The sequence below is a fragment of the Cervus elaphus genome, chromosome 14 (genome assembly GCF_910594005.1).
Source record: "Cervus elaphus chromosome 14, mCerEla1.1, whole genome shotgun sequence".
NCBI lineage: Eukaryota > Metazoa > Chordata > Mammalia > Artiodactyla > Cervidae > Cervus > Cervus elaphus.
The window spans coordinates 4,681,308-4,823,081 of NC_057828.1; the positions used below are offsets into that span (position 1 = coordinate 4,681,308).

Here is a 141,774-nt window from a genome sequence, read left to right on the forward strand (position 1 = left end):
GCATAAGTATAAAACCATGACTATCTGTGAATGACAAGAAAGACTTAAGAAGGCACAGTTAAGTGCCTGATTATACAAAGCCATTGACAAAGAAACTCGGTTACTGCTGTGACATACAATGTTTTAAGATAATAACTAGAATTATGACTGATAATAGTTTATCAGAACATACCATATTTTTAGAAATTCCATATACTTTTTTAAATATCTAGATTAAAAACAGTGGCCCAGGACTTCCCTGGTGGTCCACCGGTTGAGAATCTGCCTGCCCATTCAGGGCCCATGGGTTTGATCCCTTGTCTGGGAGGATTCCACATGCTGGAGGCAACTAGGCCCACGTGCCAGATCCACTGAGCCCATTCTTCCAGAGCCTATGCTCCACAGCAAGTGGAGCCACCACAGTGAGAAGCCCTTGAAACGCAATTAGATAGTAACCCTCGCTCACAGCTAGAGAAAGGCCACGTGCAGCAACAAAGGCTCAGCATAGCCAAAAATAATAATAATAACAAAATTTTTAAAAGATGAGGTTTCCGTCATTAAAAAAGGATTACCCATACAATATAACCTAAGAAGATTTATTACACAGTTGACAATACTTCCCATTAATTAACATATCAAATGAACTTAATTAGTTTAATATCTTTCTTTGGGATGTTTCAGGGTCCCTTAAAGCATCTCAAAGTAAGCTAGATGTTAAATAAACTTCACTAGAATTTTATTTGGAAGTCTGTCAAAAAATATCCAGAAGTTTTAAAACTCTTGGTCAAATAGGATCATAGGTCACTGTTAAAAAACAGTTATTCACTTAACCAATGTGACAATAAAATATATCAGAGGCAAATACAGAAGCAAATCACTTAAAAAGTAAAGAAACTTAAAATTTGCTGCAAAGCAGATCAACATTTTAAGAAAACATTGTTCTCTTGACAGAGAGAAAAGCCAAATTTAAATTTCCACAGTTTACTTTTAAAATTGATTTACTCAAATTAATTCAAAATTTAGTCAATCCTAATATGCACAAACCTCTCCTCAGGGCTCCTTATCCATCACTTTCTATATCCATATTAGTTTGTCCCTTATTTTCTCCATCCAGAAACAACCAGCTCTAGGATAAAATTTCTTTCCCTTAATGAAATACAATTCCATTCCTCATATCTTCTTTTATTGAAAACATATATCCTACTTTCTTACTGCATACTGAAACTTTTATTATTTCTAGTAGCTTTAATGACATTTAAATTAGAATCTTCAACACTTAAAAACCTTAATTTCTAGTGAAAACTAAAAAGTAAGCAATTGTGAACTGTCTACTACATTAACATTCTGTAGACTGGAAAGCATAAACACCGATAACAATTGCTAAAAACATGTGCTTTTTTATATCAACTATCTCAGCATGGCACCAAATATATTTATTAATAGTACTGAATACCTTTGGTTTCTCTGTGAAAGGAGGCTGCTGTTTAGTAATTAAAGTTTCAGTATCTTATTTTATTTGGGAATGATAAACTTCTATCATTTAACTTAACTTTGCATAACTCTAAAATTTTAAGTTACCAAATATCTGGAGAGATTATTTTTAAGTAAACATTCCCGGGGGGGCTTTTCCAGTGCTCAGCTGGTAAAGAACCTGCCTGCCAATGCCGGAGATGCAAGAGTTGTGGGTTCGATCCCTGGGTCAGGAAGATCCCTTGGAGAAGGAAATGGCAACCTCCTCCAGGATTGTGCGTGGAAAATTCCATAGACAGAGGAGCCTAGCAGGCTACAGTCATGACATGACTGAACACACATACACATGCACAGATATTCCTAAAATATAATTACTCCTAAAGAATTCACCCAAAATCTATCTTGTTTATATTTTACTTATCAAGTATTTGATAAGTAATCAAATACTATCAAGTTATTTCTCTTGCTGACAAACTTGCAATAGATGTTAAGATCTTATTTGACTTCTATCAAGCCTAGGTACCTGGTGGATCAGAGGGTAAAGTGTCTGCCTGCAATGAAGGAGACCTGGGTTCAATCCCTGGGTTGGGAAGATCCCCTGGAAAAGGAAATGGCAACCCTGGTAGGCTGGTAGGCTGCAGTCCATGGGGTCACAAAGAGTCAGACATGACTGAGCGACTTCACCTCACCTACTCCTTGGAAGAAAATCTGTGACCAACCTAGGTAGAATATTAAAAAGCAGAGACATGACTTTGCTGACAAAGGTCTGTCTAGTCAAAGCTATGGTTTTCCCAGTAGTCAGGTACGGATGTGAGAGCTGGACAATAAAAAGGCTGAGCGCCAAAGAATTAATGCTTTGAACCAAGGTATTGGAGAAGACTCTTGAGAGTCCCTTGGACAGCAAGGAGATCCAACCAGTCAATCCTAAAGGAAATAAACTCTGAATAGTTATTAGAAGGACTGATGCTAAAGCTGAAGCTCCAATACCTTGGCCACCTGATGTGAAGAGTCAACTCATTGGAAAAGACCCTGATGCTGGGAACAAAGGCAGGAGGAGAAGGAGACGACAGAGGATGAGATGGTTGGATGGCATCACTGACTGGATGGACATGAACTTGGGGAAATTCTGAGAGATGGTGAGGGACAAGGAGGCCAGGCATGCTGCAGTCCATGGGGTTACAAAGGGTCAGACATGACTGAGCAAATGAACAACAATAAAGCTTGTTGATTTAATTAATATGGACATGTCTTTAGAAACATCAATATTTTAGTGTAATACTTATGTTGTACCTAGGCTTGAAAGTGAATGTGAAGTTGCTCAGTCGTGTCCAACTCTGCGACCCCACGGACTTTAGCCTACCAGGCTACTCTGTCCATGGGATTTTCCAGGCAAGAGTACTGGAGTGAGTTGCCATTTCTTTCTCCAGGGGATCTTCCCGACCCAGGGATCAAACCTGGGTCTCCCACATTGTAGGCAGACGCTTTACCATCTGAGCTACCAGGGAAGCCCAAGGACCTAGCATCTTTTAATTTCATGGCTGAAGTCATCATGTGCAGTGATTTTGGATGGTATTAATAATACTAGGTAACTCAGCTGTTAAAAAATCTGCCTACAATGCAGGAGACCCTGGTTGGATTCCTGGGTCTGGAAGGTTCCCTGGAGAAGGGATAGGCTATCTACTCCAGTATTCTTGGGCTTCCCTGGGGGCTCAAAACTTTGATACCAGGTATTAATTTAATACTAAAAATTTCCCAGTTCATATGAATATAAAATTCATTCTGGCAGGTTTTTTATTCTGAAAAATTTATGTAAGCTCTTAATTTTCTTTAAGCCAATTAAGTAGAGCTAATATCATGCAAAGTTAGATGATATTAACAGACATATAGACAGATACAACCAGAGATCTCATAGCTTCATTTTAACACTTAGCCATGAATCAAGTATTACAATATAAAACTCATTAGAGTGCCTTGTTCTTGATCTCTGCCCTGAACTCCAGTGTTGAAAGTCAGTGACTGCAGTGGCTAGTGACCTAACCCTTGTAGACGCAGATGGCAAATAGCAGTTTTAGTTGGCACCCACCTCACAACAGAACCCCTCTCTTGACATCCTGAAACCCAAAAAGAGTGCAGTGACCTCAAGGACTGGGATGTGGCCAGGTGGCACTGGGCTCCCCCCACTTGACTCTTTGCCCTTCCAGAGCTCTTTTCCAATGTTCATGAGCAAGGACTTCTCAGGTTGGGATCTTTGTAAGGCACCTGGTCTGAGGGAGCATCTTCCTTGGGGTGGTCCTGAGGCAGTACCAGTGGCCCACCTAAACTGAAACTGTGGCAGGAGATCGCCAAGAGAGGGGTCAGGATGGAAGACAGTGGAGAGAGCACTGTGTGGGGAGTCAGCAGCCTGGCTTCTTACTCTGGCTCTATTAGGACTTGCTATGGTAACTTACCAAAGTCTCTTCCTTCCCTGGGCTGGCTTCTTTATCAATAACACGTGGACATCGCACTGGATGCCTGTGGCTTGCGTACTGTGCTACGAAGAGGGAGAGAGAGAGAAGAAAGAAGGCACAGAGGAGGTGGAACTGACGGAAGTGACCTTGTGAAGCCAGGTCACTTCCCTGAGTTTCAGTGCCCTCATCTGAAAAATGGGAATTGCTAATAGATTAAAACGTGTTCTGAAAGATAGAGGTAAAGCGAACGTGGTGGCTCAGGATAGAGCCTTCAAAGCAACGTGTGCTGGAAGAACATTAGCGCCTAAGAAAATGCAGGGGCTGGTTTCCTGGGAAAGGAGGGTTTCAGGGCCGAGGGCTAGGAGCGTGTGCCGGGGCTTCCAACTGACTGTTGAGGAAAATGGAGAAGGGGCGTCCTAGAGACTCGCAGGTGCGATGCCCTGCTGCGACTTGGATTCCCACATCACACCCTACGGAAAGGTCACATCTCCCAGCTTCTCTCACCCAGAATCACGGCCTTTGTTTAGAGGAGGGGATGAGGGAGGAGACAGAGGCCCAGCAGGGAGGGGCCGGGGCCGCCCCCGCAGCTCCGGCTTTGCGGAGCCGGGCAGCCTCGCTCCGCTCCCGGGCCGGGGCGACGGAGGCGCCGGGCGCCAGAGCTGAGTCTCAGCCAGTTACTCTCCCTCTGGATTCTTCAAGCATCCCTGGAGCGAGCGACTGCGCACGGTGTGTAGCTAGGAGGGCGCTTGGACAGACCGTTCAGGTGGCTCGGAGCTCTGCCAGCTTTGGTAAGTCTGTACCTCTTTCGCCTGCGGTCATCCCCAGTGGGGATGGAGGAAAGGGCTGACAGGGACTGCTAGAATCCCCCCGGGACCGGGTGTTTACGAGGGTCCCTGGCAGAGCCGGACCGGGATTGGGGACTGCTAGGAAGCAGGAGCCAGCGTGTCTCAGGTGGGTGGGCGTATGGCATGCATGCGCGGCAAGGTGGGAGACGGGGATCTCTGCACCCTGGCCGCTGCTGGGCTCAGTACTCCAGACCCGCGTCTGCCAGACCAGTCCCAGGTGCGAAACTGGGGCGCTACCTCTTTAAACGCGTCCAGTCTGAGCCTCTGCCGCACCATGTGATTGCTTGAAAGGCAGGGCCGGGAGCCTGGAGGATGGTGAACCGCTGCGCGCGCGGAGCCCAGCCCTGCCTGGCGCAGCCTCCAGCCTCCGGAGGCACCAGGTGCCCAGAACTTTGGGCACCGCCTCTGAGACTCGCTGGCCACCAGCAGACAGGATGGTGAGCTCCCTGCGTCCTGTTCTGTGAGCATGGGTAGGTAGAGCCAGGCACCGGGAGCCCTGTGGGTTGTGTGTGTGCTGGGAACTGCCTCACACCTGATAAAAAAAAAAAAAAAGCCAGTGGAGGAGTGAGTGCTGCTATTTTAAGTTGTTGAATGGATCCTCTGGGGTTGACAGGGGGAGGGGACAGAGATTAGGCAGAGAAAGGGTTAGCGTACCCAGTCAGCTTGGGTAGGCACTAGATGTGCCAAGTGGGGCACATCTCCAAAGGGCAGATGGAGTTCCAGCGCTGCCTGGTTCCCCTCCCCCCAGGCAGGCCTTCCCACCCTAGGCTTCCGTGACCACAGGTGCTTGCCTCCTGCCCTTTGGCGCCTGTCTGCTGATGTGCCCAGCCTGTGCCCACCATGCCGCCCTCCATCTCGGCCTTCCAGGCCGCGTATATTGGCATCGAGGTGCTCATCGCCCTGGTCTCTGTACCTGGGAATGTGCTGGTGATCTGGGCGGTGAAGGTGAATCAGGCCTTGCGGGATGCCACCTTCTGCTTCATCGTGTCACTGGCAGTGGCTGATGTGGCTGTGGGCGCGCTGGTCATCCCACTCGCCATCCTCATCAACATTGGCCCGCGGACCTACTTCCACACTTGCCTCAAGGTCGCCTGCCCTGTCCTCATCCTCACTCAGAGCTCCATCCTGGCCCTGCTGGCAATTGCTGTTGACCGCTACCTCCGTGTCAAGATCCCACTCAGGTGAGTCTAGAGCAGCTGCAGGTACCCCATGCCGGGAGACTCGAGGGCCATCTGAAGAGGATAAAAAGCAGAGCATAAAACCCCACATGAGCCGGACTTTCCTTGGGCCGTTATGCTCCAGCCCTCACTCTGCAGCACCAAGGTGAACTGAAGTTGAAGCAGGAAGGGGCTGGGTGGTTGGAAGAATGTGAACCTAGTGGTGCTCGGGCCCCCGGAGCGGAAGCTGCTGCTGCTCTCCTGATCCGGCCAGGGCACCCGAGGCTGCCCGCGCAGCCTGTGGAGGCGGTGGTGGGGAGCGGCTGGGTGGTGGAGCTGAGCTCCCCTAGTTTGAGGCAAGTAGAAAGAGCAGAGCAGGTTGCTCGGGTGGGCTGAGGGTGATGCACCGCAGACAGGGGTGCTGCTTCTCTAGCCAGACCTGGGAAGACTTCCTAAAGGTACTCCACAGTTCTGTTCTCCAGATTCCCCCGTGCTAGCCAGCTCCAAGCTCCAGGGCTCTCCTGTTGAACCCAAGTGGCCTGATTACCTCTGCCCAACTCCCGCTTATGGAATCTCTGTTGCAGGCAGGAGGAGACAGGCTCTTAATGATCCCGTTCTGTTGTGAAACCGGTGTTCCTCCAGTCACAGCAGAGGTCCTTATGCTGTGTCCAGGCAGCACCAGAGCGGGTGGCCTGATTACGGCAATCCTCTCAGGCAGGTGTCGGGCCCACACTGCGGTCCCTTCACTGGGCCTGCCAGGCCATAGGCTCATCACCAGGCAGTGCCTGGGCCACCAAGTGCCAGCAAATGCCTGGGCACACTGCCAGTGCTGCCTTGCTGGGACATTCTTGTGAGGCACGCTTGCCTCCTCTTTAAATCCTCTCACTGGTAGATTCTCTCTCTACTGTGAAGTTCTAGCCATCTTTATCACCAGCCATCCCTGGAGTAGCTTCCATACCTGGGATATGGGGACCCTGGCCTCACTTGATGATTTGCCCAAGCAAGCCTAGGCACCCACATTTGTCCTGTTTGTACATTTACTTTTTCAAAGCTTCTTTAATGCACCATTTTTTCCCCTCTTTTCAACATGATTCTATAAGGGAGGTGAAGTGGAACCTGGTCAGATAACCAGATCCAGAGAATCTCCTGAGGCTGGATGGGAACACAGCCTTAATCCCACAGCTTCCCTTCCTTCCTGATTCCCCCATGTCCTAGCCCGTCCGTGCCGGTCTCTCTGCCCTGTTTACCCCTCTCACAACATCCAAGTTTCCCAGGGAAGGTGAAGACTGCTGCTCAAGGGAGAAGGGAAGGCAGCCCAGAGAGCCTGTGAGCTGAGGGGCCTTCCTGCTGCTATTAGCCCCAGGTCACGGCTGGCCTGTGCTGACGAACCTGGTTTCAGTCCATTAGAGTGGGCTGGGCCTCTAAGCCTGGCCATTACAACAAAGTGTTGCCACAATCAGAAAGTCACACAGATTTGTGAATATAAGAAAGCTGCTTAAGAAATGTGGTCTACTGAGTGGGTGCCAAGGTGAGACAAAGGCCTGGCCATGATGTAACAGTGATCACAGACTCACAGAATGTGCCCGACTTGTCCTGTGGGGGTGGGGATGGCTGAGCTGGCAGGAACTGCAGGCTCATTCCTGCAGAAGGCAGCTTCTGTCACTCCTTGCTTCAGACTTGAGGCGGCAAGGTGGCAGGCGGGTGGTCTTTAAGAGCTATCATTGGAGGGCCAAAGCAGAAGCTTTGGCTTAGAGGCTAAGACTGCAGGCCTGGGTTCAAATCCTTGCTATGAATTCCTAGCTTTAAGAAAGTCACTTGTTTGCCTCCTTCATTTTTCATTTCCATGTCAATGAAAGGAGACATTAATAATAGTACCTTCCTTCTAGGGTGCTTGGAAGAATATAATAAATTCCTACATATAAAGCACTTAGTACTGTATTATACACTTAGCATTATATGCAGTCCTTAAGTGGTAGGTTTATTTTGTTGCTTTATTATCATTATTAACATATGGGTCTCAATAGGCAAGCCCTGTACTCCCACCTCCCACACACTCATGCTCTTATATAATAACACGTATGCCTATACACACATGTGCACACACAACACACTACATTCCCCGGGAGGTGTCAAGCTACTACAAAATTATATTTATACATGTTTCTTCTCCCTTGCTAGATTGTCATGCCTCAAGGGCGGCAACCTAGCAGTGACCACATTTTGTTAATTCTTACAGATTCTCTAAAATGCCTAGCATAGTGTCTGGCACATAGCAAACGTCTACTCAATAAAAGTCAATTGAATGGGATGAGTGTTCAGAGTTACACGGTGAAGCCTCAGGCAGGCTTCCCAGGGGTCTGACCTCTAACCATCCTGCTGTGGCCTGTCTTCCCGGCTTTCCACCTCAGGGTCAGGACCACAGCTGCCCATGTCAGCTCAGGCAGCTGCTTCAGAGCCACGAATCGATAGTGCCCGCGAGAAAGACTGCCGGGCCTGGCTTCCAAAGCTGGGATCCCAGAGGCTGGGCTGAGGTGACAGACCCCTCCAGGCTCTTGCTGGTCACTGCCCGGGTCCCTCCTGCAGGAGGAACAGCATGTGTGGCTCCTTTCTGGGCAGCTGGAGTCAAAAGGCTGCTGGGCTGGGAGAACACCTCTCAGCCAGAGGCCCCCGGGCACCTGATTCCTTGCCCTGACAAGCCAATCTGAGGCGCATGGGGCCCTGGGAGCCAGGCAGTAGCATTGCCCAGGCATTGGTGAAGCATGTACGGGGCATTCCGTGACAGGAGTTAGCGGACCCCTCGCTAAGCAAGGCATGATCGGGCTGGTCAACCACAACTTTTATTTCCTTCCATTTGGAAGTAACAGCAATTTTTAAAAGTTTAAATTGTTGATTCATCAATAACCTGTGGTTATTTACATGTATTTTACAGGTTATTTGCGTAGCACCTCCACATGCTTGACAATAGATACCCTATCCCCCTCATCTCCTGCTTCTAGGGAACCCCGGACTTTCTTGGTGGCACTGTGTCATCTTGATACATACACCAGGGGCTTGTTATGGTGAGGTGCCACACCGCAACCACCAAAGCCCTCTCTGTGGAAAGGGGATCTGAGCATGATCTGTCTGTCATCAGATGGGTTGGTGTGGTGGGAAGGGGTGATGCATATTTGGGAGTAAGGAATACATGAGTTTGAACCTTACTCTGTTACAAACTAGCTGTGCAACCTTTAATAAGCTATTTGATCTCTCTGAGCCTCCTCTTTGCCACCCTGCCCCCTGCTACCTGCGTTCTGGATTTGAGGTCTCTGAGGTTCCTTTCAGCTCTAACTTTCTATGGTTCTTTCTTATCATGACTCCTTTCAATACTGTGTTGAAATCCTAGGAAGATTGTGTTGTTTTTTAGTTCCTAGTGGTGATGAGCTAGACACAATGCTATATTTTTATGTGTGTGTGTGCATGTGTGCGTGCACTCAACCACTCAGTCATGTCCAACTCTTTGCTGCCCCATGGACTGTAGCCTGCCTGGCTCCTCAGTCCATGGGATTTTTCAGGCAAGAATACTGGAGCAGGTTGCCATTTTCCCCTCCAGGGTATCTTCCCAGCCCAAGGATTGAACCTGCATCTCCTGCATTGGCAGGCAGATTCTTTACCACTGGCGCCCTGTGAAGTAGTCATATTTTTTTTATTAAATGAGATAAAGCATAATGCTCATAGTTTCTTGCTGGTAGAGATTATTATCCCCATTCTAGATACTTCTATAGATAAACTGAATTCTAAAGCTCAGAATGTTTCAGTAATTTGCCCAAATATCTTATCAGGAGCAGAGAAAGGATTTGAATCCAGGTCTAGTGCATGCATGCCTGCTAAGTTGCTTCAGTCATGTCCAACTCTTTGTGACCCTATGGACTGTAGCCCACCAGGCTCCTCTGTCCATGGATTCTCCAGGCAAAAATACAGGAGTAGGTTGTCATTTCCTCCTCTAGGGGATCTTCTGACCCAGCAATCCAACTTTTGTCTATTATATCTCCTTCATTAGCAGGCCAATTCTTTACCACTAGTGTGACCTGGGAACCCCTTAACTAGTGAGCCCATGTGTATTTTGAGTCAGCCTCAAGAAGCTGTAGGATTTATGGAGGAGTTGCCTCAAGGCTGTCAGTGGGGGTGATTTTTCTCCTCTTACTTTTGCCATGGACTCTGCACTCTGCTCCAGCCCATGCCTGACACCTCTCCCTCCCTCCTCACCTTCTCTCCAGTGGGCAGTTGAGCCCCTGGCAGCCCTGCCTCTGTCCATAGCTGGAGGCCTGCCCAACTGGGCTGCTGACCAGGGAAGTACAGCAGAGTGTGGGGGAGGCCAGACTACTGGACCAGAGCCCTGACAGGGAAAGAAATTTGGTAGATTAAGGTATGTTTGCTCTTAGGCATCAATTTAGGTAACCCCAGCTCTAACTACCCTGGGCTTTTCTGGACAGGCTAAGTGCCTCCTGTTCTTGTACCAGCAGGTGCTCATCTGTGGCCTCAGGGTCCCAGATAATTGCTCTTCAGTGGTGCCATCTGCTTCCAGTAGACATAGGTCACCTCTAGCTCCTCTGTCTAAGGATGAATTAGTCATTGGCTTAGAGAGTCTGAGACAGAAGAGGAGTGATAGCAAGCCCTGAAGCCCAACTCCCTCACATTTGGAGAAGAGGAAACAGAAGCACAGAGTTCCAGTGTTTTCAAGGTCACTCAGCCACAGGCTCTTTTCTCCTCCTAATTCTGACGGTTGCTCCCCAGCCTCTGATGTAAAAGACAATCATCCTCAAGGAATAGAACAGAGAAACTCAGCCTCTACAGCTTGTCAGCAAATTAATGATAGGTCTAGAGGGGAAAAGTGATGGAGAGATGTCAGCTTTGTGGTTAAAAAAGTAGTTTCTTTGTTTGAACTGGGGATAGCCTTCAGATGGGTTATATTAAAGAGCGTGCTAAGCACTCTGGATTAGATTCAGTGAAAGCTTCCGCTAGCTGGCATTGGAATGGCATCTAGGAAGCCTCCAAGTGCTTTAGGAGCAAGATACCCTGGTGTAAGTGCTGCTTGGAAGCAAGAGAATGGCCAAGATACCTTCTGGAGAACCCCTCTACCCAGAGATCATGGGATAGAGTTTTAAAGGCTATGCCCTGACATTTTATATTTATTTCCAAGCATAAAAGCAATCCATATTTATTGTAAAAATTTTGAGAAATATAGAAAAGAATAAAGATGATACAGTGTTAGTAGCTCAGTCATGTCTGACTCTTTGTGACTGTAGCCCACCAGGCTCCTCTGTCCATGGAGTTCTCTGGGCACAGATGCTGGAGTGGGTAACCATTCCCTCCTCCAGGGGATCTTCCTAACCCAAGGATCAAACCTGGGTCTCCCACATTGTGGACAGATTCTTTAACATCTGAGCCACTCAGGTCTCCAAAATTACCAGTAATTCTGCCACCTGCACATCACTAATGATAACTTCCTGGTGTTCCAGAAAATTTTCCCATATAGATGATAGATGGATAGACAGATAGTTATTTTTATGCAGTTGAGTACATCGATGATTTTCATATCCTATTTTACTCACTTAATGATATAAACATTTCCCCTGTCAATAAAAATATTTTCTAAAGATTTTTATAATGATATAATATTGGATTGACTTTTTATTCATCTTTTAGGTCTTAGCTAAAACAGCACCTTCATAGAGAAGCCTTCTCTGACCCCCTCCTCAGCTAAACCAGTTTCATTTCCTTTGTTATTTACTTGGGTTGGATATGTTTCTACTTCCCATCTCTCCTGGCCCAGGTAGTTCCTTCTGGACTTAGTAAGCGCCAAAAGGGCAGGAACACATCTGCTCACATACTGACGTCTATCCCATGCCTGGCATGGAGTAGACATGCTGTAAACATTTTTTAATAAATGATTATCACATTTTATTGATTCATTCTTATAATTTTGACTATTTAGATTATTACTGATTTTTAAATGTTTACAAATGACACTGCAGTGATATCCACAGTTCACATTGTTTGTAGGATCAGGGCCAAGCCTAGAACTCTGGATTGTGCCTCCTAGTAAATGGCACAGCTTCTATCTGTGAGAGTTTTTAGAAGTTTAAATATTCCCGAGGTCCTTTTCCTCCTACTCTCCCTGCTCTTCCTGCCCAATTTCATGAAAACTGCAAATCTCCTTAGCTGCATCTGGCATTTATTTGCTCATTTACCCTTCTGGGCTAGGTAAGGCAGGAATGACTGGGCCCCAAGTCTAGGCCACATTGCCTAGTTCTCTATGCCCTGAGGCCTGGGCATCCTGTTTCTTTGTGTCTTGGTGAGGAGAGCAACCCCTAGAGCAGAGGCGCTTGGAGTATGGTACTTCCTGGTTGGCCTCGTCCAGCAGGGTGGGTGCAGGACAGAGAGGAAGAAGGACACCTGGCTCCGTGAACTGCATGAGTCACCTCTTCAGCCTCAGTCTCTCAACTCAAGCCCAGAGGAGGCTACCAGCTGCTGCAGAAGAAAGAAAAGGCTAGCAGCTGAAAGTGGGGTGGGATACAAAGGAGAGACAGGTAGGTGGGCCTTGATATTCATATCTCCTTGGAAATACTGGCTTGGGGGTGGGCAGAGAGGGTGGGGAAGCTGGCAATGGGCTTTCCTGACCCCTTCCCCCCAAAAAGGAGATCAGACATCTTATCTTGCAATGTTCCTCACCTTGGAATTTTTTTCTTTAGCAAGATCGCAGGGAGCTGTTCAGTTAGGGAGCTGGTTATATCCATTTATCTATTTCATAAACATACTTTTTTGCACTGACCATTTATTGGGTACTTTGTGTGGCCTGAGGATACAGAGACGGGTGGGTTGGTTTGGTCTCTATCTCTGTCTGGGGGTGCTTAGAAACTGCTGAAGGTGTGGATTCCTATATACCAAGGTGGCCAAGTAGAAAATCCCAACCTGTCCATGGTGGGAGTAGGGGTGGCTGAAGAGCTGGAATCAGCCCCTGACCCCTTGCAGTGCTCGGGCTGGGGGTCTGGGCCTGACTCCACACCCACTCTCTGCAGCCCTGGTCATGGTGGAGAGGGCCTGTGGAACTATCTTCCTACCACCTGCTTTCAGAGCTCTGTTCTTTGGGAGAGGAGGGTAACTGATTTGTCTAACCCTAATTTGTCTCCACACAGGGCCCTGATTTAGAGATATCTGTTCATTCATTAATAGGAGGCATCTTATGTGCCAGGCATTTTTATGGTCACTTGAAATACATTCATTAATAGAACAAAGATTTTAATGGGGCTTGAAGGCTAGTTGGGTTGGTGGACAGGTGCTAAATAGTAAACATAAAACCTAATATGTAGAGTGTTAGAAGGTAAAACACAGGGAGCCCAGCCAGGCACGCTGTCACAACCTAGAGGGGCGGGATGGGATGAGGGAGAGAGGCTCAAGAAGGAGGGGATATGTATAGAATTATGGCTGATTTGCATTGTTCTATGGCAGAAACCAACACAACACTGTAAAGCAATTTTCCTCCAATTAAAAAAGAAAACAGAGCAGGGCAAATGAAATTGGGAATGCCAGGATAGGGGTCAGTGGGTGGGGGGGTGATGTTTTGCAATTATAAATGGAGTGATAATTGAGGCTTTCTTGAGAAGGTGCTATTTGAGCACAAACTTGGGGATGAGGAACTCTGCCATGCAGATATTGGGAGAATAATCCACTCTGAGGAAATAATTAGAGCCAAGTTTCTGGGGAAGAAATGTACCCAAAGTGGTAGCAAGGAAGTCTGTGCAGCTGAGATAAAAGGAGAGAGTGGTTGAAGATAAGGCTGAAAAGTTTATAAACTGCTGGCTTGGAAGCCACTGGAAGGACATTGGCTTTCACTCTGAGGGAAATGGGAAGCCATTTCAGGTTTAGAACAAGGAAGTGACATGATATTAATGACTTAGGTTTTCAACGCTCACTCTGACTGCTGTATGGAAATAGAGTGGAAAGCAGAAATTCAGGCAAGAGAAGAGGGAAGTGACTTGAATTAGAATGATAAAAGAGCAAGCAGAGGAGATGGTAAGAAGTGATTAATTCTGGGTGTGCACTTTCAAAGTTTAACTTTTTGTATTGTTTTTACTGTATTCTTCCCTGGTTGGCTGAGATGGTAAAGAATCTGCCTGCAATGAAGGAGACCCGGGTTTAATCCCTGGGTTGGGAAGATCTGGAGGAGGTAATGGCAATCCACTCCAGTACTCTTGTCTAAAGAACCCCTATGGACAGAGGAGCCTGGTGGGCTGCAGTCCATACAGTCTCAGAGTCAGACATGACTGAACGACTAAGCACATCCTTTTTATTGGGATAAAATATTCACACAATAAAGTACATAGTCTTACATGTACAGCTCAATAAACTTTTTCACATATGGATGTATCTATGTAACTACCACCAGATCAATATCTGGAAAAATTTCAGTACCCTAGAAGGTACTTTCCAAAAGATAATCACTATTTTGACTTTTACCCCCATAGATTGATGTTGCCTGTTCTTGAACTTTGATAAAGGGAATTGAATAGTGTATCCTCCTTTCTGTCTGGCTTCTGAAGCTTAAAATTATGTCTGAGATTTATCTGTACTATTGAATGAAATAGTAGGTTTTGCCTGTTTTTTTTTTTTTCTTGTTGTTATTAGAATTCCATTGAATGAATATGCCATGATCTGTGTAAATTATGGATATATTTGGAAGAAAGAAAAATTTTTTTGTGCGTTGAATGTGGAGTGTGAGAGAAAGAAGAGTCGAGAATAACTAAGATTTTAGTTCTAAGCAACTGGAAGTATGGAATGTGCATTATCCGAGGTGGGAAAGGCTATAGGTGGGAGCAATAAAAGGAGTTCAAATTTAGACATGTTGAATTGTCTGTATCTATTAAATACCTCAGTGGAATGTTGAGCAGGCAGCTGGATGGATATACGAGGATGGCATTCAGGAAAGACGTCTGGGCTGGGGATGTGAGTGTGAGAGCCATTGGCATGTGATAGTGTTTAAATCCATAAGGCTAGAGGAGATTGCCAAGAGAGAAAGTGGAAATAAACAAGAGGATGCAGATGATATGATACTATACGTAGAAAATTCTAAAGACACCATCAAAAAACTACCAGAGTTCATCAATGAACTTGGTCAAGTTGTAAAATACAAAATTAACATACAGAAATCTACTGCTTTTCTATACAACAACAATGAAATATCAGAAGGATAAATTAAGAAAACAATCTCATTTACCATAGCACCCAAAAGAATGCAATACCTGGGGATAAACCTACCTAAAAGACAAAAGATCTGTAGTCTGAAAACTATAAGACCTGGATGAAAGAAACTGAAGATGATGCAAACAGATGGAAAGATACACCATGTTCTTGGATTAGAAGAATTGATATTGTTTAAGTGACTATACTACCCAAGGCAATCTACAAATTCAGTGCAATCCCTGTCAAAATACCAATGTCACTTTTCACATTTGTATGGAAAGACGAAAGACACAGAATATGATCTTGACACAATCTTGAGAAAGAAGGACAGAGCTGGAGGAATCACATTCCTTGTCTTACGTAATCAAACAGCATGGTACTTGCACAAAAGCAGACACGGAGCAATGGAACAGAACAGAGATCCAAGAAATAAACCCACGCACGTACGGTCAGTTAGTCTGTGACATGGTAGGCAAGCCTACACAATGGAGAAAAGATGATCTATTAACAAGTGGTGCTGGGAAAACTGGACAGTTACATGTTAAAGAATGAAATTACAACATTCTCTAACACTGCATACAAAAATAAAGTCAAAATGGATTAAAAACCTAAATGTAAGACTGGATACTATGAAACTGCTAGAGGAAAAATGTAGGTAGGACACTCTGTGACGTAAATCACAGCAATATTTTTTTGGCTCTATCTCCTACAGTAATGGAAATAAAAGCAAAAACAACAAACGGGACCTAATTAAACTTAAAATCTTTTGCACAGCAAGGGAAACCATAGACAAAATGAAAAAGCAACCTACTGAATGGGAGAAAATATTTATAAACAATATGAAACAATATGGGATTAATATTCCACATATATAAACAGCTCACATGACTCAACATTAAAAAAAAAAAAAGGTTTAAAAGTTGGCAGAAGAACTGAATACACATTTTTCCAGAGAGGAAATGCAGATGCCCAAAAGGCACATAAAAAGATGCTCAACATCACTAATTATCAGAGAAATGCAAATCAAAACCACAATGACACGGCAACCCACACCTGTCAGAATGCTGTTGTTGTTCAGTTGCTAAGTCAAGCCTGACTCTTTGCGACCCCATGGACTGCAGCATGCCAGGTTTCCTTGTCCTTCACTGTCGCCTGGAATTTGTTCAAATTCATGTCCACTGAGTCAGTGACACCATCCAACCATCCCATCATCTGTTGCTCATTCTCCTCCTGCCTTCAGGCTCTCCCAGTAGCAGAGTCTTTTCCAATGAGTCAGCTCTTCGCAACAGATAGCCAAAGTATTGGAGTTTCAGCTTCAGCATTAGTCCCTCCAATGAATATTCAGGGTTGATTTCTTTTAGGATTGACTGGTTTTAATATCCTGTTGTCCAAGAGACTCTCAAGAGTCTTCTCCAGCACAGCAGTTTAAAAGCATCAATTCTTTGGTGCTCAGCCTTCTTTATGGTATAGCTCTCACATCCATACATGACTACTGGAAAAACCATAGCTTTGACTATACAGACCTTTGTCAGCAAAGTGATGTATCTGCTTTTTAATATGCTGTCTAGGTTTGTCATATCTTTACTTCCAAGGAGCAAGCGTCTTTTAATTTTGTGGCTTCAATCACCTTCCACAGTGATTTTGGAGCCTAAGAAAATAAAATGAGTTACTGTTTTCACTTTTTCCTCATCTGTTTTCCATGAAGTGATCGGACTGGAGGCCATGATCTTTGTTTTTTGAATGTTGAGTTTTAAGCCAACTTTTTCACTCTCCTCTTTCACCCTCATCAAGAGGCTCTTTAGTTCCTCTTCACCTTCTGCCATTAGAGTGGTATCATCTGCATATCTGAGGTTGTTAATATTTCTCCCAGCAATCTTGATTCCAGCTTGTGATTCATCCAGCCTAATATTTCACATGATGTACTCAGCATATTAGTTAGATTAACAGGGTGACAGTATACAGCCTGTTGTACTCCTTTCCCAATTTTGAACCAGCACATTGTTCCAAGTCCGGTTCTAACTAATGCTTCTTGCCCTGCATACAGGCTTTTCAGGAAACAGGTAAGATGGTCTGGTATTCCCAGTCTCTCTAAGAATTATATACAGTTTGCTGTGATCCACACAGTCAACGGCTTTAGTGTAGTCAATGAAGGAGAAGTAAATATTGTTATAGAATTCCCTTGCTTTTTCTATGATCCAGTGGATGTTGACACTGGATCTTTGTTTCCTCTGCCTTTTCTAAATCCAGCTTGTACATCTGGAAGTTCTCTGTTCATGTACTGTTGAAGCCTAGCTTGAAGGATTTTGAGTTTGCCACCATGTGAAATGAGCACAGTTGTACGGTAATTTGAACACTCTGTGCCATTGCCTTTCTTTGGGATTAGAATGAAAACTGACCTTTTCCAGTCCTGTGGCCACTGCTGAGTTTTCCAAATTTGCTGAAATATTGAGCGCAGCACTTTCACAGCATCGCCTTTTAGGATTTGAAGTATAGCTCAACTGGAATTTTATCAGCTCCACTAGCTTTGTTCATAGTAATGCTCCTAAGCCCCTCCTTGACTTCACACTCCAGGATGTCTGGCTCTAGGTGAATGACCATAGCATTGTGGTTATCCGGGTCATTAAAACCTTTTTTGTACAGTTCTTCTGTGTATTCCTGCCACCTATTCTTAATCTCTTCTGCTTCTGTTAGGTCCTTGCTGTTTCTGTCCTTTATTGAGCCTATCTTTGCATGAAATGTTCCCTTGGTATCTCTAGTTTTCTTGAAGAGATCTCTAGTCTTTCCCATTCTATTGTTAGCCTCTATTTCTTTGCATTGATCAGTGAAGAAGGCTGTCTTATCTCTCCTTGCTATTCTCTGGAACTCTGCATTCAAATGGGTATATCTTCCTTTTTCTCCTTTGCCTTTTGCTTCTCTTCTTTTCTCAACTATTTGTAAGGCCTCCGCAGACAACCATTTTTGCCTTCTTGTATTTCTTTTTCTTGGGGATGGTTTTGGTCACCACCTCTTTTACAGTGTTACAAACCTCCATCCATAGTTCTTCAGGCTCTCTGTCTACCACTTCTAATCCCTTCAATCTATTCATCACCTCCACTGTATAATCATAAGGGATTTGATTTAGGTCATACCTGAATGGTTTAGTGGTTTTCACTACTTTCTTCGTTTTAAACCTGAATTTTCCAATAAGGAGTGGATGATCTGAGCCAGTCAGCTCGAAGTCTTATTTTTGCTGAGTGTATAGAGCTTCTCCATCTTCGGCTGCAAAGACTATAATCAATCTGATTTTGGTATTCACTGTCTGGTGATGTGCATATGTAGAGTCATCTCTTTTGTTTGGAAGAGCATGTTTGCTATGATTAGCGCATTCTCTTGGCAAAACTCTGTTAGCTTTGCCCTTCTTCATTTTGTACTCCAAGGCCAAACTTTCCTGTTACTCCAGGTATCTCTGGATTTCCTGATTTTACATTTTAGTCTCCTATGATGAGAAGGAATTTTTATTTTTTGGTGTTAGTTCTAGAAGGTCTTGTAGGTCTTTATAGAATCATTCAAATTCAGCTTCTTTGGCATTAGTGGTTGGGGCATAGACTTGAATTACTGTGATGTTAAATTGTTTGTCTGTCAGAATGGATTTCATCAAAAAAGCGACTGTTGATGTTGGATTTTCACATGTTGGAGACGGTGTGAAGAAAAGAGAATCCTCCTACATTTTGGTAGGAAGGTAAATTGGTGAAACCACTGTGGAAAACAGCATGGAGATTTCTTAAAAAGCTAAAAATAGAACTACCATTTGAACCAGCAATTCTACTACTGAGTATATATCTGAAAAAAACAAAAACACTAATTCAGAAAGATACATGCACCCAATGTTCATAGAAGCATTATTTACAATTGCCAAGATATGGAAATAACCTAAGTGTCCATTAACAGATATGGATAAAGAAGATGTGGTATATACACACACACACACACACATATATATATAAAATGCTTTCACTTTCAGCATTCCATTGCATATATGCAATGGAATGCTGAAAGTGAAAGTTTTAGTCACTGTTGTGTCTGACTCTGTGTGACCCCATGGACTGTAGCCCGACAGGCTCCTCTGTCTATGGAATTCTCCAGGGAAGAATACTGGAGTGGGTTGCCATTTCCTTCTCCAGGGTAAATTCCCAACTCAGGGATCGAACCTGGGTCTCCTGCATTACAGGCAGATTCTTTTGTCTGAGTCACCAGGGAAACCCAATGGAATACTACTGAACCATAAAAGAGAAACAAAATTTTGCCATTTGCAGCAACATAGATGGATTTGGAAGGCATTATGCTAAGTGAAATAAATCAGATAGAGAAAGTCAAATACTGTATATCACTTATATGTGGAATCTAAAAAATACAACAAAATAGCGAACATAACAAAAAAGAAGCAGACTCACAGATACAGAGGACGAACTGGTGATTTCTTGTGGGGGGCACAAGGGGTGAGGGCAACACAGGGGTGGGAGAGTGGAGTGTAGAAACTATTGGGCATAAGATAGGCTTAAGGGTGTATTGCATAGCATGGGGAATATAGCCAACACTTTGTAATAACTATAAATAGAAAGCAACCTTTCAAAATTTTATAAATATATATATATTTTTTAATTTAAAAAAGAAGAGGAAAGGACCAAGGACTGAGCATTAAGAGATTGGGGAGATGAAACACCAGCAACAGAGACTAAAGGAGAGCCACAGACATAGGAAGAAACCCCAAGTCCCTAGCGTGGTGTCCCAAAGGCCAGCTAGAGACAGCAGGTGAAGGGGGACCAAGAGGCCGGCTGCCACATGCTGCCAGTGTGGCAAGGGAGGTGAAGACTGAGAATTATCAGCAGGAGCAACGTTAATAGACAGTGGGAGAAAAATGTCTAATTGAAGAGGACTCTGGAGAGAAGACGAACGGAATCAAAGGCAGCTGGCATAGATTACTCCTTTGAGGAATTTTGTAGCAGAGTGCAAAGGCAGGAGGCAGGAGCTGCCAGGGTAAATGGGAGCGAGGCATTTTGCTATGGTTTTGCTAAGGAGGGACATTGGTATGTCTGTGTACTTATTGAGACAATTTAGTAGAGCGTGCAAAACTAACAATAGGACAAAGAAGAGAATTTCTGGATTGATGTTGTTTAGGCGAGCAGAGCGGGGACCTAAGGCAAACTCAGAGGGGTTGGCTGTAGAGGAGCATGGAGGTCATATAACAGGCAGGAAGGCAGGGTGTGGGTGCTGGTAGGTGAAGTTCTATTCTGAGTGTTTCAGTTTTCTTAGTACAGTGGGAAGCAAGGTCATCAGCTGAGAGGGAGGAGGTGTTGGAGAGAGTAGAAAGTGTGAAATAATTCTTTAGGAAATGGGAAAATGACCAGATTCAGAAAGTCTAGTACAATTGGAGGCAGTGTTAAGGGCCCACCTAAATTCATGGTGATCAATTTGAGTGTTCAGCTACATGGGCACAGGCATAGAGCAGGTGAAGAATTCATTCTTTCTCTTAATCAGAAGTGCCAGATTCCTTGCCAGGCATTGTGTATCTTACAGTGGCCAAGACGTCAGCCCTGATCCCTGCCCTTGTGGAATTTAGAGACTAGTGGGAGTGAACCAAGACCCAGATAGTATTCATGCATATATATGGAATCTGGAAATATGGTACAGATGACCCTATTTGCAGGGCAGGAATAGAGACAAAGATGTATAGAGCAGACTTGTGGACATGGGGTATGGGTCGGGGAAGAAGAGGACGAATTGAGGAGCAGCATTGACATATATATACCACCAGGTGTAAAATCGGTAGTGGGAAGCTGCTCTATGGCACAGGAAGCTCAGCGCGGTGCTCTGTGATGAACTAGAGGGGTGGGAGGAAGATTCAAGGGAGGATATATGTATACATATAGCTGATTCGGCTTTCCTGGTAGCTCAGTTGGTCAAGAATCCACCTGCAATGCAGGAGACCCTGGTTCGATTCCTGGGTCAGGAAGATCCTCTGGAGAAGGGATAGGCTACCCACTCCAGTATTCTTGGGCTTCCATTGTGGCTCAGCTGGTAAAGAATCCGCCTGTGATGCAGGAGACCTGGGTTCGATCCCTGGGTTGGGAAGATCCCCTGGAGAAGGGAAAGACTACCCACCCCAGTATTCTGGCCTGGAGGATTCCATGGACTGTGTAGTCCGTGGGGTCACAAGGAGTCGGACGTGACTGAGCAACTTGCACTTGCATAGCTGATTCACTTTGTTGTAGAGCAGAAACTAATAAATACAACATTGTAAAGCAATTATATGCCAATAAAAAAATTAAAAAGCAAAAACAAGCAAGTAGCTACAATTGCAACTTGAAAAGAATTTGAGGAAGGAAGCCATCCTGGAGTTCACTGTAGCTGGCCCTTGTCTTTGGCTTCTGCTGACTTTGTGTCGGTGCAGCTCTCTTGGGGTCCAAGGACTAAGGCAGGATCTTGTAGGCTCCAGGTGGTTCATGGTCAAGAGTTCGGTTTGGATTCTAGGCACACAGTGAAGCCTTTGAGTACTTTAAGCAGGGAATGACATAATCCAGATTACATTTTTAAAATGTCAAGTCCTTAACAAAAGAGAAGCAAATCAGATCCAGTGATACATAAAAAGGGTAATATAGCACAACCAAACAGGTTTTATCCCAAGTATGCAGGTTTGAAAAAAAATGAATATCTTTACCACATTAATGTAAGGTCACTCTGCCTGGTGTGTGGAGAATGGCTTAGAGCAGATAAGAGGAAACGGTAAGAGAGCACGGCTCAGGCGGGGGTTGGGGCAGGCAGGCAGCCAAGGAGGCAGTGGCGATGGAGAGAACTGCAGAGATTGCAGGCATGTTGGCTTTAGAACCGACTGGTAAAGAGCTGGATTGCAGAGTGGGAGAAGGATCCAGTGTGACTCCCCAAGATGAAGGCTAAAGCCACAGGGTGGATGGTGGTGCCATTTATGGAGACAGGCAATGGTGAGGAAGGGAGGAATTGAGGAGGGGGCGATTCAGATCCTAGTAGGTATTCAAGTAGAATTGATGCAATGGCAGGTCTAGTGGTGGTCTCTCTCTTGCTGATTCACCAGTTTCTGTCCTTTTCATGTGGTCCAACAAACAGCCTTTTGACCTCAAACAGCCTTCTTTAAGGAGTTCCTCAAACATAGAGCAAGCTTCCTGGGTGCCTCCAGCTGCTGCATCTATTGTTCCCACCTCACTTCTTAGGGAGAGATTGGCTTTCTTAGGCTGAAACCCCAGAAATAAGGACATGTGACTTTGGACTCCCTAAAGCTTCCAGAAGGAGATGGCAGAGTTGGAGGTTTGTCCTCCTTGCCAGGCTTTATTTAGAATGAGGCACAGAGGCTTCTGTGATAGAGAAGGCCACCTCAAGTCTCTACTGATCCTCAATCAGGTGGGCGCTCTCGTAGACACTCTGTGTGCCCCCGCGGCCTCACTCCCACCCTCATCGCTGGAGCCCACCAGGGACCTGGCACTGTGCTGCTGGTTCTCAGTCGCTCAGTCGTGTCCGACTCTCTGCGACCCCACGGACTGTAGCCTACCAGGCTCCTCTGTCCATGGGAAGAATACTGGAGTGGGTTGCCACTTTCTTCTCCAGGTCTGGCACTGTAGATTGTGTTAATCCTCTGCACAATGGTTGTTCCTCTCCCACTCCACAGCAGGGTCCTCTCACAGCTGCTATCTTGGGCACTGGGGGCCTGGTTTTAGCTAACAGCAAAGAAGATGGTCAACCAGTAAGGAGGCAGTTATCAGCTGCAGACTAGCCCTGATGGGCAGAGCAGGAGGGCTGGGGAAACCCCAAGGCTGGCATAGGTCACACAGGGACAGGGTCTCTGTTGCCATGGGCTGCTTGGTGGAGCACTGTCAATTCTTCTATGCAGAAACAATCTCCTTTAGCCTTGTGTAGCAGAGAAAGCTTTGCAGTACAGTTTGTTGGGTTGGTGCTGACCCTGAGGGCCAGACCTTGTAGCTCTCACCATGCAGCTTGTTCTTAGAGTCCACAGACTTTCAGTTCTCTGCTTCCCACCCCTGGGAAAGCAGGGACAAAGACTACAGGAGGGCAAGAGTTACTTCCTAGCCCTTGTTTTCCCAGCCCAGTGGAACCAAGTGCTCTGATGCATACCTACCCAGTTGGTATGGGAACGTATCAGGCCATGATTCTCTTGGGGGCACCAGAGGGAAAGGTCTCTTGGAAAAGTGTCTCTTAGCCCAGATATATTTCATTTTTTATTGAAGTATAATTGATTTACAAGATTCTCTTACTTTCAGGTATACAACATAGTATTTGATATTTTTATACATTATAAAACAATCACCAGGATAAGTCTAGTTGATATTTTACCATACAAAATTATTACACTATTATTGATGATATTTCCTGTGTTGTATATTACAGTCCCATGACTTCTTTTAACCCAGATATTTAAAAATTTTGTTTATTTTATTTTTTTTTCTCTTTTTGTTTGTGTCTGACTCCTAGCGACCCCATGGACTGCAGCCTACTGGGCTCCTCCATCCATGGGATTTTCCAGGCAAGAGTACTGGAGTGGGCTGCCATTGCCTTCTCCCAAAAATGTTTATTTTTAATTGAAGGATAATTGCTTTATAATATTGTATTGTTTTAAATTTTACTAATTTTTAATTAGAGGATGATTGCTTTACAATATTGTGTTGGTTTCTGCCATATATCAACATGAATCAGCCATAAGTGTGTGTATATCCCCTCCCTCTTGAATCTCCCTCCTACCTCCTGCCCCATCCCATCCCTCTAGGTTGTCACAGAGCCCTGGGTTGAGTTCCTTGAGCCAGATAGCAAATTCCCATTGGCTATTTTATGTATGGTAATGTGTATGTTTCCATGTTTCTCTCTCCATTCTTCCCCCTCTCCTCCCCTGCCCCCCACATGTCCATAAGTCTGTTCTCTATGTCTGCATTTCCACTGCTTCCCTGCATATAGATTCATCAGTACTGTCTTTCTAGATTCCATATGTGCACACTGATATACGATGTTTGTTTTTTTCTTTCTGACTTCACTCTGTATAGTAGGCTCTAGGTTCACCTACCTCAGAATAGACTCAAATGCATTCTTTTTTATGGCTGAGTAATATTCCATTGTATATATGCACCACAGCTTCTATCCCAGATATTTTTAATGATCACCTTTTCAGAGAAACATCTCTCTGGTTCTGCTTTATGGTGGCACATGAGTGGAATGAGGGGCAAGAGAAGTATCCCCAGACAGATAGTTCAGGTACTTAAACTAGTCATCTTGGAGTAGCTACTTAACCTTTCTGATTAAGGTTACTTAACTTTAATTAAGGCTAACTACTCAACCTTTCTGATTAATGGTGGCTGTTACTATTGTCAAATAACCCAAACTTGGTTTCACTTACACTTGCTCTTCTGTGGCCACTGTGGCCCCACAGGGAGGAAGCTCTTGCTGAGACGCATTGCCTGCTCTGTGAGAGAAGGATGTGGTTCTCCTCACCTGCCTCACTGACTATTTCAGGACCTAACAACGCATGCCTGACTGGCACTTAGTAGGTGGCTGAATCAGTGTTTGGTGGGGGAAGGAAGCGTTAGTGGGGCAGACTGAGTAGCTAGATTGAGAAGAGGTCAGTTGGATATTTCATATTCACCCGCAGAGAGCAAATGCAGGTACTGGAGAGTGAAGTGTTATTTTATTAAAACATCCCCAGGAGGTCAGAGGAGTAAGGGGTCTCATCAAACTTATCTGGCAAGTTAGGGGGAGTATTCTGGCCTCCTGATCCCCAGCTCAGCTTGCGTTGGTCTCCATGCTCCTGTTTCTATGAGGAAAGGGTGTGAAGAGTCCCTCCTGAGCTCCATTTACCTTCCCAAGGCCTCATCCTTCCCTTTCTGGAGGTCTGGCCTCTGAGAGAGCTGCAGCAAGGGTTCCCCTGAGGGCTGGCAGGTCAATAAATCCTCTCTGGGGAGGAAAACATTCAGTGTGTTAGAGTCCCACTGTGCTCAGCAGACACACCTGATGTGGTGCCCTATCCTCTGCGGAATAAACCCGCACCCTGTGTTATGGGCTGCTGGTGCCGCCTTGATGTGGATGGTCCAGCGGGGCTGGGGAGAGCCGCAATCACCACTCAGGCCTAGGGGCTGACAGTCTGGGAGCAACCAGCATGCCAGAAAGGGGTGTGAAGGCATGACACCCCTGCCATCATCACCATTAGTCATGACAAGAGGCCACGGTGGTTTTAGGCTCTTAGTGGTGTGTGTGTGTGTGTGTGTGTGTGTGTGTGTGTGTGTGTGTGTGTGTGTGTGTGTGTGTGTGTGTGTGTGTGTGTGTGTGTGTGTGTGTGTGTGTGTGTGTGTGTGTGTGTGTGTGTGTGTGTAGGGAGCTATAGCTTTTTATTTTTTATGGTCAAGGAATTATGTTCTGGATTTGCAGCCCTTTCATTCAATTCTCCTTGTTCACCCCTGCTCCCTCCCATTCCAGTCCTTCATTCAAGGCCTAGGGAAGAGGCCCAGCAAGCTAATCTCTTTTCTGTTTGTGCCCTCACCCAATCCTCATGCCTCACCCCCACCTTCCTGATCTGGAAATACAATGTGTTCAAGTCAAGAAATGTTTTCTGACAACACAAGTCCTGCCCTCAAGGGCATAGCCCCATAGTCTCATGGGTGAGACTAGCAGTTTACCAGCTGCACACAGCAGGAGGCCTAAGCAGCCTGGTTCACATACAAGCACACAGGTCCAAGGTTACTCCCCCAGCCTAGGATGCTCAGCCCCATCCCTCTTTTTACCTGTGCTCAAAACTCACTTTCTTTGCCTCCTAGCCAGTTACAGCTTAATTTGTCCAAGCCTTGGAGTTGAGGAGAAATATAAAAGGATATTTAACATATAAGACCATGTCTTAAACAAATACACACACCCCTCAGAAAACTATTCCCTTCTTTTTTTTAATTCCTGCTCATTCCTTAATAGTCAACTCAGATGACACCTCCTCCAGGAAGCCTTCCTTGTTTTGTCATGTTTATAGCTCCCCATGCTCCCCTGTTACACAGCCCTTGTCAGATTGCGCTGAGGTAACCTCCTTAATTGGCTAGTGAGCAACTTGAGGGTGGGGTCCAAGCCTATTCATCTCTCCTTCACAGTGTCCAGCATAATTTCTGCCCATTTTTGGTATCCAATGCCTGATCAATAAATGAATGGTAATAGTAGCAAGTGACTCTTGAACACCTAATATTTGCTAGGCCCTGTGCTAAATGCTTTGTATGGATTCTCTTATTTAAGTCCTTACACAATTTTATGAAGAGGAGCTAACAGTATTTTATACTAATAGTTATAATGCGTTCCGCTTTTCCTCATTTTCTCAGGCAGTTGAGGCTCAGAGAGGTTAAACAGCTTGATATTAGTCACACAGCAGCAAAGTGTAACTGGGGTTGTTGAATGAGCAACTGAACAGATGAACGAAAAGACTTGTCTTTGAGCCTTGACTCCACCGTCAGTGCTGGGTGGTTTTGGATAAATCACTTAACTCTTTGGGTTTCAGTTCCCACATGTATAGAATGGATGCAACTGCTAACCATACTGCAGAGAGCTGTCTGTAAGAGGTGCTCTCAGAACAGAAGAGGAACAGGCTCCTTGCTCAGGAGTGAGCTGGCTCTGAGTGTGTCTGGGGGAGGCAGGACCCCCAGGGCTCCAGCCCCACCTGTCCTCTGGCTGCAGCGCAGAGGAAGACCCGCGAGCTGGCGCAGCCGGGCGCGCAGAAGGGGCAGGAGGAGCTAACGCTGGGGGCAGGGCCGTGGCGTGAGAGGAGACAGGAGCCCGCGAGGCAGACAGGCAGTCACAGCTGCACTGGGCGGCGAGGAGGCTCAGGAGGCAGGTGCTGCCGCGCTGGCTGAGGGGTCTCGTGTGTCTCTGGAGTCGACGTTTAGAAAGAGCACCTCTTCCCTCTTGGGTGTCGTACTGTGCTGTCTCCCCCTTGCCAGAGCGGGCACAGCTTCTGGCTGCTGGGAGACGGCCATCCACCTCCAGCACGCCGTGGACTGGCGGCTCCACACCAACAACGCCCCGACCACACGAGGTCAGCGGGTGACGTGGGGCTGGTAGGGGGGCCTCAGCCACGGGGCGTGCAGGCCAGCTTGGAGCCTGAGGCCCTCAGTGTCGAGCAGCTCTAGGGCCTCAACGGTCTGCACAGGAGCGGTTGTCACCTCCCGCCTGTCACTGCTGCTGTCCACAGAGGCAAGAAGCGGACGCCCTTTAGGCCCCTGTCTTCCGGTCAGAACACGGCCTGAGTCTGAGCTCAGTCTACTGTTGATTTGAAGAAAAGAAGGGATACACTTGGGAGGAGAATCAAGGACAGGGGAACGTCTCCCCAGCCAAGGAGACTTGATCTCCTCATTTTCCCAGGGCAGAGAGAGGCTGAGAGCCAGCAGCCCTGAGGCTGGAACTCAGACTGCACCCATCAGACCGCACTCATCATCAGACTGCACCCATCAGACTGCACCATCACACTGTACCATCAGACTGCACCATCAGACTGCACCCATCAGACTGTACCCATCAGACTGTACCATCAGACTGCACCCATCAGACTGTACCATCAGACTGTACCCATCAGACTGCACCATCAGACTGCACCCATCAGACTGCACCCATCATCAGATTGCACCATCTGGACAAGCCACCATGCTTCTCTGGCCCCACATCCCCACCAGGAGTGGGGACTTGCCACCCCTACTTACCTCTCAGAGTGGCTGCAAGAACCCAGGGAATAGCGTGTGTGCTGAGTCTAAAGAACGAAGGCAGGCTGAGGGGCACAGAACTGTGTGTCTCAGGAGTCAGGCTGCCAGGGCTGGTTTCCCCGTCCTGATTCTGTGGCTCACTTGTTTTGGGATCTTGGCAGAACACTCTGAGCCTCAGTTCCTACATCTCAAAAATGAACATAAGGATATCTACCTCACTGAACTGTTGAGAAGATTATACATGAAAATAATGTAAACCCACCATCTTTCTCTGGTACCACAGGGCTCATTCTTCCCTTTTCCAGCTGTTTCATGGAAGGGAGGAGAATAGATGAATAGCAGTGTGTGTGTATGTGTGTGTGTGTGTGTCTGTCTGTCTGTCTGTCTGTCTGTCTGTCTGTCTCTGTTGCAAACAGGGTGGACAGTTAACACATGCCTGCTCCAATGTGTCTTGAGGGCTCCTTCACAAGCTTGCGGTGGGGAGGTGGCTGCAGCAGGCCGGGAGGCGCGCTGAGTGTGAGGTGGTACTCTGTCACTGTCCTGGGTACAGTGCCCGGGGCTCCTCCCTCTGCCTGAAGCTCCTCCGTGAGCCCCAAGGCTGTCTGACAAAGGGTCCCCAGGAAGGAGGCGTGTGGTCTTGAGGGGAGGGGAGGCAGCTGCATGCTGAGTATGTCAGGAGCAGCACTGAGTGACTTCTTTGGCAGCATATTTAATTTTATTTAGCCGTGCAAGGCTGGTATAAACATCATTTCTACAAATAAAGAAATAGAGAACCAAGGAGGTAAAGGAGCTTGAAAATTGTTATCCAACTAGTAATTAGCAAAAGTGGAGCTTGAACACCTGGCTGCCAGACACCAAAGTGAATGCTGTTTGTGATACACCCACTCACCCGGCCAGTGTCCTCAGGGATTTCCAGGTCATGGGGAACCGCAGTCCCTGTCCTCAGACAGCTTCTAGGCTGAGATGGAGCTAGAACACACAAGATTTCTCAGATAAGAGAAACTGGTAAGAGGACTGAGACTTCCAGGACAGGGGCTGCTAGCAGTGGACACAGGCCTAGCCTGCCCTGCCGTCTGGCTTCCTTCAGGCCCTGTCTGCTTCCTCTCAGGTTCCGGAGTCTGCATGCGCTCATCTGCACAGCTACTTCAGTCACAAGTGCAAGGAAGCTAAATCAGGAGGTGTTGCTAGCATCATGGCAGTAGAAACAGTCCAGTGAGGTCTGTGGAAGTGAGAATGGAGGTGATGGGCTAAAGAGGCAGCACAGCGGATGCTGGGCTTGGTCCTAGGGCATAGTGTTGTGAGAGGTTTCGGGAGACTTTCTCTGCCACCCGCTGGTAGCATGCACCCTGCAAAGAGCACTGGGCCACAGTCAGAGGAACCTGGTTAAGTCTTTGTCGAAATGATGTTTATACCAGTCTTGCATGGCTGAACCCTCTTAAGGCTTCAGTTTCCCTACCTGTGAAATGTCAACAACAAAAGCTGTCCTTTCTGTCAGGCAAGATAATGTGTGCAACAGGGAGGATCCTTGGTTGGAAGTGCTTTGTGAGGAGAAAGGTTCCACCCCACTGTCATTTGCTGAGGTGGAAGCCTCTTGCCCTTCTTTCTCCTGTTCTGGCTTCCTGCCTTTCCTGCCTCCATATGGTGGAGGTGGCTCTCCATAAAGAGAAGCATGTCACACAGGTGGTTTGCAGGGGACTTGGCCTGGATTTGAGTTCCTATTTCCTACAGGATCCAAGACAATGCCTTTCTTTTTCCTGGGCTCCTCAGACAGGCTTTTGTGCAAACATGGGTGGGAAGGGTTACTTTTGTGCCAACCATTCAGCTTAATGCCATTGGGCCTTGCTCCTTCGACACACAGTGAAGTCTGAGAAGCTTGGACAGTGAGGGACACTGGGGACGTAAGGCTACAGTCCCTGTTCTCGAGGTCCGCACTGCCTCACGGGGATATTACTGTGTGAGACACAAAACCCTGGTCTTGGAGGGAGCTGACCGGAGTTGCAGTCCCAGTTCTGGCCACCAGCGGTGTGACTGTGAAAGAGTTACCCAGTCTCATCTGTGGAGACGCTGCCTTCTTCCTGGGAGGACTGTGAAAAGAGGAAAGGACAGACTGCGGGGAAAGCTCAGTGCCAAGTGGTTACCATGGAAACACTGGAAGGTGGGCTAGGCAGCTCTCAGCTCCGTTTGATATCTGCCTAGCTAAGATTCTGAGAGGTGATGTAAGCTGCTAATACAGCAAGTTTGAGTCTGATTCGAACCCAGGCCCTCTGACACCTGTCACACGCCTGCCAGTGCTTTGTTATCTTGAGCTTCTTGCTTCCCTGGCCAACTGGTGTGACTCTGTTGCAGATACTGGTACCGGCTCCCCCAGGAGAGGAGGAGTGGTGGGTGGTCAGGCCTTTGTGGGATTTGAAAGTCGGGGGCGCTTGAGTTAGACCTTCCAAATGGCCCAGATTGTTGATATTAGTATCAGCTGGGAGAGGAAAGCCACTTTGGTGTTCCCAGCACATGCCTGGTATGCCTTTCCTACCTAATTCTTGCCCGGTTGAGTCCCCAGGGTCCATTATTGCCCACAATCTGCCTTTACTTTTTGCGGCTCTGAGCTCAGCACTTTGAAGTTTTTGTGAATGGTAGATGGGGAAAAAGGCTTTGATTTTTAATAAACTTCCTCCTCTCCCACATACATCATAATGTGAGATTCCCTCATCCAGGGTTGTGGCAGATGTGAGTGATTTATTAGGCTTTGCAGAAGTGGCAGAAGTGACTGAAAATGAGGTCACTGATCAAGGCTCTGAGAAGCTGCCTCACCAGGTCCCTGCTCTGGGATGCTGCCAGTGGCTCCATGCTGCTCCATTATCCTGATGCAAGTCACGGGGATGTAGGCCAGCTCGCTGAGAACAGACTGTCCCCTACTTCCACCCAGGAGCAGCTGTGAGGAGAAAGTCTAGTCTTGCAATGGGAAGAAGTGTAGTTAGACTCTAAATAGGCTGGTGGTGGTGGTTTAGTTGCTAAGTCACGTCTGACTCTTGTGACCCCACGGACTGTAGCCTACCAGCCTCCTCTGTCCATGGGATTTTCCAGGCAAGAATACTGGAGTGGGTTACCATTTCCTTCTCCAGGGATCTTCCTGACCCAGGAATTGAACCCAGGTCTCCTGCACCATAGACAGACTCTTTACTGAGTGAGCTATGAGGGAAGCCCTAAATAGGCTAGAACTACCTAATGAAGTAGCTTAATGTACTAAGTTGGGTGACCTAGAATGGAAAGTGGGCTGGGTAACTGGGGCAGAAATTTAGGATTGGAAATCTCAAGGAGTCTATGGGAGGTTCCTCAGCTGTGTGGGCTGGGTGCATGTTCTGTTCTTCTCCTTCCAGGAGGGATGTTGTGGCAAGAAGCAGAAAGCCTCAGAGCAGCTTCCTCTTCCCCGCCTTCCTGCTTTATTCCCATTTAAAATGGTCAATGATATTACTGGCCATCTACCATGTTAGTGACTGTTTTCTATTCATTGGATTTAATTGTTTCTCTCCCACTTTCCCTTTTTCTGACTTCTCTGGTTTTAACTGAGCAAATCATGTGAATCCATTTTCCTTTCTAAAAATATTATTGTGTGCCTACTGTGTGCCAGGTACCACGGCAGGTGCTAGGAATACAACATTGAACCAGACCTGACTCCCGCCATTGGGGAACTTGCAGTTACGCGCTCAGGGAGGAAAACATAGTTTTAGTGATTGTCCCACACGGGGAAGAGGAGGGAATCAGCCTCCACCTTGACCCAGGTGAGCCGACTGCGAGAAGGCCTGGGAAGGGGCCTCTATGCTTGGCCTGCGCCTACCTGGGCAATGCTGGGTGCTTCCCCATCTCGCCCTGCATCAGGACCCTCCTTCTCCCCAGCCCATCTCTGGAGGTGCTACAGAAAAGAGGAGAAAAGCCTCAAATCCAAGAAGTTGGAAAGGCAGGGTGGGGCAGGGTTCAGAGCTGACAGCTGTTGCTAAACGTTTCTGTGTGCTGCTGCCTGGGAGGCTACACTGGTTCCTGGACTGGGCCTGGCCTGCAGCTTCATGTGACTGTCCTGGCCATGTGGGGATCAGTGAGTAGGCCTGTGGTGGGATCAGGGGAATAGGCAAAGGAGGGATGATGGGAAGCTGCTAGGTGCTAGAGTTCTTACCACTGTAATCTGGGCTCCAAATTTCCACCAACCTGAACCTGAGGTGGTAGCAAGGACAGGACCTGGGAAAATATGACTGCAGCTTCTTCCAGGTCCCGAGAACAGTACTTCCTTGGGTTGGGATACAGCAGGAGGGACTGAAGTTAGATCCTGGGTAGGACTTTCTGGTGTAAAAGTACAAGCTATGGAATAGAGGCCTGCAGGTGAGACGGGCCCTCTCTTTGGAAAGATTTCCACAGAGGAGGGGTCTCCCTGTTCTCCCGTCCTCCTCCATGTCTGTTCTGTCTTTCCCAGAGTAGAGGGCTGATGCTGTGACTTTAGGGAACCCTGAAAGCCCAAGCGGCTTTCTTCGTGGTTCGATGGTAAAGAATCACCTGCACTGCAGGAGACTTGGGTTTGATCCCTGGGTTGGCAAGATCCTCTGGAGAAGGAAATGGCAACCCACTCTGGTAATTTTGCCCAGGAAATCTCATGAACAGAGGATGGTGGGCTACAGTCCATGGGGTCACAAAAGAGCTGGACACGACTTAATGACTAAACAACTAAACACCACCAGCAAGGCCCAGGGGGCTAAAGCAGAGTGAGGACCCCAGTCCTCTGAGAGCAGCGGCCTCTGAGGGCGGGCACCCCCCCTCCCAGGCCAGGGGAGGCCTGGGGGGCGCCCCTGTGACTCCACGCCCTTGTCTGCTCTCTGATCTCAGCGGGCTACCGCCTTCGGGCTGCTCTGGGCTCTGCTCACTGTCTCTCTACCCAGAGTGGGTCACGGCCCCTTGAGGGAAACCTTCCGGCCTTCAGGCGGATGTTGAGTACGCCACGGTTCCAGACAGACTAGAAGACGAGCAGAGGTGGATGGGAGACAGCGCCGGAGCCCCCCGAGACTGTCCCCCCGTCTCCACTCTCTGCACTGGCCACTTACTCGTGAGAGCATTACTGGACTTAGCCAGGAAGTAAGGTTTTTCCAGGGCCCTGTGTGGGGTGTAGTGCTGGGCTCAGCAAGCTCCCCATCTCCATCTGCTCCGCATCCAAAGACTCAGACACTAGTCAGATCAGGGGACACAGACTAGTTCTGTACCATGGCTGAATTCAGGAGGGGAGCTGACATGAAACAAGCAACTTTTTGTTTGTCTGAGTTGTTGCAACCTGTTTTGTTTCTCTTCAGGAGCTGCCTGTGTTTTCTGGTGGAGTCAGGGGTGTCCTTGGGAGAGGAGGCACCAGTTGCTACTATTCACAGAGGGGCCTTGTGGTCACAGGGAGCTTGCCAAGTAGGTCCTCTCATGCCAATGTGCTGAGGACAAAGCAAGGCTCAAGGAATTGTTACTTGGCCAAGGCCACAGACTGTTAACTGGTAGAGCCAAAGCTTAAACTCAGATCTGACTCCATAGCATTCTTCATTCTTTGGAGAAGAGTTTCACCCAAGCTCACTCCCCGATGCAAAGCCTGGATCAGAACTCAGCTCTGTTTTCCTATAACGTCAGGTCTTTCCACTCCGTTGGAGGAGAAATTTGACACCCTTTACCACCGTGCCAACCACTCATAGGTCATTAAATCTATATGCAGACAGGATGTTTTTTCTTTTTTTTTTTCCCCCCCATGCTACCGAATGAGTCAGAAAATCTCCCACAGTAGGTTGGGTTATTTGGCCTTGGTGTTTTCACCATCCTGGCCTTACCCCAAGAACTGGAGAGAATCAAATCTAAGAGCAGGAAATGGCCAGGAATGCTGAGGTCTGGGTCTTGTTTTTCCTAAGTTTGCAGTTCAGGTGAGACATTCTCCTCCCAGAAGACCACCCTGTTCCTGGGATGTGGGGCTTCACTGGTCTCAGGAGTCAGAGTACTGGGCTGGGGAGGAAGTGATGGCATCTCAAAGTCACCCAGGGAACTGTGTCAGAGCACAGTTCTGGGTCTCCTGTTGCCTGTGTGGGGATGTTCTGATATGCCTGGGATTGGGGGACAAGGTTGGGACTTCCCTGGGGGCTCAGACAGTAGAGAATCTGCCTGCACTGCAGGAGACCCAGGTTCAATCCTTAGGTCAGGAAGACTCCCCTGGAGAATGGAATGGCAACCCACTCCAGTATTCTTGCCTGGAGAATCCCATGGAGAGGAGCCTGGCGGGCTATAGTTCATGGGATCACAAAGAGTAGGATATGACTTAGTGACTAACACTTTCACTTGCATACTCTGAGAGCATGCCTTCCCTGAATCTGCGAACCTCCCTGCCTACATCCCACCCCCTGAAGCGCCCTCTGCATCAGATGCTCTGAACAAATCCCAAACCCTCTTCGTAAGGATGAGAGGACACAGCCAGAGAGGAGAGGGGCTTTGTCACAGGCTAATAGGCCTCTAGAGGAGCTTGTGATGTCAGTTACCTGGACTACTTTTGAGTCTGGGGTTGAGGCCAGGAACTTTGGCCTTGTATGCTTTATTTAGCCTGGACTGCTCTTCCATCAGAGACTCAGGAGCTACACCTCCCCTGTCAGAAGGGGAGTTCCCTTGGGGCAAAGAGAATAGCATGTGTCTTCCACTCATTCCCAGATTCAAGGAAGCTCTGAATCTGAAGCAGAGAGGGTGGGGAAGTTGTTCAGAATAGAGGACGTTACTGGGTCACATAAGTAGATATAATTGTTTTTCCTACTAGTCTGTTGAATTGTTTGTTCTCAGAACATGATCAGGAGTATTTCCAAGGCCCATCACACTACCAGTATAATTAATTTATCCAGCTCTGTTCTTTCAAGGCGTTTAGTGTCTTCCCCACTGTCTGTAGCTCTGCAAAGTAGCCCGGAGGGTGTCAGATGGATCCCCCTTTTGGGGATTAGTGACACTGATATTCAGAGGTAGTGGGTAATGCCACAGGGCCTAAAGCAAGCAATATTCAAGGCAGGATAATTAGGCCCCAGACATCCTGGTCCTTCCCCGGGGCTTCTGATCCAGACTCCCATGGGGAATGTTGCTATTAAATATTTTGCCCCTGGAGTATGCTTTTGATTGTATATGGTTTCCTGTTTCCTTTGAAAGGGAGAATTTCTCTGCAGGAAGCAGTTTAATAGTCTGAGAGTCTTATGTCCCTGATCTTGAGACCCAAGTTTCCATTTATAAGTAGCTGAGATCTATGATAAGAAGGGAGGCAAGGAAGGAGGTAGGTAACCCGAGCTGTGGAATATCACTCCTTCTCAGACGGCAAGAAAGGGAAGAGAAGATGGAGGATTCAGCCTCAGACTATCCAAACTGCCTGTTGCAGAAAGGTGTGGACGCCTTCCAGTCCCCTACTCAGTTTGCATGCCCAGGGCCTTGGTGAGAAGCAGGTGGCAGTAAACAGGTATGGCCAGGCCTGAGGACCCTGCCCTGGTCTCAGTAGTTCACGGGACACTTCATCAACCCCTGCCTCCAAACAGAACCATGTTTAGCCTTTTCCACACTCATCCTGTGGATTATCTCTCTCTTTTTTTGAGTTAACACATATTTATTAAAAGTCTGGTCAGGTCTCTTGTCTCTCTAGCAGGGAGTTCTTTGTGATAACTACACTCAATTGTTCCTGCTCCAGCTTCACTCCTGAACCATTGGGATCTAACCCAGAACACAGAAATAATTAGGTGTGGGCTAATAATAATAATAACAACTGAGGGCTTTTAATCCCCTCATTAGGAACTGGTAACATAGGTCATGAAGCATCTGCAAAGTCAAAGAGGGGATAGTGAGGTAACTCAGACATTAGCAACAACAAGAAGCTACCCCTAGGCTGAAGGACAAAACAAGGAGGTGGTCCCGAAACCGAAGGGCTGCGGGTGGTTAGTGGAAGCTGGAACCACAGTGGGCGTGCTACTGGGAGGTAGAGCCAAAGAAGCGATGTAACCGCTGCCTGAGACCTGCCTGTGACACAGGAGGGGTGAAAACATCATTCTGTCTCCTCCCTCCAGCAGTCCAATGCCTTCCATGAACCCAGTGACCCAGGACCTTGGGAGATGCAGGCTGCAGGAATGAACCCCCGGTCCCCTGTGACTCAGAGCAGGGCAGGGTTGGCGGGGGAGTGCCCAGCTTGAGGACCAGCACCCCCAGTCTTGTCTGTGCAGGGATGGAGCAGCTTCTCTGAGCATCTTGCTCTGCTGGCCAGTTCTTTGTCCACCAAAGAGTTTTTGAGGATCTGTTTCCCTCCCTTCTCTTTTCTTTGTCAAATGCATCTTTCCTGCCTAGGTCCCCTGGTCTCTTTATCACCTGGTGGCATTCTGAGCATTTCCTGTTCTAAGGAGCTTATTGTTCATGGTCTCGGAGTCTGCCTAAAAGTCATTCCACAGTGGTGTCCCCGAAGAGCCGTCCTGTGACGCTGTAGGCAGGCAGAGGCCAGCCCTCTCTGCAGTCGGGCCTCTAACCCATGAGGAGGGCTCATTCATAATGCAAGGGGCCAATGCAGAGCTCAGGCACACTCATAGCTCCTGCTGGAGTTTAGCTTGAGATGGAAATGCCTCTGCCCTGGGAGACTCTGGGGAGGCTGGTTCTGGCTGGGGAAGCCTCTGCTGGTCTCACTGTGTGTTGGGAACAGGGCTGCTGTGTGTTTTGGAGCCTGGCCGGTGGCCTGGTGGCACGCGCTCATACTGCTCAGAAGAGGCCCCCGTCCTCAACCAATCATGAATGGTCAAATAAGTCATTTTTATTTATCACTGAATAAAATATGGTTGCCGTTGCATAAATCATAAAGACTGAATAAATGGATATATGCATTCATGTGTCCATTTTTACGTGTATTTATTCACGTTGAGGACTTGGGAGAGGAGAAGGGCCCCTGGTGAGAGAGGGGTCAGGCTCAGGGAGGGTGCCACTGTCCCCTCAGTGGTTGGGATCAGAAACCGAGCCTCGGCCTGATGGTGCTCTCTCACTTGGACATCCAAACTCGGCAGCAGGTCCTGTGGGCTCTGCTCCCAACACCTCTGACAGCCGGGAGCTCCTCCCGACCCCCCACCGTCACCTACCCGAGGTCACTGCCTCACCTCTTGCCCTCCTGCATGTAAGTCACTTCAGTCGTGTCCGACTCTTTGCGACCCCATGGGCTGTAGCCCACCAGGCTCCTCTGTCCGTGGGATTCTCCAGGCAAGAGTACTGGAGTGGGTTCCATGCCCTCCAAGGGATCTTCCTGACCCAGGGGTGAAACCACGTCTCTTATGTCTCCTACATTAGCAGGTGAGATCTTTCCCACTGAGCCACCAGAGCATAGGGAACCCCCGCCTGGACAGCGGAAATGGGCCCCCTGTGGTGTTCTTGCTTTCCCGCTGCACAAAACCACTCCACACCGCAGCCCGAGGCATCTTTTAAAAACAGAAATTGGATTATATTTTTCCTTTGCTTTCCCTGCACAAGAACAAAACCTTGAAATCTTTCCTGTGACCTGCCCGGCCCAGGGGGCCGCCCCAGGCCACAACTCTGACTGCCCTGCCCTGAGTCTTGCCCTCACTAGGCTACAGGGGAGGGCAGGGCTCTCCCTGGGCCCTTCAGTGACGCCTCCGAAGGGCTGCCTGCCCTGCGTGCCTGTGGACAGAGCTCCGCATGGTGTTCCAGTGCCTCCATGCTGTTGCTTCCCCTCTGTCTGTGTGAGATTGCACACCAAGGGCAGCCATCTCTCTGCCTAGCTCTCAGCATAGCCCCAGGGGTGATGAGGCCTTAGACCATGACTTGGGGGGGACAAGCCCCACCCCATGTGCACCCCAGAACTTGCAGCCTCTGCTGCTCTTTCCCACGTGTAAGGAGAGGTGAGTTTTTCTCCCAGCCCTGGGAGGTAGCCCTTCCTGCCTCCACCCCACCAAGGTTCTGAATCTAATCCTTTCCCACTACGGAAAAAATAGCAAGAAAAACAGATGAGAACTGATACCCTAGGCTGCAGGGTCTGCTGGGACCTGGTCCTGGAGGAACCCCAGGAAAGCTTTAACCTCAGGGCTCCAGGCAGTTGAGAAGGGGGAGGGGAGGAGGAAAGGGGGGCACCTCTTTAGCCAGAAGCTGCCTCCTTCTTGTCTCCCAGCTGGGACACTGGCAGAATTCACCTCCTCTCTTGGTGGGTCATCACTGCCCAGATGTGGGTCCTGAGCTAGGCAGCCCCTCCTCCAGTCCTCAGGCTGGATGGCAATACCAGAGCTCACCGTGTCTACCCTTCCTTCTCCTGGTAGTACCGCCTGTGGACAGGGTGTAGGCAATCCCATTTTAAAGTTTGTCAGAAAGGGATATTCCCAATCTGCTTATCATCCACAACTAAACAACCCATAGTCAACCTGCAGAGTGGTCGTGGGGATTACCTGAGACATGAATGTGAAACCACTTTATAAATGATACACAGGATGTGAACCATAGAGGTGACAGATTGTGACAGGGGATGCCTGCCTCCATCCTTCCTTCTGCAGCTGCAGCCCCACTTGGCCCTGCTGAGGCTCACCCGAGGGCCCTGCCCCCCACTTGCGACATCTGTGACAGAGTGCCTTTCTCTTTTGTAGAATGATCTGCACTCCTTTAGTCACACCATAGACTCTCCCAGAACTCCTTTCACCATGGGACATGTGGGAAAGCAATTTGAGCTCATCAGAAACAAATCCTGAGCCAGATGATTGCAGACACATTGGGCTACGTTTGCTGAACATCTAGAGATAGCAGGGTTTCCAAGGTGTGTGTGTTTTCAGGGGCTTTGGAGGGGTAGGAGCTCAGGCACAGGAATGTTGGTGGGGTGCTTACAGAGCACTTCACATATATTAACTCCTCTGAAGTAGGGCCCATAGTCTCATTTTACAGAGGAAGAATTGACCTAGTAGGTTGCAGACCTGGGACTCAGATATGGATCTCTGACGCCAAAGTATGCACCAGGCTTGCTATTCTGCTGGGGATTCAAGAGGCGGAAATGGACTTTAGTTACAGCAAGAATGCAAGGATTCAGTTCAGTTCGGTCGCTCAGTCATGTCCAACTCTTTATGACCCCATGGACTGCAGCACTCCAGTCTTCCCTGTCCATCACCAACTCCCAGAGCTTGTTCAAATTCATGTCCATTGAGTCTGTGATGCCATCCAGCCATCTCATCCTCTGTCATCTCCTTCCCCTCCCACCTTCAAGCTTTCCCAGCATCAGGGTCTTTTCAAATGGGTCACTTCTTCCCATCAGATGGCCAAAGTGTTGGAGTTTCAGCTTCAGCATCAGTCCTTCCGATGAACACCCAGGACTGATTTCCTTTAGGATGGATTGGTTGGATCTCCTTGCAGTCCAAGGGACTCTCAAGAGTCTTCTCCAACACCACAGTTCAAAAGCATCAATTCTTCGGTGCTCAGGTTTCTTTCTAGTCCAAGTTCTTTCTCACATCCATATGTGACTACTGGAAAAACCATAGCTTCAGATAGGCACAAGCAATCTGGGCAGCTTTCAAGACTCCTTGGAGCTCTGGGGACACAAGAATACAGAGTAGGGGAGGGGTACCATGCTGTGGAGTTGGAGTCTTCGAAGGGCCTCAGTTTCCCCACTGGAATGATGAGATTGGAAATGAGGTTCCCAAGGTCCTTTCTAGTGCCCAGTTTTTAGATGGGGTGGAAGTGGGTCCAGCTTCTCACATCCCCCAAATCATTCCCTTTTCCACTGCAGTAAAGTCTTCAAGGAGAGGGGGGCTTTGGTCCAAGGTGAGAGAGACCTTAAATATTGCTGTGGAGGAGAAAGCTGCAGATTCTCCAGGCACAGGACAGAAGAAAATGGAGCTAGAAGGAAGCCTCCACCTTCATACCCATGGGCCTCAGTAGCTGTTTACATGTTCAGGAGGCCACTCCATCCATCTCAGAAACGGCATTGGAAAATAACAACTGGGCAAGCTGCTGGCCCAGAGCCAGGCAGGCCCCAGCTTTTGGCACTCACTCCAAGGCCAGTGCGTGGGCCAAGGACATGCCGGCTGCTGGCTGAATTGGTTTAAAGGGAAGCGGGGAGCCCCTCTAGACTGCATCTCCTCAACCTTGGGGACAGCGGTAGAGAGAGGCATGGCCCACGGGCAGCCACGTCCATTTTCTGTGCCATCCTAATGTTTTCATATCTGTGTGTGTTAAGGCCTGAAAAGGGTTGGGGGCTCTGCCCCTTAACATGGTCCTGTTTATTTTCTTCAAAGGACATATCACAACCTGTAGTTGTATTATTTATTTCTTACTTTTATGTTTTCTATTTCTTCACTCAAAATGTGAGCTGCAACAGAGGAAGGGATTCTTTTACTCCCAGCACAGAGACCAATGTGGCACAGAAAGCACTCAAAAAAGGAATGAATGCACCCATGCATGCATACCTGAATTGGAGTCCCTTGCATGCAGTCCTCAGTGACCATCAGTTTTCTTTCTTGAGAATATTTCCCAATTAGTTTGGGGGAGGAGAGCTGGTTCTTGAGATGAACCCTTCAGGAGATAAGCATTGTACAATGACTGAAAAAGGAGGGGAGGTAAGGATGGAGGTGGGGGAGACGGTACAGAGCCATGGGAGGCGGGTGTGGGGGAGCTTTTTATGATAGTGAGTCAGCTGGCCCAAGGGGAGAGGTGGTTTGTTAATCATTTGTTGTGTGGTCAGTAGGAAGCACAGGATAGCCTGCACCCTCCATGTGGCCTCGGGAAGGACACACCTCGCTGTCAAACGGGCCCTCATTCTGATGGTGCTTTTCCACCACATGGGGACTGTCATGAAGCAATGATAAGGTCACCAGTGGTGGTGTGCCAAGTGCATATGAACAATTTTTACTTTGGCAATTTTAGTAAAACTCCTAAAGGAGTTTATCTGTTTATTCTCTTCTAGATTTTTCCCACCCTCAGCAGGCGACGTGAGCCAATGCATTGCAAGTCCTGGCCTAAATTTTAGATCCCAAAGACTTTGCCTTCTAGCCAAAGACATGCACCTCCCCACTTACTGGGCCCTGGCTGGGCAAGCAGCTCCTCTTAGAGACCCCCGGGGCCGGGTGAACCGAGGAGGGGCCCTCACACTCTGCCCTCCTCTCCCTCAGGTACAAGACAGTGGTGACGCCTCGAAGGGCTGTGGTGGCCATCACGGGCTGCTGGGTTCTCTCCTTCGTGGTGGGCCTGACGCCCATGTTCGGCTGGAACAACCTGAGTGTGGTGGAGCGGGACTGGCTGGCCAACGGCAGCGTGGGCGAGCCTGTGATCGAGTGCCAGTTCGAGAAGGTCATCAGCATGGAGTACATGGTCTACTTCAACTTCTTTGTGTGGGTGCTGCCCCCGCTGCTGCTCATGGTCCTCATCTACATGGAGGTCTTCTACCTGATCCGCAAGCAGCTCAACAAGAAGGTGTCGGCCTCCTCTGGAGACCCACAGAAGTACTATGGGAAGGAGCTGAAGATCGCCAAGTCGCTGGCCCTCATCCTCTTCCTCTTTGCCCTCAGCTGGCTGCCCTTGCACATCCTCAACTGCGTCACCCTCTTCTGCCCCTCCTGCCACATGCCCAGGATCCTCATATACATCGCCATCTTCCTCTCACACGGCAACTCGGCCATGAACCCCATCGTCTACGCCTTCCGCATCCAGAAGTTTCGAGTGACCTTCCTTAAGATCTGGAACGACCACTTCCGCTGCCGGCCTGCACCCCCTGTTGACGAGGATCCCCCAGCAGAGAGGCCCGATGACTAGACTCCCCCTCCCGCCCCGCCTTGCCCGTGTCTGGGGCGTCTCAGCCCAGGGCTCCCCTCCCTGCTATCCCACTCGTCTCCCTTGTCTCTCCCTGCTGTGGGCTGTGGGCTGTGGCTGTGACCCGCCCCTCACGGTCCTGGGGGAGGTGTGGGAGGTCAGTCCATGGGGAAAGAACCAGGTAACCTGAGGGAAAGAGGAAAGTGGCTCGTGCTTCCCCATCTGCAAGATCAACCCAAGGCAGCCTGAGCGGGCCTGAGACCCTGAGACTGCCCTGGGACCACATAGGCCAGAAGAGCAAGCTCAACTCCCATAGCAGGCAGGACAGCGGCTTGTCTGACTTAGGTGCTGGGGTTACAGCCCTGGGACCCAGCTTAAGGAGAGAAGCTCCCTACCAAGACGGAGAGAAGGAGAGAAAGAGAGAAAGTGGATGTCCTGGCCTTGTTTTCTCTCCTGTTCTGCAGGAGAAGGTGGCCAGAGCCACTGACAGGCAGGAATCAAGACGCCTTTAGTCCCCACCTCCCACAGCTCTGAGTTCCTGGCCATGACGCTTGCCAGGGTGCCTGCTCTCCTCACCACAGGGATTCCAAGGTTATACTTGCGAGAGGCAGAAAGAACGGGTCCAGAAACAATTTCCAGTATTTGCTTTATTCTCCACTAGTGCTTGGGCCCTGAGTGGGGGCTCCACGCCCCCTGGAGCAAGTGTGGAATAGTAGGTGTGGGCCTCAAACAGCCACAAGGCAGAAGCATTGAGCCCTGATTCTTGCCCTGAGCATCCCAAGTAAGAGAATGAAGTGTCACAGCTTGTCATCTGGGCCACCAGCTCTACCAGCTCCATCAGCCCTCTGTGCTGGGCACCCTCCTAGGTGACACCCCTCTTTGCTGCTTCTGGGCCAAATAGAGAGGGGAACTCCAGACCTGTCAACTCTTGGGAACATGCTGCCTGCCTGGCGAGGAGGCAAACAAGAGAAGGTGAGCTGCCATGGGCACTGTGGGATGAGTGTGACAGGCTGCTCAGGCCGGAGGAGATTCCCCTCCGGAGTGTGTGGACAGGAAAGTCTTACCGGATTTTAAGTACCCTCAGCACCCCTAGCACTTAGCACTACATTCACGGGCTTTGAGGCTCTGTTGCAGAGTCTAGGCCTTTAGACTAGACCTTTCGGGAAGGGTCTACTCCTGGCCCAAACCAAAGCTCCTTATACAGAGGAGTGAGGGGCCAGGTTCTAAGTGTGAACAGCAGCTCCAGGGCTGATTCCAGGCCCTTCCCTCTCTCAGGCGGGATGTCCCCTGGCTCCCAGGGAGGGTCACTTGACTAATAAAAGACTGTCAGCCCTCATGGAGAATGCACCTCACCACTGAGGGAAACAGACAACCTCAACAGAGAGAAATCAGTGGTGGTGTCTGGGGAGAAATGAAGGGAATGGGGAGGGCATGGAGGCGTTTGGAGCAAGAAGGGTTCCAGAGAAGGGTGTGTCTGTTCCTGTAGTTATCCTCTAAGTGCAGCAAACTCTGAATGTGAAACAAGATCCTAAAAGATCTCATATCTGGAAAACCCCCATGAGATCATGGGTCCCCTCCCACTGAACCTTCCTCCTGGTGTCAGAGGTGGAGACTCCCCCATGGGGACATATTCAGCCCACCCTCCTGGGGACACAGTGCCCATCACGCTGACCTCACTGTCACAGAGGCGCTGCACCATAACACCAAACACCTTTATTCAAGTGCTTCCGGCCCAGCATACGACTCTGCAGGAGGGCTCCGATCTTTGCACCTTCCAGGGCTCCTGGTGTCTAGGAAGCCTGTACAGGGGCCTGCTAGGCCCGCTCCCAGTGGAGGGACAGAGGCGAGGCAGGTACCAAGGAGCAAAGCCATCAGCTGTCGCTATGATGTGAAGATCTCGGGCCTCTGAGGCGCTCGACTCTGGGCCTGGCGGCCCTGACCCCTCAGGCCTGCGGCGCCTGGCAGAGAACATTTCACAAGCCCCGCTGTCAGGCAGAGCTGGGCGACGTGCGCCTGCTGAAGAGGTGACATGGGGGAGAACACCTCCCTTCCCGGCCCCCCTCCCCTCAGGCTTTAGACCTGCAGCCCGGGCTCCAGCTCTGCCCCCACAACTCTAGGGTACACCCTCACCCTTCAGAACCTCAGATCCACCTGGGAAGGGCAGTCAGGGCACGGTTGTTTCTGCTACTTTTCTGGCTGAGGAAATTACCCCATGGGGATGCCCTGGCCTGAGGCCATTCAGAGTCAGGACTAGAGCCTGCCCTGTGCCCGTCCCCTGGATGCCCATGCCTTCCAGGCCTTGCCAGCATCACCCTACTGTGCTGGGTCTTCAGAGCACCACCGGGACTGCGCAGGTACCTTGCCTGTGGCTGCAGATTTATGCTCAGAGCTGACTGCCACCCTCCCTTCCTAAGCCCACCCCTGCCCCAGGCCTCCACCCCCAGAAGCAGGAGAGGGGGTGCATGCAGTTACTTACCTTTCTCCTCTTCACAGCTTCCACCAGAGGCTCCTCAGTGTGTGGCTGAGGCTGGGACAGACCTGAAGGTTAGAGCTCAGGGAGGGGGCGGGTGTCTGCTGGGGACCCAAGTGCAGGGTGGGAGACAGTGAGTCTCACACCCTCACCCCAGTGAGCCGTGTGTCTGCGAGGCAGACTCCAGCCCTCCTTTTCCCGCACTGGGCCATCCTCCCTCTTGGAAAGTCCTCCCAAGAGCCTGACCTCTGTCTTTACTACCCTCATCTTGCCTTGATTTTCAGTGCTCAGCCTCATCTAGTCCAGAAGGAGAAAACACGGCTTCTCCTGGTCTCCCATGCATCAGAAGATTCCTAAAAAGCAACCTCTCTCAATCCTCACCTTTCACCTCCAGCCGGCAGTCCACAGACGCCTCCCCCAGCACATTGATGGCCTTGCAGGTGTAAACTCCGGAATCAAAGGGGCTGGGTTTCCGGATCTCTAGGGTGCAGACACCTTGCTCAGAGAGAGCTCGGTATTTGGGATCACCCTGGATGTCCATCTTGTTTTTCATCCAGATGATCTTGGGCTGGGGGAGCAAGGTCAGAGAGAGCTGGGAAGGGTGTGGGCCAGGATGAAGCCCCCGAAAGCCACCTTCAGGCTTAGGCAGAGTTGTCTGGAAAGACTGTGCAGCCCCAGTGCCCCTGCCCTCACCTTGGGTGAAGCTCTGACACTGCAAGAGAGCTGCGTGCTGTAGCCGGGGGTGGAGGTGTGGTCGGCCAGGGGCTGAGTGAAGGAGGGCGCTTCTGAGAAGTCTCGCTCAACAAAGCTTTTGGGTTTGGCAACAACATCTGGTTTCAGGGGAGAAAGAGGGGATGAATTTGAGGTTACAGGAGAAGACCTCTTAAGACTGACCTCATCTGTTTTCCTGAAATAATCACTATAGCTTACACCTAAGTATCCCATTTAATCTACACAGCATTCCTTTGGAAGGATACATTTATCACCCCAGCTAACAGATGGAAAATTAAGACCTTACATGGATGAGGGACTTGCCAATCTCACATAGTGAGTTTGTGGCTTAAGAGGTAGAAGGTCACATGATGATCATGGCTCTTTGAGCAGAGAGCTGGTGGTCTGGAGGAAGATTGAGGGCAGGTGACTATCCATTTCATCCCTGCCTCCACCTCTGGAGCCCCATGGCAGGACCCCAGACTCCTGAGATCTTTGGGAAGCCAGGCACAGCCAACATGCAGGAGCTTAGAGACAGAGTATCTCAGAGAGGCAGAGGAAAGCCAAAACGATGGCTGGGTGAGTCACAGAGGGAGGCAGGGAGGGGAGTGATACTGACTGAGGGTGGAGACTAAAAACCCAGCGAGTCCACATTTTATTTCTCTCTGTCTTTGGAGACTTTACTGGCTTTCTATTTTTAAACAAAAGCTTTTTCTTAATTCTGTGCAACTTAGGCTGGTGTTTAAAAGTGTGCTTTCTGCGGCCCACACAGACTATGTGCTGCCCTTAGGCCCAACGTCCAGGTGACATACAAGGTGACGGGGAGAAAGGACTGGGAATTTCACATTTGACGCAAGAGGACCATGTGTGTATGTAGAAGCAGTAAATACCCATATCTCTGTTGTCCATCTATGTGGTGCTATATTAGGGTTGGGAGTTTGCTTTCAGCAAACTCACCAGTCTACCTAACCACACACACTGTCCTTCAGAGTGGCTCTTGGGACACTGTACCTGAGACCCAGTGACTGCTATGATGTTGGCAGCCATGTGGCATCTTTAGTATAAGTGCAGTCTCCCAAGGGGTGCTGCTCATTTGCGTGGTTTACTCTGATGTGTTTGTTACAATCAATCAACCACATCCATTTCTCACAGTCAGTCTATTAACGTGTGTGTGCGCATAGCGGTGGCCTGGGTGTGGAGAAGCAGCAAAAGTTCTGGCAAGTGGACTCCCGTGAGACGTCACACAGGAAGCGGTGCTGACACTCCAAGGGAAGGGAAGAGATGGGCAGAAGCATCAGCATGGCGATGCCTGGCTTGGTTTCTGGTCTTGGGCCCAGACCCACCTGTCTTTACGATGTGGGCAAGCTCCTTGGTGACGGCTGCTGAGGCGCTGAGTCCACACAGGTTCTCTGAGAAAACTCGGAAGGAGTACGAGTTGCCCACGATGAGGTCGGAGACGGTGCAGGTGGTGGGGTGGTAGCGCTCCAGGACCGTGAACCATCGCTGCAAGAGCCGGCCCCGTCATCCTCACCTCCACACGCCCTCACCCTCCCTGCTCCCCCAGGGCCTCCTCCTCGGAGGGGCTTGCTCCATGTCCCGTCCCTGGGACTTGGAATGCGGAGAAGTAACTCCTGGGAGAAGGTCATCTCTCTGGGAACCTCAGAGAATTCTAGAACCTTACTGGTCAAAGTGTGGCCAGATGACCTGCAAAGTAAGAATCACCTGGGACCTTCAGAGAAGTGTAGGATCTCAGTCCTCACCTCAGACCCACTGAATTAAGACCTGCATTTTAGCAAAATTCCCAGGTAATTCACATGTACATTAATTACATTTCCAGAAGCACTGCTTTAGAGCTTGAAGTGCCCCAGAGAACTGCCCTTGCAGTCTTCAGAAGGAAACTGAAGTCCAGAGATGAAAGAGGTTTGCCAAAACCCACGCAGCGAGTCTGGTTGGCAGTGGGCAGAGCAGCAGTCCTCGGTCCCCGTACCCTCTGCGGGCAGGCCTTCCCCACCGCTCGGCAGCTTCCTCCCCCAGCCCCGCCTCCCTGCTCGAGCAGGCCTCACCCCCGTCTTCTTGTCTGCCTTCTGCACCGTGTAGCCCAGGAGCTCTGTGTTGCCTGTGTCCTGGGGCGGTGTCCACTCGAGGGCAGCGTTGCAGCTCCAGACATCCAGCAGTCTGATGCTGCTGGGGGGTCCAGGTTTCTCTGCAGGACCAGAGAGTGAGGAGGAGGGCTGGGCTCTCGGCAACCCCACCCCCAACACGATCGGGCTCCCATCACTCTCTTGGCCTGACCCTCTTGACCATCAGTCCTGGGGCAGGAGGAACCTCAACCCTTGCCTCCCCTGGTCCCATACCAATCACCAGGATGTTGATGGCTGCCTTGGCCTCCAGGCCTTTCAGCTGCACAGTGAGCTCATAGCAGCCTGAGTCGGAGCGCTGGGCTGAGCGGATGAAGAGGATGGAGTCCTGGTCCCCAGTGCGCACGCTCACCCGCTGGCTGTCCAGGGCATGACCATTGTGGGTCCACAAAGCCTGAGGCCTGGGATTCCCCTGGGAGGGAGGAACTCTCGGAGTGGGAGCAGAAGGTGCCAGGCCCCCACTCCCACCACTCCAGGGTTCTCTGGAGCTGTGCTCAAGGGAGCTGGCCACACTAGCCTTGCCTAGGAAGGGCAGTGGCTAGAGCCAGAGGTGCCCCCAGAGCCTCACTGTCCGCTTGTCCAGCAGGCCCCGGGGCCACCTGTCCTATTTGCCGGCTGGAGAATCAACTGAGTCATGTGCATCTTGATGGGTGGGTCTCAGCAGACCTCCAAGGGAGCCCTGACATTTTCTGGGCTCTTCTGATACACCTCAGGCGGGGCCCTGTATTTCCACCCAAGCGCTTACCCTGGGAGGGAGGCATACCCACCTGGAAGGGGATTTGCAGGTTAATCGACTCTCCCACCTGGCGAATGTAGGTCTGACGAAGGTGGCGGGGAACACGGATCTTGGGGGCCTCTGTATTAGAACCGAAGTTTAGGCTTAGTACAGCAGGGGGGCTGCTGAGAGGCTTCTGCAGCAGGGGACTGGACACAGTGAGGCTGCACCCCACAGGAGGGCTCCTGGGACGCTCTGAGGCTGCCCCCTTGTGGGCAGGGCAAAGCTCACTTCCAAAATTCAAGGGCCAGAATCCCCTGAGGCCCTTGAGGAGTTGAGAGACAGGAGGTTCCAGGAGGGCAGGGCCTCCACGGTGTGAACTGGTAGGCATCCTAGGCACTCCCTTGGTGCCCCAACCCTGCCAGGCTGGGATTTGTCCAGCAGCCCTGGCATTCCTGGACTCCAGATGGGCCCTGCTGGCTCCCTGGTTCCCCCTGGTGGGGAGCGCGTGTGCACCTGTCGCCTGCGTTCCCAGGAAGGGTGCCCAACTCTGTCTCCTTCCTAATGCCTCTGCCTTCAGAGAGGCCCCTCTAAGACCTATTTGCTCATTGCCCTGTCCCCAAACCAGGTGAGAGGACTGGGGTCTTTCCCTTGCTAAAGGGAGCCAGAGCAGGCACACCCCCTTCCTTCTCTTTTCCCTCCCACTACCTTTCAATCTGCAGTTGGGAATTCCTTCCTGACACCTAACTTCCAACCCACGCTCTGGTGGAGAACCACTTTCCCGACCATCGCCTCACTGGGTGCAACCGCTGGAGCTGCTGGGCGTCCCCGGGGAGCTGGAACAGCCCTGCGGCTCTCTGCCTAGGCGGGCGGGGTGGGGTGGCTGAGGCCCCTCCGTGGCAAGCAGGTGGCTGCAGTCGGTTAGTGGCGTGCAGGGCAGGAAGGGAGGAGACAGTGAGAAGGAACACGGTGTCTCTGAGGATTAGCTGTGCAGGCACTTGGCCCTGGGAGCACCAGGGGTGGAATGTTCCAGAGGCAGCTGCAGGGGGCCAGAAATGCTTGGCAGTTCCAGGTGGCTGAAGAGGGACAGCTGAGCAGCTAAGGACTCTAGACAGGGTCCCCACCCTGCCCTGCCCTTGAGAAGGGCCTGGCTGCTCCCTGTTTACTCATGACCTCCTCCTGCTCTCTTCTCTCCAGGAAATCCCCTTCTTTCTTGCCAGAGGAATTTTAATGGAGTAGTGGGTGCTGAGTCTAGCTGACTCCTCCAATGTTAGGCCTTGAGGTTGAGGGTCCTGGCCCCTGCAGGCTCTCAGAGTCCAAGATCCCTGTGCTGTCAGGGAGGGTCCAGGATGCCTGCCAACGCCCCTTTCCCCACCAGGAGGGCTCCCTGCCACTTCCAGGCTAGAATCATACTGAGCTGCCAGACGGGACCATGTCTCACCTAGACTCAAAGGATGGACATGTCCTCTGGTTTTGAAATTCACCAGAAAAGATTGCTTGCCACCTGGTGGGACAGGAATGGTCTTGTGTGGGAGTCAGTTCTGAAACTGCCACTAATAGTCTGGGTGACCTCAAGGGAGTCCTGGGGTGCCTTGGCTTGGATGGACCAGCCGTGACAGTCTATAATTCTGTATTGCTTAGCCCTGTGGTTCCCACATCTCTCAGGCCTTAAAGCTGAAAAGTATTTCCTTGAATCCAAACTTGACTCCCTTTTGCGGCCATGAAGTCCCTCTTTCTGGAGGCCTTGTCCAAAGCTGTGGGGTGCCCCTCTGCCTCTGGGAGATAGGAGGGCAGGACAAGCAGGAAGGTGGAGGAGGCCTCGGGCCACCTGCTGGCCCATGTCTCTTGTCACTCTGGGGCTCTGGGCTGTCCCCAGAGATCTTGGATCAGACCAAATGACTCACTGCCATTAACAGACTGAAACCCGATCAGCCTTGGGAGGGGAGCAAGGGTAGGCTTGAGGCTAATGCACCCTACAAATAGAAATCTTAGCAAGGAGACAGCAGCTGGCCTCCCAGGTTTCCAGTTCAGCACTGGCTTCTGGGGATGGAGAAACTTTCACAGGTCTTTTGCAGGGTGTTCATCTTCTTTCCACTAGGGACGTGGTACAGTAAGAGGCAAACAAAGACTTTTCTCTGTTCCAGAACATTTGGGAGAATCTGGAACCCAGGTCATAGGAAATGAGCAGAAAATGAGCTTCTATGGCTGCTGAAGGGATTATGATTAGATAGGAAGAATGAAATGACTCTAAGTGTTGGGACTCTGAGGCAGGTGACCGGGGCAGTGTGAGCTTTTGTTTCTGGGAGTCGTGAAGCCCTTCCTCCAATGCTTGCAAGCTGGACCACCCAGAAAATTGGCCTCTTTGACCTCCAGAGACTCCTTGCTGCTGAGGAACCTGGAACTTTCTTAAGGCAAGATGGCACTAGCAGGTGGCTTGTGCACGTGAGTGTGGGGAAGCGACTCTACCCCTTGGCCTCCTTTTCTCCGTCCATTAGCTAAGGTGCTTGGGAAGGGCTGGGGAGCAGGGATTGGCTTTACCGATGGTCTCCTGGATGTGGACAAGCTGCTCCAGCACCGCTGGTGGGCCAGCCCCTGCAGAGCTCACTGCAGCCACGCGCACGAAGAACTTGTCACCTACAGCCAGGTTCCGCACAGTCTGCTGGGTCACCATCATGGGCCGGGCATTCACAGGCACCCAGTCCAAGGCTGAGAGGAATGAAGACAGTACAAGGCCCTGGCCCCATGGCCGCGGGCACCCTTTCTCAGTGGGGCTTCCCTTCCCACTGATGGTCTGAGGAAGCTGGCCTCCCTTTCCGGGCCTTATTTTCCTTTTGCTCTCCCTCCTTGACTTCTCATGTGTCAAATGGCATCAGAGACACCTTGTGTCAGAACCCTTGAATGGTGGCCAGAGATGGGGTTGCTGAAGCCCAGACAGGCTTGGACAGGTTCGCCAAGTCACACAGCAAGGCGGGGCCAAAGGCAGGAGCCAGCCTGAACTGGCCTGCTGCGGAAGTGGACAAGATGGCGGCGGACGAGGTGGCGGCATCGGGAGTTTGGCCACAGCCTGGCTCTTTCTCCTCACTGTCCCTTGTTCTAACTTAGCCCTCTCCCTCAGCTTCTCTACAAGCAGGGTCCTCTGAGACTCAGCACCTTCTTAGTTCCTACAGAGGAGAACCCCAGTGTCACCGACCCTTTTATTCTCGTTACGCAGAGGTTTCCTGGAGCTGGAGGACCAGGCACCTGCTGAGGTCCCTTGGATACCCTCCTGCTTTCAGAGATGTGTAGGTGAGCAAGACGCTGTCCGTGAGGCTTAAGCAGACTGCCTCCACTCCCTCTCTGCGTCTCCCTCTGGAGGGCTTGTCCCCACTGCCCCCCAGGCCCACCTCCCCTCCGTACATGAGGGCTTAACCCGGAGCTCACCTCCCTCTCGACGGAGTTCCAGCACATAGCCCTGGAGCCCCAGCCTCCCCAGCCTCTCTGGAGGCTCCCAGCTCACAGTCACGGAGCTCTCACTCACATCCTCCACGGCCAGCAGCAGCGGGGCACTGGGGAAATCTGAGGGAAAAGCGGGGGGTGGGGGTGGTGAAGGGGCTTGCAGCCGAGACCTCGCCCCCCACCGCTCCCTGCCATGACTGCCTCCCCTCTCCGCCCGCCCCAGCTCTCATCACCTTCACGCGGAAGTGCAGGGTCAGTGGCTGTCGGGGCTGCGGGGTCAGGAGGCTGAGGGGCAGACTCCTGTGGCTCAGAAGCCCGCTCTCCCCCTGGAGCCTGCTTCCCGCCAGGAGCCTGCGGAGCTGCCGTGTCTCCAGAGGGCCCTGTGGGGGGCACACGTGCAGACTCAGAGGTGGTCTCCTCCAGACCACAGGCAGGGACCTCCGAGGTGGCTTGTTCTGTCATTGCAGTGCCTGCTGGAGGGTCAAGCTGGAGTGTGCAGGTATTAGCACCGGAGGAGCTGCGCTTCCAGGGTGCCCGGGACTACCTAGGTCCAGTCTTATATAGTCAGGGGGCTGCCCCACCCCCAAGCAAATGTTCCCAGCTGTGGGGTCAGGTCAGGCAGGGGGACTGAAGGGAGAGGGAGGCGCCTAGGCCAGAAATAGATCTGGGGGAGGAACTGCAAGGGTCCCTTGAGGAGCGCACAACCTTGTCCATCATCCCGACTGAATCTTAGAGACAGGGTTCTGGTGCCCAGATGGGAGGAGGGCACAGATCAGTGAGATGGGACGTTGCCAGGAGCCTGTGCCAGGGGTCAGGGCATTGGGAACAAGAGCTTCCATCTGGATAATGAACCCAGATCAGGCTGTGTGTGTTTGGCCTCTGTGGGGCCACTTGTGCTCAGGGCTTCTCGCTTGGGTGCACACAGCCTGAAGCAGCCTTCTCTTAGCACTCCCAACTTTGTTCCTGGGGTCCCACACTCCCCTAGTCTTCACATTCCCTGGGAATTCTCATTTGGGCTGTATGAGGCTGAGGGCCTAGAGAAGGAGGGAACTGAGATGCCCAAAGTGGGCTGGATTGCAGGAAGTCTCCTAGCAATGGGACCCCAGAAAGGGAGTCCAAGGCCCCAGGTTACCCAGCCCCTCAAATTCCTGCTCTGGACCTCAGTTTCCTCATCTGTTACAGAGGGCACTATGACAGTCCCCTAGTCCTTGGGGTGAGATCAAGTCATAAGACAGATCTGGAAGAGATCTTGGAGGAGGACAGCACTCAGAGACTTACAGAGTCCCCGAAGCAGAACATGGCATGGACATTTGCGTGCCACGGGGGAAATGAGGCAGGTGTGGCCAAATTTCTAGTCATTGAGTTATTCATCCAATAAAACATTAAGATTTGTTGCTGGTGGGAGTGTAGATGGGAGCAATCTCTGAAAAAAGTGTGATGGTATCTAGTCAAACTGAAAATGTGTGACCCAGCAGTTGGTCCCGGAAACATGCATGTAAACATTCACAGCAGTATTGTTTATAACATTAAACCTGGAGAACACAGCTCTGCCTCAACAGAGGAATGCATAAATAAGTGGCGTGTATGTGTACCTATAAACCAAAAATGGAATAAAATGAGCAAACTTCAGCTACATGGTTGGTCTAACAGACATAACGGGGAGCAAAAGAAGCTGGGCACAGAGAGTGATGTGACCCTACTCATACTCAATTCAAACACGGGCAGCAACAGCTCTCTTCTTCAAGGGGCATCTCTAGGAGATGAGACCACAAAAGAAGGCAAGGAAGATTAGGATAATGCTTGCCTCTGGGTGGAGGGACAGAGATATGGAGTTTCAGAGGCACAAATGAGGTCTTGTTTCCTGTCCTTGGTAGTAGTTATACAGGCTTTCACTATATAGTAATTCTTTAAATAATAATAAAAAAAAAAAAACATTTTGTGCGCTCTTCAGCATGTATGATATATCCTACCATTTTAAAAACAATGCCTGTGTAATTGATTTCAAGCCATCAGTCGCGTTCACACTCTGCCCCTTCCCCAGGGCTGGGGGCACAGGAATGTGGCCATGTCCCACGGTGGCTGTCCTTGTTGGGAAGGGCAGTGGAGGGCCTCAGGAGCCTCTTGATCCTGCCCTGCTCGGGTGCCCAAGCCCTCTGCTGGGTGAGTCAGAGTCCTGCCGGGCGGGAAGCAGGTCCTGGAGACCGGATCCCCATCCCTGGCCTCTGACTCTGCAGCTATAAGTGAATGTGACTAACACAGCAGGACCCTGAGTCAGCCCTGCAGAGCCTGTCCCAGGATGGGGGAAGGGTGACTGGGGGGAGGTGAAGAGGGGGTTAGCTGCACTGGAGGACTCACAGCTCCTGGGATTTCAGAGCCCCCCGTGTGGTAGGAGGGCCGTGGGCACAGATTGGGAATGCTAGGTCCACTGGCCAGCAGTGAAATGCCAGGCACCCTTGAAGCTCTGGCCAAGTTCTCACTCTCTTTGCCTTTAGCTTCGCAGTGACCTTGGGATTAGTTGCTTCTGCCCTGCTCCAGCTAGTTCAGATTTCAGGGAGGCCGATAGGTATTTCCTTTCCCCACACCTCACTAGTGCCACAAACCACTGGGCCAAGTCACAGATAATTCAAACATCTGGGAATCCACAAATAAATTCTATTTGATTTTGGAGCATATAAATGAACTCTCTTTGGATACAAAGCTTGTCTGAGGCTCTTGGAGCGAGCAGGAACTGTTAAGAACATCTCTACTTCATGAAGGCTGGAAGTCTGGCTGATCTTCTGAGCTTGTCCTGTCTGACCCACACTGTCCCATCCGGCCCCCACCCCATGTCCCAGGCTGGGCCAAGGAGCCTTGATTTCTGCATGGGCTGAGGGCTGAGTGTGTCCTGAGAGGGGAAAGACAAAAGGGCTAGACTACAGCCCTACGACATCTGACCAACTTCAATCCAGCAATGAAAAGGGCTCCTCTAAGGTAATGAGCAACTGGTCACTGAAAGTGTTAGGGGAGCTTGGAAGGCCAGTTCTCAAGGTCTGCAGAGATTCTAGCTCTGGGATTGTGGGAAAATGTGTGAGGTAACATTGGTGTCTCCTTCTAACTCTGAGTCCCGGGTCAGGGCTCTGTCTAACTTGGCCCTATATTGGCTCCTATCCCTCCCCAGAGTGAGAAGAGATGAAGGGCTGGGATTAAAGGGTTTCCTTCCTAGTGCCTGCTAGCTCCTGGAAACAGAAAAGGCTTCTTTCAACAAAGAACTGTATAGAGAAGTCTGGATGACAATGACTTTAAGATCTAGAAGGCCTCCAGCACTCTTGGGTTAACTCCACAACTGATGGATCTGGTGATGCTTGCCCCTTTGGGGGGTGCCCTGGAGGCAGCAGAGGACAGGGTGGTCTCACTTTCTGCACCTCAGGGCTCCCAAGTCTGAGAGAAAGGAATCCAGAAGAGAGGCGGGAGGTGAGTCCAGTGGGACAACAGATGCTGAAGCAAGCGCCAACAACAGGTGAGCCCTGGTGCTTTATTGAGCAGGTGCAGACCCAGGAAGGGGAAGTGGGATGGGGACACAGTTATGTTCCCAGGAAAAGGTTTCAAGCTGGGCTTTGCAGACGGTGTAATTAGTGTGGTTGCTGCTTCTCCAAAAGCTGTGTGGCAGCAGAGCTTGCCAAAATGGCGTCCTTCGGCATCAGGCCCCAGAAGTAAGCGAGGGGAAGAAATCTCCCAGTGTTGGGCTTGGCATTGCTGAGCATTCTCGTTCGTCAGCACCTACGTGCTGACGCTGCGCCGTGCGCTGTGCTGCCCCGCAGCCCCACCCCAGCCTGCCCCCCAACCAGAGCTGAGCTCCGATGGCAGAGCCGTGGCCCTCACACGGGCCCAAGGAAGGGGGGCTGAGGCTCAGCGGGGCCCCAGCAGGGCAGGAGGTCAGGCTTCCGGTCAGTCAGAGCCAAGTGTGAGCGGCATCTCTGCCCACCGTGAGCCCAAGGGCAGACGGCTACACCCCAGCAAGCACATCCTTGACGGCACTCGTGAGAGGAAAGGGCAGGTTCTGCCCACAGAAGGTGCCCCGGAAGTCGTCCAAGTCCAGGGCCCACACCATGGCGCCAGCCAGCTGCCTGTTCCTCAGGTACCGCGCCTGGTGGGGAGACCCAAGGCCGGTGTGGCTGGGTTCCCTGTGCCAGGGTGCACGTGGGCGGGGCATGCTATCTGGACGCCTCCGCAGGGAAGAGAAAAGCTGACACCCGGAACCTGAACCCCTGTAGCAAAGCCCCACCCTCAGTGCAGGGGGCGTCCCTCCCGCTTTTCATCTGGGGGGTGTGGCCTTGTGAACATACCTTGTTTTTGACGCTCTCCTGGTCGTCATACGCTACCCACTGGTTGCCCTTGGTGGCATACGGGACCTGCTGGTCACGGAGCCTATGGACAGTGGCTCCGTGGAGGAAGTCACAGATCTGAGCAGAGAACAAGGCAGGGGTGGCTGGGGAGCTGTGCTGAGAGGTTGCTGTGCTGAGAGGTTGCCAGTCACTGGGGGGATGCTACTCCCCAAATCTATTCCTGACCCTTGCTTCATCCTAAAGGTTGCACCTGCCCCTAGAACCTGCAGGTTTCATGCAAATTTACTTAAAACAGATGCAAATATCCCGGGGTTCTGTGGCTGCTCTGCACTGACACTGAGGACTGGCCAAGGCAACTAAGAGCAGCAGAGGTTGGGTCAAAACAAAAGAACCTACCTCTTGGCCGTTGCTTTTTCCTGGGCTAAAAGGAAGGCCCCAACTTGGTGGCCAGAGGGGATGAAGACATGATGTGCCTGTCCTCCTCCTCCCCCTTCTCCAGAGTGCTAGGTCTGCTGGAATTTTTTTTTTTAAAGGAGTAAACTGGGGGTGATTTGGAGGGTCAATTTCCCCAGGGCTGCTGATGCTGTGGGAGATCTTACCTTCTTCCTAGCTCATACCTCATAATAGGCAAGGATCCCTTTCTCCTTAGTGAACTGGCCTGGTATTCCCGGCCCTGAGATGGGGGCTCCCACATCTGTCTTGGAAGAGGCCAGAGTGAAGCTCCTCCCAAAAGTGGGGATACCCATCACCAGCTTATTGGCTGGAGCCCCCAGCCTCAGCATGTAGCTCACAGCGTAGTCCTGGGTGTGGAAAGGGCAGGACAGTTTGAGCAGTTAGTCTAGGAGAGAAAAGGTCATGCAATTCCCACTGCTGCCTTGAAAGGAGTTCCAGATCTAGATGCATCTGGAATTCCCTTCCTTCTGGGAACTTATAATGTCAGTCTAAAAAGCACTGTACAGTTTCCATCTCAAAGAAATCCTCTTAGGTATAGGAAGAGATGCTGTTTGGTAGTTGCAGAAATCAGGTGACTGGTTCAAGTTTCATAGCAAGCAAATGGCAGGGCTAGACTAGACTCTTGGCTTCTCAGCCCCCAGCTCTCTTTTGCTGTCTCCCATCTGCCCTGTGCCTTCACCCTATAGGCCTGTCAGGAGATATCTTGATTCTTTATGTAAGTATCACCTCCTCAGTTCCCAGAGCCATGGAGAATGCATGAACTTTGCGCCTCAGATTCCTCATCTGTGAAGTGGGCTTCTAACCCCTCCCTTACAGGATTACCAAGGAGTGGAGAGATTGGTGTGTGAGCTCCGGCAGGCGGCAGGTCTTTGTGGCCCCCTCTCAGCTTTCCCTCCTTTGGGACACTCACAGCGTTACTGAATCTGTCAGAATGTGCATCTTCCTGGCCTCGAAACAGGGGGCTGTGATGTCCTACTGTCTGACGCCAGGCTCCATGAAAGTCATAGGTCAAAAGGCTGATGAAGTCCAGGTGTCTATAGAAGAGTGGATGCAGGGCAAGGAGAAAAGTTTAAAAGCTCATCACCCCCAAAAGGATGTGAGCAAGAAAAACAGGCAGCCATTAATCCAAAATCTGGTAGAACCCAGTGACCAGACTAGGCTGCTGGACCTAGGCTCCTGCTCAGGGTCCCACAGGAGCATTCAAAGAAAGAACAGGGCTCTTCCTACCTGTTCCCAGAACACAACTGGAAGCTGCCCTCCAGCACACCTCAATCCCTACTCTCCAACAACATTCATCTTTGAGAAAGCAGATTAATATCATCAGTAACTAGCCTTGTGGGGAAAGAGCAGGACCAAAGGATGGCCTGAAACTATGATTCCTTGTAATAGGGAGTAAGGTTTCTACACACACAGATTAGGAGTCTCCAGGTGGATTGCATGACTATGAGCTTTAGGTGTTTGGGGCAAATGAATGACAGCCACCTCTTTCCCACCCTCTAAGTGGTCAATGATCACTTGACCACCCTCAGTGATCAATGCAAAGAACTAGAGGAAAACAATAGAATGGGAAGGACTAGAGATCTCTTCAAGAAAATTAGAGATACCAAGGGAACATTTCATGCAAAGATGGGCACAATAAAGGACAGAAATGGTATGGACCTAATAGAAGCAGAAGATATTAAGAAGAGGTGGCAGGAATACACAGAAGATCTGTACAAAAAGATCTCCATGACCCAGATAACCACATGGTGTGATCACTCACCTAGAGCCAGACATCCTGGAATATGAAGTCAAGTGGGCCTTAGGAAGCATCACTATGAACAAAGCTAGTGGAGGTGATAGAATTTCAGTTGAGCTATTTCAAATCCTAAAAGATGATGCTGTGAAAGTGCTGCACTCAATACGCCAGCAAATTTGGAAAACTCCACAGTGGCCAAGGACTGGAAAAGGTCAGTTTTCATTCCAATCCAAAAGAAAGGCAATGCCAAAGAATGTTCAAACTACCGCACAATTGCACCCATTTCACATGCTAGCACAGTAATGCTCAAAACTCTCCAATCCAGGCTTCAACAGTACATGAACTGTGAACTTGCAGATGTTCAAGCTGGATTTAGACAAGGCAGAGGAACCAGAGATCAAATTGCCAACATCTGTTGGATCATCAAAAAAGCAAGAGAGTTCCAGAAACACATCTACTTCTGCTTTATTGACTATGCCAAAGCCTTTGACTGTGTGGCACAACAAACTGTGGAAAACTCTTAAAGAGGTGGGAATACCAGACCTCCTGACCTGATTCCTGAGAAATCTATAGGCAGGTCAAGAAGCAATAGAACCAGACATGAAATGGAACAGACTGGTTCCAAATAGGGAAAGGAGTATGTCAGGTTCTATATTGTCACCCTGCTTATTTAACTTATATGAAGAATATATCATGTGAAATGTGGGGTTGGATGAAGCATAAGCTGGAATCAAGACTGCTGGGAGAAATATCAACAACCTCAGATATGCAGATGACACCACCCATGAAGAAGAAATAAAGAGCTTCTTGATGAAAGTGAAAGAGGAGAGTGAAAAAGCTGGCTTAAAACTCAATATCCAAAAAACTAAGATTATGGCATCCGGTCCCATCACTTCATGACAAATAGATGGGGAAACAATGGAAACAATGACAGAATTTATATTTTGGGGCTACAAAATCACTGCAGATGTTGACTGCAGTCATGAAATTAAAAGACGCTTGCTCCTTGGAAGAAAAGCTATCACTAATCCTAGACAGCATATTAAAAAGCAGAGACATTACTTTGCCAACAAAGGTCCATCTAGTCAAAGCTGTTTTTTCCAATAGTCATGTATGGATGTGAGAGTTGGACTATAAGGAAAGCTGAGTGCTGAAGCATTGATGCTTTTGAACTGTGGTGTTGAAGAAGACTCTTGAGAGTCCCTTGGACTGCAAGGAGTTCCAATCAGTCCATCCTCAAGGAAATCAGTCCTGAATATTCATTGGAAGGACTGATGCTGAAGCTGAAGCTCCAATACTTTGGCCACCTGATGGGAAGAATTGACTCATTTGAAAAGACCCTGATTCTGGGAATAATTGAAGGCAGGAGGAGAAGGGGGTGACAGAAGATAAGATGGTTGTATGGCATCACCGACCTGATGGACCTGAGTTTGGTAATGGACAGGAAAGCCTGACATGCTGCAGTCAGTGGGGTTGCAAAAAGTCAGACACGACTGAGCAATTGAACTGAAGTGATCAATTAAAGCAATTAAAGCAATGAGTCTACATGTGCCTGAGACCCTAAAGAAGATTCTAGTCAGAGTGAAGAGTCTTTGTCTCTTACTCTTGGGTTTCCTAAGATCCATGTCTTGTTTCACCAAGAAATCAAGCTGCTTGACTGGAAACTGCTCATCGCCACATACATAAGGAGGCAAGGTGAGGAGAAGGGACAGGTGGACAAGAAAAGGGAGTCCCTGCAAGACAGAGTCCCTTGAGGACTCTCCAGCGGCCTAGAAATGAAAGGTATTATTAACTGCTGGTTTGCCCTTCCAGAGACTAGTGACTGGCTTGTTTGTATAACTTTCTCTACTCCTTTCCCCACAAACATACATTCATAACAATTTTCTCAATTGGTCAGCACAATATCCCAAGTGAAAAGAAAAGATAGGGATTATTATGCCCCTTTTGACAGATGGGAAGGCTGAGACACAGAGAGGCGATGTGACTTGCTCAAGGTCATGCATCTCTGGAGAAATTTGGACCAAAGGCCCAGTCTTCTGATTGAATATAGACTGCTAAGGCAGAGTAGGTCAGAAGACTCACCGGGATATCTGGGCGATGTCATAGCCTCTGTCAATAGCAATCTTCCCTGCAGGCACGGCTGCGCTGAGCAGGAGCTGCTCTGTGCCTGCTTGGGCTTCCCTTACAAACTCAGCCTTCATTTCCTGGTTGGGAGAGAGGCAGGTAAGTGACAGCAAGCCTTGTGGAGAAAGATCTTTGAGCATGTCATTGGCCTTCCCTGTCTGCTGTAATCTCCAACCAGAGCTTAGTGGGAATGATAAAGTGGTCCCATCTGCAGGCTCACCCATCCTTTTCCTTAAAAAAAGGTTTGGGCTGATCTCATCCCTACACCCCATGCATACTCATCAATATTCAATTTTTCTTTATTCTGGAGGGACCATGAGAATAGTGATCACACTTAGTCCACAGATAGAGCTGGAAGACATTTGCCGGTTGGTCTGTGCTTTTGTTAAGCTAGTAAATGAGGCCACAAAATTAAAGTGATTTATACTGAGTGTTGTTCAGTCTTTTGTTCTACTCTGTTCAGTTGCCAAGTTGTGTCTGACTCTTTGCAACCCCATGGACTGCCGCATGCCCGGCTTCTCTGTCCCTCACCATCTCTTGGAGTTTTCCCAAGTTCATGTCTATTGAATCAGTGATGCCATCCATCCATCTCATCCGCTGTCACCCCCTTCTCCTTCTGCCTTCAATCTTTCCCAGCATAGGGTCTTTTCCAACGAGTCGGCTCTTCACATCAGGTGGCCGAAGTATTAGAGCTTCAGCTTCAGTGTCAGTACTTCTAATGAGTATTTAGGATCAATTTCCTTTAGCATTGACTGATTTGATATCCTTGCAGTCCAAGGGACTCTCAAGAGTCTTCTCCAGCACCACAGTTTGAAGCATCAATTCTTCAGTGCTCGGCCTTCTTTCTGGTCCAACTCTCACATTCGTACATGACTACTGGAAAGACCATAGCCTTAAGTATATGGACCTTTGTCAGCAAAGTGATGTCTTTGCTTTTTAATACACTGTCTAGGTTTGTCACAGTTTTCCTTCCAAGAAGCAACCATCTTCTAATCTCATGGCTGCAGTCACCATCCACAGTGATTTTAGAGCTCGAGAAGAGGAAATCTTTCACTGCCTCCACCTTTTCACCTTCTGTTTGCCGTGAAGTGATGGGACCAGATGCCATGATCTTATTTTATTTTAATGTTGAGTTTTAAGCCAGGCTTTTCACTCTCCTCTTTCCCCCTCATCGAGAGGCTCTTTGGTTCCTCTTTGTTTACTGCCATTAGAGTGGTATCATCACGTATCTGAGGTTGTTGATATTTCTCCTGGCAATCTTGATTCCAGTTTGTAACTCACCCAGCCCAGCATTTTGCATGATGTGCTCTGCATATAAGTTAAATAAGCAGGGTGATAATATACAGCCTTGACGTACTCCTTTCTCAATTTTGTACCATTCAGTTGTTCAGATTCTAACTGTTGCTTATTGACCCACATAGCTTCTCAAGAGACAGGTAAGATGATCTGGTATTCCCATCTCTTTAAGAGTTTTCCACAGTTTATTATGATTCACACAGTGGAAGACTTTATTGTAGTCAATGAAAAAAAAGTAGATGTTTTGCTGGAATTCCCTTGCTTTCTCTATGATCCAGCAAATGTTACTGATACTGTGAACAACTTGTTTGATTGCTCTGGTCCTAGGGTAACTAGAGATGCTTGGGCTGCCCCCAGATAGAGTCGAGTATCCCTGATTTACTGCATGCTCGGGAGTGCGCAGTGTCAGTTTGAGAATGAATAGACGACAATGATGCTCGACTAAGTGGCAGTGAGGAGTAGGTGCTCTGGTTAGTGAATGCTGCCTCTTAGAACCCCAGCCCACATCCCACTGTTTTCAGAGTATGTCTTCCTTGCTGTGTCAGATCTCAGGACACAGGCTTGTTTGTTTTACCTTTGGTCCAGATCTCAGGACCCTGCAGCAAGGAGGCTTTAGTCTCCCTTTGCCTGTCTCAGGAGAACATGCCCAAAGATAGCTTCTGCCCTCCCCACTCCTTGGTGCTCCCCACCTCCCTGCCCCTTTTCCCAACCCGACCAGCACCTTGATCAGAGCGGTGAGGTGCCGCTTGTCTCTCCACCCAGGGTAGAGCCATGCTAGATCCAGTCCATCAAAGCCATGGGTCCGCAGAAATGGTGGCACTGACTTGATGAAAGTCCTGCGACTCTGGGTCTTGGAAGCTATTTTGGAAAATCTAGAACCAAAACCACAGTAGAGTAATCAGCACCAAAATGCTGGGTGCCTTGGCCCTCTGGAGGGGTCTCTGGGGCATGTGCAGCTGGGAGCCTGAACACACACAGCTATAGGAGGGCATGGTTGGGACAGGACCCACTTCTAATCATCTTATTAATAGAAAGAACATGTGCATTATAATCAGCTATCCCTGGCTCTATCACCTAGTAGCCAAGCCATTTTGAGCAGATTATAACCCGAGCCTCAGTTTCCTCATCTGTAAAACAGGCATAAATGTAATATCTCACAGTGCTATTATGAGGATTACATGTGATAGTGGTTGGACAGGATGCCTGACACACAGTAACCACTCAATAAATGAGAGCTGTTATAGCCATTACTTTAACTCTTTTTAAAGCTGCTCCAACTCTACCCACTCCAGGAAGTCCTCCCAGGGTCTCCACTCCCAAATTCCCATTCATTCCATCTCGCTCCTTCCAACCCTTAGGGCAGTATCCCCTCAAATTTCATTTTCATGTCTGAGAAGTAGTAAAAAGAGCATTGGCAAGAAATCAGAACACTGGCTGCCATCTTGCTGTGTGTCTCTTGGCAAGTTCCTTCCCCTTTCTGGGCTCTGATTTCATGATTGCACATGATGTAAACTCCTGACAACCATTCACACCCCAGTGCCTGACCATTCTGGGGTCCCTGTGACCTTCATCCCATGGGTGTAGAGAAACCTATACTCCCTCTTATCCCATAATCCTCTAGAGAATGCATCCTACCTTTGAGGACCGAAGTTCCAACCTCCAACAGATAGGAGGGTCTTCAGGTTGGGGTTCCTATGGGCACAAAGAGGCAGGAAGGCTGGGGTTGAGTGGAGTTGCTGTGACATGGGGTGGCCCCATGTTTGGGAAGCTGTAGTAGGCTTCTAGCTTTGGAGAGAGGCTGAATCAGGCCTGCAAGGCCTTTCCAACCTTGAAACTCACTATTCTAAGATTTTCCAAGTATTTGTGGCACTTACTCTGAGACGTGTTGCCCATTTTTCTTCCCTCCAGTGGGGAAGCCATGATATGGCAAAATAGAACCATGAATATTTTCTCTGTGGAGCAGCATCTTCAGGGGACAGAGAGAGTTCCTTCTCCCAGGGAAGTTCAGCTATGCCTTTTTCTGCAGGCTTCTTCTATACCCTGACGTCTGCCCTCATCACTTCCTCCCATTTGAGCCAAGGCCCTCCAATTCTCCACCCAGAAGTGAGTCCCGGGGACCTTGCCCATCCCCTTGAGCAGGCGTACTCTACCCTGAAACCAGCCCTCCTAATCCCTCATCTTTCTCCTGCCCTAGCTAGTCAGTGGCCCAACCTGTTCTTGAGTGTGTTCAGCGTGTCATAGAGTGTCACATCATTCCACTCCCAGGTGTCGATCTCATTGTTGCTTATGTTGGCAAAGCTGTAGATGACGTGGGTGCACAGGAAGGGGTCGATGGCATCTGGGAAGCAGCTCCCATCACCCTCCCGGTACTGGGACCAGCTGGTGTAGTAGCAGATCAGCTTGTATGCAGCACCTGAGGAGAAGGCTAGGGTGGGCCCTGGGCCAAGGTTGAGCCAGGGACCCTCTGGCTGAGCCCTAAGCTGAGCACCAGTGTGGTTTGGGGGAGAGGTGGGATGGATGGGTAGAATTGTGAGCAAAGTTAAAATTCTCAGTGAAAGGACTGGCTCAAGGGAGTTCTCTGTCTGGTGAAAAGAAAACCTATTTTGAAAATGCTTAGGAAAGATCAAACATGGTAGATAAATATACTGCAGACTAAGAACAGAACACTGTGTGGAGGGAAGGGGCTCTGATGAATAAAGACGAGATGGGGCTTGGTGCAAGTAAGGAAGGTTTCCTGGAGGCTTTGAAGGAGAGGAGTGACCCAGCCCCAAACAGCCAGTATTAGAAGACCTTTGCCTTTAAGGAGTCCTTGATCTGAGAGGCTCTGGCCTGTCTCTTTTTTGCCTTCATGGGGGAGGTACCCCTAACTTGTAACCCACCTAGAATGGCAGTCTCCGGGCCCCTCAGTCCATCCCCCTAGCTGGCACACAATAACCCAGTGGACCGGAAAGTTCCCTCTCTCTTCTTTTTCTAATTTCTGCAGGCCTCTTCTGCCCTCTTGATTGTGGAGGAAGACGAGCGGGCATCACTCATCCACACTGTTCCTGGGCTCCCGTTAGTGGTTCCCACTAGGCTATGAGTTGAAGCCTTCATTGAAGCTAAACCTTTAAAAGTTTTTAATTTTGAAAAATGTTAAATATACAGAAAAGTAGAGAGTAGTATAATAAACATCTATATACTCATCACCTTGGTTTAACAAATGCTAATATTTCTGAGCCATTTGAATCATAGAAGAAACTGGGGAAAAGTGCCAAGGTCCCTTCCATACAGCCCTCACCACGCCCCCACCTTCCGTGACTTAAAAGAAGGTTACTTACAGCTCTGGAGCAGCACCAGGACCACAAAACCTGAAGGGAAATCCAGGATGAGACCCCCTGCAAGCACCTCTGGCCCTCCCCCCTGCTCCCTGCGCCCGCCCCCGCCGCCTCCAAGGAGTCCAGGGCCTCCTCACACCAGGCACCTCCTCTGTCTCCCCGGCTCGGCACCGCCCCTTCTCCTCCCGCTGCCTCTCCCCTCAGCAGGCGGGAGGCCAGCCTCTGCAGGCAGTAGCTCTGGCCAACCCAGAGACCTGTCGGAGCCGCCCTCAGCCCCATCCCGGCCGCGGCAGAGGAGGGCATGGCGTGGCCTCTTCCTCTGCCTTCAGGTTCCCGGTACCCAGCTGCCTGAGCAGGACGCTTCCTGGGCGTCCAGCTTCCTCTTATACGTACCCCACACCACTCCCCTGGACCGCAATCCTCCGCTTACAGGAACGGAGCTGCGTGTCAGTGAAGGAGCTGGCAGACTGTGAAGTGGCGGGGGAGGGGCACTGTGGGCCACTAGAGGCGGATTGGGAAACCCTGGACAGTCTTGAAAACTTGGGCCAGGTCTTCCTGAGGCATCTGCCGGTAGAACAGCCATTATAGGGATGATCTGGGGGCTCCTGGGGCCAGTGACTCAGCCTCCCACTCACTTTTCTCCAAAACTCAGCAGTTCCCCAGCTTTTCTGGCAACCCCTACCTTTGCCTCTCCAGCCCTCCCTCCAGGCCTTTGGCCAGGCTGAAACTGGGCACAATTGAATTCTGCAACCCACAGCACCTCCAGACAAGGCTGTTATTTTTTCTCTCCCCGACTCCAGCATCACCCTGCCTGACGTCCTCTCCTCCTCTCCAAGCCTGTTTCCCATAGCAGCCTGAAGGTCAAGGTGAGGGCCAGAGAGCCTTTCACCAACTGAGGATTGTTTAACAAGAAAAGCTAGAGAGGAGTGGGAAGTTGCTGAGTTGCACTCTGAGACCTGCTGCTGCTTTCCTTCCTTTTGAAATGCCAGTTACAATGAATGAGAAAGAATTTGGCAAGTCTGGGGCTCCGGTGAAGTACCAAGAAGTAAAAATGCAGACAGCTCAATTTCCCCCAGGGAGCAGATAATCTCAGAAGATCAATAATCTCCATTCCCTCAGCTCCTCTCTTTTGAAGCCCAAGTGTAATGATACCACCCCTTTCTAGATAGGTCAGTGAGGTGTTTTTTTTTTTTTTTTTTGGTCACTCTTCAGATAAGAACAAAACTTCTTAACAAGGCTCTGCATGATTTGTCCTACTTGTGGATACATTTTGAGCCAAAGATCCTGGACGACTCCATTCTTCGTAGGCTATAAATTAATTAATAGGCAGGGAGTGAAAATTCAGAACTCCAGTTGCTGGAATAGGTCAGAGGGCTTCTGGATAGATATCTTTACTTTTGCACTAACATTAGGTACTTATCCGATGTTAGCCACACTGGCTTCACAGCCCTCTCTTGGTGAGGTCTGTCCCTCTGTGCCTTTCTCTTCCTTCCTCTCCCTGTAAAACTGAAGCAACGCTTCACTGAAAGAAATGGTCAGAGAGCAGTTTGTCCAGAGTCATACTCATGAATACTAAAGGGTCATTGTAGTGGTTTAGTCGCTAAGTTGTGTCCAACTCTTGCGACCCCATGGACTATAGCCTGCCAGGCTCCTCTGTCCATAGCATTCTCCAGGCAAGAATACTGGAGTGGATTGCCATTTCCTTCTCTAAGGGATCTTCCCGACCCAGGTATTGAACCCAGGTCTCTTGTATAGCAGGAAGATTCTTTACCAACTGAGCTATAGTGGAAGTCCTAAAGGGTCATTGCTTCACCCTTTTAAGGCAAAGAGCCTTCTTTTGTACCCTAGATAATTGACAGAAATGATAGTTCATAATAACCTTTCTTTGTTTGGGGCACTGGGAAATAGACTTCTTCTAATGCCTAACAGAAATATTACAGTGGCAGGTATGTAAAAATTTTCATAACAGGGTGCAGGATGTTAAGAAAACACCTACTTTCACTCTCTTCCTTTGTTAAAAAGTATTTCATAGGCTTAGATTGGCCCAAGCTTTATCCTGTGCTCCCCTAAGCCCAGTTTATTAGTTCCACATGTCCTGCATGAAAGTGGCTGTCCTAAAAAGTGGCCAAGACATTCCCTGGTGCTGCCCCAGCATGACTGGCCGAGGGTCCCAAGGCACCTCCCAACCTCATCTCATGTCCTGTCCCCTTCATCCCCCATAACCCATCCATTCATTCCATCTTTCTTTTTTAACTTTTTGTCCGCACCATGTGGCATGTGGGCTCTTAGTTCCCTGACTAGGGTTTGAAACCAGTGGAAGCACAGAACTTTCACTGCTGGATCACCAAGGAAGTCCCAATGCCTTCTTTCTTGTACTTTGTCTTATATTTGCTCTGCTCTCTTCCACCACACGGCTTTTGTATATGCCATCTACTTGCCTGTCAATAACTATGAAGGGCCTGAGATTTTATACTCCTTGTAAGCTAATGAGATAGACAGCCACAGCCTCGTGGATTCTGGCAGAAAACACAGAACTTTAGGGCAGAGACAAAGGACTTTTCATGTCACAACAAGGAGCATGAACTTCATGTTTGCATCATTTCTTGTGATGAGGCAGCTATTTTGAGTTGCTGCCTAAGCATTTTACAGTATGACAATTCTACTCACACCCAGAATCTGGCAATTTAGATAAGAACTTGAGTTTAGGATTCCAGCCACAAGGTCCTGCTTTGCATTTCCCCGGGCACCTTTTAAAATACATTTTTAAAGTTGAGTCCTTGAAAAGTAAGTGGTGCTCCTCAACCACCTTATAAGTAAAAGATGCTTGCTGTCTGTCTCCTGCTGGCTTGTCACCTAGGACAGAGCACTGCTCCTACCCCCAGCTCATTGCACACCTCCCTCTTCTGTTTCTGGACTCTGTAAGTAATCCTGTCACTTTACTTTCTTTGTGTACTGAAACTGTGCCTTCAATCAAAACAGCCCCAGGGTTTTCATTTCCCCAAAGTCAAAGCTGATAATGAAGGAGACACCTGCCCACCCTGTGCGTATGGCTTGTGCCTCTTCGTTCTGCAGGTCATAACCTGCATATTCTCAACTTAGCACACTTACTCATCCTTCAGATTGCAGCTCAGCAAGCACCTTCAGAAAAGGCAGACTCCCCTGTGAGGGAAAATCCCTACTGGGACTGTCAGAGTACTTTGTACCTCTCTTCCTAGCACATGATTCTGTTATAATTTTACATCTTGTGTGTGAGTGGGGATGTCATTAATGTCTGCCTCCCTCACTAGTCTATAAACTCGGTAAAGGCAAAGACGGGGTCCTGTTTTACTCACCTTTGTGTTCATCCCTAGTGCCTAACACATAGTAGATGCTTAGTAAAGTATTTATTAAGTGACTGAATAAATGAAGAAATGATCTCAGGATGGTACAAAACTCCAAACTCTTCTGCTCTGAGTTTGGAACCTGAGGTGCTAGAAATTTCATCTTTTTCAACAGTTATGTCCCCTTGTGAATAACCAACTCGGGAGGTACAATGAAATCCCAAAGAAAGCACTCTGACAGTTTTTTCCTGATCCAATCATTGTAATCCCTCTGTCTGCTCTTATCATTCATGTACTCATTCAACCAATGCTAACTGAACACTCAGAGTTGCCTTGTCCTGTGGGAGGTGCTAGAGGCAGAAAACCAAGTGCAAATAAAGAATCAGTGCCTGTCCTCATGAAGTCCGTGGCCTGGCAAAGAATAGACATTAAACAACGGCTCATATAAATCAGTAATATATTACAACCGTGAAAAGTTCAACAAAGTACTTCTGAGGGTTAGGAGAGTTTATAAATGCTGTGGGTGGTCAGGGAAGTCTTCCTTGGGAAATGATGTTTCAGTTGAAAGGGGAAGAACAGGTGCTAACCTGGCAAAAACATATGAGGCAGGAGAAACAGAAAAAGCCCGTGGTGGGAAGAGGCTGCCATGTTCCAGGGCCTGGATGCATTTAAGAGGTTGAAGCATGAAGTAGGGTAAGGGTGGTCAAGGCCACCTTGGTGGCCCAGACAGTAAAAAATCTGCCTGCAATGCAGGAGAACTGGGTTTGATCCCTGGGACAGAAAGATCCCATGGAGAAGGGATTGGCTAACATAACAACTCCAGTATTCTTGCCCAGAGAATTCCAGAGACAGAGGAGCCTGGCAGGCCATAGTCCATGAGGTCACAGAGGGTAGGACACTACTGAACAACTTCCACTTTCTTTCTTTCGCTTTGAAGAACAAAGGAGGGCGAGGGAGGCAGAGATAGGGCTGGGTCAGGAGGCTGTGGGCAGACAGAACCAGGTCAGAGGACAACTTTCTGGATCCCAGGGAAAGCCTCTCAGGCATAACTGTTTTGAGGATCCTTTCCTTTTGCATGGAGCATCAGAACAAATGAAGGTGATGTTAACATCCTACCAAATATCTGAGGGGAAGTTCTTTATTCACAGGGAGGTCTCTTCCTCAAATTCATTTCCAAATCCTCAGCTCCAGCACATAGTAAATGCTGTCAAAGACTCAGAGACAGAAACATTTGGACAAATAAACAATTGCAAAAGTAACTTCAGAAAGAAAGGTTTGTTAAATACAAATCACAATAAGTATTTGAAAGTGAAAAAAGATGACTAAGGCTACCATGTTCATGGTATAAGTCAGCAGCTTTCTTACATGTCCATCATATTCAGTTTATTCACTTGTTAGCATGGTAAAAATCAAGGAGAAAATAGTTTTTGTCAAAGAGTCCATATTTATGAGAAATAGTCAAAATTTATTACTTTGGAGTCTGAAACCAGTCAGGATAGCCTGTTGTTTTTGATTTATCGCCATATAATGAACTTCTGTCTGAAGGCTTGTGAAACTCCTGGGCTGGGAATTACTTTTCTGTGTTAGAGAAATTTTACCATCCTTATTAGCACTATTTTCTCTTAAATTCCCATATTTGTTAATATATCTGCCAGTAAATGAAATTTTGGAATTTCACAAGTCATAAAGCTGCCCCAGAAAAGTTTTCCTGGGAAGACTTCATAGACGTCATCCTTACATGTAAAATGTAATCTTTGTTCCTTTAAAAAGGGCTTATCACACCTAATTAAGTGGAATTGTTCTTTTTAAATTGTGCTAATGATATATCAGCTTATAATATATTTTAAGATCACTCAGGGATTATTTTTTTTCCTTTTGAAATCTGAAAGTTCAATTGGGACAAAATGACATTCAAAATGTGATTCAGTAGGTTCTAAAGTGTAAAAATAAATGCTAGATTTAAAATAAAACTGAAGACAAAGAATTTAAAATATAAGCTATCTGTAATATTTTTTGCATTGATTATATGTTGGAATGTTAATATTATGGATTAAATACGGTTAAATAAAATATATTTTTTAAAAAATTAAGTATATCCTAAGTTGAGGGTAATAAATAGATTAAAAAGAAAGGTTTTATCCTTATGCCAATTAATATAAATATTAATCATATGAAATCAGTCCATTTAGTCCATTTAGTTGTAGGTAATTCATTTTAATTTTATTGACCTGGGGTTAGGTAGTTTATTTCTGGAGAAGGAAGTGGCAACCCACTCCCGTTTTCTTGCCTGGAGAATCCCATGGACCCCTGATGGGCTACAGTCCATAGGATTGCAAAGAATTGGTTACTCTGAGTGACTTAGCCACAGCAGCAGTCTATTTCTACAAAGTTTTATACTTTTAGGTGAGTTGCATACCTTGTATGTAACCACTGAATTCTGCTGTTGTGGGAAGTGAGCCATAGATAACAGTGACTCAATGAGCATGTTGTTGTTTAGTCACTAAGTCCTATCCAACTCTTTTGCAACCCCGTGGACTGTAGCCTGCCAGGCTGCTCTGTCCATGGGATTTTTCCAGGTAAGAACACTGGAGTGGGTTGCCATCTCCTTCTCCAGGAGATCGTCCCTACCCAGGGATCGAATCTGCATCTCCTGTACCTTCTGCATGGTAGGGGGATTCTTTTTAACACTGACCTACCAGGAAAACCCCTCAATGTGCATGACTGTGTTCCTAAAAAGTGTTATTGACAAAAATAGACAGCTAGTTGGATTTGTCCTGAGGGCCATAGTTTGCTGACCCTTATTCAAATCTAGACCAAAGTCACTCCAGAGAGTCTGACTCAGTGACTTGGTTCAGTCTGATAGGTCCATGGTAAGGATGTCCATTTATTTAGGGAGGTCTGTACCTGTCAGTGTATATCCTGTGGTATTGAAGTCAAGAGTACCAGATTCAGGTTTGTTTTTTTTTTAATTGATGTTCTTTTGTTAGTTATTTCTTTCAGAAGACTGAATTTCTGATTTTTCAGCTTATAGCAGGGGCCTTTAGTAGATGCAAGGAAAACTAATTTGTAATTATGATTAATAAATCATCTGTAATAATAAGATTACATGGTTCTGGTTAATCAAAAGATGGGTTAGGATTATAGAGCCTTTTTTATCCAAGTACAATATTCAATCAATTTGTGTGAGAGAGTGACTGCAGAGCTACAGGGATCTCTTATACCAGAGTCAGGAGATGGTTCCTTTAAGGGCTTTCAACACTAAAACAGGCAACTAGAAACATCTATAGATCTTCCATTCTTAGAATCTTCAGCCAGACACTTTGGACTGAGATAACAAAGTCTCTTTTGGAGCCTGGGAAATAGATGAAATTTTAAAAGAATAGCTTATACACTGAGACAATTGCAGTAGACAGAATATGGGTTCCCCAAACATACCCACGTCCTGATTCTTGAACCTGGGAATACAGCACCTTACATACAAAAAGAGCTTTGAAGATGTGTCTAAGTCAAGAATCTCGCAATGGGGAGATTACTCTGGATTATCTGGGTGGGCCTGATGTAATCATAATAATCTTTCAGACACAGAGAAGGGGATGTGGTGATGGAAGCAGAGGTTGGAGTGATCAGCTCTGAAGATGGAGGAAGGGGCCACAGATCCAGGAATGCGGTGGCTTCTTGACGGTAGAAACGCAAGAAAATGGATTCTACCCCAGAGCCTCTAGAAGGAATACAGTCCTGCCGACACCTTGATTTTAGCTTCACAAAATTTACCTCTAGAACTGTAAGAGAATAAATATGTGTTACCTTAAGCCACTAAAGTTTGTGGTAATTTGTTACAGAAGCAGTAGGAAACTAACACAGAGGTTGTTTTCTCCAACTAGCAACAAGGAAGCTGAGAATAGGTGAATTCCCTGACAGAGCTCTACCCTAGAGCCCAGACTTCAGGTTTGTTCCAAGAGGCACAGCCTAAAGCAGACCTGAGATCAGGGACTGTGAGGCCGTGCCTGAAAGTGAGGGTTCTCCTGCAAAGCCTTGGGAGGTAAAACTTGCACGGTGTGAAATGAATACCCCTGGAATGTTGAAGGGGCCATTGCAGCTCCCTTAATAAAAACAAACTCAGGCAGGACTGCCTGAGTTGGCACTGGAAGAAGGATTCGTACACGGGAAGGGCAACTGGACCACGTGATCCCAGCTTGAGAGGCTATCACCAAAGTGGCCTTGGGACACCGGTTGTCCCTCAATAAATACTTTAGCCCAGGAGATGGCACACCTTCCCTCTGCAGGGTTGGGTCTGAGCCACTGCATTCAACTAAGACGTTAGGGGCAGCCCCGGGGTGTCAAAAGGAAGTGTGCACCACGCAATGGATACCAGAGGAAGCAGACCTTCCAGCTATGGTCTCCCGCTGATGCCGCAGGAGGGCTGCCATCTCACGGCTGCTTTTCAGGGATGCACCCCTGTTCCTGAGCTGGGGTTAAGAGAACCAGACCCAAGAGACTGGAGAGCCTCTACTCTCTGTCTAAGACCAGTCTTAGGAGCTCTGATTGCCGATAAAGATTTGCCCTTTCCCCACTAAAGTGCAAAACCTGAGTCCCTAGAAGAAAAAGTCCCTGCACTTTCTTCCTCTCCTCAGGGAGACTGAGCTCCTTCCTTACAGATGTGACCTGGCTCACAATCCAGCTCACAGGAATGCACCGGTCACCCAATGCCATAACAGTTTCATGTGTACACTGGTTAAAGCACTAAATCGTTCACTGGAGCCTAGGATTCTGTCATACCATTTATCCATTCCGAGGGAAATGGGGGCATTTTTTTAATGGGTTCCAAATACTTGACAGTTATAATAAGCCAGTCACCACTTTGGCTGTTTCTGGAAAGGAGGTGTTGATCTTATCCTTATTTTGCAAATAAGCAAACTGAGACATGAAGAGGATAAGTAATTTTCCCAAAGTCACGCAGATTTTATGTGGCAGAACAAAGACTTGGACCAGACTGTGGCCTTTCAACTATTGAGAGTGGGGCTGGTTTAAGAAAGCCTGCTGTCTTGGGAGAAGAGCAGGAAGAGAAGGTTAGAATGACCGTATGGTAAGAAGACTCATGGTACATAGTCAAACACTAGAACAGAATGGTGGAAATCAGGGCTGTCCTAGATAACTGGTAAGATCTTGCCAAGAAAAGCAGTCAGGAGCTAACTATAGAGAACGACCACGTCTCCGGAAACTGCATCAGGCTCCGGACTCAGCCACTTCTCCCTGTTGGTGATTTTCCATTCTCCCCACTGTTCCCCTGCAATGACTAGTTTTTAAACCTGAAACTGAAGGTGACGGCCAGGAAGCAGATAGCAAAGGAGTCTTTGTCCAATTTTGCAGCTAATTTTGGAGGAGAAAGAAATCCTACAATATGGTGCTTGTGTGGGCAGTTTTGAGAAACTGTAAAAATGTGGGGAGAGTGCTGAATCCCTGTTGGCATGGAAGGAGGAAGAAAAGAACGCACAGGCGATGGGACACAGAGCTGCGCCAACCATCCCTTCGGGAAGTAGTTACTGAGCCCCATTAGGTGCCAAATCCTGGGCTAAGCAGTGTGGGTGGGAGTGATGAGTGTGTGGAGGGATTTACTTTACTTTGCATGGCCAGGGAGGTCTCTCTGGAGAGGTGAGCTTAAGCTTAAATCTGAGGGATAGTAAGTTAGCCATGCCAAGAAATGGGAAAGTGAGCTAGGTAAAGAATACCATATGCAAAGTCCCAGGGGTGAGAAACAGCTTTGGATATTTTTTTAAAAAGTAGGAGAAAGAGACAGTCATTGTGGCTAGGGTAGACCGAGGGGCAGAGAGGCAGGAGGCCCAGTGGAGAGAGAGAGGAAGCTCTGGGTCAGGGGCACCTTGTAGCCCTTGGAGGTATATTTTACTCTGTGCAATCAGATGATACTGAATGTTTAAGCAAGGAGGTATGTGATAGGATTTGTGTTTTAAAAAGCCACTCTCGTTGCTCTGTAAAGAATAGATGCAGAGTGGAAAGAGGTAAGAACATAAATAGCTATTAAAGAGTCCAAGCGAGAGACGTCAAGGCCTGCACCAGGCTGGTAGAGATGGAAATGGAGATAAGCAGGGAGATTCTAGACATTTATTGGGGGGGGATTAACAAACTTACCGATGAGCTGGATGTAAACAAATGAGGGAAAAGAAGGAATCAGGAACCACCTTGGACTTCTTCTAGCAACTTGGAGAGGATTGTAGTAATTTTCTAAAGTGAGGAATACTTGGGGTGAGGATAGGTTTTAGAATAAAGAGTTCTGTTTCAGACATAGTAAAGATGAGCTGTTTGTACTTCCTCTGAGTGGAAATAACAAGGAGGCTTATGGATATATATGTCTGGAGCTCAGAGGGGAGACTTGGACTAGAGATATAGAAGTATGAGAGTCGTTAGCATAAACATGCTATTTAAAGCCATGAGAATGGATGAGATCTTCCAGGGATGGAAGGGCAGCAAGCCCTGTGACGGTTAGAGATCAGGTAGAGATGGTGGAGCCAGGCAGGTGCAGCTGGAGCTGCTTCATTCAGCCAAACACTTTATCCATTGTACAGGCTTGGCTGCACAGATGCTGGAGACACCAGAGGAGTAGGACAAGGCCCCTGCCCTCAAGGAGCTCACCGTGTGTGTGAGCATGTGTATGAGCCTGTAATTGCAGTGCAGTGTGGTACAGTAGTCACAGAGATGGACCCAGGAGAAGGAGCTGAAAATGTCTGTCAGTCTCTGAAACGAGGAGTATGACTGAGTCTATGGGAGGGGGCCATGAGCCTCTGGAAGATGAAGAGAAAGGATGTACAGACTTGGAACTATTCCCAATCTGGTGGATCTCCCATGAGACTCCCTGGGTCTCCTTGAACTTCAACTTCACCTTCAACTTCACCTCTCCCCTGCCCTCTACACCCTAGTCTTCTTCCACCAGAATATCCACTGTCCATGCCAACTCTATACAGATCACTCCTAGTTTCCATCCCCGTCTCCAGCCCCCAGGTCTCCACCCCTTCCCAGACAGGATAGCATCCTTACGAAAACTGCTTTCAAAAACCGGATTGACTACAGATCAAAATTACTCCGGTGCCTTGCCCTCTGTCAAGGCAGGATGTTGTCTCAAAAACTGTTGCTTAATTTCCTACTGTTGAGAAATTGTGTGTGTTGACCAACTTGTTTTTCACACTGCTTGAAGAAAAGAGAGACGTGTCTCACTGAACTCAGAAACAAGCCAGTTCAGCCCCCCATGACTGCAGGTGAAGACCCTCCTCTGCCCACCCGCTGCTGGGGGAAGGGAGCCTGGCTGCACTTGCTCACTCTGCTTCTGGGTCAAGGCACCCCATGGCTCACTCCCCCTGGCTGTGCTCAGTCCACGAACTTGCACAGTCTGACCCCAACCTCTATGCCCACCGTTGTCTCGTGTGTGCCTCCTTCCAGTCAGGCTGGCTATGCCCTGGGGATCTTGGCACTCAGTCCTTGCCTGGGTGATGCTCTGCCTCTGAGATTGGGGAGGCTCTGAACCCACTTCCAAGGCTCTGTGTCAGTGCTGGCACCTCTGTTAAAGCCCTCACCCATCACCCTACCAAAGAAAATCCCTCTTTCCTTTGAATATGTTTAGTTTGTTCCTCTTTCGTGCTTTATGGCATTTTAATCTTGAAGTATAATGCTTCAGGCAAGCATGTTGCCCCTTCTACACTTTATAAACTCCAGGAGATCAAGCCTTGAGTCTGAGCTCCAAATCTCATTTGTCTCCATCCACAGTCTCAGCAAAGATCCTGTAAAGTTTGTGGAATGAATGAGTTTTGATTAAAGTTGTAGGGGGAAACTTAAAATGATGTGGGAAATGAAGCCTAGGACTTAATTTTATTGGTTCTCTGGGGAAAATTCGCCTCTGCTAAAAGCAGTATATAAAGGGATAACATCCATTCATTCATTCAACAATTATCAAGCATCTGCGATGTGCCAGAAATAATGTTAGATGCTGGAAATAGAGTAATAAGACTGGTAAATTCTTACTCAAGTAGAGATTCTGTTCTAACCCAGCAAAACAGGTGATAAGCAAGGAAAACATCACTTAGTGGTAAGTGCCATGATAAAAAATAAGTCAGATTGATGTGATAATGTGACTGGGAAATGATTGACAGGGCTTTCTGAAGAAGTGGGTCTTAAGGAAAGAGCTGAAGGATGAGCACAAGTGTCCACAGAAAGGCTGAGCGAGAGCAGTCGTGAGGGGACACAAAGCTTCGAGATTGAGGAAGGTGGGAAGAGAGATGGAGTGAGTTTAAAGGGTGTGAGGACTGGAAGGCGGGGAGAGTGACTGGGTCATGGGAAACAAGTGTTCAGTAGGGAGGTGATCGTGAGATAGCCCATAAATGACAGCATGGTATATAGAGCTTTAAAACAAAGGATGAATGAGTCCTGGCTCTCATTATTAGTGGTGTTGAACTTGGACAAATTTTCTGGGTCTTAATTTCTTCATTTGTAAAAGATCTCATTTTTAGAGTTTTTGTGAAATTAAATGATATGATAGAAACAAGCATCTACCATGTTGACTCTTTACAAATGGTAAATTATAATCTGGGTAATAACTTAGAAACAAGCTTAATAAGGTTAGGGATGACCAGGAACATGAAGCTCAGAAGGCGACGCGTTAACAGCTGCCCTAATAAGCCTTTTCCTGCTCTCTCCTAATTTCATCTCCCTCTTCCTCCCTGACTTTTCTCACTCCTTCACCTTTTTTCTTACCCTTTTTCTTTCTTTCTTTTCTTCCATCACAAATTTCTTATTTGTGCTTTCCTTCACATTATTTCGGGGCTTCCCTGGTGGCTCAGAGGTTAAAGCATCTGCCTCCAATGCGGGAAACCCAGGTTCAATCCCTGGGTTCGATCCCTGGGTTGGGAAGATCCCCTGGAGAAGGAAATGGCAACCCACTCTGGTATTCTTGCCTGGAGAAACCCATGGACAGAGGAGCTTGATAGGCTACAGTCCACGAGGTCTCAAAGAGTCAGACACGACTGAGTGACTTCACTTCACTTTCACATTATTTCAAGTCATATCATCTCAAATGACCAAACTTTGGATTAAAGACATATTTTAAAATATTGATTATTTAGTATAGCTTTGTTTACCTTTTAAAATTAGGTGTGTTTAATGCTTATACATCTCTTTAAGTTAAAAAGGAGCAGCAGCAGCATCCTCACCTAACTTAAGCAATTTTATTTGATTATATGACCCAAGGATGTTTTGTTTTTTCCACTGAGGTCACTGTCTCTTAATAGAAAATGGCCCAACCTACTGGATTAAAGGATTGGACAGAGATTGTTTCAAGGCATTTGAGGACTGGTGTGCTGAGAGATCTCTCCACCACTGGGGAGTGGAGATTTGGATGTCCCCCAGAGGCCAGTGACCTCAGAATCACTCCAGGGATGCTCTGGAAAACAGCCAGAACATTATGCTCAGCTGTTGGCTGGCTTTGGCTCTGAGGCTGCCCCTGCAGATGTGGAACAGGGCAGAGGCAAGGGCAAGGAAGGCCTGGTTGAAGTGTGCTAGTGGAGATGGAGACCCTGAGAAATATGTAAAGACAGATTCTGGCATGAAGGGTAATGGAAAATCCCCATCTTATGTTGTAGCTCCTTTGCTTGGCCAAGGAAGCACAAATTTCCTCTGTGTGTGTGTGTGTGTGTGTGTGTAGGGGAAATTCACAGAGCACGCCCCCAACATTCAGCTCAAGACTTATATTAAAAGTGGCCTTTCGGTTGGAACAACAGGGTGAGGGGGAAATATTTAAGCCAAAAGGAGATTCTGGCCTCCCCATGATGTTTCCTGGGAAGAGGTGCTCAGTGGTTGGTGGTGGCTGGTTGTGACCAGCAAGTCTAACCCACCGGCCATACAGCAGGACACTAATGACCAGGATCAGAAGCAACTTCCACAAGGCCACACAGGGAGGCCGAGGTAAAGCCTAGTATACATTCTTCCTTATCGAGTCACTTTTCAGGGTGACGGTGGTAGGAACAGGATAGGGCGGCAACCTCTCCATACTCTGACTTTAGGGGTTCCAGACCTCTGGATCCAGATCCTGCCCTGGCTTGTATTACACAGTCTGAGCTCCTCATAGTTGAGGTCTACCTTTCAGTGGGGCAAGGGTGAGTGAAGGAGCCTTGGGTTGTCCACTGGAAGAGAGCCCAAGACTTACACATGGACACGGAGAAGCAAATTGAGGGTGAAGGTTTCCAAACCTACAGAGGTCCAAAAAAGGTCACTTGAATTATTGCTATAGCTCCAGGCTCTCATATTTAATGCTAGGAAGGAGCTTAAGGAAAACAAGACCCAAGGTCTGTGGTCTGGGCTGGTTTAGACTGGTCTGGCTCCTCAGTACCAAAGCTGTTTTGTCTCAGAGGAAAGCCAAGGGCAAGTCATAGTGACGATGGAAGTTATGGACACTGCGTCCTTCTGTCCTTTCCGTCTAGGTACCTCTCCTTCCGAGGTTGCCCCTTTGGTGTCCTTTCTTGGAGTGTGGTGTCCAGGAAATGAAGGGGCTGAGAGGATGGGAGGACTGGGAGGACATCCTCAGCTGAGCCTGGGCTCCCGGCTGCTTTGAGCTGTCAGTTTGCTATTGGCTTGGTCAACAGCTAGAAATAGCAAAGACACTCTGAAGTGGATGATGTTGGGGCCATCCTAAACTCCCGAGATCTCACATGCCATATGGCAGGGACCAAGGAGGAGAGGGGGAGTGCCAGGAAAGTCTGTATGTTTGCTTCTCCCTATTCCCTGTGCTAAATAAAATGAGGTAAGGCCCAAGAGAATTTGAACAGTCAGTCAGCTTTCAGAAGCTATGCTTTTCTACTTGAGATGTATTTAAAAAACACTTTTTTGTCTGAATGACTGAGCTAATTATTGACTTAATTAATATATGACTGGCTATTTTCACTTTGCACCAAGATCTGAACATGAGGAAATGGGTTTTCTTTTCTTTTTTTTTTTTTTTTTCATTTATGTTTATTAGTTGGAGGCTAATTGCTTTACAATATGGTAGTGGTTTTTGCCATTCATTGACATGAATCAGTCATGGATCTACATGTGTTCCCCATCCCAAGGAAATGGGGTTTTCTAAGAGCAGAGGAAGGTGGAATGAACTCCAGGAGTGCTTGTTAGCAGGGATTCCACACTGACCCGCGTGGTGGCATCCAGTGAAGATGCTTAGCAAAAGTGGTGTATTAATAGCTGCCCGGGCAGCATGACATGGCAGGGGTGCCCAGGGGTCCCTTAGCAGCCCCCAACTCCTGATATGCCCTCCGCTAGCCTCTTAGAGGCAGCTCTATCTAAAATGCCTTTCCATACCTCTCCATTTGCAATCCTCATGGCGCTAATCCCTCAGCCACAACCCCTTCCCGTTTCCCCCAAACTCAGCAATAGCAGGCCCTAGGGTCAAGGGAACTGCACGTGTTTCCCAGGTGAGAGTCTTACACTGTAGGGAGTGTGGCATCCAGAGGCTTTTGCCTTGTGGGTGGGGCTTGGGGTCAGGGCAAAGGAAGGAGGCAGAGAGGCATGGAATAAACTAGTTCTTTGAACCTGAACCCCCTGGATATCCCTGGGGGTATCTGAGAACTCCTTATGGGAGAAGGTAAGGATGGTGCCTCTAGATTAACTGCCTTTCCAGGAGGCTTGTAACTGTCCATGGGACCTTCAACAATCTGAGTCCACTCCACTGACTTCTGAGATTATGGGTGCACAACCTGACCGAATCCTCTCCAGGGCTGCTTGGGAGGGACAGAGGGGAAGAGAGAACCAGTAGCCTCCCCAACTTTATCTCAAATAAAGGCTGTACCAGAAGCACAAGGATACTGAATTCTGAGTAAATAAAAGCAGGCTCTAGCACCACCAGATACAACCCTTAGATTTACTGAGGAGGAAGGGAAGAACTTTGGCCCAGAGAGTAATAGAGTTCCAGCCATCAATCTACTCAAGGAAAACTAGAAAATTCAACAGTCCTGTAACCACAAAGAGACATTTAATTAGCAGTTACAAATCATCCTGTATGAAAGTATGGAGCCAGCATTCAAGAAACAGATGGGTCCTTCAATAAAACTCAGAGAGTGGAAAGATGGAACCTCCCCAACTCATTTTATAAGTTTAGCAAAATTCAGTTTACTATAAGCCTGGAAGGCAGCAAGAGATGGCAAGGACATCCTAGAATGTAAGAAAGAAAACATGCAGGCCCATCTAATTTTTTAATAAGTAAGTGCAAAAACATGAGACAATATTAACCATATCCAGCAATATATAAAAGCTGTAACCTCACGACTCAGATTTACCCTGAGAATTCAAGATACACTTAATAGTGATGCAATTGAGGACTTTGTTTACTATGTTAACAGTCATATGTTTACTATGTTAACAGTTAACAGAATAAAAGCAAAAAGCTGTTATAAATGAAAACCATCTGATAAAACTCACAGCCCTTCTATTTATTTTCTAGATTACTACAATGTCTCAGCTTTATACCTTAGATTTTTTCTTACAACTATGAGATATAATTGATATACAGCATTGTACACAAGTGTACAACATAATGATTTGACCTACATCATGAAATAATTGTCACAAAAAATTTAGTGAATATCATCTCACACAGGTACAAAAAATATTTTCCTTGTGATAAACTCAGGATTTATTCTCTAAACTTTCAAATATAACATTGAGCAGTATTATTTATATTTATCATGTTGTCCATTACATCCCCAGTACTTATTTATCTTATAACTGGAAGTTTATATTTTTAGGCTGTCTTCATCTAATTCCCTCTTCCCCCATCCCTGCCTCACTCAGTTCAGTTCAGTCCCTCAGTTATGTCTGACTCTTTGCAACCCCATAGACCCCATATGCAACCCCATAACCCCAACAGCATGCCAGGCTTCACTGTCCATCACCAACTCCTGGAGCTTGCTCAAACTCATGTCCAACGAGTAGGTGATGCCATCCAAGCATCTCATCCAATGTCTTCCTCTTCTCCTCCTTCCTTCAATCATTCCCAGCATCAGGGTCTTTTCCAGGGAATTAGTTCATTGCATCAGGTGGCCAGAGTATTGGAGTTTCAGCTTCAGCATCAGTTCTTCCAATGAATATTAAGGGTTGACTTTCTTTAAGATTGACTGGTTTGGTCTCCTTTCAGTCCAAGGAACTCTCAAGAGTCTTCTCCAACACCACAGTTCAAAAACATCCATTCTTCAGCACTCAGCTTTCTTTATGGTCCAGCTCTCACATCCATACATGACTACTGAAAAAACCATAGCTTTGACTAGATGGACCTTTGTCAGCAAAGTAATATCTCTGCTTTTTAATATGCTGTCTAGGTTGGTCATTAACTTTTCTTCTAAGGAACAAGTGTTTTTAAATTTCATGGCTGCAGTCATCATCTGCAGTGATTTAGGAGCCCCCCAAAAATACTCTGTCACTGTTTACATTATTTCCCCATCTATTTGCCATGAAGTGATGGGACCAGATGCCATGATCTTAGTTTTTTGAATGTTGGGTTTTAAGCCAACTTTTCTACTCTCCTCCTTCACTCTCATCAAGACACTGTTTAGTTCTTTGCTTTCTGCAATAAGGGTGGCATCATCAGCATATCTGAGGTTATTGACATTTCTCCCAGCAATTTTGATTCCAGCTCCCACTTCACCCAGCCAAACATTGTGCATGATGTACTCTGCATATAAGTTAAATAAGCAGGGTTACAGTATACAGACTTGATGTTCTTTTTTCCCTATTTGGAATCAGCGTATTGTCCCACGTCCGGTTCTAACTGTTGCTTCTTGACCTGCATACAGATTTCTCAGAAAGCAGGTAAGATGGTGTGGAATTCCCATCTCTTTAAGAATTTTCCACAGCAGTTTGTTGTGATCCACATCTCTTGCTTTTTCGATGATCCAACAGATGTTGGCAATTTGATCTCTGGTTCCTCTGTCTTTTCTAAATCCAGCTTGAACATCTGCCAGTTCATGGTTTACATACTGTTGAAGACTGGCTTGGAGAATTTGAGCATTACTGTGCTAGCGTGTGAAATGAGTGCAATTGTGCGGTAGTTTGAAAATTCTTTGGCACTGCCTTTCTTTGGGATTGGAATGAAAACTGAGCATTTCTAGTCCTGTGGTCTCTGGTGAGTTTTCAAAATTTGCTGGCATATTGAGTGCAGCACTTTCACAGCATCACCTTTTAGGATTTGAAATAGCTCAACTGGAATTCCATCACCTCCACTAGCTTTGTTTGTAGTGATGCTTCCTAAGGCCCACTTGACTTCCCATTCCAGGATGTCTGGCTCTAGGTCAGTGATCACACCATTGTGATTATCTGGGTTGTGAATATCTTTTTTGTATAGTTCTTCTGTGTATTCTTGCCACCTTTTCTTAATATCTTCTGCTTCTGTTAGGTCCATACAATTTCTGTCCTTTATTGTGCCCATCTTTGCATGAAATATTCCCTTGGTATCTCTAATTTTCTTGAAGAGCTCTCTAGTTTTCCCATTTTATTGTTTTCCTCCATTTCTTTGAATTGATCACTTAGGAAGGCTTTCTTATCTCTCCTTGCTAATCTTTGGAACTCTGCATTCAAATGGGTATATCTTTCCATTTCTCCTTTGCCTTTCACTTGTCTTTTCACAGTTATTTGTAAGGCCTCCTCAGACAACCATTTTGCCTTATTGTATTTTTTTTCCCTTGGGGATGGTCTTGATCACTGCCTCCTCTATAAAGTCATGAACCTCTGTCCATAGTTCTTCAGGCACTCTGCCTATCAGATCTAATCCCTTGAATCTATTTCTCACTTCCACTGTATCAAATAAGGGATTTGATTTAGGTCATACCTCAATGGTCTAGTGGTTTTCCCAACTTTTGTCAATTTAAGTCTGAATTTTACAATAAGGAGTTCATGATCTGAGCCACAGTCAGCTCCAGATCTTGTTTTTGCTGACTGTATAGAGCTTCTCCATCTTCAGCTGCAAAGAATATAATCAGTCTGATTTCAGCATTGACCATCTGTGATGTCCATGTGTAGAGTTGTCTCTTATGTTATTGGAAGTGGGTGTTTTCTATGACAGTGGGGTCTCTTGGCAAATCTCTATTAGCCTTTGCCCTCCTTCATTCTGTACTCCAAGGCCAAATTTGCCTGTTTCTCCAGGTATCTCTTGGCTTCCTACTGTGGCATTCCAGTCCCCTTTAATGAAAAGGGCATGTTTTGGGGGTGTTAGTTCTAGAAGGTCTTGTAGGTCTTCATAGAACCATTCAACTTCAAGTTCTTTAGCATTACTGGTTGGGGCATAGACTTGGATTATTGTGATATTGCCTTGAAAATGAACAGAGATCATTCTGTCATTTTTGAGACTGCACCCAAGTACTGCATTTTTTTTTTTTTTTTGGCTCTTTTGTTGACTATGAGGACCACTTCATTTCTTCTACGGGATTCTTCCCACAGTGGTAGATATAATGGTCATCTGAATTAAATTTGCCCATTCCAGTCCATGTTAATGCACTGATTCCTAAAATGTTGGTGTTCACTCTTGCCATCTCCTGTCTGACCACTTCTAATTTACCGTGAGATTCATGGACCTAACTTTCCAGGTTCCTATCAGACTTTACTTCCATCACCAGTCACATCCACAACTGGGCACTGTTTACACTTTGACTTCTTCTCTTCATTCTTTATGGAGTTATTTCTCCACTCTTCTCCAATATATTGGGCATCTACTGACCTGGGGAGTTCTTCTTTCTGTGTCCTATCTTTTTGTCTTTTCATACTGTTCATGGGTTTCTCAAGGCAAGAATAATGAAGTGGTTCACCGTTCCCTTCTTCAGTGGACCATGTTTTGTCAGAACTCTCTACCATGACCCGTCTCTCTTGGGTGACATTACACAGCATGGCTCATGGTTTCTTTGAGTTAGACAAGGCTGTGGTCCATGTGATCAGTTTGATTAGTTTTCTGTGATTGTGGTTTTCATTCTGTCTGCCCCCTGATCAGGATAAGAGGCTTATGGAAGTTTCCTGATAGGAGAGACTGACTGATGGGGTAACTGGGTCTTGTTCTGATGGGCAGGACCATGCTCAGTAAATCTTTAATCCAATTTTCTATTGATGGGTGGCTGTGTTCTCTCCCTGTTGTTTGACCTGAGATCAAACCATGATGGAAGTAGTGAAGATAATGGCGACCTCCTTCAAAAGGCTCCGTGAACCCACTCAGTGCCCCCAACCCTGCAGCAGGCCACCGCCGACCCATGTCCCTGCCAGAGACTCCTGGGCACTCACAGGCAAGTCTGGGTCAGTCCCTTGTGAGCTCACTGATCCTTTCTCCTGGGTCCTGGTGTGCCCAAGGTTTTGTTTGTGCCCTCTAAAAGCCTGTTTCCCGAGTCCTGTGTAAGTTCTGTAATCAAATCCCACCAGCCTCCAATGTCAAATTCCCTGGTGATTTTCAGTCCCTTTGCCAGATCTCCAGGTTGGGAAACTGGTTGGGGGTCCTAGAACTTTCTTAACAGTGCGAGAATTTATTTGGCATAATTGTTCTGCAGTTTGTGGATTGTCTGCTTGGCAGCTCTATGGTGGGGTTAATGGTGACTTCCTTGAAGAGGGCTTGTACCACACGCTGTGTGATTCAGGTCTGCTACACCCAGAGCCCCTGCCAATGTGGCAGGCCACTGCTGACCTGTCCCTCTGCAGGAGACTCTCAAACACTCAAAGGAAGGTCTGGCTCAGTCTCTGTGGGGTCCTGGTGAGCACAAGGTTTTGTTTGAGCCCTCTGAACGTCTCAGGCGGGTATGGGGTTTGATTCTAAACTCGATTTTGCCCCTCCTACCGCCTTGCTGCGGCTTCTCCTTTGCCCTTGGATGTGGAGTATCTTTTTCGGTGGGATCCAACATTCTCCTGTTGATGGTTGTTCCGCAGCACGTTGTAACTTTGGAGTTCCCGCAGGAGAAGATGAGTGCACATCCTTCTACTCCACCATCTTGTCAAGGCCCTGCCCCTGAAAACCACAAATCTGAACTCTCTTTCTGTGAGTTTGTTTGGGTGTTTTTGATGTATAATTGACCTACAACACTAATTTAGTTCCCATTAAGTGACATAGTGATTTGATATTTCCATATATTTCAAAATGATCATATAATAAGTCATTATGATATGTCACCATACAAAGATACAACATTGTTATTGACACTGTACATTTCATACTGGTGACTCATTTATTTTGCATCACAGCCCTTCTTATGAAAACTCTCGGGAAACTAGGAATAGAAAGAAACTCCCTTTGTCTTATAAAAGGGATCTACAAGAACCCTACAATAAATAGCATACTTAAGATTGACTGTTGCAAACACCTCCTATCTGGCCAGAAACAAAATAAAGATGCCCACTGTCACTGTTTTTATTCACCACTGTACTGGAGGTGCAGACAACAAGAAAATTAAACAAAGGTCATAAGGTTCAGAATACACAAAACATTCATGGAGATGATATGATTGTCCACATAGAACTTTCTGCAAAGTAATCACTGAAATTAATAAGAAGATTGGAAAAGTTTCTGAGCACAACATCTATATGCAAACATCACTGACATTATACACTAGCAACAATTAATGAAAAATTTTAATTTTTAAAAAGGATAAAAGTTATCAAAAACTAAAAACCTAGGAATAAGTATCATAATAAATGTATAAGATCTTTATGAAGAAAATTACAAAATTTTATTGAGCTACGTTTTAGAAGATAAAACTAAATAAAGAGATATACCATGTCTTTAGAATAGGAAACAATAAAAATACCAATTCTCCCTAAATTAACCTGTAAATTCAATGTAGTTCATAATAAAACCTAAACAGAATTTTTAATGAAATTTGGCAAAATGATTCTAACATGTACATGGAAAGAGTTAAGAATAGCCAAGACATTTCTGAAACAGAAAACAGAAGGATTTACTCTTCCACCTACCAAAATGGGGGACCAAGATATGGAGCTTCCATGGTGGCTCAGATGCTAAAAAATCTGCGTGCAATGCAGGAGACCCGGGTTCGGCCCCTGGGCCAGGAAGATACCCTGGAGAAGGGAATGGCAACCCACTCCAGTATTCTTGCCTGGAGAATTCCATGGACAGAAGAGACTAGCTTAATACAGTCCATGGGGTCAAAAGAGTTGGACAACTAAGCAACCAGCACACACAAGAAGAATGAAAAGCCAAGCTTCAAACTGGGAGAAAATATAGTCGAATTTGTAAAGATTTAAGGATCCGTGTTCAGAATATGTAAAGAATTCCTACAATTAATAAGAAAGAGACAAACAACCCAACAGAAAAATGGGCAAGAGACACTCTGTTCACAAAAGAATGAATACAAATGGCTTATGACACAGGAAAATATGGTAAAATAATGAGTAGTCATGAAAATTCAAATTTAAACCACAGTGAGATACCTGTTTGCACTTCTTGGATTAGTAGAAAGGATGGAAGGCAATGTAAATGAAATGAGAGGAAAAACTTGTATAATCACTTTGGAAAAACATTCACCGGCACCCAGTAAAAATGAACTTGTGCATGGCTCAGGTCCTATCAATCCTAGACACGCCCTATACACACCCAGCAATAGTCATGCTCAACATGCCTCAGGTCCTATCAAGTCCTGAACAGACCCTATGCACACTCAGCAAAAGTCACGCTCAACATGCCTCAGGTCCTATCAAGTCCTGAACACACTCTATACACACTCAGCAAAAGTCATGGTCAACATGCCTCAGGTCCTATCAAGTCCTGGACACACCCTATACACACTCAGCCATAGTCATGCCTCAGGTCCTATGAAGTCCTGAACAGACCCTATGCACACTCAGCAAAAGTCACGCTCAACATGCCTCAGGTCCTATCAAGTCCTGGCCACACACTATACACAGTCATCAGAAGTCATGCTCAACATGGCTCAGGTGCTGTCAAGTCCTGGACACAACCTATACACACTCATCAAAAGCCATGCTCAACATGCTTCATGTCCGATTAAGTCCTGGACACACCTTATGCACGCTCATCACAAGTCATGCTCAAGAGTGTTCATACCAGTATTGTCCACACTGGCCAAAAGCTGGAAGCAACCCAAAATGCCAATTGACAGCAGTGTGTTTAAGTTGTGGTATATTATGTAACGGAATACTGCAGAGCAGTGAAGAAGGCTGGGTTCCAGCTCTGGGAAGCATTAGCAGTGGGCCACAGAAGGTGCCACACCCATGTTTCTGTTTATTTAAGGTTCAAAAATGGCTAGACTAAACAATATCTTGTTTAGGAACACACATACAGTTGGTAAAACTGTAACAAAAAAGAAGGACTCACTAACCAAAGTCTGGCTAGAAAAGTGTGGTACTAAAGAAGGGCACAAGAGTAGCTTCAAAGTTCCTGGTAATGTTGTTTCCTTACCTCCTGTGATTGATTTCTGGAAGATACTGAACATTCATATTTTAAACACTCTTTTGCTCATGTGGTAAATTTCATAATTTGAACAAAATTAAGTGCTTCAGTTTCCGTGGGTCCAGGTAAGGTGTGGTACATTCAGAAGTAGATAATGTTGGGACAATACTGTGGGCCCACCAAGAGAGCTGGGTCCTGGGTTGGGTAGGGGTTGAGGATTTACCTGTTCCAGCAGGCGTATTAGATGTGGTGGTGAATGCTCAGAGTATGCTCAGAGAGAAGACCAGAGGAACTCCTCGAGGGGCTCAGAGTGGTCACTGCTGTTAGGAGGAGTGATCTAACAGCAACTCATGGGCTAAGCCACTAAAGCATAAGTGACCCAAATTCCTTTTTATACAAGCTGTGTTGCTCAAAGACAAGCAAATTCTAACACTTCAGGCAGCGTTTGCACCAGACTTCAAAGGCTTTGCTCCATTCAAGGGTGCATCACCTAGTTTATAAAATTAGGGGTGGATGGGTGGGGCAGACTGGTGGATCAACAGAGACAGTCTTGTTTAAAGCAATATTTGCTATGGGGCAACGGCTCAGATTATAGGAAGACATAGACATATGATGGTAGACATCTGGGGATCCTCTATGAGAAGCTGGCATGTCTGAGGTTAGCACTGACTGCTAGGGTACATGGCAACCAAACTGGAGTGGGACAATAGATGTGGGAACAGGAGAAGAGACTAGTGCCTGATGGAAGGTCTTGGCACCTGACACTTTATTCTTTAGACAGGAAGAAGTTGTTTGTAGTTCTTGGGCATGGGAGATGACAGGATTAGATTCCTAATTTAGAGAGATCAGCTAGTCGCAGTGAGGAGGTTGCACTGGCTGGGAGAAGTACGAGAAGCAGAGAGCCCAGTGCGGAGACTGGGAGGGAAGCGGTGCTGATCACGTTGACCTCACCCACCCGGACAGGAGGAGGCTGTCCCCACCTGATGGACATGGACACGGAGCTCCCATTTCTTTGCCTAAACTCCCACGACTAGTAGGTGGTGGGGCAGGAAGTCAGCTCTGCTCCTTCCGGGTGCTCCCCCTGCCATGAGGAGACTTCCATTCTACACTCCATTCTGAGCAGGTCGTTAAGTCTCAGTTGAGACCTCAGAGGAAGGCACATGGGCAAAAGCAGACCTGTGCTCTGAACTGAAGAAGAGCGGATTTCAGAAGGCCTGAAGACAGGCAGGGAATAGAGGGGAAGTCACTGCTCAAGGGATCTGGTGCTGCTTGTACCCATGCAAAGAGTCAGCTCATCTCTCCCCCTACCTGTCTCCATCTTAACTGCCTCCCTGAGTCCTGCCCCAAAAACAGCTTTGGGTAAGGCCACGACAAAATGGACCATTGGGTTAAGTGAATTATGCAGATTTTATTCAAATGGAATGACCAAGATTCAACCCAAAGCTTCAAGAACTAGCTTCAAGGATTAGTATCCTGAACAAAAGTGTGTGCTTAGGCACTCGGTTGGACATGATTGAACAACTGATTGTTGCCCAATTTGCTAACGGAGAAGAATGGAGAAATAACTCCAGAAAGAATGAAGAGATGGAGCCAAAGCAAAAACAACACCCAGGTGTAGGTGTGCCTGGCGATGGAAGTAAAGTACAACGTTATAAAGAACAATATTGTTTAGGAACCTGGAATGTTAGGTAATTGGTCCATATATCAAAGTAAATTGGAAGTGGTTAAACATGAGATGGCAAGAGTGAACACCAACATTTTAGGAATCAGTGAACTAAAATGGACTGGAATGGGCAAATTTTATTCAGATGGCCATTATATCTACCTCTGTGGGCAAGAATCACTTACAAGAAATGGAGTAGCCATCATACTTAACAACAGTTGAAAATGCAGTACTTGGGTGCAGTCTCAAAAATGACAGAATGATCTCTGTTTGTTTCCAAGACAAACCATTCAATATCACAGTAATCCAAGTGTATGCCCCAACCACTGATGCCAAAGAAGCTGAAGTTGAATGGCTCTATGAAGACCTATAAGACCTTCTAGAACTAACACCCCAAAAAGATGTCCTTTTCATCATAGGGGACTGGAATGCAAAAGTAGGAAGTCAAGAGATACCTAGAGTAACAGGAAAATTTGGCCTTGGAGTACAGAATGAAGCAGGGCAAAGGCTAATAGAGATTTGCCAAGAGAATGCACTGGTCATAGCAAACACCCTCTTCCAACAACACAAGAGAGGACTCTACGCACAGACATCACCAGATGTTCAATACTGAAATCAGATTGATTATATTCTTTGCAGCCAAAGATGGAGAAGCTCTATACAGGCAGCAAAAACAAGACCAGGAGATACTGTGGCTCAGATCATGAACTCCTTATTGTAAAACTCAGACTTAAATTGAAGAAAGTAGAAAAAACCACTAGACCATCCAGATATGACCTAAATCAAAACCCTTATGATTATACAGGAAGTGAGAAATAGATTCAAGGGATTAGATCTGATAGAGTATCAAAAAACTATGGACAGAGAATCAGGACATTGTACAGGACGCAGTGATCAAGACCATCCCCAAGGGGATGCAAAGATGCAAAATGGTTGTCTGAGGAGGCCTTACAAAGAGTGGAGAAAAGAAGAGAAGCTAAAGGCAAAGGAGAAAAAGAAAGATATACCGATCTGAAAGTAGAGTTTCAAAGAATAGCAAGGAGAGATAAGAAAGCCTTCTTCACTGATCAATGCAAAGAAATAGAGGAAAACAATAGAATGGGAAAGACTAGAAATCTCTTCAAGAAAATTAGAGATACCAAGGGAACATTCATGCAAAGATGAGCACAATAAAGGACAGAAATGGTATGGACCTAACAGAAGCTGAAGATATTAAGAAAAGGTGGCAAGAATACATGGAAGATCTATACAAAAAAATTTTTCATGACCCAGATAACCACGATGGTGTGATCACTCACTTAGAACCAGACATCCTGGAATGGGAAGTCAAGCAGGCCTTAGGAAGCATCACTACAAACAAAGCTAGTGGAGGTGATGGAATTCCAGTTGAGCTATTTCAAATCCTAAAAGATGATGCTATGAAAGTGCTGCACTCAATATGCCAACAAATTTTGAAAACTCAGCAGTGGCCACAGGACTGGAAAAGGTCAGTTCTCATTCCAATCCCAAAGAAAGGCAGTGCCAAAGAATCTTCAAACTACCACACAATTGCACTCATTTCACACGCTAGCACAGTAATGCTCAAAATTCTCCAAGCCAGTCTTCAACAGTATGTGAACCATGAACTGGCAGATGTCCAAGCTGGATTTAGAAAAGGCAGAGGAACCAGAGATCAAGTTGCCAACATCTGTTGGATCATCGAAAAAGCAGGAGAGTTCCGGAAACACATCTACTTCTGCTTTGTTGACTACACCAAACCTTTGACTGTGTGCATCACATTAAATTGTGGAAAATTATTAACTAGATGGGAATTCCAGACCACCTGACCTGCCTCCTGAGAAACCTGTATGCAGGTCAAGAAACAGCAGTTAGAACCAGACATGGAAAAACAGACTGGTTCCAAATTGGGAAACGAGTATACCAAGGCTGCATATTGTCACCCTGTTTATTTAACTTATATGCAGAGTACATCATGAGAAACGCTGGGCTGAATGAAGCACAAGCTGGAATCAAGATTGCCGGGAGAAATATCAATAACCTCAGATATGCTGATGACACCACCTTTATGGCAGAAAGTGAAGAAGAACTAAAAAGCCTCTTGATGAAAGTGAAAGAGAAGAGTGAAAAGGGTGGCTTAAAACTCAACATTCAGAAAACTAAGATCATACATCTGTTCCCATCACTTCTTGGCAAATAGATGGGAAAACAATGGAAACAATGACAGACTTTATTTTGGGGGGTCCAAAATCACTGCAGATGGTGACTGCAGCCATGAAATTAAGACACTTGCTCCTCAGAAGAAAAATTAATGACCAACCTAAACAGCATGTTAAAAAGCAGAGACATTACCTTGCCAACAGTATCAATCTAGTCAACCTATGGTTTTTCCAGTAGTCATGTATGGATGTAAGAGTTGGACTATAAAGAAAGCTGAGCACCAAAGAATTGATGCTTTTGAACTGTGGAGTTGGAGAAGACTCTTGAGAGTTTCTTGGGACTGCAAGGAGATCCAACCAGTCAATCCTAAAGGAAATCAGTCCTGAATATTCATTGGAAGGGCTGATGCTGAAGCTGAAACTCCAATACTTTGGCCACCTGATGCAAAGAACTAATTCACTGGAAAAGAACCTGATGCTGGGAAAGATTGAAGGCAGGAGGAGAAGGGGGAGACAGAGGGTGAGACAGTTGGATGGCATCACCAACTCGATGGACACAAGTTTAAGCAAGCTCTGGGAGTTGATGTTGGACAGGGAGGGCTGGCGTGCTGCAGTCCATGGGGCCGCAAAGAGTCAGACACGACTGAGCGACTGAACTGAACTGCATGGAGCAACTAAGCACGCACACTTGCCCAGCACACTGTGCGCGCAGGCCCTTCTGTCCCATATGGTCGACTTAAGCCTTTGTTCTGGTCTCAGAACTGGGTTACAGTAAGTCTTCAGTTTAAATACCTGTACAGCGAGGGTAATAATTGACCCAGACTCATCTGGCAACTAGGACTTCCCCAGTGGCTCAGCAGTAAAAAAAATCTCCCTGCAAAGCAGGAGGCTCAGGAGACAAGGTTTTGATCCTTGAGTTGGGAAGATCCCCTGAGAGAGGAAATGGCAACCCACTCCAGTATTCTTGCCTGAAAAATCCCATAAACAAGAAGCCTGGAGGGCTACAATCCAAAGGGTACAAAGAGTCAGACATGACTGAGTGCACACATCTGGCAAATGAGCTTAGTAGCAGGGGGGCTGGATTCTCATTCTAAAGCAGAGTGACTGTGCTGCTAAGTCACTTCCGTCGTGTCCAACTCTGTGCGATCCCATAGACGGCAGCCCACCAGGCTCCCCCGTCCCTGGGATTCTCTAGGCAAGAACACTGGAGTAGGTTGCCATTTCCTTCTCCAATGCATGAAAGTGAAAAGTGAAAGTGAAGTCGCTCAGTCGTGTCCGACTCTTAGCGACCCCATGGGCTGCTGCCTACCAGGCTCCTCCGTCCATGGGATTTTCCAGGCAAGAGGACTGGCTGCTGCTGCGGCTAAGTCGCTTCAGTCGTGTCCGGCTCAGTACTGGAGGGGTTGCCATTGTCTTCTCCGTGAGCAGAGCTTTTAAGTCAGGGAAACGCTCTTTTCTGCTGCCATCTAGTGTGCGTCTTGGGAATAACACTTGAGTGGAGGTTACCAAGAAAAGTTCCCTCTCCAAAGGCTTCTGAGCCAGAGAATAACAGGTCAGATCCAGGGCCATGCCCCACATGCAGTCATCTGTACCCTGGAAGCTGCCCACTGGAAAGTGGAGTCTTCAAGGAGAGACCTAGAGCAGAACCTGACATACCCTGAATGGACCACCTTCTCACCGGGCTCTGACCTAGGCATACCTTTTGTCACCTCCCACCCTTGGTTCTCTGCCTTCCTCAGGGTAAGTTTTGAACTAACAGACTGCTCAGATAGCCTCTGTAAATTGTCCCATCTGAGGACAGTGAGGTTGAAACCAAAGATTTATTTTTCAAGTAAACTAAGGCAGCCCAGGAAGAGCAGAACGGGACTGCTGACAGAGGCTGCCCAAGGCTGAGAACAGAACGCCTGGATGAGGAAAGACGCAAGAAGCCCGACCGTAGCCGCCAGGGGGCGCTAGGGAGGTGGGCTGTGGAACGGCCCTGGGCCCTTACCCAGGCGCTGGGGCTGAAGGGGCCTTGGAGACTCAACTCCAGGTGCAGAGTTTGCAAGAGGAGCTGAACACAGGCTCCTCGGGTTGCTTTGCTGGAACAACCACCCCTATACAACTGTAGTAACTGAACCAGTCCAGAAGGTTGGGGTGAAGCCCATCAGCTTTGCCCTGGCATGAAGCATCTTGTCCAAGGCTGGAACCGTGCCCAGGTTCAGAGGGCTGACGTAGTGCAGGAACATCAGGCTCTGGGGGGTCTAAAGGCATATATGGAAGACCTGGGGAAAGAGCAATGATGCAAACACGACTCCTCCAAAAGATCTCAAACCCATAGGCCAACACATAGGCAGCATAGTCAGAAGACCATAGTCAGGCAGCAGCTCAACACACCACGCCCTAGGGGCAAGGAAAGTCAGACATCCCAGGCAGAGAACAGCCACTCACAAGCAGTCAATGGCCATCATATGCAAACCCAACCAAGCAACAGTGAGGGCCAGTGGGGGCCACTCTGAAGGCTGAGCACAGGCTTCGTCCTTGAGAAGAGAGACCGAGGGCCCTCGGGGAAGCGCTGGTCACCAACACCCTTGGCCAGCACTGGTACAATCATAAGGAGGAAGAAGAAAGTGTGAAAAGAGAATGGTTTCAACAGCTTCCTCAGCTACTGGGGGAAGAATTTGGGAAATCACAGTACTGGGGCAGTTATTTCCTCAGAAGAAGCCAGTACCTGAGGTTCAGGGAGGTGGGGGGGGGGGGTGTCATACTTTACCCAGAATTTTGCCTCTGGTCCCTAGCCCCTTACTCACTCAAGTCCAACCGCAATGTCTTGATGAGGGGATACCAGCTCTGGTTACAGAAGAAACCAGCAAAATCATCTGTGTCCAATGTCCAAACTGCAGATGCTTTGCAGTCTGAGCCACCAGGGATATGTATCCATCTCCTAGGACAATGGAAATAAAAAGAAAAATAAACAAATGGGACCTACTTGAACTCAAAAGTTTTTCTTGCACAGCAAAGGAAACAATAAACAAAATGAAAAGACAACCCACTGATTGAGAGAAAACATTTACAAATGATTTGACTGGTAAGGGATTAGTCTCCAAAATTTACAAACAGCTTAGAAGGACAGCATCAAAGCAAACAATCCACTCAACAAATGTGTAGAAGACCTAAATAGATATTTCTTTAAAAAAAAATACAGATGGTCAATAGGCATATGAAAAGATGTTCAACATCACTAATTATTAGAGAAACGAAAATAAAAAATACAAAGAGATATCACCTCACATCAGCCAGAATGGTTATCTTCAAAAAAATCCACAAAAAGTTCTGGAGAGGATGTGGAGAGAATGGAACCCTCCTGCACTGTTGGTGGGAATGTAAATTGGTACAGATACTATAGAGAACAATATGGTGGTCCTTGAATAACTAAAAATAGAGCTACCATTAGATATGGTGTTATGTCCAACTCTTTGAAGCCCCAAGGATTGTAGCCTACCAGTCTATGAAATTCTCCAGGCAAGAATACTGGAGGGGGTAGCTATTCACTTCTCCAGAGAGCTACCATATGACCCTACAATCCCCCCCCCCCCGGGCATATATCCAGAGAAAAACATGATTTGAAAAGATACATGCATCCCATTGTTCATTGCAGCACTGTTTACAACAGCCAAGGTGTGGAAGCAATATAAATGTCTATCAATAGATGAATGGATAAAGAAGATATGGTATGTGTATGTGTGTGTGTGTGTAATACTACTCAGCCATTAAAAAAGAAGGAAATAATGCCATTGGCAGCCACATGGATGGACATAGAAAGCTCATATTGAGTGTAGTAAGTCAGACAGAGAAGAGGAAATATCATATGACATCCCTTATATGTAGAATCTAAAAAGAAATGATACAAACAAACCTACTTACAAAACAGAAAGAGACTCACTTAGAAAATGAGGCATGGCTGCTGAGGGAAAGGCTGGTTAGGGAGTGTGGGATGAACATGTACACACTGTTATGTTTAAAATGGGTAACCAACAAGGGCTTACCGTATAACACATGGTACCCTGCTCACTGTTATGCAGCGCTGGATAGGAAGGGAGGTTTGGGGGAGAATGGATGGATACATGTGCATGTTATGCTGAGTCCCTGTACTGGTCGCCTGAAACTATCACAGTATTGTCCATCAGCTATTGCTGTTCAGTCACTCAGTCATGTCCGACTCTTTACACCCCAATGAGCTGCAGCACAACAGACTTCCCTGTTCTTTACTATTTCTGGAAGTTAGCTCAATCTCATGTCCATTGAACTGGTGATGCCATCCAACCATCTCATCTTCTATCATCCCCTTCTCCTCATGCCTTCAATCTTTCCCAGCATCAGGGTCTTTTCCAATGAGTCAGCTCTTTGCATCAGGTTGTCAACGTGTTGGAGTTTCAGATTCAGCGTCAGTCCTTCCAGTGAATGTTCAGGGTTGATTTCCTTTAGGATTGACTGGTTTAATCTCCTTGCAGTAGAAGGGACTCTCAAGCGTCTTTTTCAGCACCACAGTTAGAAAGCATCATTTCTTTGGCACTCAGCCATTTTTATGGTCCAACTCACATCTGTACATGACTACTATAAAAATCATAGCTTTGGCTGTATGAACTTTTGTTGGTGAAGTGATGTCCTGCTTTTTAATACTCAGTCTAGATTTGTCATAGCTTTCCTTCCAAGGAGCAAGCATCTTTTAATTTCATGGCTGCAGTGATTTTGGAGTCCAAAAAAATAAAGTCTGTTACTGTTTCCATTGTTTCCCCAGCTATTTGCCATGAAGTGATGGGACTGGATGCCATGACCTTACTTTTTGAATGTTGAGTTTTAAGCCTGCTTTTTCACTCTCCTTCACTCTGCTTTCTCCACACTCTTTCACCTTCATCAAGAAGCTCCTTAGTTCCTCTTCATTTTCTGCTGTATGAGTGGTAACATTTGCATATCAGAGGTTATTGATATTTCTCCCGGCAATCCTTATTCCATCTTGAGCTTCATCCAGCCCAGCATTTCACATGATGTACTCTACATATAAGTTAAATAAGGAGGGGGACAACAAACAGCCCTGATACTCCTTTCCAAGTTTTGAACCAGTCCATTGTTCCATGTCTGGTTCTAACAGTTTCTTCTTGACCTGCATAAATATTTCTCAAGAGGCAGGTAAGGTGGTCTGGTATTCCCATTTCTTTAAGAATTTTCCATAGTTTGGTGTGATCCACACAGTCAAAAGCTTTAGCAATGAAGCAGAAGTAGATATTTTTCTGGAATTCCCTTGCTTTCTCTATGATCCAATGAATGTTGGCAATTTGATCTCTGGTTCCTCTGCCTTTTGTAAACCTAGCATGTATATCTGAAAGTTCTTTGGTCACAAACTGTTGAAGCTTAGCTTGAAGGATTTTGAGCATCACTTTGCTAGCATGTGAAATGAGTGCAATTGTGTGGTAGTTTGAACATTCTTTGGCATTACCCTTCTTTGTGGTTGGAATGAAAACTGACCTTTTTCAGTCCTCTGACCACTGTTGAGTTTTCCAAATTTCCAATGGCATATTGAATGCAGCACTTTAACAACATCATCTTTTAAGATTTGAAATAGCTTGGCTGGAACTCCATCACCTCCACTAGCTTTGTATGTAGTAATGCTTCCTAAGGTCCACTTGACTTCACACTCCAGGATGTCTGAATCTAGGTGAGTAATGATACCATTGTGGTTATCCCAGTCATTAAAACCTTTTTTGTATAGTTTCTCTGAGTATTCTTGCTGCCTCTTCTTAATATCTTCCACTTCTGTTAGGTCCATACTGTTTCCATCTTTTATTGTGCCCTTCTTTGCATGAAATATTCCCTTAGTATCTCTAATTTTTCCTGAAGAGCTCTCTAGCCTTTACCATTCTATTGTTTTCCTCTATTTCTTTGCACTCTTCACTTAAAGCCTTCTTATCTCTCCTTGCTATTATTTGGAACTCTGCATTCAGATGTGCATCTTCCCTTTTCTCCTTTGCCTTTAGCTTCTCTCATTTTCTTAGCTATTTGTAAGGTCTCCTTAGACAACCATTTTTCTTTTTGCATTTCTTTTTCTTGGGGATGGTTTTGGTCACTGCCTCCTGTACAGTGTTAAGAACCTCTGTCAATAGTTCTTCAGGCAATCTCTCAGATCTAGCCCCTTGACTCTATTTGTCACTTCCACTGTATAAGCATAAGAGATTTGATTGAGGTCATGCCTGAATGGCTTAGTGGTTTTCCCTACTTTCTTCAACTTGACTCTGAATTTTGCAATAAGGAGCTGGTGATCTGAATCACAGTCAGCTTCAAGTCTTGTTTTTGCTGACTGCATAGAGCTTCTCTACCTTTGGCTGCAAAGAATATAACCATCTAATTTTGGTATTGACCATCTGGTGATGTCCATGTGTAGAGTTGTCTCTTGTGTTGTTGGAAGAGGGTGTTTGCTATGACCAGTATGTTCTCTTGGCAAAACTCTGTTAGCCTTTGTCTTGCTTCATTATGTACTCCAAGGCCAAACTTGACTGTTACTCTGGGTATCTCTTGACTTCCTATTTTTGCATTCCAGTCCCCTTTTATGAAAAGGACATCTTTTTTGGGTGTTGGTTCTAGAAGGCCTTGTAGGTCTTCATAGAACTGTTCAACTTCAGCTTCTTTGGCATTAGTGTTGGGGTATAGGATTGAATTACAGATGTTCAATTCCAGATATTCAACCTGGATTTAGAAAAGGCAGGGGAACCAGAGAGCAAATTGCCAACATCCATTGGATCATCAAAAAAGCAAGAGAGTTCCAGAAAAACATCTACTTCTGCTTTATTGACTATGCCAAAGCCTTTGACTGTGTGGATCACAACAAAGTGTGAAAACTCTTAAAGAGATGGAAATACCAGATCACCTGACCTGCCTCTTGAGAAATCTGTATGAAAGTCAAGAAGCAATAGTTAGAACTGGATATGGAACAACAGACTGTTCCAAATTGGGAAAGGAGTAAGCCAAGGCTGTATGTTGTCACCCTGCTTATTTAACTTATATGCAGAGTACATCATGTAAAATGTCAGGCTGGATGAAGCACAAGCTGGAATCAAGATTGCTGGGAGAAATGCCAATAACCTCAGATATGCAGATGACACCACCCTTATGGCAGAAAGCGAAGAAGAACTAAAGAACCTCATGATGAAAGTGAAAGAGGAGAGTGAAAAAGTTGGCTTAAGGCTCAACATTCAAAAACTAAGATCATGGCATCCAGTCCCACCACTTCATGGCAAATAGATAGGGAAACAATGAAAACAGTGACAGACTTTTTTTTTGGGGGGGGGGGGGGCTCCTAAATCACTGCAGATGGTGACTACAGCCATGAAATTAAAAGTCACTTGCTCCTTGGAAGAAAATTAATGACCAACCTAGACAGTATATTAAAAAGCAGAGATATTACTTTGCCAGTGAAGGTCTGTCTAATCAAAGCTATGGTTTTTCCCGTAGTCATGTATGGATGTGAGAGTTGGACTATAAAGAAAGCTGAGCATTGAAGAATTGAACTTCTGAACTGTGGTATTGGAGAAGACTCTTGAGAGTCCCTTGGACTGTAAGGAGATCAAACCAGTCAATCCATAAGGAAATCAGTCCTGAATATTCATTGGAAGAACTGATGCTGACGCTCCAATAATCTGGCCACCTGATGTGAAGAACTGACTCATTTGAAAAGACCCTGCTGCTGGGAAAGATTGAAGGCAGGAGGAGAAGGGGACAACTGAGGATGAGATGATTGGATGGCATCACCAACTCGATGGACATGAGTTTGAATAAGCTCCGGGAGTTGGTGATGGACAGGGATGCATAGCGTGCTGCAGTCCATGGGGTCACAGAGTCAAGACATGACCGATTGACTGAACTGAACTGAACCGACTGTGATATTGAATGGTTTGCCTTGGAAATGAACTGTGGTCATTCTGTCATTTTTGAGATTGCACCCAAGTACTGCATTTCTGACTCTTCTTTTGACCATGAGCGCTACTCCATTTCTTCTAAGGGATTCTTGCCTACAGTAGTAGATATATTCATTATCTGAATTAAATTTGCCCATTCCCATTCATTTTAGTTCACTGATTCCTAAAATATTGATGTTCACTCTTGTTCCTGCTTGACCACATCCAATTTACCTTGATTCATGGACCTAACATTCCAGGTTTGTATGCAGTATTGGTATTTACAGCATTTGACTTTGCTTTCACCACTGGACATTCAACTGGGAGTCATTTCCTCTTTGGTTCAGCCTCTTCACTGCTTCTGGAGCTATTTCTCTGCTCCCCTCCAGTAGTATATTTGACACGTACTGACCAGGGCAGTTCATCTTTTAGTGTCGTATCTTTTTGCCTTTTAATACAGTTCATGGGGTTCTCAAGGCAAGAATTCTGAAGTGGTTTGCCATTCCCTTCTCCTGTAGACCACAACTTGTCAGAACTCTCCACCATGACTCATCTGTCTTGGGTGACCTACACAGCATGGCTCATAGTTTCATAAAGTTACACAAAGCTATGATCCATGTGATCATTTTGGTTAGTTTTCTGTGATTTTGGTTTTCATTTTGTCTCCCCTCTGATGGGTGAGGATAAGAGGTTTGTGCAAGCTTCCTGATGGAAGGGGCTAGCTGTGGGGAAAACTGGGTCTTGCTCTGGTAGGCAAGGCCATGCCCAGTAAATCTTTAATCCTATTTTCTGCTGGTGAGTGAGGTTATGTTCCCTTGCTGTAGTTCGGCCTAAGGCCAAAGTAAGGTAGGGGTCATGGCGACCTTTTCCAAAAGGACCTTTGCCAGTTCACCATGCCTCCCAAGACTGCTGCTGTCTGTGTCCCTGACCTCCACTAGAGACTCCAAAACACTTGCAGGCAAGTCTGCCTCAGTCTCTTTTGGGGCTACTGCTCCTTTATCCTATGTCTTGGTGCACACAAGGTTTTGTTTGTGCCCCTCCAAGAGTCTTGTTTCCCCAGCCCTGTGGAAGTTTCTCCTTGGCAGTGACATGCAAAAGGAAAATAAAGTAAACCAACAAGCAGGAAATAGACAAATCCTGTCTTCTCCGCGCTTTGCTTACTGTCCTGCTTTTGCCTTCCGTGAGGTTTCTTAAGGCTGAAAAGGGGCCACTGGAAAGGCCTGTGCAAGGGGTCTTCTATCACTTAACACCTTGAGTCTGTCCATGACCCCGCACTCTTCCCGCCTCTTAGGGAGAGAGCTGTCGTGCCCTGGAGCCTTCTCCCAAGAGCCATGGAGGTCATGGGCCATCAGTCTGTGGGAATCCAGGTTCCTGCATGAAGCAAGGGCAGGTGAGGGGCTGGTGAGCAGGATGGAACTCTCCCCCCTTGCTTGCTCCTTCCGTCCCCGCACAGTGTGTGGCCTGGGGAAAGGCCAGCCACACGCTGGGTAGTGGGGGCGGCTGGCTCTGGCTCTGGGAGACACGACACAGGTGGCACTCCCGTCACCCCATTATCCAGGCAGTTCTCTTTCTTGGCCGCGCACGTCTTTAGCCTGCTCCCCACTCTGTCCCCTCAGCACCCTCAGGACAGAGTCCACTCAGGATGCCTTGTGCTATTTTGAAGGGAAATCTAGTTCAACATTTCTCAAACTTTCATTGTACAAATAAATTACCTGAGAATCTCATTAAGGTACAGGTTCTGATTCTATAGGCCTGGGTGGGAAGGAGCTAGACAACTCATTCTCCTAGAGATGCTAAAGACTTCCTTCTTTTTTTTCAAGACTGAATTCTTAAGGGAAAGTCCAAGGCTCCAAAGAGAGGGACTCCAGAGGGGTGAAATAGCAGATATGGTAAGCAAATCCTCTCTGGGTCTGCTGGTGTTACAAGGAGTCCCCGCTCTAACTGACGAAGGCTTAGCTTGCCCTTGGTCTCTCTCCCCTGCAGAGAACACAGGGTCCTTGCCATCTGCCTGAGACTTAGAGCAATTTTGTCCACTTCATGTCCAGCTTCTTTGCAGTGTCGTCCTGCTGGAATCACTGAGCTCAGCAGGAGGCATGCTTTCCTTGAGGTCTGGGCTTCCTGCTGAAAGGCACAGACCAGGTCCTACAAGAGCAGCTCAGAGTGAACACACAGGCAGGGACCATGTAGCGCAGTGAGCCCCAAGCAAATTTTCCCACTCAGGAGCTGAAAACTGACCACAGGTCGATACTTCATAGATAAATGAAGCAGCCGAGCCTGGGGCAGAGCAGTACCTATGTGTCCCCCTGACTGACCAGATCTCTCCTACCCCACCCAATCATACCTGCACCAGGGCTGTGAAGGGCTGCTTATCTGAGGGGGGGCTCCCTCAACTTCCTGGGTACTCCCAGTCAAGGTCAAGGCCATCGAAATCATATTTGTGCAGAAACCTGACGGCTGAGTCGACAAAGATCTGTCAGTTGTTGACTGTAGCTACCATGTCTGTCTTGAATATTCATTGCAAGGACTGATGCTGAAGCTGAAATTCCAATAGTTTGGCTACCTGATGCGAACAACTGACTCATTTGAATAGACCCTGATGCTGGGAAAGATTGAACGTGGGAGGAGAAGGGGACGACAGAGGATGAGATGGTTGGATGGCATCACTGACTCAATAGACATGAGTCTGAGTAAACTCTGGGAGTTGGTGATGGACAGGGAGGCCTGGCATGCTGCAGTCCATGGGGTCACAGAGTCAGACACGACTGAACAGCTGAACTGAACTGAACTGAACCAAGTCCGTGAACCTGTGGGGTGATGAAGGGCAGTGTGGGTCTGTCTTATATGGGACAGTGCATCATGCTCCTTCAGAGGCATGAGAGAAACCTCTCAGGATATTGGCACTCAGCTATCTAGGCCAGGACAGTGCTGGAGGCGTGCTTCAGAAGCTACTGGGTTCTTGCTGGGTGGGTTAAGGCCCAGGTAAGGGAAAGGGCCAATGTAGAAGTGTGCTCTGCCTCCAAACATTGATATCAACAGGGGCACATGGACTCACTAGGAGCTCTGCTTCCCAGAATTTCCTCCAGAAGCCTACTGCCACATTCCTGCCCAGAGACTTGTCCTACTCTGAATCAGAGCTGGGTGTCAACCTAGCACGGAGGTTGGGAAAAAGGAAAGGAATCCGTTTCTAAGATGAAGAGGAAGAGAATCCCAGCAGCTTAGTGAGGATCTGGGTAATCTTGAGAGCCTGCTGTTCCAGTTCCTTGGCAGGGTTCCTTGCCAACAAACTTTTCTTCTAACTCACATTTGTAGAGTGCTTCGTGGCTATTGGCATTACTATGACTAATTCAGAGCTCTTTAAAAGTCCGAAGGTGCCCCAGGAATTACCCCACCACATCCTACTTCCTCAAGAAGTCCCTGGACTTCTTGGAGGTCTTGAGTTTTTAAAGACTATTTCTATTTTTATAATTTATTAATTTGATTTATCTAATAGCATCAGTTTTTAAGTGGGGTTTGTGTGCCCAGGAACTCCAGGCTAGGAACTCTGAATTTCAATGAAAAATCTATATAACTAGTGTTTTGGGAAGGGGAGTCATAAAGTTCATCAGGTTTTTAAAAGGGTTCATGATCCAAAAAATATTAGAAAGACTGGCTTAGAATTTAGGGGACCATGCATTCATGATTTTCTAGGAAAAGTCTGATTCCAAATATACCATTCCACTATCTCCATAAATAGTCAAAAATATCTTGGAAATGTCAATATTCTGCTATCCCAGCTTGATCTCACAGACTGTCTTTTACACCCAGAAAGGGAACAAAAATCCCCAGATATCCTGTTTCAGAGCTCAGAAAGTATAGATATTATATGTTGTCTGGGATTAGTTGAGACTCTCCCTCTACCCACTTCATGGAGGAAAAGGCTGAGGCCTGAGAAGAGGTCAGAATCTCTGGGCTGCATTTAAAGCAAGACAATATATAATGGCCTGGAGCTAAGCCCACTCCACTGCCTCCCAATGAGGTAGCAAGAACTCAGAAGGAAGCTCAGCTCTCAGAGTCCACTCTTCCCTCTCATTCCCCCTCACCCTGGCCACACCTCAACATAGCTGATTCGCTGATGGGTGTCTCTCTAACCAGTTCCCCACCAGGGACCCTGCCATGTAGGTGCCCACAACAACTCACTTCTGAGTGCCAAAGCTCCAGCCCCCAAAGGCCAGCAGTGTCTTCAGCTTGGGATTCCTGGGAAAGACAAGAGAAGTGCCAAGATTGATCCAGCCAGGGTCCTGGGACTCATATCACTAACAAAGAAGCAAGGAGACTTGCAGGGCTGATGGCATGAGGTTGGGGATATCTAAATCCCTATGCTCAGAATCAGTACCAGGGAAGCTCTATATTGGGAAAGAAAAGACATATCCCAGCCTTTAAGGACCTTTTCCCTGGCTGCAGAGCTGTACACTCAAGGAACTCAGAAAGCAAGAGATCAGGGCAGATCTTCAGAGAGGCTTTATTAAGGTAGTAATAACACTTGAGCTGAAGGATAGATAGATTTTAGGAGAAATAGGGCACTCATTCCCAGCAGAGGAAAAGTTTCACAATCCAGATTCCACTTAGACCTAAACTGGAAGGGCCCTTAAGAAGTCCTTATCTACACTCACCTCTTCCATATAAGAACAAGAAGCTCAGACAGGTGATGAGATTTGCCCAAATCCACATAGCAGGTCTGTAGCTAGATTGCAGTCCTAGGGAAGGTTTCTGGCTTTGAGAGGAGGCACCTGCTTTCTCTACTTCCCATCCCCACTCCCTCCACTGCAGCTCACATCTTCTGCAAGCCATGGAATTCTTTGTAGAGTGTCTCCTCATTCCACTCTATGGAGCTAAGTTGGTGACCGTCCATGCCAGGAAAGGCATGGATGAGGTGGGTGCATGGACTGGGGTCCACATCCTCGGGTAAGAAGCAAGCAGCCCCCTCTCTGTACTGGAGGCAGTTACTGAAGTAGCAGACCAGTTTGGAGCAGAGCCTGGCCAGTTGGGGCAAAGAAAAGAAATAGCAATCAGAAAGGCCTGCTGTGGACTGGCACCTTCTGCCTGGAGGCAGAATCTATGTCATGCCAGAGTGTGTTAAACATGGCCCTTTGTCAGCTGAAGGCAGAGGCAGGACTTTTAAAACACAGCTTGGAATACTTCAGAATGTTAATTAAAACACAAATACATAAGGTAGCAGAGAAGAGGCCCCAGGTGCAGGCTGAGTTTATGTTTCTTTAGTCTTGTCTTAAAGAGATTTGCATTTACTATTATCCCCATGGGGTCACAAGGAGTAGAACATGACTGAGCACCTTTCACTTGCAGACCACCTGTTTATTAATATTACTGACAGAAAGTGAAAGTGTTAGTCACTCAGTCATGTCCAACTCTTTGCAACCCCATGAACCATGGCCCTCCAGGCTCCTCTGTCCATGGGATTCTCTAGGCAAGAATACTGGAGTGGGTTGCTGTTCCCTTCTTCAGGGGATCTTCTTGACCCAGGGATCGAACCTGGGTCTCCTGCATTGCAGGCAGATTCTTTACTGTCTGAGCTACTAGGGAAGCCCAAAGTTCTAAGAAAAAGAATTTTCTCTAAGAAATGGCAGCTTGTTTCTGGCATCCTCATAGCCTGTGGAAGGACTCTGTGGGTAGGGCTTCTCCTCCTGGGTCGGAGGTGGTCTAGCAGTGATGGCTCCCACCAAAGGCAGCACCGTGTTAATTTGGCCAGAACATCAGGAAACAAGGATCTCTGCAGCTGCCAGAAATACACATTGGCCTAATCTCTTTAGCCTTGGCTTAGAGATCCCAATCTGAAAATGACGGTTTGATCTCTGAGGGCTCGTTTAGCCTCGAGACTATGATTGTGTGTGTTGTACAGGCCAACGTTTTATGCCAGAGACTTGGCAGAGTGAGTTTGGACTGGAGCATGTCTGTGGCCATGGTCTAGACCCTCGGAGTTCATTTTGCACAGACAGGTTCTCTCAGCACCCACTCCAGCCCCCATGTGAGCAAAGAGAGGATGAGTGGGGGGAGCAGTGATGAGTGGCAATAGGAGGGTGTGTGGGAACTCAGAGCATGGAAAGCTGGCTGAGACTCCCCCAAGGCCATGGAGCACTCCCAGGAGGGGGAGTCAGAACCCTCAGGTTGTTACTGGCCCTAACCAGTGGTACCTGGGGGTGAAGTTCGCTGATAGGGACTGGAGGTGTTGCCTGAGTGATATAGAAGGAGGATTAATTACTTCCTCAAGTCAAAAGAAGGAAGGAAGGGATTAACCCATAGAACACATACCTGGGACCATCTAGAAAGGAACCAGGAGGTTTTTTTAAAATTTTGTATCAGCTTGCCATAGCATATGGAATATTGTGCATGTATTTTTGTACTATAGAGGTGACAAAGTCTAGTTAACAACAGGAAACTTGGAATTTCATGCCTAGGTTGAAACCCCAACTCTGCAACTTTTTAGCCAAATAATTCAACTCTCTCCTTCATAAAATGGGAATGATGATTTTTCTTATCTCCAGGACTATTGTGTGAATGTAGATAATGTATGTGAAACACACAGAGGAATGCTGGCATAGTAAGCTCTGTTCTAAGTGCTTTACATATATTAACATTAACCCTTCATCCACACAAGATTCTGTTATCATAAGTAAGAGTCATATGGCAAATTCCCACTGGCTGTCTATTTTACATATGACACTATATAGGTTTCCGTGCTACTCTCTCCATACATCCCACCCTTTCCTTCCTTCCAAGCATGTCCACAAGTCTTTTCTCTATGTCTGCATCTCCAATGCTGCCCTGCAAATAGGTTCATCAGTATCATCTGTCTAGATTCCCTATATATGCATTAATATACCATATTTGTTTTTCTCTGACTTTAGGCTCTAGGTTCATCCACCTCATTAGAACTGACTCAAATGCATTTCTTTTATGGCTGAGTAATATTCCATTGTATATATGTACCACAGCTTCTTTATCCAGTCATCTGTCGATGAATATCTAGGTTGCTTCCATGTTCTGGCTATTGTAAATAGTGCTGCAATGAACCTTGAACATGTGTCTTTTTCAGTTTTGGTTTCCTCATGGTATATGCCTAGGAGTGGGATTGCTGGGTCATATGGTGGTTTTATTCCTAGTTTTTTCAAGGAATCTCCATACCATCTTCCATAGTGGCTGTATCAATCTACATCTGAACAACAGTGCGAGAGTATTCCCTTTTCTCCACACCCTCTCCAGCATTTATTGTTAGTACACTTTTGGATGATGGCCATTCTGACTGGTGTGAGGTGATATTGCAGTTTTGATTTGCATTTCTCTAGTAATGAGCGATGTTGAGCATCTTTTCATGTGTTTGTTAACCATCTGTATGTCTTCTTTGGAGAAATGTCTGTTTAGGTTGTTTTTCCACTTTTTGATTGGGTTGTTTGTTTTTCTGATATTGCATTGTGTGAGCTGCTTGTATATTTTGGAAATTAATCCTTTGTCAGTTGTTTCATTTGCTATTATTTTCTCCCATTCTAAGGGTTGTCTTTTCACCCTGCTTATAGTTTCCTTTGATGTGCAAAAGCTTTTAAGTTTAATCAGGTCCCACTTGTTTACTTTTGTTTTTATTTCACTTACTCTAGGAGGTGCGTCATAGAGGATCTTGCTCTGATTTATGTCATCGAGTGTTCTGCCTATGTGTTCATCTGAGAGTTTTATAGTTTCTGGTCTTACATTTAGCTCTTTAATAAATTTTGAGTTTACCTTTGTGTATGGTGTTAGGAAGTATTCTAATTTCATTCTTTTACAGGTAGCTGTCCAGTTTTCCCAGCACCATTTATTGAAGAGCTGTCTTTGCCTCATTGTATATTCTTGCCTCCTTTGTCAAAAATAAGGTACCCATAGGTGCATGGGTTTATTTATGGGCTTTCGATCTTGTTCCATTGGTCTATATTTCTGTTTCTGTGCCAGTACCATACTGTCTTGATGACTGTAGCTTTGTAGTGTAATCTGAAGTCAGGAAGGTTGATTCCTCCAGCTCCATTCTTCAAGACTGCGTTGGCTATTTGGGGTCTGCTGTGTTTCCATGTGAACTGTGAAAGCTTTTGTTCTAGTTCTGTGAAAAATGCCAATGGCAATTTGATAGGGATCACATTGAATCTGTAGATTGCATTTGGTAGTATAGTCATTTCACAATATTGATTCTTCCTACCTAGGACCGTGGAATATCTCTCCATCTGTTTATGTCATTTTATTTCTTTCATTAGTGTCTTATAATTTTCTGTGTACAGTTCTTTCATCTCCTTAGGTAAGTTTATTTCTAGATATCTAATTCTTCCTCTTGCAATGGTGAATGGGATTAATTCCTAATTCTCTTTCTGATTTTTCATTGTTAGTATATAGAAATGCAAGTGATTTCTGTGTACTAATTTTGTATCCTGCTGCTGCTGCTGCTGCTAAGTCGCTTCAGTCGTGTCCAACCCTGTGCGATCCCATAGACGGCAGCCCACCAGGCTCCCCCATCCCTGGGATTCTCCAGGCAAGAACACTGGAGTGGGTTGCCATTTCCTTATCCAATGCATGAAAGTGAAACGTGAAAGTGAAGTAGCTCAGTCATGTCCGACTCTTAGCGACCCCATGAACTGCTGCCTACCATGCTCCTCTGTCTCTGGGATTTTCCAGGCAAGAGTACTGGAGTGGGGTGCTATTGCCTTCTCCATTTTATCCTGCAACTTTGCTAAATTCACTGATTAGCTCTAGTAATTTTCTGATACTATCTTTAGGGTTTTCTATGTACAGTATCATGTCATCTGCAGAGTGAGAGCTTTGCTTCTTCTTTTCTGATCTGGATCCCTTTTATTTCTTTTTCTTCTCTGATTGCTGTAGCCAGGACTTCCAGAACTATATTGAATAACAGTGGCAGAAGTGGACACCCTTGTCTTGTTCCTGATCTTAGAGGGAATGCTTTCAGTTTTTCACCATTGAGAAAAATGTTTACTGTGGGCTTATCCTATATGGCCTTTACAATGTTGAGGTAGGTTCCTTCTATGCCCATTTTCTGAAGAGTTTTAATCATAAATGGGTGCTGAATTTTGCTAAAGGCTTTTTCTCTATCTATTGAGATGATCATATGGTTTTTATATTTCAATTTGTTAATTTGGTGTATCACATTGATTGATTTACATATAGTGAAGAATCCTTGCATCCCTGGAATAAACCCAACTTGGTCATGGTGTATGAACTTTTCATTATGTTGCTGAATTCTGTTTGCTAAAATTTTGTTGAGGATTTTTGCATCTATGCTCATCAGTGATATTGGCCTGTAGTTTTCTTTTTTTGTGTTGTCTTTGTCTGGTTTTGGTATGAGTGATGGTGGCCTCATAGAATGAATTTGGAAGTGTTCCTTCCTCTGAGATTTTTTGAAAGAATTTTAGAAGGATAAGCATTAGCTCTTCTCTAAATGTTTGACAGAATTCTCCTGTGAAGCCATCTGGTCCTGGGGTTTTGTTTTTTGGGGAGATTTTTGGGTCACAGCTTCAGTTTCAGTGCTTGTAATTGGGTTGCTCATAATTTCTATTTCTTCCTGGTTCAGTCTTGGAAGATTGAACTTTTCTAAGAATCTGTCCATTTCTTCCAGGTTATCCATTTTATTGCCATATGGTCGTTCATAATAGTCTCTTATAATCCTTTGTATTTCTGCATTGTCTGTTGTAACCTCTTCTTTTTCATTCCTAATTTTGCTGATTTGATTCTTCTTTGTTTTTTCTTGATGAGTCTAGCTAAGGATTTATCAATTTTGTTTATCATTTCAAAGAACCAGCTTTTAGTTTTATTAATCTTTACTATTGTTTCTTTCATTTTTTTTTTCATTTATTTCTACTCAGATCTTTATGATTTCTTTCCTTCTACTAATTTTGGGGCTTTTTGTTCTTCTTTTTCCAGTTGTTTTAGGTGTAAATTTAGGTTGTCTATTCAATGTTTTTCTTGTTTCTTGAGGTAGGATTATATTGATATACACTTCCCTCTTAGAACTGCTTTTGTTGCATCCCATAGGTTTTGAGTTGTCATGTTTTCATTGTCATTTGTTTCTAGAAATTTTTGATTTCTCTTTTGATTTCTTTAGTAACCTGTTGGCTATTTAGAAACATATTGTTTAATCTCCATGTGTTTGTGTTCTTACAGTTTTTTTTTTTTTTTTCTTCTTGTAACTGATATCTAGTCTCATGGCGTTGTGGTCATAGAAGATGCTTGATACAATTTCAATTATCTTAAATTTACTAAGATTTGGTTTGTGACCCAAGAGGTGGTCTATCCTGGAGAATGTTCCATGTGCACTTGAGAAGAAAGTGGATTCTTCTGCATTCAGATGGAATGTCCTGAATATATCTATGAGATCCATCTCATTTAATGTATCCTTTAAGACTTCTGTTTCCTTATTAATTTTCTGTTTTGATGATCTGTCCATTGGTGTGAGTGGGGTGTTAAAGTCTCCTACTAATATTGTGTTACTGTCAATTTCTCCTTTTATGTCTATTACTGTTTGTCTTATGTATTGAGGTGCTCCTATGTTGGGTGCATGGTTATTTACAATTGTTAAGTCTTCCTCTTGGATTGATCCCTCGATCATTTTGAAGTGTCCTTCCTTATCTCTTGTAATCTTCCTTATCTTAAGGTCTATTTTGTCTGATATGAGGATTGCCACTCCAGCTTTCTTTTGCTTCCCATTTGCAAGGAATATATTTTTCCATCCTCTCACTTTCAGTCTATATGTGTTTTGAGGTCTGAAATTGGTTTCTTGTATTTTTTCTTGCTTTTGTATCCATTCAGCCAGTCTGTGTCTTTTGGTTGGAGCATTTAATCCATTTACATTTAAAGCAATTATTGATATATATGTTCCTATTTCCATTTTCTAATTGTTTGGGGTTGGTTTTGTAGATTTTTTCCTTCTCTTGTGTTTCTTGACTATATAAGTCCCTTTAACATTTGTTTTAAAGCTGGTTTGGTGGTACTGAGTTCTCTTAACTTTTGCTTGTCTGAAAAGCTTTTTATTTCTCCATCAATTTTGAATGAGATCTTTGCTGGGTACAAGTAATCTTAGTTGTAGATTTTTACCTTTCAGTACTTTAAATATATTCTGCCATTCCCTTCTAGCATGCAGAATTTCTGCTGAAAGACCAGCTGTTAAGTGTATGGGGTTTCCCTTTTATGTTACCTGTTGTTTCTCCATTGCCTCTTTTAATATTCTTTCTTTGTGTTTAGTCTTTGTTAGTTTGATTAGTATGTGTCTTGGTGTGTTTCTCCTTGGGTTTATCCTGTATGAGACTCTTTGTACCTCTTGGGCTTGATTGCCTATTTCCCTTTCCATGTTGGGGAAATTTTCAGCTATAATCTCTTCAAAAATTTCTCATACCCTTTCTTTCTCTCTTCTTCTTCTGGGACCCCTATAATTCGACTGTTTGTGCCTTTAATATGGTCCCAGAGGCCTCTGAGACTGTCCTGAGCTCTTTTCATTCTTTTTACTTTATTCTACTCTTCAGAAGTTATTTCCACCATTTTATCTTCCACCTTACTGATTTGTTCTTCTGCTTCAGATATTTTGCTACTGATTCCTTCTAGAGTTTTAATTTCAGTAATTGTGTTATTTATCTCTGTATGCTTATTCTTTAATTCTTCTAGGTCTTTGTTAATTGATTCTTGCATTTTCTCCATTTTATTTTCAAAGGTTTTGATCATCTTTACTATCATTATTCTGAATTCTTTTTCAGGTAATTTTCCTATTTCCTCTTCATTTATTTGTACTTCTGTATTTCTAGTTTGTTCTTTCATTTGTGCAGTATGTCTCTGCCTTTTCTTTCTTTCTTTTTTTTTTTTTAATTTACTGTGTTTGAGGTCTTCTTTTCCCAGGCTTCAAGGAAAGTTGAATTATTTCCTTGAAGAAGATTGAATTCTTTCTTCCTTTTGGTTTCTGCCCTCCTAAGGTTGGTCCAGTGGTTTGTGTGAGTTTTGTATAGGGTGAGATTTGTGCTGAGTTTTTGTTTGTTTTTGCTCTGATGAACAAGGCTGAGTGAGGTGGTACTCCTGTCTTCTGATGATTAGGTTTGTATTTTTGTTTTGTTTGTTGCTTAGATGAGATATCCTGCACAGGGTGCTACTGGTGGTTGGGTGATGCCAGGTCTTGTATTAAAGTGGTTTCCTATGTGTGAGTTTTCACTATTTGATACTCGCTAGGGTTAGTTCTCTGGTAGTCTAGGGTCTTGGTCAGTGCTGCCACTCCAAAGGCTCAGGGCTTGATCTTTGGTCAGGAACGAAGATTCCACAAGTGGTTTGTTTTGGCATTAAGGGAGAGTAAAATGAACATTCAAAAATGAGAAACTAAAAATGAACCCCAGACAAATGGCAATTACAAACTCAGGCACATAATAAGTAAAATAATGGAATATACATATATACATACATACTCATGCACAAAGTGAAAACAGTCCAACAAAAATACAGTAGATTGACCCAGTGAACAAAGGAAATAAAAAATTATATTTACCAGTTAAGAACTAAACTAACTTAAGCACAAACTGGAAAACAAAATTAAAGCAAGGTGCCAAGTGGGGAATAAAGCAGTGAAAACAAAACTAACAAATACTTTGAAAGGAAAGGAGAGAAAGAAAAGAAAGAATAGATATGCAAAGTTAAATAGAGGTAGATGAAGATTAACTGCAAGGGGAAAAGAACAGTAGGAAAGGCAAAAGAAGGAATAATTGTAGAAAAACTATAATAGGTTTTAAAAAACTAAAAATTATAAAAAAGAGAAAGGAGAAAAAGATGGAAGAAGAAAGAAAAAAGGGGGGAAAAGAAACTGCAAAAGCCCAATATAGAGGCAGAGGTTTATCACAACAATAGAAAGTGTGACTGAATATACACATATACATATACACCCATAAGCAAGAGTCAAACAGTCCAACAAAAATTAAGTACAATAGATTGACTTGGTGAACAAAGGAAACCAAAAATTATATCTACCAGAACAAAACAAATTAAAGCACAAACTGGAAAACAAAATTAAAGCAAGGTGCCAATTGGAGAATAAAGCAATGAAAATAAAACTAATAAATATGTTGCGAGAAAAGGATAGAAAGAAAAGAAAAAAGAATAGATATGCAAAGTTAAATAGAGGTAGATGAAGATTTATGCACATTAGAGATTAACTGCAAAGGGAAAAGAACAGTAGGAAAAGCAAACAAAGGAATAAATGTAGAAAATACAATAATAGGTTTAAAAATTAAAATTAAAAAAAGAGAAAAGAAAAAGAAGAGGAAAACCCCACAGAATTGCAAAAGCCCCAAGTACAGGCAGAGGTTTATGACAACAATATAACATGTGACTGAGGAATAAGAAAAAAAAAATAGCTCAAAAGCTTAATTGGATTTCTTAGTGACAATAAAATCAACAACTACAACAGAGGGGGCGGGGGAGAGAAAAAAACCCAAAAGAATCTACAGAACAAGTCAAAAAATAAGAATAATAAATGTTTTTCTTGAGTCACTGATGTCAGAGTGCTTTCCTGCGCCGGGAATCACAGTCCACCTTACCTGCCTAGGATGCCCTCCAACACTGTGCTGATCTCTGGCTCTGCTCTGGGGGCAACTCAGATTCTAATTGGCTCCTATTCCTGTGTGTTCTTGCCTCCAATGTCCACAGCTATCAGAGCTAGTGCGTTTTCTTTTGTGGGAGGTCTCAATGGCCTTTTGTATATTCCATGGACACAGAGTCTTCTTAGTTGATCCTGTGGATTTAATCTGCAGCTTGTACAGCTGGTGAGAAGGTTTTGGGTCTTCTTCCTTAGTCACACTGCCCCTGGGTTTGAATTGTGGCTTTATTTCCACCTCTGCATGTGGGTTGTCCACTGGGTTTTAGCTCCTGAGGCTGCCCTGGAGGACTTGGGTTTGCCCCTGTGAGGGCTAGGTGTGGAGGTGGTGCAGCTGCTTGGGTCCCAGGGGTTCTGGCAGCACCAGGTACTAAGGGGGGGTTGACAGTTAGGACAGAAGGAAATATAGTGCTCTAGGAGCACATGGCAACCAGTAGTGGCCAATATGCTCCAGTATCCTTGCCTAGAGAACCCCCTTCCCTGGCAGAGATGTCTGGCAGGCCACAGTCTACTGGGTCACAAAGAGTTGGACAGGACTGAAGTGACCTTGCATGCATGGACACAAGACTTACTTACTTACTTACTTACTTACTTTATTGATTGATTGATTGATTGATTGATTGATTGCCTTTTCAGCTCTGCCCCAGTGAGAGATGAAGGTGGTGCAGCTGCTTGGCTTGCAGGGACCCTGGCGGTGCCAAGTGTGCAGGGATGCAGACTGCCTCCACTGCACGAGTTATGGCCCTCTCAGAGTCTTCTTTTGAGCCTCTTGTAGCTGGTAATTAGAAGGCCTCTTTGGCCAGTCTTTCTGCATAGCTCCACCTATTCAGGCTCCGTTTCCTGGGGTCCTTCTCTGTTGTTTGGTGCATCAGGCACATAGAGGGGCACTCCTGAGTGGGGTCCTACTCTGTAGTTTGGCGCATCAGGCACATAGAGGGGCACTCCTGAGTGGGGTCCTACTCTGTAGTTTGGCGCATCAGGCACATAGAGGGGCACTCCTGAGTGGGGTCCTACTCTGTAGTTTGGCGCATCAGGCACATAGAGGGGCACTCCTGAGTGGGGTCCTACTCTGTAGTTTGGCGCATCAGGCACATAGAGGGGCACTCCTGAGTGGGGTCCTACTCTGTAGTTTGGCGCATCAGGCACATAGAGGGGCACTCCTGAGTGGGGTCCTACTCTGTAGTTGGGCGCATCAGGCACATAGAGGGGCACTCCTGAGTGGGGTCCTACTCTGTAGTTGGGCGCATCAGGCACATAGAGGGGCACTCCTGAGTGGGGTCCTACTCTGTAGTTTGGCGCATCAGGCACATAGAGGGGCACTCCTGAGTGGGGTCCTACTCTGTAGTTCAGAGCATCAGGCACTTAAAGGGGCACCCTGGCTGGGGTCCTACTCTGTAGATCAGTGAGTCAGGGGCTTGATGGGCCAGGCTCTCTATTGTTCAGCTGCCGCTACTGGCCGGTGGGGAGAGAGAGGCTATGGTGATGGCTCCACTCCCTATGTGTAACTCAGCAGTATCGCCTTGCTTCCATGGCTGCCTGGCCTTCCTCCACAGGCATTTCCCATCACAATCTCCTCCCTCATGTCCCTTCAGTCCGTCTCTCCACAGTCAACAGCAGCCCTCGCCCTGGGACTGCTCCACAATCCCTAAACTTCAGCTCCCAGCCACTGCCCCTTCTAGGAAACCAGCATTCCTGTCCAGGATGTGTATGGCTGCGATAAGAACTGTCTGATTCTCAGTCCATTTACGCTGTCACAGATCAGCTATTTCACTCTCAGCCTTAAATGTTTCAACTCTGACTCTGACAATTGCCCTGCTGTGGGGATGGGACCCCTGCTTCAGTGCCCCCACTCACCAAGGGCAGGTCCAGTCCTACTAATATTCCTGTTTTTCTCCCTAGTGCCTTCGTCCTAGCGAATTTTGCCTGGTTCTATATGTTCTTTTCCAGTGGTCAGGTACTCCTGTCCACTCTCAGCTGGTGTTATGCATGCACGTCTGTGTCTAAAGGTGTATTCCTTAAAAAAAAAAAAAAAAAGTGTATTCCTGATGTATCCGTGGAGAGAGATGTGCTCCATGTCCACCTACTCCTCCACCATCTTGTTCTTCCCCCAGGATCTTTCTTTATCTTGATTCCCCATACTTAGCCTAGAGTGCTGAGGCAGTGTATTCAGTGAAAGATCAGCCTGTTTGTGAGCAGTTTTTTTCAGTTCTCCTTTCCTTCCCCTGGCTTATTCGCTTCTTCCAAACTAAGAAAGCCTAGGAGAGTCTGAAATAACTATTGATATAATCCAGTTTCAGAAATTAACATGTTTTCGGTCTCCCGGATGACTTGGACCTGGGCTGCCATATGTAAGAGCTAGATGACTTATGCCTGTGATACAGCACTTTTGAATTCCAACTCAAAGTGTGTGTGTGCGCGTGCATGTGTGTGAGTGTGCATGTGTTGGGGTTGGAGTTGGGGGAAGTGATTTTATGAGGGTTCCCACCCTTAGTGGATTCTAGATTTCAACTCCAGCCCCATAAAGCTATCAAAAGCAATACCTAACCTGCCATCTGCATTTTCTTGATTGGGCAAAAGGGGCCCAAATGCAAGACTCAATTTCAGCAGATAAATTTTCTTCCAGATCTTGATCCATGATTCTTCAGTTCTCTATTAGTGTTTCCATGCTCTCAAGCAGGTATTTCATTCTTTTCATCTGTTCTAGTTATTCTCAATGGGATACTTCTGCTTCATTGATTTTGCTAAACCTTTTGAGTCTGTGGATCACACAAAATGGTGGAAAACTTTTCAAGAGTTGGGAATACTTGACCACCTTACCTGCCTCCTGAGAAATCTATATGCAGGTCAAGAAGAAACAGTTGGAACTGGACGTGGAACAACAGACTGGTTAAAAGTTAGGAAGGCAGTACATCAAGCTTGTATATTGTCACCCTGCTTATTTAACGTATATGCAGAGTACATCATGCAAAATGCTGGGCTGGATGAAGCACAAGCTGGAATCATGATTGCTGGGAGAATTATCAACAACCTCAGATATGCAGATGACACCGCCCTAATGGCAGAAAGTGAAGAGGAACTAAACAGCCTCTTGATGCAGGTGAAAGAAGAGAGTGAAAAAGCTGGTTTAAAACTCAACATTCAGAAAACTAAGATCATGGCATCTGGCCCCATCACTTCATGTCAAATAGATAGGGGGAAAATGGAAACAGTGGCAGATTTTCTTTTCTTGGGCCTCAAATCATATGGACAGTGACTGCTGCCATGAAATTAAAAGACTCTCCTTGGAAGAAAAGCTATGACAAAACTAGACAGCATATTAAAAAGCAAAGATATCATTTTGCCAACAAATGTCCATATAGTCAAAGCCATGGTTTTTCTAGTAGTCATATACGGATATGAGAGTTGGACCATATAGAAGGCTGAGTGCCAAAGAATTGATGCTTTTGAACTGTGGTGCTGGAAAAGACTCTTGAGAGTCCCTTGGATTGCAAGGAGGGCAAACCAGTCAATCCCAAAGGAAATCAATCCCTCATATTCATTGGAAGGACTGATGCTGAAGTTCCAATACTCTGACCACCTGATACGAAGAGCCAGCTCATTGGAAAAGTCCCTGATGCTGGGAAAGATTGAGGGCAGGAAGAGAAGGGGGTCACAGAGAAGGAGATGGTTAGATAGCATCACTGACTCAATGAACCCATGTTTGAGAAAACTCTGAAAGATGGTGAAGTGTCAGGGAATGTTTGATGGGAGGATTCCTACGTGCTGTCTCTCATGTGTCCTTTGTCCCTCTTCAAGCAGAACAGCAGGCTGCTCCCAGGGACTGAGGTCATTGTGTGAGGCAGGCTTGGGTCTCCTTTAGTAAACATTCTCTTTAGGACAAAACTACTTAGTCTTGCTCCCCTTTCTTGAGATATGGATTGTCTCCTGACCTTGTGACTAACATTACCCCCTTGTTCCCTTGGTAATGGTTGCTGTACGTTTGGTTTTCTGATCTCTATCATTCCCGAAAGAAGTTTCTTGTACCACAGCCTATATATACTCATAGAAAAATCATTAAAGCACCTTTGCTCCATCAGAGCTTAGGTCCCCGGGTCTTTTTTTTGTTTCTCTCTCTCTCTCTTTCTGGCTGATTCTCTGGAGCGTGGAGACCCATCATGCTCACTTTCCTGCCCGGGCTTCTAAGACCCTCTCAAGAAGGCACCCTTGTGCCTTCACCCCCTCGAGAGGGCGCCTGGTGCCTTCATGAGTGATGCAAGTCCTGTGTCAAGGGCTTTATTGGTCCTCTGCATAAACCAGGGAATATCATCCTCTTTCTCTCTTTTACTTTCTTATCGTCGACTCTGTACCACCAGGTTCCGGTCCATTAAAGGACCCCAGCAGTGAAGGACAGGTAAGCCTTGTGTGCTACAATCCATGGGATCAAAAAGAGTTGGACATGACTGAGCAACTGAACAACATAGCCAATTAACCATGTTGCAGTAGTTTCAGATGGACAGCAAAGGGACTCAGCCATACACATACATGTATCCATTCTCCCTCAATCTCCCTTTTCATTCAGGCTGCCACATAACATTGAGTAGATTTCCCTGTGTATATACAGTGGGACCTTATTGGTTACCCATTTTAAATAAATCAGTGTGTACATGTCAATCCCAAACTCCCTAATGATCCTTTCCCCTCCTCCTTCCCCCTTGGCAACCATAAGTTTGTTCTCTAAGTCTGTGAGTTTGTTTCTGTTTTGTGAATAAGTTCACTTAGGGAGAAGTACCTATTTTTAAAATCTCTTAAATATATTAACATCAAGAATAAAACCATAGCTATTGACATCACTTATGACAGATGAAAAATTGAACACACTCCATCCACACACTCCATCCACTTTTTGTCAAGGTAATTTGTGATATTAAAATCTGAATTCATAATTATGAAGTCTTTATTATATATAATTGTAAGGATTATTTTCAATTCATTTTTCTTGAGTTTCATATCATATTAATCAAAACAATTTAACTTACATAGCTTTATTAGTTTTATTGATTTAATTATTCTTTGCCTTTTGCGCTATTATCATCTTTTGGGTTCTTCATTTGGATTCATTTCTCAGGTGGCAGGGATATCTCATAAAAAGATATTCTCCAGAACTCTTTTATGGAGAAGTCCCCAACCCCCAGTTGAACTCACTAATATCTAGTATTGGTTATCAATTTGTAGTTCTCACCCATCAGTCTTGGATCTCTGACTGTGGACCAGTTTTGTCCAAAGACAACTCAGAGCATTTCTCTGCCATCCATGGGCCACACCCACAGCCTCCCCAGCAAGGGCTGAGCTCCAGCCTCGAGGAGCCCCTTCCCTGTGTGCTCCTTCTTTGTACACTCTCATCGGCCTGAGGAGATTTTTTAACAATCCCTTTTATTCCCACTCTGTAGTTAATTCCCTGAAAATAGTATATCAAAACTTCCCTTTTCAAATGACTATGCAATTTCTCTCTCCTAATTCAACTGTGATTGGAACACAACCACTAGTTCAGAGGCAAGGGGAAACTGTGGGAAATTCCTATCCTTCTCTACTCAGAAAGGAAGGAACCAATGGAACCTTACTGCTGTTAACATCTCTAAATGTTGCACTTGTTTCTGCAATCTTCACAGGGAAGGAATCCTGCAGAATTATAGCTTGCTTGAAAGGTGCTATGTTGGGTGAGGCCACTGCAGACAAAGTTGTACATAGTGAAAAGTGAAGTGAAGTGAAGTGAAAATGTTAGTCGCTCAGTCATGTCCAACTCTTTGCAACCCCATGGACTATATCCCGCCAGGCTCCTCTGTTAGTGGAATTAATTCTCCAGGCACGAATACCAAAGTGGATAGGCATTCCCTTCTGCAGGGGATCTTCCTGACCCAGGGATCAAACCTGGGTCCCCTGCATTGCAGGCAGATTCTTTACCATTTGAGCCATGAGAGAATCCTGAAGTCATACCAGCAGACACACAAACCAGTTGGAGAAAGTGCTGTCAGTGTTCCGTAAAAACCATGTCCCTTCTGACTTCTGCCCTGTATCCACTGTTCTCTAAGGCCCCTTGGCTGGAATCCCAGTCCAGCTTCTCTCGTTGGTGTCCTTAGCTACTCTCACTGCCATTGCTCTACTGCTCACTTGCCAGTGCCAAGATCTGGTCACCTAGCTAGGAATTCCCCCTGGAATCGCTCACTCCTTTCCCTCCATGGGTTCAGGAGTGCCAGCTCAAACTTCACCTCCTAGGAAGCTTCCCAATCAGCTTGGCTCAGTGGTTCTCCTCATCCTGACTTTTTCTAATATCTGTACAGATCTTAAGGCACTTTCCTAAGTCTACTCTGCCATATAACTGGTCTTCCAGATCAACCGTGGCTGCCTTGATGAAACCTGATTCAGATTAGCAGAGGAAAATAACGCTCTTATTTGTATAGAAATGACATCCTCTGTTGGTAAATATGTATAATGGCTGGATTTTTTCATAAACTGTATAAGGACCCTCACTCCCTGAAGCTGAGAAAACCAAGAAAACTCAGCCTCCCCTCTCTGTTCGCCTCATTCCCTTATAGGTAATATTCAATCCACTGACCAGCTCACCAAACTTCTACCCGTTCCTAACACACTAAGAGGTTCCTGATGCTGAAGTCCCTTGGATAACAATCTTTAAAGTTTACTGAATATATGCTGTATGCCATACATGAGATTAATTTCCTTATGTATATCATTTTATCCTCATAGAAACTTTGTGAGGTAGACACTTGGGAAAGGCTCCCTGCAGCAAACTTCAGTATGTGTTAGCTGTTGAGCATTTGTTGAGCACCTGCTGTACACCATGCTTGGGAAAGAGGTCTGGTTGGGCACAATGTGCCTAATAACAGAGATTTTCATTTCTGCCACACATGCAGAATCATAATCTGTTGTATTTATAGATTCTTCATATTTGGTATCTCATTAAATGTTGCAATAATCTCGAGAGATAGTGATTATCATTCCCATTATACAAACCAGGAGAGAGACAAGATAGGAGACTCACTCAAGATCAACCAGCCAGTTAAATGTGTCCTGTCTGTTTGGGGATAGCACTTTCTTAGACATGTAGCCAGCTGTTGTGAGTCCTAGCTCAGATTCTCCTCGGTAATGTGCAGGCCCTGAGAGTTTGCAGTGGGATATTACAGCCCTTTTAACTCAAACTCCTACTTAGCCCTGAAGCTGATAACCACTCCTCATGAGATCAAGTAAGAGAAAATATACTTCCTGACTGGAAGGGAGCCATGCTTGCCGACCTGACGTTTTGCTGGGCTCACAAATGTCCTGCAAAACCCCTGTGACAAGAGAATGCACCTGGGGCATTCCTCACCCTTTCAGCAGTTTTCTTTAGCCAAGTTTCATTAAAGGGAACCCAGTAGACCAGAGTCTGCCAGAGGAGACGGAGGGACCCAGGGTTACCTGAGTACAGCTTTCACCTGCCACAAGGGGTAGCTGTGTGGCAAGTCTTGTGGCAGAGAGCTGGAGTTTCCTGGATCTTAGGGGAGCTGTCATCTCCATCACACTCTCAGGGTCCTGGGTTTGGTCCCCAAGCTGGCTCCGTATCTGTCAAATGTCCCTGAGCTGTCTCTGGAATGAATGAGTATGAAGAGTCGCATCAGACAAGCTCCCCTCCTCCAATTCCCACCCCTTTACAGTTCCACCTAAGAGACGATGGGGGTACAGCTGGAGCACACGCAGGGCCCGAGGAACATCAGATTGTGGTGGGATAGTGTGGGCTTAAGATCTCACTGACTCAGGTTCAAATTCCCCACTCCATCACTTACTAAGTTAGGTATCTCATCAGGATGAGGTACAAATGAAGATTAACAGAAAACCCACAGCAACAAAGGCTTTGACAAGGCACACGTTTATTTTCCTCTCACATAAAGGTCCTGAGGAAGGAGCTCAGGTCTGGTGTAATGCCCCAATCTCCTCCCAGATCACGACTCTGCCGCTCTCAGTGGGGACCCTTGTCCTGGTGCTTAATGTGGCTCCCACCTTCCAAACAGCAAAATAGAGGGAGGGACAAAGAGGCAAGGCCGTCAACTGCTAGAGTAAGCAGCGAGGACGGGCCTTACTTTCACACCCCCCACGGGAAATCTATGAAAAGAGAGTCTTCTCACTCACCTTTCTGACACTGCTAGCGATTTCGTAAGAAAACACCTGCCCAGCCCCTCACGGGAGCCCCAGATCTGATTCTTGCCCCAGTGAGGGTGCTGAAGCCCAAGAGAGCTGGGACTTAACTCGAGGAAAGATCTCAGATGTGCAAAAGCCTGTGGGAAAGCTGAGGCAGCGCCAATGAAGAGGGCTCACTGGGCAGGGACCAACTCCTCTCACAAATCAGTGTCAGACTCTTATCAAATCTCTCTAAGGCAGCGAGAGCAACCCTTAACCAGACAACCCCTGGCCCCCACGTTTAGAGTGTGACCCAGAGCAAGTGACAATAAATAAAAACACTGCCTTCAGTCTTCTCTTTTTTCTTTAAAATTTGTTCAAATTTTACATCTGTAAAGTGCTTACATTAAGTTCCCTACATATGAACCTTCAAGCTGTGAACTTTCAAAGATGTGAAACACCAGGTGTGAGTGAAGCTGCAGCTTGCTCTCAGCCTCCTATCGCTGCAGACCCTTCAGCTCGACCTTCCTCACCTCCTCTCCCTCCTCCAGTCAGTAAGTCTTCTTGCCAGTTCACTTGACCGCCAGCCTCAGTATGCCAGCTATTATACTGTACTACTGTACTTTTCAAGATACCATACTGTAAGATTAAAATTTATTTTTTATTTTCTGTGTTTGTTTATGCATTATTTGTGTGAACAGTATTATAAACCTTTTATGGTACAGTGGTATATAGGTAATTGTGTTAGTTGGGTACCTAGGCTAACTTTGTTGGACTTACAAACAAGTTGAACTTAAGAATGTGCTCTCAGAAGGGAACTCATTCATATATAGGGGACTTACTGTAGTTTACTTCAAAATGCATGTCTGTCGAATGGATAAGAAAGCTGTGGTACATATACACAATGGAATATTACTCAGCCATTAAAAAGAATACATTTGAATCAGTTCTAATGAGATGGATGAAACTGGAGCCCATTATACAGAGTGAAGTAAGCCAGAAAGATAAACACCAATACAGTATACTAACGCATATATATGGAATTTAGAAAGATGGTAACGATAACCCTATATGCAAGACAGGAAAAGAGACACAGATGTATAGAACAGACTTTTGGACTCTATGGGAGAAGGCGAGGGTGGGATGATCTGAGAGAACAGTATCGAAATATGTATATTATCAAGTGTGAAACAGATCACCAGTCCAGGTTGGATGCATGAGACAAGTGCTCAGGGCTGGTGCACTGGGAAGACCCAGAGGGATGGGATGGCGAGGGAGGTGAGAGGGGGGATCAGGACGGGGAACACATGTAAATCCATGGCTAATTCATGTCAATGTAAGGCAAAAACCACTACAATATTGTAAAGTAATTAGCCTCCAACTAATAAAAATAAATGAAAATAAAGAAAGAAAGAAAGAAAAAAAAATGCATGTCTGTGTGTGCTAAGTCAGTTCAATCTTCAGGGACTCTCTGTGACCCCATGGACTGTAGCCCACCAGGCTCCTCTGTCCACGGGATTCTCCAGGCAAGAATACTAGAGTGGGCTGCCATGTCCTCCTCCAGGGGACCTTCTTGACTCAGGAGTTGAACCAGGGTCTCGTGCAGCTCCCGCATTATAGGTGAATTCTTTACTGCTGAGCCACCAGGGAAGCCCGTTACTTCAAAATATATTTCCCTAAATGTTGCAACTAAATTTACACTCCAGCAGTGTATACCATGTTTGTCCTTTACCTTCACTTGTCCTCAGCCCACTATTCATACCCCTTGGAGTCATGGCATCATCCCCTTTCGTTCACGTACAATCCCATGTCATATGAACTATTACATGGACTGACAGATTTGGAAACTGAGGTTGAGAGGTTACACAGACTGCCAAAAGAAATACAAAGAATAACTGGCTGAAATGGCCCTTCTGGCTCTAAATCCTTGTCCTGTAATCATCATGTAAGAAAGTAGGGGCTACCCACCACCTGGTGATGGAAGCTGTTGCTAAGGGATCTTGGCCATTCAGGAGAGTCAGCAAAGAAAGTGTCCAATGAAGGAAGCCCTCTCCTAGATGACGAGATTGAGCTTCAGGAATTGTGGGCCATTGACTCCAGGAGTTACCACCAAATCAACCTACCGAGATGCCTGAGGCTAGAGAGATGCTTCAACTAATAGAAGGGGACCAGCTTGGGACTTGTTTGGAACGCCTTTGCATATTGCCCTGAATTGAAGAGTAGAGAGCCAGGACCATATAGGACTGGGAAGAGGCCCTCACTGCTGGTCAGTGACCCTGAAAAAGGCAAGCTCCTTGGTGAGCGAGAGTCGGTCATGAGGGCTGATTTCAGCCTGAAATTCAGGAGTCCCTGGGGGAACTGAGGCCCATGTGGCCAAGAAAAGCAAGATATGTGCACTGTCTCTCCATTACTAGAAGGATACACAAATGCCCCATGTGATCCTGGAGATGCCGAGCCCGGAGGAGAGTTTATAGGGAATTATGGTAAGGAGGCAATGATCTAGGCCTGGCCGCCTGCTAGAGACACCAGCCTGTTTCAAGTCATCTTCTGACTTCCTCTGGCCGTGGGTTTGGAAATGGCTGAGTGCAGAGAAGCCCATGGCCAACAGTCTGGGGGATTCCCGGTGTGGCTCCAGGGTTTGTCCTGAGCTGTGGGTGCAGCTTCTCCCGTCAGCTCATGTCCGAGGCCCCAGGCAGTGGCCAGGCTGCACACTTCTGCACTCAGAGAGGCTGCTGCTGACGCTGCAGAGGAGTTCAGAACTACCCACCTCCTTGTCCAGCCCAGAAAAGAGTTATTCTGTAGGCCCTGCAGGAGGATGGACCAGGCACAGAAACAGTCCTGGAAGGAAGTCCAGCCCCTGACCTCTGCAGCAGCTCCCCACCCACTTCCCTCCACCCCTTCTGCTTCCTGCTCTCCAGGTGATCGTGCGCCCAGGATAGAAGTCTCCCTTCTTCTCTGGCCAGAGGAAAGGAGCCAAGAGGTTGCAATAAAGCCCTTGGGTTCTTGGACAAGGAGGCAAAACAAAACACAATATAAAAAGCTCAGTGAGATCACTGTCCTGCTCAGAGGCAAGTCATTGCTCAAGTCAAGTCAGCCAACCTGGCCTCTATTCCTGCTGAGTCCCAGAGAGAGACCTGCCTAGCTGGGTGGTCTCATGGGGGTGGGTGGGGGAGGAGAGCCCCTGCCCTGGAGCTCCTGGCCCAGGGGAGAGATGCTGCCTTCCCCTCAGAAAACCACAGGAAGGAACAGCTTGCAGGACCATTTTCCACCAAGGATAAATCAAGCTGTTTCCAAAGGGGCCTGCGGCCATGTAAGGCAGAGATGAATCTAAACCACAAAGCATTTAAACTCAGGCAAATGGCTGAGTCCCTTCCATGGCCCAGTCAGCGGTTCTCTGGTCTTCTGACTGTCCAGGTTATCCCCTTTCAAACACTTACTGAAGGGCCACTGTGGGCCTGTCCTCCCCAAGCTGGGGATACTGACAAGGAGCTTGCAGAGTAGGGTGGGTGCTGGACTATTTCCATGGAGCGACAAGCCATGTAGGAAGCTGCTGCTTGGGGAGAGGTATTGGGCCTGCCTCCCAATACCTAAAAGGAAGTGATACTCACACTGGAGGGAAACTGGAAGGAAGTGACGCTCACACTGAGGAGGCAGAAAAATGATCTGGGCAGATGACAGGAGCAAGGCCCCACTGCAGCTCCCACCCCAGAGGGACCCAGGGTCATTGCCAGGCAGACACATGCAACTGTCAGTGATAACCCATGGAAGACCACAAAGCACTTTAGCTCACTTAGTTATTTCATTTACCTTTATTCTGTGACGTAGACCAGAAAATAAAGTTCAGAGAAGTGAAATAACCAACCCCAGGACACACAACAAGAAGCTCTAATGCCACATTCAAAGCCTCAACTAGTTTTTCAAGTAGCCTCTGCCCCCAACTCCCAGAGACAGAACCCTGTTGAAAACATGTCTAGAACTTGTTTTTTTTTCAAGTTGGTTCACATATGGAGACCCGGCTCATGCCAACCAAACATATAGGAGACGGATGGGCAAACAGACGCCCAGTATGCTCATTTATGGGCAGTGTAGGTTTGTCATTAAGGCTAGTGTTGAGAATTTTCTGAAGCCACCCGTTCCCCCATGGCGATGCCCAGAAATGCAGAGCCCAAGCAAATGGAGCCAGCCCATTCTGAAGGACTCATCAATCCATCAGATCAAGTGACAGAGAAGCCAGATGTTCTGGAAGCTTGAAGAAAGGTGACTCTGGAGCAACATGGATTGGAATCTCAGCTCTAACGACTGTGTGTCCTTGGTGGGTTACTTAATCATCAGCTTCTTCATCTGCTAGATAGAGACAATCATAGAACAATGCAGAATTGCTGAAGTGGATTAGACTTAAAATGTATGTGACACCTTGTCCAGCATGTGGGGTAACTTAATACATATCTGGCTTCAAGTTCAGAAACCTTGTCTATGTAACCATGGTGTAACTGGAGTACACTAATGACAAGATTTTTTTTCTTAATTAATTTATTTTAATTGAAGCCTAGTTACTTTACAATATTGTAGTGGTTTTGTCATACATTGACACGAATCAGCCATGGGTGTACATGTGTTCCCCATCCTGAGCCCCTCTCCCACCTCCCTCCCCACCCCATCCCTCAGGGTCATCCCAGTGCACCAGCCCTGAGCACCCTGTCTCATGTATCGAACCTGGCCTGGTGATCTGTTTCACATATGATAATATACATGTTTCAATGCTATTCTCTCAAATCATTCCACCCTCGCCTTCTCCCACAGAGTCCAAGAGTCTGTTCTTTACATCTGTGTCTCTTTTGCTGTCTCGCATATAGGGTCATCATTACCATCTTTCTAAATTCCATATATATGCATTAGTATACGGTATTAGTGTTTTTCTTTCTGACTTAACTTCACTCTGTGTAATAGGCTCCAGTTTCATCCACCTCATTAGAACTGATTCAAATGCATTCTTTTTAATAGCTGAGTAATATTCCATTGTGTATATGTACCACAGCTTTCTTATTCATTCATCTGCTGATGGACATCTAGATTGCCTCCATGTCCTGGCTATTGTAAACAGTGCTGCGATGAACATTGGGGTGCATGTGTCTCTTTCAACCCTGGTTTCTTCAGTGTGTACACCCAGCAGTGGGATTGCTAGGTTGTATGGGAGTTTTATTTCCAGTTTTTAAAGGAATTTACACACTGTTCTCCATAGCAGCTGTACTAGTTTGCATTCCCACCAACAGTGTAAGAGGGTTCCTTTTTCTCCACACCCTCTACAGCATTTATTGCTTGTAGACTTTTGGATAGCAGCCATTCTGACCGGTGTGAGATGGTACCTCATTGTGGTTTTGATTTGCATTTCTCTGATAATGAGTGATGTTGAACATCTTTTCATGTGTTTGTTAGCCATTTGTATGTCTTCTTTGGAGAAATGTCTGTTTAGTTCTTTGGCCCATTTTTTGATTGGGTCATTTATTTTTCTGGAATTGAGCTGGATGAGCTGCTTGTATATTTTTGAGATTGATTCTTTGTCAGTTGCTTCATTTGCTATTATTTTCTCCCATTCTGAAGGTTGTCTTTTCACCTTGCTTATAGTTTTCCTTCATTGTGCAAAAGCTTTTAAATTAAATTAGGTTCCATTTGTTTATTTTTGCTTTTATTTCCATTACTCTGGGAGGTGGGTCATAGAGGATCCTGCTGTGATTTATGTCAGAGAGTGTTTTGCCTATGTTTTCCTCTAGGAGTTTTATAGTTTCCGGTCTTACATTTAGATCTTTAATCCATTTTGAGTTGATTTTTGTGTATGGTGTTAGAAATTGTTCTAGTTTCATTCTTTTACAAGTGGTTGACCAGTTTTCCCAGCACCACTTTTTAAAAAGATTGTCTTTTCTCCAATATATATTCTTGCCTCTTTTGTCAAAAATAAGGTGTCCGTGGGTGTGTGGATTTATCTCTGGAGATCTTATAAGTGAATTGCTGCTAGAGTCCATGGGTGGAAAAGACAAGAGAAGAAGGGGACGACAGAGGATGAGATGGTTGGATGGCATCGTCGACTTGATGGACATGAATTTGAGCAAGCTCTGGGAGCTGGTGATGGACAGGGAGGCCTGGCAAGCTGCAGTCCATGTGATCACAAAGAGTCAGACATGAGTGAGCGACTGAACTGAACTGACTGAGCGCCTATCTTCACTCTGAGAATCCCTGTGAGTCTCAGTTTTCCCTGTTTCACTATAATTCTGGGGGTTTTTTTTTTTTTTTGTTTTTTTTTGCTTTGTTTTGTTTTGCTCCAGAGCTGGCAATAAGGGAGAGAAGCTGATACAAATTTCTGAGCTAGGAATATGGAAGGGGAATTGGGCTGGACTCCACTGCCTATCAACATGAATTCTGTGAACCAATTTTAGCAGGTCTGCCCTAACTGGGACCTTGAGGATTATCATGGTTGAAAATATTTGATTGCCCCATCTTCTATCTCTGTCCGTCTCTGCCCATTTCCTGTGTCTGTCTTCATCTCTTTCCATATATACAAATATACATATATAATATATACTTACCTACACATGTGTGTGTGTGTGTGTGTATATATATATGTATATATATATATATGTATACATAAATACATGTGCATACATGTGTATTTCTCTGTCTCTGTCTCTAAACACTGATCTAACTTGAAGGATCACAGATGTGGATGGGACAAGAGTTTTCTCAGACATTCACTATCAGGATGGTTCTTGAACCACTGGATGTGGGTCAGATATTCAAACAAAGTCCCACTTTTCACCGCTAGGAGTCAGTCCACACTCAGCGTGAATCAGACAGTTTCATATTCCCTCCTTTGGCCAAACTCATATCCTTTGTACTGCAGTTTGAATACTCACTTTAGTGTCCTAGGGAAATAGTGATAAGACAGAGGTCAGAAACTGACCTTGCCTGATGGGTAGTGAAATCTGATGCTTTGTGGGACTAAGCCACACCAGGAGAAGGGAAGAAAGTAGCAGAGCAGCTCAGGGAGCGTGGCAGGATGCTGTCATGACCCTGTATGCAATTCCAGTCAAGTGCTGGGTATATTTATAGACACACACACACAGACATGCGCGCATGGGAAAGTACTGTTTGTTTCTTGGAAACGGGTGCCAGTTCCCACTGTTTTACCAGATTCTCCAAGCCATGTCATCCTGAAACAGGGAAAACTTTGTCTTCTCCCTGGCATCCACCTGTGACGCGAAGAGAGATCTTTGGAAAACAGACCTAAGCACCTCTCTTCCCTTTGGAAGACTGCAGGGATTTCCCCTTTTCCCTGCAGGCCAGACTGCCCAGCTAACTGCTCCAGCCCCAGTCCTGCTTCCCAGGGCTCCCTGAACCTCTCCCAAACCCCCGTGTGTCCAGTCTTCTGAAGGCGGCAGACCCCCTCATACCTCTCTTCTTGACATGCGGCTCCCCCAGCCCGGAAAGGTTTTCCTGGCAGAGTCCTACCTGGTCTCCAAATCCAGCTCACACTGTCCCCAGGGACATAGTTCCTGAGGGTTTAGGGCTCTGCCCTCTTATCTCACTGTTGTATTTGTATTCATATCTGTCTCTTCCTCCAAACCATACGACCTCTCCAAGGTCAAGAACTCTCTCTTACTCATTTCTGCCTCCTCAACATCTGGGCCAGCGCCTGCAACAGAGTAGATGTGCACTGGAGAGCTACTGAGTGAATGGATGGAATGTTTACAGCTGCTAAGAGCTCAGGGCTTGCTTTTGGCAGAAGGTTGGATTGAAATACCAGCTCCACCACTTGCTAGTCACAGGATTTTTCCAGTCACCTAGCCTCTCTGTCAGTTTCCTAATCTGTAAGGTTGTTTTTGTTATTTAGTCGTTAGGTCGTGTCTGACTCTTTTGTGACTCCATTCACTGTAGCCCACCAGACTCCTCTTTTCCAGGCAAGAACACTGGAGTGGGTTTCCATTTCCTTCTCCAGGGGATCCTCCAGGACCAAGGACCAAATCCATGTCTCCTGGATTGGCAGGAGGATCTTTACCACTGAGCCACCTGGGAACCCCACTTATGTGAAAATTTAATGATGTGTGTACAAGCGATTTCCTGGCATCAGTTCAATTGCTCAGTCATGTCTGACTCTTTGCGACCCCATGGACTACAGCACTCCAGGCCTCCCTGTCCATCACCAACTCCTGGAGCTTGCTCAAATTCATGTCCATTGAGTCATTGATGCCATCCAACCATCTCATCCTCTGTCGTCCCCTTCTCCTCTTGCCTTCAATCTTTCCCAGCATCCGGGTCTTTTCCAGTGAGTCACTTCGTAGCATCACGTGGCCAAAGTACTGGAGTTTCAGCTTCAGCATCAGTCTCTCCAATGAATATTCAGGACTGATTTCTTTGGAATTGACTAGTTGGATCTCCTTGCAGTCCAAGGGACTCTCAAGAGTTCTCCAACACCATAGTTTGAAAGCATCAGTGCTTCAGTGCTCAACTTTTCTTTATGGTCCAAATCTCACATTCATACATGACTACTGGAAAAACCATAGCTTTGACTAGACAGCCTTTGTTGGCAAAGTAATGTCTCTGCTTTTTAATATGCTGTCTGGGTTGGTCATAGCTTTCCTTCCAAGAAGCAAGAGTATTTTAATTTCATGGCTGCAGTCACCATCTGCAGTGATTTTGGAGCCCAAGAAAATAAAGTCTGTCACTGTATCCATTGTTTCCCCATCTATTTGCATGAAGTGATGGGACCAGATGCATGATCTTATTTTTTTGAATGTTTAATTTGAAACCAAATTTTAGGCTCTTCAGTTCCTCTTTGCTTTCTGTGAAGGGTGGTGTGAAGGGTGGTATCATCTGAATATCTTAGAATATTGATATTTCTCCTGGCAATCTTGATTTCAGCTTGTGCTTTGTCCAGACTGGCATTTCTCATGATGTACTCTGCACATAAGTTAAATAAGCAGGGTGACAATATACAGCCTTGATGTACTCTTTTCCCAATTTGGAACCAGTCTGTTGTTCCACATCTGGGCCTAACTGTTGCTTCTTGACCTGCATACAGATTTCTCAAGAGGCAGGTAGGATGGTCTGGTATTCTTGGCATAGGCACATACTATTTTTCTCAAACCCACATTTTGCCTATCAGCAAATCCTGCAGGATCCTCCTTTAAAATATCCAGCCACTTTTTACCTTTTGACTGCTAACAGCCCAATTCAAACTGCAGTCGTTTCCCACAGACATGTTCCGGTGGCCTCCTGTCTGGTCTCTCTGCCTCCTTCCTTGTCCCATACCTATTTTCAACACAGCTGCCAGAGGCAATCCCTTAAAAATATAAATCAAATCAGATCACTCTTCTGCCACAATCCCCCTTTGGCTCCCCTTCCCCACTGCAGACAACAAGGTTGCCGCTATGTTTGATTCCAGCTCCTCACTTTCCCCCTTGCTTTCCCAGCTTCAGCCACAGTGGCCAGTGTGTTATAATTTAAACCTGCTGCATACCACCTTGCCCCAGTACCTTTGCACTTGCCATTTCCTTGGCCTGGAATTCTATTTCTCCCGAAAGCCTCATGCCTCCTTCGCTTACTTAAAGTCTTTATTTTCAAAAGTCACATTCTCCAGGAGACTCCCACTGGCTATTTCATCTAAGCTTTCAACAATATTCACTGCACTTTCTGTCCCACTTCCCTCTTTATTATTGACCTTTATCATTAATAGAAATACATTTTTTATTATTTTGTTCACCATCTGTTCCCCTAGTAGAATATAAGCTCTAAGAAGGCAGAGATCTGCTTTGCTCACTGCTATACCTCCAGCATCTAGAACCATATCTGGAACTAGTACATGCTCAGTAAGTCCTTTATTGAAATGAAAAGATGAAAACTTAGATTGCTATAAAATACAGGGACTGCAGTGTCTGGGCTGAGCCTGGGCCACTCCTAGCTGGCTCTAGGCAGTCAGAGCTGACTCGGGAAGCAGAACCCCAAACCATGCTTCTGTCCTCAGACTGGATTTTCCTCTTTTTCCAGCCCAACCCAGCTCTGCCCTGCCCAGTAGAGGGCTTGGCTGGGAACTCCAAGTTCCTCCTATTCTCTAGAGAGACGGGGGCATAGTACAGGCTCCAGGAAGGAGTGGCATGTGAAGATACCCTAGGACTTGAAGGCAGGGGGACACTGCTGAAGCTGCTTTTTGTTCTGTTTCCTTGGGGTTCCCACAGGTAACTTTCTCAGGAAAAAAATCAGTGCTACCCTTCTTAGACTTGTTTTCCCAAAAAAGCAACGCTCCTCAGTGTGGGTCCATGACATCACATTTCTGGGCCTGGCTCCAGGCCTACTATCAGACTCTCTGCCAGCCAGGAGCTTCTTCTTTATACTCAAATGAGAACCACCCATCAGATAGTGACCTCCTTGGGGTGGGGATTGCGGCCTTCTCACAACCCAGCCACCTGGTCTCCAATTTCACCCCCTCCCCTGCTTTATTTCCCTCCTTAGTACTTACCACAATGTAACCTAACATAGAGTGTACATAGTCCACTTACTTATCCTGTTTATTATCTGATCCTCCACCACCCCCTTGTACACACCAGGAAAGGACTTTTTGTCTGTTTTATTCATTGCTGTGTTCCCAATGCATAAACACCTGACACAGAGTGAGTGCTTTATAAGTAGTTGTCCTATGAGTAAATCCTTATCCAAAGCCCTCCATACTAACAGCTCATTACTGAGGGAGGCGAGGGCAGAGAGATAGTAATCCTCTTACTGTAAGATTACCCTTGCCCTCAAGGGACTTCCAGAAGCCACTGGCAGAGCAATCCTGGAGAATTCCACCTGAGTCACCTATGCACCTTTCACCTGCTGACCTAAGTGTTGGACCACTTTGTAAAGAGTAGGGATACATTGTGATATAGCTTAAAATGAGTAGTACATTTTCTTCCCTCCCAGGACTTCCTTTCTTTTGCCTTATAATTACCATCCATTCTATAGGCCCCTTTTCACACAGCAGACCCCCTTTTCTTCTCTGAGCTCTAAGGAGCACCAGGGGGCAGTACCATCATCTGGGCATTCGATGGCCAGGTTGGCTGCTGCATTGTCAGTGAACCCTTCACAGACATCCTTCTTTCTTCCACCATAAATAGACTGTGAGTTTGCTGACAGTAGGCGCGTGCATGTTAAGTTGCTTCCGTTGTACTGACTATGTGTGACCCTATTGACTGTAGCCCGCCAGGCTCCTCTGTCCATGGGATTCTCCAGGCAAGAATACTGGAGTGGGTTACCATGCCCTCCTCCAGGGAATCTTTCCAACCCAGGGATTGAACCCATGTCTCTTATGTCTCCTGCATTGATAAGTGGGTTCTTTACCACTAGCACCATCAGCTGACAGTACAGACTGTCTAATTTACCTTCATCTGCCAGTACCTACGTCACTTATATGCAGAACACATCATGCAAAATGCTGGGTTGGATGAAACACAAGCTGGAATCAAGATTGCTGGGAGAAATGCCAATAACTTCAGATATGCAGATGACACCATCCTTATGGCAGAAAGTGAAGAACAAAAAAGCCTCTTAATGAAAGTGAAAGAGGAGAGTGAAAAAGTTGGCTTAAAACTCAACATTCAGAAAACTAAGATCATGGCCTCCAGTCCCATCACTTCATGGTAAACAGACAGGGAAACAATGGAAACAGTGACAGACTTTATTTTCTTGGGCTCCAAAATCACTGTGGATGGTGACTGCAGCCATGAAACTAAAAGACGCTTGCTTCTTGGAAGAAAAACTACGACCAACCTAGATAGCATATTAAAAAGCAGTGACATTACTTTGCCAACAAAGGTCCACCTAGTCAAGGCTATGGTTTTTCCAGTAGTCATATATGGATGTGAGAGTTGGACTATAAAGAAAGCTGAGCGCTGAAGAAATGATGCTTTTGAACTGTGGTGTTGGAGAAGACTCTTGAGAGTCCTTGGACTGCAAGGAGATCCAACCAGTCCACCCTAAAGGAAATCAGTCCTGAATATTCATTGGAAGGACGGACGTTGAAGCCGAAACTCCAATACTTTGGCCACATGATGAGAAGAAGTGACTCATTGGAAAAGACCCTGATGCTGGGAAAGATTGAGGGTGGGAGGAGAAGGGCACAACAGAGAATGAGATGGTTGGATGGCATCACTGACTCAATGGACATGAGTTTGAGTAAACTCTGGGAGTTGGTGATGGACAGGGAGGCCTGGTGTGCTGCAGTCCATGGGGTCGCAAAGAGTCAGACATGACTGAGCGACTGAATTGAACTGCCAGTACCTACATTATAGTAGAGGCCCACTGAGTCATGAGTTTGTGGCTTTATGAAAGAAAAGCACATGGAATTCAGTTATATTCAGGGCTTGGTGTATGCTAGGGTGCAGAAGGGGCTGAACAGTGGAGATTTCCTTTACTGTGAAGCTCTATCATACAGGGATTAACTATGGATGGGGGACTACACAGCAACATGCCTTGATGTTGGAACTAAATTGTCTACCTATTTCCCCTTACTATTATCTCCAGGAATAATAGCTCACATTAATATAATATTTACTGTATGCTAAATGCAGTTCGAAGCATTCCACAAAGATTATCTCATTTAATTCTCATAATATTTCAAGATAGGGAACATTATTATACACGTGACATACATTTCAGAATCAGGGCTATTTCAGGGATAAAGACTATGAAGTGTTGGTGGGAAGGCCAAACTTGTGTGCTGAGAGATCAATGAACAGATCAGGAAGAGGGATTTCATCAGTGTGTAAATCCTAGGTATATGAGGTAGCATAACATTTTCACAGCAGAGTCAGTTCCATCTCTAACATGCCTTCAGTCCTGATACCACCAAGTCATTCAGAACTTCCCAGTTCTAGAGGTTTAACCTTCAAAAACCCAACCTAGGAATCAAGGGTCCAATGTTTGTGAACATTTACTTGTATGCTGGCTATTTTTGACTTATTCAACTGGTTTTCTCCCCATCTGAATTGGGAGTGAAGTAAATATGAAATCACCCTTCCCTGTCATTTCCCACCTGCTTTCCACAGAAGTCTTCCTAAGAAAGGATCCTGCCTTCTCTAACTTCCACCAGACAGAAGCCCTATGGGGCAGGGCCATGTCGATCCACTCAGTGGGACCTCACTGTGCCTCCTTGCCCCACCAATCCCATGACTAGGAACCTCTCTTGACCCTTTGTCAATAGTGGTGAACCCTTCGCCCCTCTCCCAAGCACCTCTCTGTGTCCTGAAAACATGCTCTCTGGGCTCCTAGCTGGGAGTGACACATCAGATACTCCTGGGTGCTCTTGAGTAGTAGAAAGACAGAAAGGCAAGGACAGAGGAAGTCAGAGAGCAGGAGAAACTGGAGAAGGCAGCAAATCCATTCCCTCACTCTCAGCTTGGAAGCTGGGCTTGTAAATAACATCTGAGTGGTCTCTGCTACTGTGTTTGAATCATGACTTTCTACTCCCCAAATAGACCTTGACTATCTGCTCCAGGTATTCCATGGGCACCAGGGGTAGGACTGGACCCTGTCCTACCCACTCAGGGCACTTTAGTGGCAGGATCCAGGATTCACAGGCTAACGGCAGGGTTCTGCTGAAATATGGTCAGTGTGACCTTTGCAACATGCCTATGTCCCTGTTTTCAACAGTTCATAGGAGGGACAAATGTTGCTGTGTTTTCCCCTGGAAATAAACAGGTTCAGACGTTCAGGGGGTCACAAGATTGGGCTCAAAAGAAATGTTTGTTTAAGCCCTATAGAAATTCATCCACTCACACCTCTCCCCCAACATGTTTTGGGTCTCCCAAGAAGACTCTGTGAATGGGCAGCGAAAAGACCCAGTGCAACCGCTGCTGGAAATGGCTGAGACGAGCAGGGTGGAGGAGGGTAAGGTCAGAGCCACACAAACATGCAGTGGGGTGTTCTGGCCCCACTACGGTGTGTCTCCATACCACCCTCCAAGCCTCCTGCCCTTTCACATTTTATGCTCCAATAATTTCTCTCCCTTCTGCATAGCAAAGAAGTGACTGAAGAATCTGCCAGCTGCTGCCTCCCCCAACGCCCAGCTCCCTGTGCCAGGGTAACCTAAACAATTTAGGAAACTGAGATAAGATTCTTGCTGCCTTAAACATTGACAGGTCAGAGCACGGTGCTCAGCTGCAGTGAAACTCCCTGGCTAGTCTGCAGGGAAACAGGGAGACCAGAGCAGCTGGGCCATTAAACATGGATGGAAACCAACCCATGGAAGAAAGAGGTGGCCAGAGGGAGGGACAAGGAAGATTTAGCAAAGGTCAGCAGGGCTCCTACTGAGCAGTGTTCAGTCTCAACTACTCACGCCCTTCACATTCTGTCAGTTGGACAGAAAAAGAATGGCCTCTAGAGTCAGGCTGACTTGAATTTAAGTTTCAGTATGGCTTTTAAGTACCTTAAATCTTTGTCTGTTCAATTATGTGCATGTGTGCTAAGTCACTGTTCAAGTATAAAATGGGCTTACTATTTAATTCCAAAGATTGTTATAAGGATGAAATGAAGTAGCATTTATAAGATATCTAGCACAGAGTTTGGCCAAAAGAGGTCAGTACTCAAGGTTGATCCTCCTTCCCCTTCCTCCTGGAGGTGGGTGAGTTTCTTCCCAGGGACACCCGCTTTGGCCTGGTGGGATCTTTCCCCTGACTCCTGCGACTTCCAGAAACCCCAATCGCATTCTAGTGTGCTTGAGATGGTTGGATGGCATCACCAACTCAATGGACATGAGTTTGTGTAGGCTCTGGGAGTTGGTGCTGGACAGGGAGGCCTGGCATGCTGCAGCTCATGGGGTCACAAAGAGTTGGACATGACTGAACAACTGAACTGAACTGAATTGAACTGTCTCACCCCACTAGTCTGGAAGCACCTTGAAAACAGCTATCTTGGCACTGATTTTCTAGTACCCAGCTCAACGTCTGGCATATAATAGTTGTTTGGAGAATGTTGAGTTAAACTGAAAAAAAATTTTTTTTTAAGGATGTAAATTGGATCAATGAACTAAAGGCAAATTACAAAAGATGAAAGGAATTGAGGTCATTTTGCGAAGAGAAGGTCATCACAGCCTGTCAAAGCTCACAGGGACCTTAGGAACAATTGGTTCAACACACTCACTCACTGTGTAGTGGAAGCGACTGAAGCTCAGCAAATTGATGGCAGAGCCTAAAAGTTCACAGGGCTCTTGAGTCCAGGCTCCATGCTGGATGACCAGCCTCTGTCCCCCTGCTCAGGTGGCCGGAGAGGTTGTGTGACTGACTCTCAGCCACACCGTCTGCCCAGGGTGGACCTGGACCCGGCCAGCTCTTTGGACATTCAGGCCAGCACTGCCACTCCTGGGGCACCTGACGTTTCTTGTTTACAGGCTGAAGGGGTACTCAGCTTTGCGATCTTGGTTCTAGCAATACTGTCCTGTAGTTCCTGCACTCTGCGAGGTCAGGGGTTAAGTGGGAGGATTTGAGGAGGGGAGAGGATTAGCCCCTTTCCCTTCACACTGCCTGCTCCCAAATAACCCACTGCCTGTTATTAAGTCCCCCTGTCCTTGTGGGACCCTGAGCTCTGCCCCCATGGAGCCACCTTGCAGCTTCTGCAGTGGAATAGCCCAGGGCCACGCTGGACGGGCCCCTCCTCACTCTGAGTAGCCTGCTGGAGCGGAGGTCCCAGGGGGCCCCTCTGATAATATCTTTACAGGCTATTCTGTGGGACCACTATGGAGGTTAAATGACACAACATATGTGAAAGTTCTGGAATACAAACACCGTCATTATAGAAAATATTTGTCAGATGAGGGACTGAAAATAATCAGGTCAGGGACGCTCTGCCAGGCAGATTTCTCACACTGGAAAGATTCTCAGATCTTCTACCTCCTGGTGCCCAGAGCGACTGCTGTCCCATCATCACCCAGAGGAAGGGACTGAACTTTCTGCTCTTGTTGATAAAATAAACTAGTCTCCTATTTTACTACCAAAGACGGCAGTTCTTTGCTTCCAGGAACCAGCAGGAGAGGAAATGGGCTGCTTGGGTGAGGGTGTGGGCAGAGGAGCGGGGGTGGATTAGCGCTGTTGCATGAGGAGGTAGAACCTGTTGTCAAGGGGCTTCCCTGTTTGAACACGTGCTCTCCTCCTGGGAAGAATGGAGCGGCAGGGGTGAGAGGCCAGCAGACCTTTCTCCCGGCCCCAGGAACTAGAGGAAGACCAAGCAGCACAATGTCACCCTGAAGAAGTGGGCTGATCTTGGGCTTCGTGTGATGGGAACAGCAGGAATCCCTGGGTCTGAGCAGCGCCAGGACTTGGCCCCCCTCCTCCCCTCTTTCTGCCCTCCTCTCCTCCACAAGCTCCCAGAGGACACAGACTGCTTCCCCAAGTCTACTGTGCCACTGCCTTCCGGTTCCATCACTACTAGATCAAAGGAAAGCCATGACAGCTGAAACGTAGTGTGTGTGTGTGTGTGTGTGTGTGTGTGTGTGTGTGTGTGTGTGTGTGTGTGTGTGTGTGTGTGTGTGTGTGTGTGTGTGTGTGTGTGTGTGTGTGTGGTGGGGGGATGGTTAGGTATAGGAGCTGAGGCTCAGGAAGAATTCGCCAAGTGGAGAGTTGGTTCAGGGCGACAGTTTTTAAAGTCTTTTCACAAACTTTTTAGTCCCTTGACTTTCACAAAAATGGACACCAGCCAGAAAGGATTCTCCTCCATTTCAGTGACAAGGAGCTTGAGGCCCCAGAAAGGAAATAGCTAGGATGGAAACACATATTTTGTGCTTCTGCACTCACTGTCATCTTTTTGAGGCCCTGCTGGAATGAGTATAGAGGAGAAAGTGGCGGAGGTGATGAGGTATCAGAGGGGGAAGAAAACTGAGGGACGAGGGACCCACAAAGGCAGCCTGGAACACCTGGTGCTGCTGGCTGACTTTCCACGCGGGGTCCTGGAGAGGACTTCTATCACGCTACTACTACTGGTAATAACAGTTACTATTTATTGCTTACCTTGTGCCAGATACATAAACACTGTGGGAGGCATTAATGCACAAAGGGCTTTAGAAACACGATCATCTTTAACACGCAAAAGAATCAATAAGATAGATATTTTTGTTTCTATTTTTCGGACAAGGAGCTTGAGGTTCAGAACTTTCCTGAGACCTCACAGGATTCCAAAGGCCACTCTCATAACCACTGTGCACTACTGCCCAGGTGAGATACAAATGCTACCCCATTGTTTTTATTCCTCTACACCTTTGGCATCATTCAGCCCCAGAATGCTGGTACCTGAGAAAGGAAGGCCTCTATTCTTCACACTGTTCATGTGCTTCTCAAGGCAAGAATACCGAAGTGGTTTGCCATTCCCTTCTCCAGTGGGCCATGTTTTGTCAGAACTCTCCACCATGACCCATCTGTCTTGGGTGGCCCTGCACAGCATGGCTCATAGTTCCATTAAATTAGACAAGTCTGTGGTCCATGTGATCAGATTGGTTAGTTTTCTATGATTGTGGTTTTTATTCTGTCTGCCCTCCTGATAGGAGAGACTGACTGAGGGGGAAACTGACATTACTTTGTCAACAAAAGTCTGTCTAGTCAAAACTTTGATTTTTTCCAATAGTATGGATGTGAGAGTTGGCCTATAAAGAAATCTCAGTGCCAAAGAATTGATGCTTTTAAACTGTGGTGTTGTAGAAGACTCTTGAGAGTCTCTTGGACAGCAAGGAGATCCAACCAGTCCATCCTAAAGGAAATCAGTCCGGAATATTCATTGGAAGGACTGATGCTGAAACTGAAACTCCAATACTTTGGACACCTGACGCGAAGAGCTGACTCATTGGAAAAGACCCTGATGCTGGGAACAACTGAAGGCGGGAAGCGGACGACAGGGAATGAAGTGGTTGCATGGCATCACTGACTCAATGGACATGAGCTTGAGTAAGCTCCAGGAGTTGGTGATAGACAGGGAAGCCTGATGTGCTGCAGTCCATGGGGTCGCAAAGAGTCGACAGATTGAACGACTGAACTGAACTGTTCTTCATTGTCTTAAATTCCTAGGCTTAAAACATTTTTACTACCCCACCATTGCCCCCACCCCACCAGCCTAGGCCTCAGCAGTAGGGTGATATCTGCAGCCATGGCAAAGGGCAAAGTGGCCACATCCTGGGCAGACCCCTGACAAGAAAGGTCACTCTCTCCATGCCTGTGACTCCCACTCTCTGACTGGGCCCAGAGCTTGGCATGGGGTAAAGTTTCACCCAGACAGTTCTCTACCAGGGGAGCTAGCGAGAGGAAGTGAGTCTTTAGGGGCGGAAGAGTGGGTGGGTGCAAACAGACAGCCTGGGAGGCCCTGGGGACTTTCCCCTGTGCCTGAGCTCCTCCGGTAGGGCAGCCAAGTGACCCAGCACCCCAGCCTCTGGCTGGGTTTCTGACTCTTTCATGTCCCATTTCTGTCACGCCCTCTGTTGTGTAACCCCCTCGCTTCATTTTAGAATCCCTTTACCACCCATTGTTCCCCTCACCCGTCCCTCCCTCCCAATTTCAGTTGAGACAAGGCAGGCCTAGGGGAGGGAGGCACTCCAACAGGTTCCACCCTGGCAAGCTGAACTCAGAAATGAGCAGTCCCCCCACTCCTGACACCCTCCCCACCCCTCCACTGCAGGCTCCATGAAGCCTGGCTGAAATGTGAACCTTGAGCTTTTGTGATTTCTCTTCCTTTTTGACCTGGAGAAGGAAATGGCAACCCACTCCAGTATTCTTGCCTGGAAAATCCCATGGACAGAGGAGCCTGGTGAGTTCATAGGGTCACAGACTCGGACATGACTGAAGTGACTTAGCAACTGGCACTAGGCATCTTGAAACCTTCCTTTTTTTCTGCTTCCTCCCCTTCAACTTCAGGGCTGACCTGTTTTTATTTGATTTGGCTAGGGTGGCGGCGGCGGGTGATGGGGGGGGGGGGGGCGGTCGCTGGTGGCTCAGAGGGTAAAGAATCCACCTGCAATGCAGAAGACCTGGGTTCGATCCCTGGGTTTGGAAGATGGAATGGAAGAGGGCATGGCAACCCACTCCAGTACTCTTGCCTGGAGAATCCCATGGACAGGGGAGCCTGGTGGGCTACAGTCCATGGGGTCTCAAAGAGTCAGGGGGACTGAGGGGCTAAGCACAGCACAGCACAGCGAGAGGAGGCAGCTCAGTAAAAGGAAAGCCAGTCCTTTACAGCAGCGCCTCCAGTGAGGCTTTCGAGGTCTGAGAGTCTCTGGATGCACAAGTACCAAGACTCTTTTTGATTGTTTAACAAGGGAAACAATGGAGACCTGCGATTGTCTTACCCAGCAAAGTTGCTCATCTGTCTCCTAGGCGAAAATACACACCATGGCTGTAAGGTGAAACGCGCGTGCTTGACAACTAGAGACAAAACAGACTGCAAGCACACTTGGGAGTGCCAAGATAAGATCGCGCAGAATAAAAATACCTGCGTGCTCACAAGGACGGAAACGGGTCACGCACGCGACCCCCGTGGGGAACCCACATTTACACACACAGAGTAAAGAGAAAATTCAGAATTGGCCGCCCTGGCACGAGTTAACCTCACCGGCCCTCCCCACCCCTCCCCCCTGCCCCTCTCCCGCCCGCGTCAACGCTTTCCCAGTCGAGTCGCGGACCTCCCCCTCCCCCTCCCCCCCGCCCCGCCCCGCCCCGCACCCCCCCTTCCCCCGCCGCGTCATCGCTTTTACCAGCGCTGACGTGGCCGCCGCGCGTGACTACCCGGCCACCGGAAGCGCAGCCCTTATAGGGCGCAGACTCCTGAGGGTTCCGCAAGGCAGGAGGCCGGGCGACAGCGGCCCCCGGTCTCTGGCCAGGCTCTCATCTTCCAAACGACTCCCAGGTCCCTCTAAGGCGAGCCATTTTGGAGAGAAGAGGTTGGGTTTCCACCTCCTCCAGAGAGCTGGAGCGCCCGGGGGGTGGCAGCCTTCCCAGACACTGTCTTCCAGAATGCTCCTCGTTGTGTTTCTCCTGAAACGTTCAGAGCAGGACTAAAATTGGCCTTTGACAGACACACTCAAATGATCCCCTCACGCTCTGGGGCCCTCAAGTCCGAGCCAGAGGCTGTGAGGAGAGGCCAGTGTGGCTTGGTGGGAAGGACAGCCTAGCCTCTGCTGGGTAACCTTAAACAAGCCTCAGAGTTGCTGCCAGCCTCATTCTCCTTATCCCTGAAGTATAGAAGGTTCTTGCCTTATGGAGTGGTTGTGAGCATCAAATAGGCATTCAACTTGTTCTTTTAAAACAGCTTTGAAAACTGTGAAGTGCTGTGCAAAATTATGGTGGGCACTTTGTACCCTCAGTTCAGTTCAGTCTCTCAGTTGTGTCTGACTCTTTGCAACCCCATGGACGTGCAGCACGCCAGGGCTCCCTGTCCGTCGCCAACTCCCAGAGCTTGCTCAAACTCATGTCCATTGAGTCGGTGATGCCATCCAGCCGCTTCATCCTCTGTCGCCCCCTACTCCTACCTTCAATCTTTCCCAGCATCAGGGTCTTTTCCAAGGAGTCAGCTCTTCGCATCAGGTGGCCAAAGTATTGGAGTTTCAGCTTCAGCATCAGTCCTTCCAATGAATATTCAGACTGATCTCCTTTAGGATGGACTGGTTGGATCTCCTTGCAGTCCAAGGGACCCTCAAGTGTCTTCGCCAACACCACAGTTCCATCCTTTGGTGCTCAGCTTTCTTTATAGTCCAACTCTCACATCCATACATGACTACTGGAAAAACCATAGCCTTGACTAGATGGCCTTTGTTGGCAAAGTAATGTCTCTGCTTTTTAATATGCTGTCTGGGTTGGTCATAACTTTTCTTTCAAGGAGCAAGCGTCTTTTAATTCCATGGCTGTGGTCACTATCCACAGTGATTTTGGAACCCAAGAAAAAAAAGTCTCTCACTGTTTCCACTGTCTCCCCATCTATTTGCCATGAAGTGATGGGACCAGATGCCATAATCTTAGTCTTCTGAATGTTGAGCCTCAAGCCAACTTTTTCACTCTCCTCTTTCACTTTCCTCAAGAGGCTCTTTAGTTCTTCTTTGCTTTCTGCCATATGGGTGGTGTCATCTGCATAGCTGAGGTTATTGATATTTTTTTCTGGCAATCTTGATTCCAATTTGTGCTTCATC

The 141,774-nt window shown here is 46.8% G+C and overlaps 4 protein-coding genes across 18 annotated transcripts in view; 1 reads left to right on the forward strand and 3 right to left on the reverse strand.

Moving 5' to 3' along the window:
• The first annotated feature begins 4,423 nt into the window (after positions 1-4,423).
• ADORA1 (adenosine A1 receptor) lies at positions 4,424-42,990 on the forward strand. 10 transcript variants are annotated; one of them, XM_043923404.1, is made up of 4 exons: positions 4,424-4,684; positions 5,033-5,178; positions 5,858-5,922; positions 40,976-42,990. In XM_043923404.1, the coding sequence occupies exons 1-4, from the start codon at positions 4,432-4,434 to the stop codon at positions 41,613-41,615; spliced, it is 1,104 nt and encodes a 367-aa protein (XP_043779339.1). In that variant the 5' UTR covers positions 4,424-4,431; the 3' UTR covers positions 41,616-42,990. The 10 variants fall into 10 exon arrangements, with proteins under 10 accessions (XP_043779339.1, XP_043779340.1, XP_043779349.1 ...); XM_043923405.1 differs by lacking the exon at positions 5,033-5,178 and having other exon boundaries at positions 5,739-5,922; XM_043923414.1 differs by lacking the exon at positions 5,858-5,922 and having other exon boundaries at positions 4,545-4,684.
• Positions 42,991-43,310: 320 nt separating this feature from the next.
• Positions 43,311-52,899, reverse strand: MYBPH (myosin binding protein H). 4 transcript variants are annotated; one of them, XM_043923397.1, is made up of 12 exons: positions 51,315-52,899; positions 51,067-51,201; positions 50,185-50,352; positions 49,088-49,150; positions 47,699-47,787; positions 47,148-47,343; positions 46,857-46,996; positions 46,137-46,296; positions 44,776-44,912; positions 44,464-44,650; positions 44,089-44,139; positions 43,311-43,628 (listed from the first exon to the last, which is right to left on the reverse strand). In XM_043923397.1, exons 1-11 carry the CDS (start codon positions 51,541-51,543, stop codon positions 44,123-44,125), a joined length of 1,521 nt encoding a protein of 506 aa, XP_043779332.1. In that variant the 5' UTR covers positions 51,544-52,899; the 3' UTR covers positions 43,311-43,628; positions 44,089-44,122. The 4 variants fall into 4 exon arrangements, with proteins under 4 accessions (XP_043779332.1, XP_043779331.1, XP_043779334.1 ...); XM_043923396.1 differs by having other exon boundaries at positions 43,311-43,570; positions 51,315-52,897; XM_043923399.1 differs by lacking the exon at positions 49,088-49,150 and having other exon boundaries at positions 43,311-43,570; positions 51,315-52,879.
• Positions 52,900-54,561: 1,662 nt separating this feature from the next.
• Positions 54,562-64,716, reverse strand: CHI3L1 (chitinase 3 like 1). Of its 3 annotated transcripts, none has more exons than XM_043923403.1 (10): positions 64,583-64,716; positions 64,332-64,361; positions 63,226-63,427; positions 62,650-62,706; positions 61,736-61,886; positions 59,677-59,798; positions 56,767-56,890; positions 56,021-56,203; positions 55,404-55,520; positions 54,562-55,204 (listed from the first exon to the last, which is right to left on the reverse strand). In XM_043923403.1, the coding sequence occupies exons 1-10, from the start codon at positions 64,629-64,631 to the stop codon at positions 55,064-55,066; spliced, it is 1,176 nt and encodes a 391-aa protein (XP_043779338.1). In that variant the 5' UTR covers positions 64,632-64,716; the 3' UTR covers positions 54,562-55,063. The 3 variants fall into 3 exon arrangements, with proteins under 3 accessions (XP_043779338.1, XP_043779337.1, XP_043779336.1); XM_043923402.1 differs by having other exon boundaries at positions 64,475-64,689; XM_043923401.1 differs by having other exon boundaries at positions 64,466-64,689.
• Positions 64,717-92,918: 28,202 nt separating this feature from the next.
• CHIT1 (chitinase 1) overlaps positions 92,919-141,774 on the reverse strand; it is a 52,528-nt gene continuing 3,672 nt past the window's right edge. Inside the window, 9 exon segments of the mRNA XM_043924119.1 lie at positions 92,919-93,160; positions 93,686-93,819; positions 100,097-100,192; positions 100,830-100,963; positions 101,163-101,324; positions 102,994-103,054; positions 103,633-103,833; positions 138,708-138,775; positions 140,315-140,416. Coding sequence (XP_043780054.1) covers positions 92,919-93,160; positions 93,686-93,819; positions 100,097-100,192; positions 100,830-100,963; positions 101,163-101,324; positions 102,994-103,054; positions 103,633-103,833; positions 138,708-138,775; positions 140,315-140,416 — 1,200 coding nt within the window.

Excerpts from the sequence above, each read along its gene's own strand:
- MYBPH (XM_043923397.1), bottom strand. The coding sequence starts at position 51,543 with ATGACAGAACAAGCCACCTCGGAGGTCCCTGCCTGTGGTCTGGAGGAG. Across the intron at positions 50,353-51,066 it reads GGAACTCCGTCGAGAGGGAG|CCTTGGACTGGGTGCCTGTG; the intron begins GTGAGCTCCGGG and ends CATTCCTCTCAG. Across the intron at positions 46,997-47,147 it reads CATCAACATCCTGGTGATTG|AGAAACCTGGACCCCCCAGC; the intron begins GTATGGGACCAG and ends CTGGTCCTGCAG.
- CHI3L1 (XM_043923401.1), bottom strand. The coding sequence starts at position 64,631 with ATGCCCTCCTCTGCCGCGGCCGGGATGGGGCTGAGGGCGGCTCCGACA. Across the intron at positions 61,887-62,649 it reads TGGAACTTCGGTCCTCAAAG|ATTTTCCAAAATAGCTTCCA; the intron begins GTAGGATGCATT and ends TTTTGGTTCTAG. Across the intron at positions 56,891-59,676 it reads GACATCGCCCAGATATCCCG|ACACCTGGACTTCATCAGCC; the intron begins GTGAGTCTTCTG and ends ACTCTTCTATAG.
- ADORA1 (XM_043923404.1), top strand. The coding sequence starts at position 4,432 with ATGAGGGAGGAGACAGAGGCCCAGCAGGGAGGGGCCGGGGCCGCCCCC. Across the intron at positions 4,685-5,032 it reads TCGGAGCTCTGCCAGCTTTG|GCAGGGCCGGGAGCCTGGAG; the intron begins GTAAGTCTGTAC and ends ATTGCTTGAAAG. Across the intron at positions 5,179-5,857 it reads GGCCACCAGCAGACAGGATG|AGCTCCATCCTGGCCCTGCT; the intron begins GTGAGCTCCCTG and ends ATCCTCACTCAG.